Source organism: Oncorhynchus clarkii, chromosome 6, assembly GCF_045791955.1.
Source record: "Oncorhynchus clarkii lewisi isolate Uvic-CL-2024 chromosome 6, UVic_Ocla_1.0, whole genome shotgun sequence".
Taxonomy (NCBI): Eukaryota; Metazoa; Chordata; class Actinopteri; order Salmoniformes; family Salmonidae; genus Oncorhynchus; species Oncorhynchus clarkii.
Genome location: NC_092152.1, coordinates 36,657,849 through 36,802,027, shown reverse-complemented (window position 1 = coordinate 36,802,027; position 144,179 = coordinate 36,657,849). Strand labels below are relative to the sequence as shown.

General features: G+C 41.5%; 2 protein-coding genes and 1 long non-coding RNA gene across 17 annotated transcripts; 1 reads left to right on the top strand and 2 right to left on the bottom strand.

The window, feature by feature from the left end:
- Positions 1 to 514: 514 nt before the first annotated feature.
- LOC139411078 (uncharacterized) lies at positions 515 to 2,515 on the bottom strand. The gene is made up of 3 exons (XR_011634561.1): positions 2,352 to 2,515; positions 1,430 to 1,509; positions 515 to 611 (listed from the first exon to the last, which is right to left on the bottom strand). It is a non-coding gene; the product is annotated as an uncharacterized lncRNA (long non-coding RNA).
- Positions 2,516 to 5,223: 2,708 nt separating this feature from the next.
- On the bottom strand, positions 5,224 to 30,812 carry LOC139411075 (beta-adducin-like). Of its 15 annotated transcripts, none has more exons than XM_071156908.1 (17): positions 30,413 to 30,645; positions 17,985 to 18,196; positions 17,036 to 17,183; positions 16,635 to 16,786; positions 13,891 to 13,971; positions 13,406 to 13,555; positions 13,012 to 13,155; positions 12,640 to 12,738; positions 12,065 to 12,241; positions 11,407 to 11,652; positions 9,852 to 9,959; positions 9,646 to 9,732; positions 9,262 to 9,330; positions 8,892 to 9,018; positions 7,950 to 8,036; positions 7,440 to 7,473; positions 5,224 to 6,383 (listed from the first exon to the last, which is right to left on the bottom strand). In XM_071156908.1, coding segments are annotated over exons 2-17 (1,875 nt in total). In that variant the 5' UTR covers positions 18,150 to 18,196; positions 30,413 to 30,645; the 3' UTR covers positions 5,224 to 6,382. The 15 variants fall into 15 exon arrangements, with proteins under 15 accessions (XP_071013009.1, XP_071013012.1, XP_071013002.1 ...); XM_071156910.1 differs by having other exon boundaries at positions 6,124 to 6,383; positions 7,436 to 7,473; positions 7,950 to 8,033; XM_071156909.1 differs by having other exon boundaries at positions 6,263 to 6,383; positions 7,436 to 7,473.
- An 18,708-nt stretch (positions 30,813 to 49,520) lies between these two features.
- LOC139411073 (hexokinase-2-like) lies at positions 49,521 to 107,609 on the top strand. Its single transcript, XM_071156899.1, has 18 exons — positions 49,521 to 49,821; positions 65,146 to 65,308; positions 75,153 to 75,301; positions 76,545 to 76,664; positions 76,799 to 76,894; positions 78,915 to 79,014; positions 82,896 to 83,079; positions 91,404 to 91,565; positions 91,834 to 92,067; positions 94,139 to 94,443; positions 95,007 to 95,155; positions 95,244 to 95,363; positions 96,121 to 96,216; positions 96,454 to 96,553; positions 96,692 to 96,875; positions 101,270 to 101,425; positions 101,735 to 101,971; positions 105,338 to 107,609. Exons 1-18 carry the CDS (start codon positions 49,759 to 49,761, stop codon positions 105,480 to 105,482), a joined length of 2,763 nt encoding a protein of 920 aa, XP_071013000.1. The 5' UTR covers positions 49,521 to 49,758; the 3' UTR covers positions 105,483 to 107,609.
- The last annotated feature ends 36,570 nt before the right edge of the window (positions 107,610 to 144,179 follow it).

The window sequence follows — 144,179 nt, the reverse complement described above, 5'->3', positions numbered from 1 at the left end:
AGTAAAGAGAGACCACAAGGCAATTACATTTTAGGTAACATCAATGAGTCTGTTGTTTATCCAACTTCAAGCAATGCCTGAAAAGAGAGGGGGAAACGTTACATCACTGCTACCCTTGCAGCACTTGTACATTACATCATCATCCACCAATAGGAGAGACCATCTGTCTGCATAGTCTGCACCTGCAGAAGTGATTGGCTCCAGTGAGAATGAGCACTGTTCAGACTGCTCAATATCAGCCAGGCCCTTGTGTCTTGCAGTTGCAACTGTTGGTTTATAAACAAACCATGCTATTTGGCGCATACATCAACAAGATATGCTACTTAATTACAGGTGGCCAGAATGTGATGGAAAATAAAGAATAGCCAAACATGAAGGACTAGATACTGAATATGCAGTCCCACTCATATGCAATATTATGAATAATAGATGCAGTCTATATTATAGCATTTACACGAATACTTGCGGGCAGTTTTGAATGTTATTTGTGAAATGATAAACCACATAACACCTCTTGTAGTTTCTAAAGACAATGAATCAGCATGCCTGTATTTCCTCTTCTGGGACACATTGATAGCATGTGCATTGACTGCGCCATCGGTCTTCCTTCCCTGTTGGCAAAGACAGCCACATTAACACATCCCACTTGGAAGTAGGTCAAGGTATCATCCAAAAACAAGCGATTGCCACCATTGAATGAATAGTGAACAATCACAACTTAAATTGTTTCAAATGAAAACATGTTCTTGCAATAAAAACTGCTACACACAAATGGAGTCCTACCATTTTGATAAGAATCACAGCCCTAGCAGATTCCCTTAGTCTTATAAACTGTGAAGTGTCACACATTCTTTATAATCACTATTATTACCATATGGTTCTTAGATCTGTGATTGTTGTTGGTGAAGAGCACTGTACAATCAGTTTGGTTTATGAGCCTGAGTAAACTGTGCCACCCTGTGGAGAATTGGACTATTTGGGCACTTACCTGCCTACAGCAGTGGTTCTCAAACTTCTCCTCCGGGACCGTCACACATTTAATAATTTTATGGTCGGGTGTAATGATGACGCTGATCGTGTTGCAAAACGTTTCGTCTGTTGCGAAAACCGTTAACTCCAAATGGAAAACGCGCAAAAAGTGTTTCTATTGGACAAATGCAGTTCGGTCCCTCCCCGTTTTGTTTGCTCCGTTTGCTTCTTAAAACGGTAAAAAGTTACCGTAATGAATACACCCCTGAAGTAGCATACTTGATTCACTTATCAAGGTGTTAGTTGATAACTCAAATACGTGGAACAGCTAGGGGTCACCAAGGAGAGGTTTGAGAACCAGAGGCCTACGGTATAATACAAATAATATATTATCTATAGATATCTTTGACAAGCCTAACCAGGAACCTCTAGGTTTGAGACAAGTCGACAGAATCCTTACTTTTGTGGTGTCAAAGTTGCCGAAGCCCATAATCTTCATCATCTCAATCTCCTCTTTGGTCTTGCCCTGCATGTCTTCCTCTGTAAACAATACACACATTTTGACACTAAGCAGGTTTCCATCCAACCTTTTTATGCGAGTAAAGTACGTTGGATTAAAAAAAATGTCCTGATGGAAACAGCAAATATGTCCATAAACATTATACATTGACAAACCATGCCAGACAAGGTTGGATCTTTATGTGTCTGTAAAATTATGCAAGAAATGTCAGTGGAAATTATTTTATGTGCAAATATTGAAAAAAGCATCCTTTCTAAGTCCCACGATGATAGTCTATGTTATGTGATCCTCCCACTATGAACTTTCAAGGGTAGTGAAAGCGTAGTGATGAGCTTGATGCTTCTTTCCAATAAATATCGAGCTTATTTTGGTGACATGGATGCTTGCCTGCTGTTTGACAAATAAAAATTATATTTTGTCCATAATAATCTCATCATGTAGTAGGCTATACCCATACTGTATCATTAAATTGTTGGCTAGAGTGCACGTGCCAATATTATATTTAGTTACATTTTTAGCTCTACTGATTATTTTGTAACGGAAACCATGAGAATGGCTTACCAAGAAGAAACATGACTAATTCGAGGTAAAAGGGAGTTGGAGAACTCAACAAAAAAGAGCAGAGTGGTTTATTTTTGCTCACTTTAATCTACTGTACAGGATGCGAACTGGTGAACCATTTAACTTGTATTTTTTTTAAATTGATTCGGTAAATTGATTCGGAATTTAACCGCAAACGTTATTATGTGCCCTACGTTAACACGCACAAGTACATGTTTTAATATTCTCATTGAAATCTGTCGCCAATTGATTGGAAACCTAGCTAGTGACATGCAACAATAGTATTTATCCATATCCTCACATAAGGGGTACGTCCCAAATGGCCGACTTCACCATTTGAAACGCATCCAAATTCATAGCAAATAAACCACCCGAGATCTGATGCTCCTTAATCCGTTTATCCTTGGAATCCTTTTGATCATCATCACGCATGTCCTTCTGCCTGGAGGGAGCCAGGGGAAGAGCGTAGTCTGCGAAGAGACCTAAAGAAAAGAGACAGCGATAGCTAGAGGACAGGTTATCTAGGCAGAGATTCTATTCTATATCATCTTCTTGATGTGTACACTAATCATTTCCCCTAATGGACTGGTTTAAGAAATATTATGGAAACTGCGAATACCCTCCAGCCCATTCTAACACCAACGCAACGCTTTTAAATTCTTGAGGATTAGGCGAACAAGTGCACATTTTGGGGAGAAGCATAGGGAATCGGAATGCTTATTCGTTGCTAAAGCAAACCTCGTTTTGGTGGGGATCGGCTTCTACTTCTGCCCATTTTAGTGCCTTCTTGTGAAGGTCTTAAAACAATAAACAAATTCATAACCTCGACCATTTAACAAATCTCTTCCGTTTGATTTCAGTAACCCCGAGTCCGCAGATGAAAAATACAGGGCAGGAAAAACGGAAGCCCTCAAAAGAAAAAAAAAAAGAAAAAAAGAAAGCTATCTTGACTGCCCCCTAGTGGGTGGAATTGGTTTGAACGAAAATTGTATGTGGATTTCGGGAATTAATTTCTATTTCTATTTCTTATTTTTCTTCTTCTTTGGGATTGGGTTGGCTGATCGCGTCCAACTTTTATGGTGTATACACACTGCCACCTACTGCACTGGTGTGGGAGGCCAGTCACGGCCTAACTAAATTAAATTATATTCATTCGTCCTGTTCCTCTAAGAAAGTGAAATAGAGCCCTAGACATCACTTCCCTCCCCCCACTACACCACCCAAACCCCATCCAGCTTCTCTAAACCTTTCACACAATCTCTCATTATCTACGTCATACAGTTCACAAAATATCAACACATGCTCCTCCACTAAACACGCATCACACAGGCCTGTTTCTTGTCTCCCTATCATCCACAGCGTGGCATTTAAACCTGCGTGCCCAAACCATAGTCTACTCCACATAACTTCCTCTGCCCTACATCCCACCTCTTCCTTTACTGATCGGTGCACGCAATCAAATTGCCTCCCCTTACTACTAGCATCCCACTCCCTTTGCCAAAGATCTAACCCATTTCCCAGATCAAGGACTTGACTGGCGGCCCAGCGGGACCTGGATATCTATCCCCTCTCTCCGCACAGCACTCTTAGCCACCACATCGGCCTTCTCATTACCCTCCACACCCACATGGGCGGGAACCCAGCAAAAGCTTACCATCACACCCATCCTCTCCAATCCCACTAACCTCACCATCATCTACACAAACAAGTCTCCCCAATCCGACCTGCTCGTCTTCACTACTCAACATTGCAGCCGAATCAGAGCAGATCACCACTCCGAGTGGTTTCACCTCCTCCACCCATCTCAAACCTATCTGGGATGTACACCCACCCTACCACTGACTGGATTCTTTTAACCATCTATATCCTTAAAAACAAATAAAAACGACTATCTATAGCTCTCCACACACAGTCTGACGTCCTCAGCCCATTCTCTCCTGCCGTCAATCATGTCCACATCTACACTTGGTTTCGGAAACAGCCGCAGAGGAATGGTCCCCAATGCAATTGCGGGCCCTATCTCTCTCTCACCCTGTCTATATTCTACCACCTTCTGCCTGATTGTCCACCCGTACGTCCTCTGCTTACCAACTCCTCGCTCCCAGCATTCCCCAGTTGCCATGACCGCAGGATGTCCTTCTGAACTCCCTTTCAACCTCCCCCAGTATGCTAATGCCAGTTTGTCCCGCGTTATCCTCAGTGGGAGTTCCCCACTATCCACCTGCAATGCCTCAACAGGTGTCGTCCTGAAGGCACCCACACGCAATCTCAGGGTGCTTGACTGTATCCTATCCAGGCGCTGTAGTACCGTTTTAGCTGCCAATCCATATACAAAGCACCCATAATCCAAAGATGACCTGATCAATGCCTGGTACACACAGTATACAACAGTGTTTGTCTATTCGACCTCCAATCATATCCTGCCACTGCCCTCATGAGGTTCAGCGCCTTCCCCACACTCTATTTAAATATACTCAACATGTCTCTTCCACGTAAGCCTCTCATCAAACCCCATACCTAAATACTTCAACTTAGACATCCTACCTATATCCTGGCCGTATATTTGCAGCGTAACATCTTTAACGTTCCAATGTATTCTTCTTTTTCTTCTTTGGTGTTATGGTGGTCCGCAAACAAATGTTTTAGTTGCATGCCGCCGCCTACTGTATTGGCTGCATATCAGCCTACTATTCTTTAGTATGAATTCATTACACTGTGGAAAAAATTGCCCTACCAACTAACCCTACACCCATTAAAACATCATCACTTTTCCACTACTTTGACCCTATCGGATCCCGCACCAGGCCAGCAGCCTGGGAGGACGGGACAGTCTCATTTAAAAACACCTTGTAACTCTCCTGCAGTAAAATATCGTACACCCAAGTACTTCTCTGTAGCTGCCACCTTAATATCTATCATCCGTGAATGACGTTCTATTGATATGGTACATTTGACAACCATGGCCATGGAGGCAAAAAATAAAAGAAAACGTATTGAAGCACATGTTATTCCTATCACACGTGAGATCATCATCTTGATAAGGCATATCTAACCAAGATGAATTATTAAAAAGTTAGGCAAGGTATATCAGAATGGCAACTTTACAGTACCTGAATCTCACATGATTAAGTGCAGTTGCTAGTGTAACGGACAACAGATCAAACCAAACTGGATTGAAATCAACTTTGATCTTTAATGACTGGTACATTTTAACCTTGCAACTTTTCACTTTACATTCTAATACGAAATAATACATTAAAAAACAACAAATATCACACATCAGCATTTTGATAACAGCTACTGATCATAAAAATAATTACAGCTGTAGAGGTATTTTGTACACATATTTCAAAGAAAAATTTGGGGAAGAGTGGAATGTTTAGTACCTTTTAGTTGGGCTTCAGTTTGCAACATCAAGCGACACGTTTCTTCCACAATGCTTAGATCATATCCTTGCTTGGTATTAGTGGCATTTATAGCTGTCAGCTTAATGTTGGGGACTTTCTTTTTTTTTGTGCATTTATTTTCTTATTTGTCCCTGCTGTCTATGACTTGAATAGTTAGTTTAATTGGAACAAGACTTCTGCTAAAAAAAAAAAGAGCACGTTATTATACCTGCATAATTCTACATGTACTGCACCTGTGCTCGTATGTACATACCTGTCACCTTCGTTTGACTATTAAAAACGAATAAGCATGACCAGGCCAGGGGGTGCCTATGAGGATACTTCAATGCAACATTGGTTTATATACACACGTGTCAAGTGTGTTACTTCTTATAATAAATAGGGAGTGCATAATTCAGGTGGTGTTGTTGATTCTATTTCATTTAGAAAGATTGTGGATTGTTTCAAGATCATTTGAGAGTTGAACAGAAACAATATTGCCCCCCCCCCCCCCCCCCCAAAAAAAAAAAAACAGAATTAGAATTACTTCTAGACGTGATGTGTGACTGAGCTATACATACAGGAGACTTGAGTGCGTGTTAGTGTGTTTGCCTCCGTGTATATGGCTAGAAGTGGAGGGTGCGTGTCAGAATCATTTTACATGTCCCCTCAAGTTTCAGCTTTCTCTTTCTGCTCTTTCTTCTTGCTCTTCTTTAGGAACGAGGGGGCCTTGAACTTCTTTTTCTTCTTAGAGGGGGACTTGGAGGGGGATCCCTCAGGGGTGTTGCTGGGCGGTTTAGCGGGTGGGGCAGCAGGGGTGGTGGAGGGGGGTGTAGAAGTGTCATTGGTAGACAAAGCCTTCATCCCTTTCTCCAGCTCCTCCGTGGTCTGCTTCTCCTCCTCTCCTTTCCCGTTCTGAACTGCTGTGGAGTCTTTCTTTGTCTCATCTTGCTCATTTATTATTGGAGTAAAACAAAGCAAAGGAAAAAAACTATCAGAGTAAATAGATTGTTTTTGTGTTAGCTGCATGGAACAGTAGGGGAGAGTGGAGTAAGTCCATAGTATGCGGGAAGTACACAGAAAATATACAACCCCCACCATCGATATAGCCGTCTGTAGAGCATGCAAAAAAACATCCTTCCTACATATATTTCAGGATGTTGTGTATCCCTGGGAATAAGCAGAATTCATGTAAAAACCTAGCTTGCCCCCCAAAAAAGTGATACGGGTATGGGGTAAGTTGAGCCGCAGGACAGGGTACGTTAAGCCACCTTCTGCCCTGATTTAAATATTACCGCTACCTTTTTAAAACTCTGTCTTTATTTCCCCCAATTCAACACAATCCCTTTTTGTCTTTAAGTCATTTTAAGCATATTTTAACACAGGCTTAACACCTAATAAACACTTTGTGCTTTTTAAAAACACTTTTAAATAGGCCAGGCCCTGTTGTTACCTCATATCCCAGCGATAATGCCTTGCATTACGCCTGGGAAGAAAACACTTACATTTGCTCAACTTGCTATTAACTTACCCCATGCCCACTGGCTCATCTAAACCCAAGGGAAACATTTTGAATATATAGCCCACACATCTACAAGGATGCACTTTCATGCTCGGACATGTTTAAGACCTCATATTGAAGCTTATAGAGACCCCAACTGATGTATAACAATCTTAAAAGGATCTACTTTGGTTTAGATGCAAGCATCATGGAACTTCTGACACAACAAATGAATTAGACTTGCTTACCACTTTTTCCATGTGGTTTCTTCCTTCACAGACTCCATGAAATGATGACCTCTTTCTAAATATTTGGTCAAATTATTTTTTGGGGTATGGTTTCAGAGAAAAAAGGGTGGCTCAACTGACCCTTTTGGCTCAACTTACCCCACTCTACCCTTCACTGCAGACATGTCATGTCATTGCAGTTGTGCCCAACAAAACATGCTCGGTTAATGAGAGTGCAACCATGTCTTACAGTTTGTTTCTCAGTACTTACTTACTATTGAGACAAGATCTCAGTACCAGAGGGGTGCCCTATGGGTCAGTATAGAGGAGCATAGACAAAGACGAACACAGAGACAGAAGGAGAGAGGTACATACAGTAGTTGTGAAGACAAATGGGCGTCACAAGACGGCGCTGAAATGTGACACATTTACAACAACAACAAACACCACCACACACACACACACACACACACACACACACACACACACACACATCACTCAGCCACTGAGCTTATTGTACAATATTCTCCTAATTGAGATCCATGCACGTAACTCCATACATTGATGTCAATGCATGTTTAATGCGAACGTCCATGTTACATATCTCAAGTTAGGATTGAAATATTTAGGGAAATATTCAATGATGGTGAGCGCAACAGGGGTTGTGGAGACAACAGTACAGGGTCCCACATATTGTCATGCAGGAATTTGAGCGGTCCTTCTCCCCTGTATGCAAGGCAAGCAGAGACAGCTGTGTGTGTTCAGCACTGCAGGCCGAGTCTCACCTGAGGGTGGGGGATTGCAGGGGGTAGGGTTGTTGGTGGAGGGGGTAGCTGGGAGAGACTCCTTCTCGTTCTCCACCTCCTCCCCTACTGACGCACAGAACGACAGACAGACACAGGAGAACAGCGCATAGAGCTAATTCTAGTAAGCCGCGTGCAAGAGTTGTGAGGCAGAGTGAGAAGTGAATTAGGAATTGGTGAAAGAAAGGCACATTAACTGTACAGTCTGAGGTTTCATTGCTGTGAGTATAGCGAGCCTTGCCTGGCCACCCAAACTCCTTGCTCCTGGTCCAATGCTACACCACGCCCACGGACGTTAGTCTCTTCTCCGCAATGAGCCTGGATCTGAGTACCTCCCCAAAGATTTATAGAAGGCAAACACATTCTAACCGTTCTGAAAACGATGGGTTGGGCCAGAGCCAGAGCCATAACACACATGGGTAAATACTCTGATTGGTTAGAGATGAACCAATCGCTGATGATTTTCTACAACACCCCTCATTTGGACGTCACCAGAAACGACTTCAACGACGGCAGTCTCAGACTGAAGTATGTAGCGAACATAGCGGAATAATACGTTTGAGTCATAAGGCAATAGCGAGCCAATAGTAAGACACATTTAGAGTGAGGGATAGTGTAAGGCAACATTTCGAGAGCTTGGGACTATAAGGTTCTATCTGCAAAAAGATTATTCTGAGATAATTGGCTTTAATGTTCCCGAACCCTCATTGGTTTGAATGGTGTCAGCAATTTTTTAAAATCTTTTATTCTTTTGAACTTAACATTAATTGGGATATTTAGAGAACTATACACACTGTAGGTAGCGAACATTGAACAGAACATAGCTATGTCAGTAACAACATTTTGACAAAAATGCAGATAGAAACTAATAGTCCAAGCTCTGGATTCAGTGTGAGGGATAGCTTTTGGGAGCAGTGCACTTACCATCTGTTTGACCTCCTGCTTTCCTCTGCACCTCCTTGCGGTACTCCTCCAGCTCCTTGTCTGTCAGCTGGTTAAACGGGTTGGGGGTCTCCGCCTCAAGTATCGCAAGTTCTGCCGGGTCTGGAGACTAGGATGAAAAGGAGAAGGAAAGGATATTACAATTGTTTTGGTTTTGATAATCACTGTCGACCCAAGAGGCTTCCCATCTCATTTCAATTTCACACTCAAATGATTCGTTCCCAGGAAAGTTGAACATTGCAATATCTTCCAAGTCTTCTTTGCGTTTGCTCTAAGAAGAGCTCCTGGGTTTAATCGTCTTCATGGTTCATGATTCCTTCCCTCTCTCAGACTATCTTATTCATTTGTTTACCTTTACTTTGATGCTTTTGTTGACTGAGAGCACACTCTTTTTTACAGCAACATGCAGTTTTTTCTGGACCTGGGGAAGATTAGCAGGGTGGAGGATGAGGGGTTAAATGAATGAATGAATGGACTTTACAATGAGAAACAGGGGAGAAAGGAGGATTAGTGGGGATGGTTAGGTGGCCAAAGTAGCTTCTGCAGCTGGGTTAGGAATCGTATTTAACCAAGACAACAGGGTAAACAACCCATCTCTTGCGACAAGACCATAGGGCCTCAGTTTAACACCTAAGACAGAAATACCGTACATCAAATGAAAATGTAAAAAGCAAGAATTCATACATACTCCAGCACTAGTAGGCACATCACTGTAGACCTAGTACTTGAGCCTTACCAGTGGACTACCGTCCGTTATGACACCGGCTAGTACTTGGGACTGGGGTCCTGCTGTCTTCATGTCCTGACGGTTCTGCTGCCGGATCTGGAGATACACAACAAGAACCCGAAAGGCTGAAAACCCAACACCAAACCATGAGATCCCTGTAATACATCCAATACTGTGACATCATCGCTCACTGGGAGCAGTTAAGGCAGACGTACCTTATTTCGTGTTTCCAGCACCTCTTGAGGGTTGGTAAAAAGAGGGACAAACTGATTTGAGTTCTCCATCTTGATGGCTCCTTGTTGCATCTCCTCTGTCTTCAGCCACTGACGAAAGAGAGATGAGTGTTGAGGGTCAGGAGTTCGGCTGCATGACCCATCCCATAAACATTGCTTCAAATGCTTTGGCCCCATCAACACGTTTGTGCTTTCAATGACATTTTCTGGGGACAAAGTTGATCTTATATATGACAGTGTGTGAGCGAGAGAGAGAGAAAGGCATTGGGCTGGGCAATGTGCCTTTCTCGAATGTCATCCTCCTAATATTCCATGGAATCCAGTAAAGAATATTTTCACCATGGTCATTTCTCTCTGAATGCATGTTTAACTGGAATCAAGACACAACAATAACCAGGGTGTTATACAGTGTTGTTGTCATTCTGAGTGCAGTGTCATTATTATCACGTGTTCTCAGACAGAGAAACACCCCTGCAGTGACTTTCTTTTCCACCACCAGAGGGCAGATAGCACTGCAGTAATCAACACCAGTACTGGGCTTTCCCCTGCAATGCAGAGGACAGGGTAAAGAGAGGTTGGGAGGTACAGGAGAGAGAGAGAGACCGGGAGAGTGAGAGCTAGTCTCCTCCCCTTGCCTGATGTAAAAAGGTCTCTGCCTGGCTGGTATTGTTCTGTCTGAAAGGACTCCATTGCTGGAGTACTCTATAACAATCTCTCTCCCTGAGGTACTACAGCAAACACCCTGTTTTAAACACCTTTTCACACACACAAATAAAGGTTGCATCTGCATCCATTAATTAGCCACACACACACATAGCCTTTAATGGCTGTTCAATTCAATTGCATTAGTGGAAATTCTAATATAATAGATATTTAAAATAAAAGCAACAATGTTGAGGGAACATTGCCCTCAGATACTTACTGTGGTGTGCTGGTGTCCGAGGCTGGCCCTCAGATACTTACTGTGGTGTGCTGGTGTCCGAGGCTTGCCCTCAGATACTTACTGTGGTGTGCTGGTGTCCGAGGCTGGCCCTCAGATACTTACTGTGGTGTGCTGGTGTCCGAGGCTGGCCCTCAGATACTTACTGTGGTGTGCTGGTGTCCGAGGCTGGCCCTCAGATACTTACTGTGGTGTGCTGGTGTCCGAGGCTGGCCCTCAGATACTTACTGTGGTGTGCTGGTGTCCGAGGCTGGCCCTCAGATACTTACTGTGGTGTGCTGGTGTCCGAGGCTGGCCCTCAGATACTTACTGTGGTGTGCTGGTGTCCGAGGCTTGCCCTCAGATACTTACTGTGGTGTGCTGGTGTCCGAGGCTGGCCCTCAGATACTTACTATGGTGCGCTGTTGTCCGAGGCTGGCCCTCAGATACTTATTGTGGTGTGCTGGTGTCTGAGGCTGGCCCTCAGATACTTACTGTGGTGTGCTGGTGTCCGAGGCTGGCCCTCAGATACTTACTGTGGTGTGCTGGTGTCCGAGGCTGGCCCTCAGATACTTACTGTGGTGTGCTGGTGTCCGAGGCTGGCCCTCAGATACTTACTGTGGTGCGCTGGTGTCCGGGGCTGGCTTGGTCTTGGTTCACCCTCAGGTAGGAGTTGGGGGTGTTGAGCCAGCGGGTCTTCTCCAGTTGCTGCCGCTGGGCGTAGGGGTGCTGGCGGGGTAACGGGTGCACTCCCTCCTCCTCAAACTGGAAGGAGTGGACTGTGGCAGGGACCTCCACCTCCCTCCGTGTCCGAGCGCGCTCCAGGAGCACGGGGAAGCGGTAGGCGTAGCCGGTACGGTAACCCTGGAGGGTGGGGAGAGGGAGGTTTATAGGAAGGTTTTTGTCTGATTGATATATTGTAAATGTCCAATGTCCAGGGGTAAAAGTGATCCATGTGATCCACATCCTGGAGGGTTAAAGTAGGTAAGACCTGTGTCTGGAGCCCTCTTAGTCTCTGCACATTCTATGTACTGTTTATCCAGTGTTGTGTGTGGTGGATGTTAATGGATTCGTGCAGGGGGACACACGTGACCTGTTTGCTAAGATCCAGTGCAGTGCATGTCATAAACAGCATTTTACCTGCCCTAATGACTTTCCCCATTCCACAAAATTGACAATGCTTGTAGCATTGTAAAGCAGTACTCTACAATGAATTGTTCCACTAAATTGAAAATACTTCTAGCATTGTAAATGTGCTTCTGTCTTTTGATCTCACCAGGTTGTCCAGAGTCCTCATGAGAGCCTCAAACTCGTGCTCCCCGAGTCGACTCTTGGTCAGGGGGCCGAAGGTGGATCCGGCCCAGCCCACGGTGCCTGCAGCGTTGGGTTTGTGGGTGGAGCGGTCCAGCATGATCAGGTTCTGCTCTCCTCCAGCACTGCACAATGCTGACACCTGTCAGCACAACACAGGATTGCAGCAGTGTGTTATGCTTTGTGTTTGGCAAGCATACAGTTATAGTACTGCACATACAACAGTCACAGTACAAGGGTACTAAGGCAAGGACAAGCATTCAGGAGTGAAACTGTCAAAGCTGTGCATGTGTGTGCTGTTACTCTCTCTCGTACACACACATACACAGACATTGAGCTATGAGTCTGGCAGTTCTCTCCCTCTCCCTCTCCCTCTCCCTCACCCTCTTCCTCTGTCTTTCTCTCTCACACACACACAGTCACTGAGCTATGAGTCTGGGAGTCCTCCTTCTCTCTCTCAAGTGTGGTTGTCAGAGTTGTGCCTCAAGCCTTTGGCAGGAGGAAGCAGCAGAAGCGATGTCAGTACGTGTGTCTCTGTACCTGGATCTGACAGGCAGCCTGTATGTGGTAGATGGTGTAGAAAGCCTCCTCCACTGACTCCCCCAGGGCCACGATGCCATGGTTTCGAAGCAACAGCACCTGGGAATAAAGATAGACTTCAGCAAGAAAAAAAACGTAGTAAAACCCTCTTTTGCCTCAGAGTACACTCTTATTTTTGTTCATTATCTCTCATTTCCTCCTCTTTCTTCGGCCCTGTCAATGCAATTGTTATTGTTTAACAAATATATTGAGTAAAAGTAACTAATGTTTTCACTATTTATGGTGCCATTTTTTTCTCAAGCAGCAAATTAGCAGTATCAGGACAATCACAAGCCTGTTCCGTTAACCCTTGCTCTGCCATAATGTTTTCACCTTGCAGGTGGGCCCGAGACTCTTCTGAAGCTCCACCCGGTCCTCCTCGTTCTCCATCAGCCCATTATAGTCGTAGGACGCCACCTCACCCACCAGCAGAGCCTCATGGGACAGTGGCAGCAGGCCACACTTCATGGCGGACACCTGCACACACAGACAACTAACTATAAGTCACATTCTGGAATGAAGGATTTGACATGCTTTTTCAACACTGGTCATCATTAAATGTGAAGAATGTCTATATCTTATACTAAACAGTATAATCTCTAGTTCTACCTAGTCCTAAAACTCTATTATTTTAGAAAAAACATTTGAGACTTTGTGAATATATGTTAATGATAGTTCTGAGTGTGCCCTGTCCCCTAGGCAGGGCCCCAGTGTGTGTGTGACTCACGGCGGCAGTGGCGGGGGTGTGGAGGTGCACCAGACAGCGTACGTCTGGCCGGGTAGAATAGATGGCTGAGTGGAGGCTGAAGGAATCCAGGTCTACCCCCAGGGTGGTGCTGCCCCTCTCCACCACCTCCCCAAGGATATTCACCTTCGCCTGGGAGGACAACAACGCAGAGCAACACTAGCATTAGAGCTCAGTGTCATATTCATTTATATTTGTGCAATGCTTATTGCAATGCGTATTGGTTATTACAATGTTCAACTGTTATTAAGCCCTTGTTGAAGGAGTTCTGTGATAACAGGGGCAAGTTAAACTAGGGCATCAGTGAGATGACTGAATAGTTAGTGCTTACGTGTATCGGCCAGTATAAAAGTACCGTTTACGTTAGCAGCTAAACTCAAATGTGGATCAGGCTATTTACATAATAACCCACAGCAAGTAGAGAGGTTCGCTTTATGACTGTGGAGCAGAATTAGTAGTGAACTCACCAGGCTAGAGGCAGTGACCTCACCATAGGCCAGGCCATTGGGCAGAACCAGGAAGTGCTCCTGTTCCTTACTGACACGCAGCTGACAGGAGACAACACACACACACACACACACACACACAGCTCTGTCAGATACCAAACTTTACGAACAGGGATAGAGAAAAGGAAGGGACGGATAGAATGCAAACAGAGCGAGAATAAGGCCAAAGGTATAAAAATAAAAAAAACTTAAAAAACAAAGATAGAGTGAGAGAAAGTAAAGGTAAAAACTGAGATGTTGTCCTTTTAAAATGAGTTACACAACGGCATAGTCAAGTATCTGCTCCAAACTTTCAAAACCTGCATACAATTTTACTCTCATTGATAGGGCTGTGGCGGTCAGCCAGTGATTGTCAAGCAAATAACTGGTCGGTCTCACGGTAATTGACAGTTCATTAACATAAACACATTTAGCATCTCCTGGCTTAGGTCTGGTGATGCAGAGCTTTGAAACAACTACATTTTTAGAAAGTCTAATAAATCAATGTAATATAGCCTACACCACATACAGCCTTCACAATAAATCCATTATTTATTTTAGACAGATCTAAAGAAGCATGATATGAAGAAAATGTAGTCTATTTGAGAAGAACAGAATAGCATAGTCTGAGTTGTCCTTATGTTAGGTCCTGATCTGGCTATACCATATGGCTGTGGGCTACACTAGTTCATTTAGCAGACAAGATTTGCTTAGAATTCCATACCATTATTTTATAGTATGAAGAATACAATTGAACAAAGCTGAATAAAACAGAAAGGATATTTTCTCCAAACGATTTGAGGGAGTGTGCATTCTGTGTTGAGCGGTTAACAAAGAAATACGTACTCCTATCTGCTCAATTTAGAGTTATAAATGTAATGTTAGTTGTTCTACAAACATTGGGCTATATTTTTTCTTTTTAATACATTGTAAGGCAGCATGATACGACTCTAATGATGATATGAAAAAAGTTGCTTGAAAAGGCATGAGCTCTGCTTTGTGTTGTGTGCAAGCTGTACACACTGCATCAGTCTCTCATTCACAATTTGAGAAGCACTTGATAATGCCTAGAATTTCACGGCGGCATCCCCTTTGTGTGGCCATAATGCCTCCTAAAAAAAATCCATGCCTTTTGCGGCTAGTGGCTATTGTGCCCTTCTCCCTGAGTACTGCATGCTCCATCACATGATCGGGTCTTTCACACAGGCTACAAGTGAAGACAGACACATCAGGGATGCAACTGCACACGTCCTTATCCAATTCCGAGGTGCTTATTGAAGATATTGGAAGAACTGTCCACATTTACTTTTTGTCAGCCAATAAGATGAGTAGGCCTAGGCACTAGCCTATGTCAATCTACCATCCCCCATAGTACAAAAGTCGACCTAATCTATTCTGTGCAAGAAATAAATATTCCAAACATAGTCTGGGACAGTTGTGGGACGCGATCGATTTTTATGCGATGTGGCTGACGCAACAGATCAGAACATTTATCTTAAAATATTGATAAACTATTAGGCTATTTCTTCACATTATAAGGGCAGCAATGAGCTCATGGCAGTAGGCTATAAGCGCAAATGTTCCATTAGCAGGAAAACACCATTATCAAAAGTAACCGCAAATGCAACTATGCACATAATGCTTTTATTATTAAAGGTGCATTTTTATGGTGAAAATTATCTTCCCCAAACATGAAACTCACACGCTGCTTATGTATGCCAGTTAGGCTCTACATACCTTGTAAAGTGGATTAATGTCCTTAATTTTAAGAAGTTATTTGGCCACTTTAGTTGTGATACAAACCTTATTAAAACATATAGGCCTATGGAATAGGCTACATGAGGTGTGTGACTATGATTAGAAAAAGTCGCAAAAAAAGGGCATTGTTTCTTATGCTGGGCATCATTCACAACTGATAATATATACTACAAGTGATGGGCTAATATTGTCACCCATCAGACTATTCTTGATTTAAGCTTGTCTTTACATATACTAAATAATATATGTGTGAAATTTGTTTTGATTTAGAATGGACCATTATGATGCACCTGTATCGAAACAGAGGCAGCGGGAAAAAATACATGTCATCTATGCACTTAAATAGCGAATGGAGGATGCTTTTCCCCATGGTTTATTTTCATGCCAGCCAGGTAGGCTATACTCCTGTTGTAAAGATAAGCAATGTGCTTAATATTAGGAAAGTTGAGAAATACATATAGTAGGCCTAGCCTATAGAAAGCTGATGGGATCCTCCTATTTTTATTAGCGGCCATCACTCTGTTTTCTCCCGCAATTACATAGGCTATAGAAATACTCCGCAACATGAGCTCTCATGAAGTGTTTGATTAGATCTTCGATTACATTTGCGTTGATGTCAGAGTGATGAGAGGGACAATAGAGTGCTGAGTACCAGGCAGTTAGCAAGTTTGGTAGGCTAATAATGACCGTCAGCAGCATCAGAGCTTTGAGAAGCCTAACTACCGTGACTAAACGGTCATGTGGAATTTGACTGCCTTCATGACTTGTGACCGCCGGTGTGGCGGTAATATGGTCACCGCAACAGCCATACTCATGGACATTGTAATGGTAATGATGGTACTAAAACCATCCCTTAGAACAGTAGTGCTTTTTGCATTGTCAAAATAGGGCTCTAAAAGAACAAAGCAAAAGAATGACAGAGAGAAAGAAACATAGAAAGAGAGTGTCAGCCAGGCAAGTCTACTCACGGTGAGGCAGGTGTGGCTGAGCTGGGCCCAGCCGTAAAGGTCCAGAAGGCGGTGGACACTGGCCAGTTTACAACGCATCAGCCTCTCTCCCTTCACCATGCCGCTGGGCTCCAAGCCATGCAGGTCGTTGATGGGCGTCACCATCATCATGCCTACACAGAGAGAGAAGTCAATAGCAGATCACCAAACATTATCTTGTGTGTGTTTTTTTAATCTGTTGGTGAGGCGATTCAGGGAGTTATTTGTCTGTGTCTTGATGTTAGAAATCGATTGCAAAATTGCCCTATTTGGCTCAATGTCTGGGTGACGTCTATTTTAACAGGAGTATGTCCATGAGTATGTTTGTGTGTGACTGTGTCTATGTGCGTGCGCATGTATGCGCGCGTGTACCTGTACAGTACCTGTACTGGAGGGGGAGGCGGACAGGGCGGCAGGTGAGCCATGAGAGGCCATGTAATCAGCTAGCTGCCTCAGAGCCCAGAGGTTGGAGCTGCTGCCTCCCTTCTTCATCTGTTCCTGGATCAGAACATCCAGCTCCTCACGGAACGACTGCACACACACACACACACACACACACACACACACACACACACACACACACACACACACACACACACACACACACACACACACACACACAACTATTAGTCTGCATGCTGCTAAAATGCACACACAATTAGCCTGAGGGCTAAAACACTCACCCAAACACACTCACAAATACTGCATAGAGCAGCATAGTTCCTAGAGCAGACAGACACATCAAATGTTCACAATAAAAGGCTTTTAAACCGCATCATCTAATGCATTTCTCTCTCGCCATTCATTAGCACTGTCCGCTGCTACTGCCTATCTTCACAACTCCAGGCCTCCTTTTTGTGTCCCTCCCACACACACACGTGCACACAGGCACAGCACATGCGCACACACACACACACACACACACACACACACACACACACACACACACACACACACACACACACACACACACACACACTATGGCAAAGGCTCCCGTATGCAGCTGTCAAGTGGTGATTCAGAGCAGATTAAATCTGAGCTGTGGAGATAATCATATCTTTGGAGATCTAATGAGGGGGAAGGGAGAGTGGAGGGCAGAGAGATTGGACACAGGGTGTACATGAAAGGGTGGAACGATGGGATGAGGGGGAGGTCAGGGTAGAGTGAGTAAGGGATGTCCATAATGCAAAACTGAAGTGGGACTTTTTAAAACCGCTCCTTGAAAAGTTATGTGCATATGCACGCTCACACAGACCCAAACAGACTGGACGCACACACATGAACACACACACACACACACACACACACACACACACACAGTGTTCTACTCACCGGGCTCTGCAGGAGGCTGGAGACGCGTTTCTTGTGTTGGGGCCCGGAGGAGCCAGGTGTAGAGTGCTGTGGAGACACAAGAGCCTCGAGGACCCCATCACTAGGGCCCCCATCGCTGGAGCTCTGCTGCACAGGCGTGCCCTTAGGGGTGGGCGTGGTGCTCATCTTCTACTGCTTACAAGGGGGTGTCACAGGACGTGGGGTGGGGAGAGCTGGGAAGAGGAAAATAAGATAAATTAATTTATGTTTCAAATAGATAGATATACATTTAGAAAATATAATTTTAAGTCATGCTAGTGACGCACACACTCTTAATTTATGCAACAATAAATACAGTGCATGAATGGACTGTATTTTTTGTTGTTTTTATTGTAATCTACTGTAGGTACCAAGCCTCAACTTTCAACATAGACACAGGAGTTTACCTCCCACCCCAAAACCAGGGATGAGATATTCCACAGAGTAAAGCCTGTGTGGGATGTTGGCTAGCGGAACCAATAGGAAGTGGAGAAATGCAGCATTAGCAGTAAGAGCTCAGACAGCAACATTACAACGCCCGCCAGCAGGAAGTCAACTCAATCATAGAGGGCCAGTAATGGGAGAACCAGTAAAGACTTACCGTAAAGGTTTTCAAAAAGAGCCAACCAACCCTCCCCCAGTGAACATACACTTTTCTGCTAACAGCAGATAAGACCACAAACACGCCCTCTCTCCTGTGCTATCTGAAACTACTCTGATTAGCCACATGCACAGTGCCTTCAGAAAGCATTCAGACCACGTAACTTTTTCCACATTTTGTTACATTACAGCCTTTTTCTAAAAGTGCTTAAATAAAATAATTTATGAGTTATCTAGAAATGTCTTACATATAAAACACAGAAATACCTTATTTACATAAGTATTCAGACCATTTGCTATGAGACTCGAAACTGATCTCAGGTTCATCCTGTTTCCATTTATTATCCTTGAGATGATTCTACAACTTGGACTACACCTGTGGTAAATTAAATTGATTGGACATGATTTGGAAAGGCACACACCTGTCTATATAAGGTCTCACAGTTGAGAGTGCACATCAGAGCAAACATCAAGCCATGTTGCCGAAGGAATTGTCCGTAGAGCTCCGAGACAGGATTGTGTCGAGGCACAGATGTGGGGAAGGGTACCAAAAAAAATTCTGCAGCATTGAAGATCCCCAAGAACACAATGGCTTCCATTATTCTTAATGGAAGAAGTTTGGAACCACCAAGACTCTTCAAGGAGCTGGCTGCCCGACTAAATTGAGCAATCGGGGAGAAGGGCCTTGGTCAGGGAGTAGACCTAGAACCGATGGTCACTGACATAGCTCTAGAGTTCCTCTGTGGAGATGGGAGAACCTTCCAGAAGGATAACCATCCCTGCTGCACTCCACCAATCAGGCCTTTATGGTAGAGTGGCCAGGCAGAAGCCACTCCTCAGTAAAAAGGCACCTGACAGCCCACTTGGAGTTTGCCAAATGTCCCCTAAAGACTCTCAGACCATGATAAACAAGATTCTCTGGTCTAATGAAACCAAGATTGAACTCTTTGGCCTGAATGCCAAGCGTCATGTGTGGAGGAAACCTGGCACCATCCCTACAGTGAAGCATGGTGGTGGCAGCACTATGCTGTGGGGATGTTTTTCAGCAGCAGGGATTGCGAGACTAGTCAGGATCGAGGGAAAGATTAACAGAGCAAAGTACAGAGAGATCCTTGATGAAAATCTGTGCCAGAGCGCTCAGGACCTCAGACTGGGGCAAAGGTTCATCTTCCAACAGAACAATGACCCTAAGCACACAGCCAAGACAACGCAGGAGTGGCTTCGGGACAAGTCTCTGAACGTCCTTGAGTGGCCCAGCCATAGCCCGGACTCAACCCAATCGAATATCTCTGGAGAGACGTGAAAATAGTTGTGCAGTGACGCACCCCATCCAACCTGACAGGGCTTGAGAAGAACTGCAGAGAAGAATACAGGTGTGCCAAGCTTGTAGCGTCATACCCAAGAAGACTCAATGCTGCACCAAAGGTGCTTCAACAAAGTACTGAGTAAAGGGTCTGAATACTTATGTAAATGTGATATTTCAGTAGTTTTTTTCAAATAAATTATCAAAACTTTCTAAGAACCTGTTTTTGCTTTGTTATTGTGAGGAATTATGATTGATGAGGAAAAAATATATTTAACGTGAAAATCACGTGAAAATAACATGCCTGGTATTGTAAACATCTCAAGAATAGGCAAACATGGTGATGAACTCAGATGCTAAATGCATATTTAACCAAACATACAAATCTATGTGCATTTCTTTGAAAATTTATATTTTGGTTGAACTATCCCTTTAAATAGTCAAAGGTGAATTTCAGGATATGCACTTTGTGTTGGTAAATTTTCCCAAGCTCCCAAACTGTTTTGACCCATAATCTGTAAACATTCTACTACTATCTAAATCAGTGGCGGCTCCTCAGAGGAGGAACGGAATCACCATCCTCCTCAGTGAATTTCATAAAAATAAAATAGTGAAACATTTAAAAAGTTTTCCTTTTTAGCTAAAACTATACTAAATACATTCACGTCACCAGATAACTAATTAAAGCACACTGTTTCACAATAAAGGTCTACAGTAGCCTCAACAATACTCTGTAGGGAAGCACCATGGTGTAGCTGGAGGACAGCTAGCTTCCGTCTATGGAATCCACATTCGTCTTCCTCTGGGTACATTGACCTAGAAGACTCATGGTTCTCACCCCCTTCAAAAGACTTACACAGTAACTATGACAACTTCTGGAGGACATCATCCAACCTATCAGAGCTTCTGCAGCATGAACTGGCATGTTGTCATTAATCTACTACTGAAAGCATAAGCTACAACTAGCTAGCACTGCAGAGCATAAAATGTGTTGACTCAAAGAGAGAGAAATACAATAGTTGAACAGTTTTAAACAAATAATTTTATTCAAAAGTGTAGAAGCAAGAGAGAGAGAGAGAGCGAGAGAGAGAGAGAGAGAAAGATAGATTTCCTTGTATTTCTTCCACTTTACTTACTTCGGTAATTAATGCAGCTAGCTAGTTTAGCCTACTCACACCCAGCTCAAACAGCGAGGGATTCTATGTTAGCTAGCAAGCTATGGCTATCCAACACTTGAACTCTTCCAAGTCAAGGTAAGCTTTTGGTTTTACTAATTTATTGCCACCGGGGGCTCACCAGTGTAACTGCTAAACTGCTTACTGACTGTACACTGTACTGGATGATTGTAGCGGTGTCACGCCCTGGTCTTAGTATTTTGTGTTTTCTTTATTATTTTGATCAGACCAGGGTGTGACATGGGTTATTTTATGTGGTGTGTTTTGTCTAGGGGTTTGTTGTAGGTTATGGGATAGTGGTTAGTGGGGTTGTCTAGAATAGTCTATGGCTGCCTGGAGTGGTTCTCAATCAGAGGCAGGTGTTTATCGTTGTCTCTGATTGGGAACCATATTTAGGCAGCCATATTCTTTGAGTATTTTGTGGGTGACTGTTCCTGTCTCTGTGTTTGTTTGCTTGCACCAGATAAGGCTGTTTAGGTTTTCCATGTTTATTGTTTTTTTTTTGGTATTCAGTTGTTCATGTGTACTATTTCGTATTAAAAGAACCATGGTCACTTACCATACCGCATATTGGTCCTCCGATCCTTTTCGCCTCTCCTCTTCGGAAGAAGAGGAAGAAATCCCTAACAAGCGGGTTTACTAATGTGTTTGTTCTATTAGCTTTGTTGACTATGACATTACTTTAGCTAATATGGTGACAAAAATGTAGGCTGTTTTTAATGGTCAGTGGTTATGATATGGTTTGGGATAGAAAGTATTTTTTTGCCTGGTCACAGACATCTGATGTGTTGTGCATTGAAATCCACAAGCAAAGGGAAAAGGTGAGAGGAAGAGAGCATGTAGATGCAAGAAGGAATACAATGTGGCTGCTATGAGAGTGAACTGTGTTTATGTGTGATCAAGGTTGTATTCTGTTGAAAAACATTTCTGAAATGGAAGCAAACGGAGCGAAACAGGAATAAACATACCTGCACGAGAAAGTCTTGTTTGCAACTTTAGGACTAATGATTACACCCTAGATCAACTAGATGCAGGCAAGAGTGTGAAAGGCAGTATTGAATGTGTCACTGTCTGTCCTTGTGTCACTGTCTTTCACCTCAAATTTTTCTCTCGACGTGTGCACTTATGTTGTAAACTTTCATTCATAGGCTAGGTTGTAGCAACCTCATGATGGGTATAGAGAAAATTGAAGCATGTAGTAGGCTAAACCTATCAACGTTACATTGAACTGGGTGAATGGAATATGAATGACAGCCATCCAATTTGCTGTAATAGAAATAAGGCCATGCTCCTCCCTCATCTTAAACTGCACCGACCGCCACTGATCTAAATGCACTCTTAATTCCTCCTCCCTAATGCATTAAATCTATTCCCAAATACCAAGTCACTCCCACCACCAGGCCTAATAGTATGGATGAACTGCTGCCCACAACCTGTCATTTGAAGGAATCTCTTCTGTGGTGGTACAAACTTTAATTAACCTTAGTGCACAATGCTTTCTGTGTACCATCACAGAAAAATCTTAATTATGTGTACTGTAACACCACATTCAGGTTGATTTTTCATCAGTTTTAATACAAGTTTACTTATTTATTTGCCTAAGCTTTCCATCTATTCCCTCTTTCACTTCAGCAGTGATAAATTCATGAACTTATTTGACGAAAAGATCATGATCATTAGAAAGCAAATTACAGACTCCTCTTTAAATCTGCGTATTCCTCCAAAGCTCTGTTGTCTTGAGTCTGCACAACACTGCCAGGACCTAGGATCAAGGGAGACACTCAAGTGTTTTTAATACTATATCTCTTGACACATTGATGAAAATAATCATGGCCTCTAAACCTTCAAGCTGCATATTCCAACTAAACTACTGAAAGGGCTGCTTTCTTTGCTTGGCCCTCCTATGTTGAACATATTAAATGGCTCTCTATCCACCGGATGTGTACCAAACTCACTAAAAGTGGCAGTAATAAAGCCTCTCTTGAAAAAGCCAAACCTGGACCGAGAAAATATAAAAAACTATCGGCTTATATCAAATCTCCCATTCCTCTCAAAATGTTTTGAAAAAGCTGCCTTCCCGAAGACAAACAATGTATACGAAATGCTTCAGTCTGGTTTTAGACCCCATCATAGCACTGAGACTGCACTTGTGAAAGTGGTAAATTACCTTTTAATGGCATCAGACCGAGGCTCTGCATCTGTCCTCGTGCTCCTAGACCTTAGTGCTGCTTTTGATACCATCGATCACCACATTAATTTGGAAAGATTGGAACCCCAAATTGGTCTACACGGACAAGTTCTGGCCTGGTTTAGATCTTATCTGTCGGAAAGATATGAGTTAGTCTGTAGATGATTTGTTCTCTGACAAATCAACTGTAAATTTCGGTGTTCCTCAAGGCTCCGTTTTAGAACCACTATTGTTTTCACTATATATTTTACCTCTAGGTGATGTCATTCGGAAACATAATGTTAACTTTCACTGCTATGCGGATGACACACAGCTGTACATTTCGATGAAACATGGTGAAGCCCCAAAATTGCCCTCCCTGGAATCCTGTGTTCCAGACATAAGGAAGTGGATGGCTGCAAATGTTCTACTTTTAAACTTGGACAAAACAGAGATGCTAGTTCTAGGTCCCAAGAAACAAAGAGATCTTCTGTTGACGCTGACAATTAATCTTGATGGTTTTACAGTCGTCTCAAATAAAACTGTGAAGGACCTCTCTGGACCCTGATCTCTCTTTTGACGAACATATCAATACTGTTTCAAGGATAGCTTTTTTCCATCTACATACCATTGCAAAAATCAGAAACTTTCTGCCCAAAAATGCTTTTGTCACTTCTAGGTTAGACTACTGCAATGCTCTACTTTCCAGCTACCTTGGATAAAGCACGAAATAAACTTCAGTTAGTGCTAAACACGGCTGCTAGAATCTTGACTAGAACCCAAAAATGTGATCATATTAATCCAGTGCTAGCCTCTCTACACTGGCTTCCTGTTAAGGCAAGGGCTGATTTCCAGGTTTTACTGCTAACCTACAAAGCATTACACGGGCTTGCTCCTACCTATCTTTCCAATTTGGTCCTGCCGTACATACCTACACATACGCTATGGTCACAAGACGCAGACCTCCTTACTGTCCCTGGAATTTCTAAGCAAACAGCTGGAGGCAGGGCTTTCTCCTATAGAGCTCCATTTTTATGGAATGGTCTGCCTATCCATGTGAGAGACAAAGACTCGGTCTCAACCTTTAAGTCTTTATTGAAGACTCATCTCTTCAGTGGGTCCTATGATTGAATGTAGTATGGCCCAGAAGTGTGAAGGTGAACGGAAAGGCACTGGAGCAACGAACCGCCCTTGCTGTCTCTGCCTGGCCGGTTCCCCTCTCTCCACTGGGATTCTCTGCCTCAAACCCTATTACAGGGGCTGTGTCACTGGCTTACTGGTGATCTTCCATGCCGTCCCTAGGAGGGGTATGTCACTTGAGTGGGTTGAGTCACCAACATGATCTTCCTGTCCGGGTTGGCATCCCCCTTGTGTTTGTGCCTTGGGGGAGATCTTCGTGGGCTATACTCGGCCTTGTCTCAGGTGGTAAGATGGTGGTTGACGATATCCCTCTAGTGGTGTGGGGGCTGTGCTTTGGCAAAGTGGGTGGGGTTATATCCTGCCTGTTTGGCCTTGTCCGTGGGTATTGTCGGACGGGGCCACAGTGTCTCCCGACCCCTCCTGTCTCAGCCGCCAGTATTCATGCTGCAATAGTTTATGTGTCGGGGGGCTAGGGTCAGTCTGTTATATCTGGAGTATTTATCCTGTGTTATCCGGTGTCCTGTGTGAATTTTAGTATGCTCTCTCTATTTCTCTCTCTTTTCTCTCTCTCTCTCTCACTTTCATTATCCCTCTCCCTCTCTTTCTCTCTCTCTCTCTCTCTCACTTCCAATCTCACACGTTCATTCTCTCACTTTCATTCTCTCTCTCACTTTCATTATCCCTCTCCCTCCCCCTCTCTCTCTTTCTCTCACTTCCATTCTCACACTTTCATTCTCTCACTTTCATTCTCTCTCTCTCTCTCTCTCACTTTCATTCTCTCTTTCTCTCTCTCTCTCTTTTTAGTATGCTCTCTCTATTTCTCTCTCTTTTCTCTCTGTCTCTCACTTTCATTCTCTCTCTCTCATTTTCATTCTCACATTTTCATTCTCACATTTTCATTCTCTCACTTTCATTCTCTCACTTTCATTCATTCATTCTCTCTCTCTCTCTCTCGGAGGACCTGAGCACAAGGACCATGCCTCAGGACCACATGGCCTGATGACTCCTTGCTGTCCCCAGTCCACCTGGTCGTGCTGCTGCTCCAGTTTCAACTGTTCTGCCTGCGACTATGGAACCCTTACCTGTTCACCGAACGTGCTACCTGTCCCAGACCTACTGTTTTCAAGACCTACCTGTTGCACCCTCTACAACCACTGTGATTATTATTATTGGACCCTGCTGGTCATCTATGAACATTTGAACATCTTGGCCATGTTCTGTTATAATCTCCACCTGGCACAGCCAAAAGAGGACTGGCTACCAATCGCAGCCTGGTTCCTCTCTAGATTTCTTCCTAGGTTCCGGCCTTTCTAGGGAGTTTTTTCTAGCCACCGTGCTTCTACAACTGCATTGCTTGCTTTTTGGGGTTTTTGGCTGGGTTTCTGGACAGCACTTTGTGACATCAGCTGATGTAAGTAGGGCTTTATAAATAAATTTGATTGATTGATATAAACATACTCATTTCTGTTGCCTCTGCCCTGGCAGGTTTCAGTTCATGCTGTGCTGTGCTGTGGTGTGGTTGTGAGTGTATCTGCATCCCAAATGGCACCCTATTCCCTATATAGTGTACCACACTTGACCAGAGCCAACCGGGTCCTCTGGACAAATATACTGCTCCTCCACCACTACTTCCTCCTCCTGCTGCTCCCCAGCCTCGTCACCTGAGCTCCAGGAAAATCCGGAGGAAAGAGAAGGAGAGGGGAGCTCTGACAGGGGAGCTCTGACTGCTGGTTATATGATGAGCCTCTGCCAGTCCAAATTAGGCGCTGGGCATGTGGAAACCACATTTAATGTGCATGTGTGCAAATATTTATTGATCTGTGTAAATGCACCGGCCTCTTTCACTGGATTGATATGGCAGCCAGGCCTTTCTCCTGACTCCTGCATGTCCTGAGCTGGAGAACCAGTTAGAGGAAAGAGGGGGTGAATAGGAGAGTAGTCCCAGATTGATTTCTCTGGCCAGGCTTTCATTAGGTTAATGAGAGAAAGTGCAGTTAGTGGATACAAACTAATTATGGAACTACTTTGGAAAAAGTCAGCATTGATTCTGTCTTGTTTATCCATGCTAACCCACTTTCATCTCAGCCAGTGGTCACTACCTAGCTAACTTAAACAAATATATCTGGATGAAGATACAGTGTCTTTGTCATTGGCATTTTAGATCTAGACCCCCTTTTCATCTCAAGTTCTAAAAATAACAGAAAACTCAGCGTTGGTATCTTCCTGAATATTCAATCATAATTATATGCATAATAATGAGATCATCTTTCATAAATGAACAGGCCAAATTGCGTTGGATTGCTTTAATCAAAGTTCCTCTTGAGCATTATTGGTAGGGATGTTAACGTTTTAAATTAACCCTTGTATAATATTAGTCGTCTCTTCTGTGCTCCGGTCCTCATTATTTAGTCAGATTATTTAACTTTTTACTGCAGTGGGCTAAATCAGGGTCATACAGAATGTTTCTTAGTAGTATTAAACAAATATACTTTGAAAGAAAAGTACAGACCTCACACACATGGTTATGGGCTTTAAAAAAAGATAAGAGTTTAAATGTATATGATTTTGAGTTTGCATCCCAATATTACACTTTCTATATCACTGAAGACTGAAATATAACGAAACCGTTTGTAATAGAAACACCTGATTGTCAGTGGGTTTTTGAAATAATGTTTATTAATTATGAAATGATGAACGATTGTTTGTATGCTGTTCTTTGTATGCCATTTTAATATTTGATAATTAACCAATGATATTAGGCCACTCTTGGCCATGATTACAGACACCTGTGTCTTTTGACACTACATAAACGAGTCATCCCGCAGTGTTTGTGATTATACCCTGATGAAGACAGCTTGGCTGTCAAAACGTTGGTAATTAAATTTTGCATCTGAGCTCCTAGAGTGTGTGGCTCTCTTTTATTTGTATTTACATGTTCTGCTATATCAGCTGGGTAGATTTCTAAACTGGCCAGGATGCTGGAAAATCGTTGCAGAAAATCTGTCAAACTATCAGCATCTAAACACGCGAAACATGCCCTGAGATTAGAGCAAGGCTTCTGAAAGGATGTAATTATGGTTTTCATTTATAGTTATCGACAATTATGCGCAAACTTGTGAACTATACACAATCAATGATGAGTGGGCATTCTTCTGAGCCAATGGCTGTCATGCACTACCTAGGTTGGAACAACACATTGTGGAGGATGAAGGATGTTAACTGGAAAGAAATATCAAAATGCACACTCAACAATAGAAAATCTATGAAAAATAGACAAACAGGCAGCTTTAAAGTTCAGCAGAACAACTGGGAACTTGAGAATGCATTTTCATGACATGTTTTAAACAGAACATGGAGCCTAGATAAAACGTAGTGTAAAAAGATACAAAGACAGCTGGAGTTGAACCAAGGACAGGGCCAGGAAGGGTCTGTCTACCTTTTAAGCACTTTCCTGGATTCGGTAAATGGGGACAGTGCATCTCTCCAGACAGCAATGTCTCCACTGTCTTCTCTCTCCTGCATCTTGTCTCCCTTCCTCTTCAGCCATTAGGTCTCCATACATTATTGATTTTCTGACTTACTTCATACCGATAATGTTTATGATAAGTATTCGTATCTGGAACATAAAAGATATTCCACATAAGCTTGTGTGTAGTTTATCTGTACACTTAGGCTACAATTGAAGCGATTCCATTGCGAATAGCTGCATGAAACTATGTAGGCTAATGCCATGGAGTTAAGAGCACGCCATGAGCTCACTCCACAGCTAGCTTGAAATGTCGCTAATGGAGCTGTCGAATTAGACATGTTTCTGTCGTTCAATCGGTTCGTAGTTTGTCAAGGAAGGCGGTCACGTGTGTTTGTGAGCAGAGGACCACTAGTTCACTAGGGGCAGTGGAGCTATATTGTTAGAAGCACACAGACTTCGGTTTCACCTACTAATGAATGATAATGCAGTGAAATAGACTCCATTTAGTAACGTAACCTGTAGCGTCCCACTAAGGATAGATACACCGGCATGTTATACATTGAGACTATCAGAGTTCCTAGAAACTAATCCACAACAGTCTCCATGATGTGCTGGTTCACCAGAGACCAGATTTCTCTCAGAGTATAAAGGGCTTGTGCCATGAACAAATGCTGGGTGCTTGTCTTATCTACATACACCCACCCATTACTCCACAGATAAAAGTCTACCCCTCCACTGTGAGGGAGAAATATCAAATCAAATCAAATGTATTTATTTAGCCCTCCTTACATCCGCTGGTACCTCAAAGTGCTGTCAATCCTGTCTCAATCCTGTCTCGGAGCTCCACGGACAATTCCTTGGACCTCATTACTTGGTTTTTGCTCGGACATGCACTGTCAACGGTGTGACATGATAAAGACAGGTGTTTGCCTTTCCAAATCATGTCCAATTAATTAATTTACCACAGGTGGACACCAATCAAGTTGTAGAAAAATAACAAGGAAGATCAATGGAAACAGAATGCACCTGAGCTCAATTTTGAGTTTAATAGCAAAGGGTCTGAATACTTAAGGTATTTCTGTTTTTTATTTTTAATACATACAAACCAGTTTTTGCTCTGGCCTTATGGGGTATTGTGTGTCGATTGATGTGGTAAAATATTTATGTAATCCATTTTAGAATAAGGCTGTAACGTAAAAAAATGTGGGAAAAGTGAAAGGATCTGAATACTTTCTGAATGCACTGTACATGAAAGAAGCCATTTGATTATGATTACTAAAGCCTAGGAAAGGGAAAGGGGGATACCTAGTCAGTTGTACAACTGAATGCCTTCAACTGAAACGTGTCTTCCGCATTTAACCCAACCCCTTTGAATCAGAGAGGTACCGGGGCTGCCGTAATCGACATTTAAGTCTTCGGCGCCCGGGGAACAGTGGGTTAACTGCCTTGCTCAGGGGCAGAATGACAGATGTTTATCTTGTCAGCGTGGGGATTTGATCCATGAACCTTTCGGTTACCGGCCCAACGCTCTAACCACTAGGTATGTTCAAAACAAATTATCATCTGACGAGAGCAATGCTTTGGGGAGGTGAAAGTGGATTTAAGTGACTCCTTAAAAATAGGCCTAGCCGCCCCATTTTGTTCAGTTCCTCCATAGCAGCATCCCTCATATGATACCCCATGGCCCCTGCACGGCTGCCTAGCAACCAGGCGAGCAGCGCTGCAACATCAGCTCCCACTGCGCGACTGATGTTTCAGCCCTGCCTGGCAGGAGGATCTAAAATGATGGCCACCCGCAATATGCCGAGCTATGTTGTGGTGTTACCAAGAGCTGAGCGGAGACGCTACTTTTTGTCCTCAAGAATCCATTATAGTCTGGCTACACAGGCCCCAATTTGCATAATAAAAAGCGAAATGACCAATCCCCTAAAATTACAAATAAAGGGCGCACCCATGCAAGACGGTCCCTCCTCGTGACATAATCCAATTCCCTTTATGCGGGTTGACGTTGGAAAATAAGAGCATCTGCCATGCATGGGCTATGTCAACTCGAATATAACAGAACCACCATGTAATACGTTTAAAGCCAAAATAAACGAATTTCTAACATCGAAAATAATAGATAGGCTATACTATTCTGACGATGAATGTCCATAAATCATAGGCATCCATGTCTGCTGCGGCAGAACAGATTGCTGGTGATGATTAGCAGACCAATAAAAATGTAGGCCATAGTAGGCAGCACAGCTGGGAGAAAAAGGTGGATCAGCTAGGCTTTTGAAATTATATTATAGGGAATTAGAAATGTTATTAATTTCAGGTTGGAGATGGTTTTATTTTCTACATCACTGGTCATTCTCCCATCAGTGTTATGGCAGGCATGCATCACACATTATAGTATAGGCTTACATTTAATTGCGGAGCAATGTCACCAAATGAAAAGTGTGTATCGGCAAATGGATTATCACGAATATGTTGATAGGTTAAATTACTCAAAACGAATTTACATCAAAGAAAAAAAACATTCAGGTATCTTAAGTTATGTTGAGCGCTTACCTCAGTGCATTTTCCGCGCCTTGTCCTTTGTGGGTGCGCGTCACACCCTCTGTCGTAGGAATTAAAACCCAAGTAACACTATCTGCAGGAATTAAAATGCAACGCTAATGTTTACAGTGCTTGGTGATTCCGCTATGTCTGCCTCTACCGTGGCCGTTGGTATATATCCCCGTTGTTTTTCATCGTTGAGCGCGCCTGGACCTGCCCATCGCTAAGCCTGCCCACACTCCAACACCCTGACCTCCGTAAATGTCTTCTGCACGATCCGACACCGCCTGCACTCCACAAAATTCTACAGCAATTTATTTGATTTGATATAACTTTTTGTGAGAAAACTTCACCTTGGAATTCAATGTAAATATGGTGCACACCCCAATGGTGTTAGTTTTATTTTTGTCCTATGGCAGCCTGGAATTGTAATATTGTAAAAACATTGAAGCTGTGAACACGAATTACATCAAACTGGCGCCACCTTGTGTTCGAGGTTGAAAATAAGGACTCAAAGGAAAAACAAACAAAGACCATTAGGGCCTACCCTTCATAGGCATGGCATTTAGAGGCAGAAGCTATAGGCCTGGCATTTAGAGGCAGAAGCTATATGTATGTAGGGGTGGCGGTCAATAATCAAATATGACTATATTAGTCAGTCAAATTACATTTAGAAGTGCATGTGTATTGTTTACGTTGTTAGGTGATAATTTGATTAATTATTATTATTATTTCATGCAATCCTACACATTTTGCCATGGGGTGTTGAGAAAATGTTGCTGTTTTAAACAAGTGTGTTGCAATTACACATTACACATTTTGTCATGGGGTGGAGAGAAGATGTAGCAATTTTACAGGTCATTTCGTGCAATTCTACACATTTTGCCATAGGGTGGAAAGAATGTTTTCAGTTTTTAATATGATATCGAAGTCAGACTGACTAACAAAATCAATGGCCGGGCGGTTATTCGACCATGATTACCACAAGTTTAGATAGCTGGCTGCTAGACTAATATACCAATCTACATGTTTTTTTTTTTGCTGACATGGCCAAAAGCCAAAAGCCAAAAGCATAAACACATTTTGAAATTGCACCTTGGGTATTCTACTATTCTAACTCTCAACTCTATGTTGAGACGCCCCTTTTGTTTGTGGGAAATTGATCAAACGGTTCAAATAAGGAAATCAGTCAATTTAAATCAATTCACTTGTCCCTAATCTATGGATTTCACATGACTGTTGGTCACAGATACCTTAAAAAAAGGTAGGGTGTGGATCAGAAAACCAGTCAGTTTCTGGTGTGACCACCATTTGCCTCATGCAGCGTGACACATCTCCTTCGCATAGAGTTGTTCAGACTGTTGAATGTGGCCTGTGGAATGTTGTTCCACTCCTCTTCAATGGCTGTGCGAAGTTGCTGGATATTGGCGGGAACTGGAACACGCTGTCGTACACGTCAATCCAAAGCATCCCAAGCATGCTCAATGGGTGACATGTCTGGTGAGTATGCAGGCCATTGAAGAACTGGGATATTTTCAGCTTCCAGGAATTGTGTGCAGATGCTTGCGACATGGGGCCGCGCATGATCATGCTGAAACATGCAGTTTTGGAGGCGGATGAATGGCACGACAATGGTCCTCAGGATCCCGTCACGTTATCTCTGTGCATTGAAATTGCCATTGATAAAATGCAATTGTGTTCGTTGTCCGTAGCTTATGCCTGCCCATACCATAACCCCACCACCAGCATGGGGCACTCTGTTCACAACGTTGACGTCAGCAAACCACTTGTCCACATGACGCCATGCACGTGGTCTGCGGTTGTGAGGATGGTTGGACGTACTGCCAAATTCTGGTAGAGAAAAGAACATTCAATTCTCTGGCAACTGCTCTGGTGGATATTCCTGCATTCAGCATGCCAATTGTGTAACTCTGTGTTGTTGTTTTTGTCGCACTGTTTAATCAGCTTCTTGGTGTGCCATACCTGTCAGGTGGATGGATTATTTTGGCAAAGGAGCAATGCTTATTAACAGGAATGTAAACAAATGAGTGCACAACATTTGAGAGAAATAAGCTTTTTGTGCACATGGAACATTTCTGGGATCTTTTATTTCAGCTCATGAAACATCTTGTTCAGTAATGACCTTAGTGTACAGCAAGCAAACTTCATGGCTGAGTCCCAAATGGCAGTGCAATCCCTTTATAGTACACAGGAATAGGGTGCCATTTAAATTGCTAATAATTTAAACACTTGTCCGCTATTCACCCCATAGATGTGTAAAAAATTGTACTATAAATTGTGTCTTCCTGTATTATACTTATACTAAAATGTTTATTTTATTCTACTGAGCCATTTACTTTATGTTCATATTGTTATCTTTTATTATTGTTATTATTGTTGCATTGTCGAGAAGGAACCTGCAAGTAAGCATTACGTTGGACGGTGTATACCATGTGTATCCTGTACATACGACTAATTAAACTTGAAACATTTGGTATGCACACAGCTGTTGTAAACCTACCTGTAAGGTGTTTGTTGACAAACAGGCTTAGTCTCTCAGCCATTCCACTCAGTTGGGCTGGAACATCTGTAGCCTTCAAACTCAACTCTGGACCTTGATGCCTGACCCACTGCATTTTTTCATTGTTCCCCTTTAATCAGGGACTGGTTTAGACCTGAGACACCAGGCGTATGAAATGAATGATCAGGTAGAAAAGAAAACCAGCTCCGGACCTCATAGAGTAAGAGTTGAACATCCCTGATCCATAGAGAGAAAACGGGTTGTGCGGTGCTGCCTGCTAGTACAGTCTAGGCCTGAGAGAATATCACAAGCTATAGACTGAGTATATAAAACATTATGAGAACTTCTCTTTCCATGAAACAGACTGACAAGGTGAATACAGGTGAAAGCTATAATCCCTTATTAATGTCACTTGTTAAATCCACTTCAATCAGTGTAGATGAAGGGGAGGAGACAGGTTAAAGAAGGATTCTTAAGCCTTGAGACATGGATTGTGTATATCTGCCATTTAGAGGGTGAATGGGCAAGACAAAAAATGTAAGTGACTTTGAACAGGGTATGGTAGTAGGTGCCGGGCGCACTGGTTTGTGTCAAGAACGGCAAAGCTGTTGTTTTAAAATAACGCTTTCAACAGTTTCCTGTGTGCATCAAGAATGGTCCACCACCCAAAGGATATCCAGCCATTTTGATACAACTTTGGGAAGCATTGGGGTTAACATGGGTCAGCATCCATGTGGAATGCTTCCGACACCATGTAGAGTCCATGCCCTGACAAATTGTGGCTGTTCTGGGGTGCAACTTAATATTAGGAAGGTGTTCCTAATGTTTAGTATACTCAAGTGCATACAGGGTTGTCTTCTAGCAGTCTAGGCCTGAGAGAATATCATAGGTTATATACAGGACTGTCTGCTAGCGGTCTAGACCTGAGAGAATATCACATGTTATATATAGGACTGTCTGCTATCAGTCTAGACCTGAGAGAATATCAAATGTTATATATAGGACTGTCTGCTAGCAGTCTAGACCTGAGAAAATATCACAGGTTATGCACAGGTCTGTCTGCTAGCAGTCTAGACCTGAGAAAACATCACAGGTTATATACAGGTCTGTCTGCTAGCAGTCTAGAATATCACAGCCAGTGGTGGAAAAAGCACCCAACGCTCATACTTGAGTAAAAGTAAAGATACCTTAATAGAAAATGACTCAAGTGAAAGTCAAAGTAAACCAGTAAAATCCTACTTGAGTAAAAGTCTAAAAGTATTTGGTTTAAAATATACTTAAGTATCAAACGTAAATGTAATTGCTAAAATGTACTTAAGTATCAAAAGTAAAACTATAAGTAAATATAATATAAATATAAGTAAATTCCTTATATAAAGCAAACCAGAAACCACCAATTTCTTGTTTTTTTTTAATTTACAGATAGCCAGGGGCACACTCATTCAGACATAATTTACAAACAAAGCATGTGTGTTTCGTGATTCCGCCAGATCAGAGGCAGTAGGGGTGACCAGGGATGTTCGGTTGATGGGTGCGTGAATTGGATTATTGTCCTGTCCTGCTAAGCATTCAAAATGTAACGAGTACTTTTGTGTGTCAAGGAAAATGTATGGAGTAAAAAGTAGAATATTTTCATAAGGAATGTATTGAAGTAAAAGTTGTCAAAAATATAATTAGTAAAGTAAAGTACAGATACCCTAAAAAACTACTTAAGTAGTACTTTAAAGTATTTTTACTTAAGTACTTTACACCACTGATCACAGGGTATATATAGGACTGTCTACTAGAACATTCAGACCTGCCAACATTGAAGAATTTGTATGAGTACCAATTCAGCGCGGTGGCACCCACAACAGAACGTGTGAAAACCATACTAGTCATATCACAGGCAAATGCACTTTTTGAAACCTAATAACGATGTCAGAAGACTGCCTCAGTAAGAATGGTAGGCTATAGAGTTATGGGTACTTGTTAATTGACTGCTCTTCAGTAGCTAACAAGAAATATGTTTAAATGCACAATCAGGGCTCTCCCTAGGATTTTCTGACAAGGTGGTGCTGATGTAGGCCTAAGGTTGGGTAGGGGCAGAGCGGAAGAGGCGAAGCAAGAGGATTTACTCCACCCAAAATCTGTCTGCTGTGAGATAAGCACTTTTGTGTATGGAGGTCTATGAGTGAGTATCAAATAACATGATTTTTTGATCGAATAGAATTTTGGTAATGTTTAGGCTGTTACAAATGTACTGATATAAGTGGATGCACGTGACATTCCGGATATTTTGAGAAAAACAACTTAGTTGTGCCTGTTGTTCACATGCATTCGGAAAGTATTCAGACCATTTGACCATTTCCACATTCTGTTACATTACAGCCTTTTTCTAAAATGAATGAAATTATTTTTTCCCCTCATCAATCTACACACAATACCCCATAATGACAAAGCTAAAAAAAACAGGTTTTTAGACATTTTTGCAAATGTATTACAAATAAAATACAGAAGTCCCTAATTTACATAAGTATTCAGACCATTTGCTATGAATCTCGAAATTGAGCTCAGGTGCATCCTGTTGCCAATGATCATCCTTGAGATGTTTCTACAACTTGATTGGAGTCCACCTGTGCTAAATCCAATTGACTGGACATGATTTGGAAAGGCACACATCTGTCTAATATAAGGTCCCACAATTGATTCCTGCAGTTATTTGTAACTTATTTTGTACATAATGTTTCTACCACTGTGCCTTATGACTGAAAAGAGCTTCTAAATATCAGGACAGCATTTACTCACCCCGTAGTGGAGGAATACTTTTTCTTTAAAGAGTCGGACAGGAAGGTTTTACTTCAGACGCACGCCCGACTAGCATCACCACCCTGGATGGTTCCGACCTAGAATATGTGGACATCTAAAAGTACCTAGGTGTCTGGCTAGACTGTAAACTCTCCTTCCAGACTCATATCAAACATCTCCAATCCAAAATCAAATCTAGAATCGGCTTTCTATTTCGCAACAAAGCCTCCTTCACTCACGCCACCAAACTTACCCTAGTAAAACTGACTATCCTACCGATCCTTGACTTTGGCGATGTCATCTACAAAATAGCTTCCAATACTCTACTCAGCAAATTGGATGGATGGACCACACTATTTACCAAGAGAGTTTTCATCTATATTCTTCGTAGCTGTCTATTTACCACCACAAACCGATGCTGACACTGAGACCGCACTCAATGAACTGTATGCGGCCTTTAGCAAACAGGAAAACACTCATCCAGAGGAGGCGCTCCTAGTGGCCGAGGACTTTAATGCAGGGAAACTTAAATCCGTTTTACCTAATTTCTACCAGCATGTTACATGTGCAACCAGAGGAGGAAAAAAAACTCTAGACTACCTTTACTACACACACAGAGAGGCGTACAAAGCCCTTCCTCACCCCCCATTTGGCAAATCTGACTATAATTCTATCCTCCTGATTCCTGCTTATAAGCAAAAACTAAAGCAGGAAGCACCAGTGACTCGGTCAATAAGAACCTATCTCTCTGTTTCAGAGGGGTTGGGTTAAATGCGCAAGACACATTTCAGTTGAAGGCATTCAGTTGTACAACTGACTAGGTATCCCCCTTTTCCTAAGAAAGTGGTCAGATGAAGCAGATGCTAAGCTACAGGACTGTTTTGCTTGCACAGACCGGAATATGTTCCAGGATTCTTCCTGAGGAGTACACCACATCAGTCACTGGCTTCATCAATAATTGCATCGATGACATCGTCCCCACAGTATACCATACGTACATACCCCAACCAGAAGCCATGGATTACAGGCTACATCCACACTGAGCTAAAGGGTAGAGCTGTCGTTTTCAAGGAACTTATAAGAAATCCCACCTGTCCTCCGACAAACCATGAAACAGGCAAAGCGTCAATACAGGACTAAAATTGAATCATACTACACCGGCTCTGAAGCTCGTCGGATTTGGCAGGGCTTGCATACTATTACAGACTACAAAGGGAAGCACGAGCTGCCCAGTGACACGAGCCTACCAGACGAGCTAAATTACTTCTATGCTCACTTCGAGGCAAGTAACACTGAAACATGCATGAGAGCATCAGATGTTCCGGGTGACTGTGTGATCACACTCTCCATAGCCGATGTGAGTAAGACCTTTAAACAGGTCAACATTCACAATGCCGCTGGGCCAGACGGATTACCAGGACGCGTACTCCGAGCATGCGCTGACCAACTTGCAAGTGTCTTCACTGACATTTTCAACCTCTCCCTGACTGAATTTGTAATATCAGCATGTTTCAAGCAGACCACCATAGTCCCTGTGCCCAAGAACCCTAAGGTAACCTGCCTGAATGACCACCGGCCCGTAGCACTCACGTCGGTAGTCGTGAAGTGCTTTGAAAGGCTGATCATGGCTCACATCAACACCATTATCCCAGAAACCCAAGACCCACTCCAATTTGCATACCGCCCCAACAGATCCACAGATGATGCAATCTATATGACACTCAACACTGCCCTTTCCCACCTGGACAAAAGTAACACCAATGTGAGAATGCTATTCATTCACTACAGCTCAGCGTTCAACACCATAGTGCCCTCAAAGCTCATCACTAAGGTAAGGACCCTGGGACTAAACACCTGCCTCTGCAACTGGATCCTGGACTTTCTGACGGTCCGCCTCCAGGTGGTAACAACACATCCACCATGGTGATCCTCAACACAGAGGCCCCTCAGGGGTGTGTGCTCAGTTCCCTCCTGTGCTCCCTGTTCACTCATGGCTGCATGGCCAGGCACGACTCCAACACCATCATCAAGTTAGCCGATGACACAACAGTGGTAGGCCTGATCAACGACAACGATAAGACAGCCTACAGGGAGGAGGTCAGAGACCTGGCCGTGTGGTGCCAGGACAACAACCGTTCCCTCAACGTGAACAAGACAAAGAAGATGATTGTGGACTACAGGATAATAGAGGACAGAGAACACCCCCACTCTCATAGAAGGGGCTGTAGTGGAGCAGGTTGAGAGCTTCAAGTTTCTTGGTGTCCAAAGACATCACCAAAAACTATCATGGCTTCTAAACAGCTTCTACTGCCAAGCTCCTGAACAGCTAATCAAAGGGCTACCCAGACCCCTATTTTACGCTGCTGCTACACTCTGTTAATTATCTATGCATAGACACTTTAACTTTACCTACATGTACATATTACCTCAATTACTTCAACTAACTGCACATTTATCTGTATTGATACCCCCTGTATATAGCCTGCTATTGTTATTTTACTGCTGCTGTTTAATTATTTGTTACTTTTATTTTCAATTTTTATCTATTTTTTACTTAATACTTTTTTTTCTTAAAACATCTTAAAGCATTGTTGGTTAAGGGCTTGTAAGTAACCATTTTACTGTAAGGTCTAATAAACTTGAAGTATTCAGCCCATTCTTCCATCATTCTCAAATGGAAGAAGTTTGGAACAACCAAGACTCTTCCTAGAGCTGGCCACCCGGCCAAAATGAGGAATCGAGGGAGAAGGGCTTTAGTCGAACTCAATGGTTATTCTGACAGAGCTCCAGAGCTCCTTTGTGGAGTTGTGGAGATGGGAGAACCTTCCAGAAGGATAACGACCCTAAGCATACAGCCAAGACAATGCAGGAGTGGCTTCGGGACAAGTCTCTGAATGTCCTTGAGTGGCCCAGCCAGAGCCCGGACTTGAACCCAATCAAACAACTCTGGAGAGGCCTGAAAATAGTTGTGCAGCGACGCTCCCCATTCGACCTGTTAGAGCTTAAGAGGATCTGCAGAGAAGAATGGGAGAAACTCCGTAAATACAGGTGTGCCAAGCTTGTAGCGTCATTCCCAAGTAGAGTCGAGGCTGTAATTGCTGCCAAAGGTGCTTCAACAAAGTACTGAGTAAAGGTTCTGAATACTTATGTGAATGTGATATTTAAAAAAATATATATATAAATTAGCAAAAATGTCTAAAAACCTGTTTTTGCTTTGTCATTACGGGGCATTGTGTTTAGATTGATGAGGGAAAACATTTGAATCAATTTTAAAATAAGGCTGTAACATAACAACATTTGGAAAAAGTCAAGGGGTCTGAATACTTTCTAAATGCACTGTATATGAGCTTGTTTCAGATCTCCATCCCTGACCTAATTCATCAAGTTAGGTCTGACTACTAGGCTACTATTCATTCAACGTGCTTTGTTGTCATTGGAGAATTGACTATTACCACATAATTAGCAGCCTACTGTTGACCTACAGGTATGTCAAGAGGACAGATGAAGGACTGATTAAGACTGTTAAAAATTAGTAGGCATAACATAACTTTCTGTGAAGGACGGAATTAGCGGAACAGCTCTCTCTGCCATTTCTATTTCCATCCATTAAGTTTGTAGTGGCAAGTTATAAAATAGTAACCACTTATTTCATTTAAATACACCCTCCAACTGGTTGCTTATTGCTGTTCCTCAAAGATGGCAACTCAGCGCAAATGCCCATTAAATCTAAAGGAAACAGTCAGTGGTGGTATTTAATTTATTTAAAAAGTCTGGAATTCCGCAAACAAAGAAAGGCATGCAACTACGGAGGACAAGGTGGGCGTTTAATAATTGTACTTTTAAGTATTGATCGGTGTCGCTCATTCAGCCGACAGAAACTTTCAACCGGTTTTCCCCATTAAGCAGCGAGTCGGAGTCTGAGGCTGAGCCTTCTCTTGTCTCTACTCCTCCCGTTACGGGGTCTGAGACGCCGAAGCTTCCCACCATTAGCTCTGACAAATTGAAAACCCTAGTCATTGGCGACTTCAATACCCCATAGTATTAGACTTAAAACGAATCATCCAGCGATCATACACTGTTTACCAGGGGCAGGGCTACCAACGTTAAGGCTAATCTGAAGATGGTGCTGGCTAAAGCTAAAACTGGCGAGTGTAGAGTATAGAGATATTGTTATCCACGTCGGCACCAACGATGTTAGGATGAAACAGTCAGAGGTCACCAAGCGCAACATAGCTTCAGCGTGTAAATCAGCTAGAAAGATGTGTTGGCATCGAGTAATTGTCTCTGTCCCCCTCCCAGTTAGGGGGAGTGATGAGCTCTACAGCAGTCTCACAACTCAATCGCTGGTTGAAAAATGTTTTCTGCCCCTCCCAAAAGATAGAATTTGTAGATAATTGGCCCTCTTTCTGGGACTCACCCACAAACAGGACCAAGCCTGGCCTGCTGAGGAGTGACAGACTCCATCCTAGCTGGAGGTGTGCTCTCATCTTATCTACCAACATAGACAGGGCTCTAACTCCTCTAGCTCCACAAAGAAATAGGGTGCAGGCCAGGCAGCAGGCTGTTAGTCAGCCTGCCAGCTTAGTGGAGTCTGCCACTAGCACAGTCAGTGTAGTCAGCTCAGCTATCCCCATTGAGACCGTGTCTGTGCCTCGACCTAGGTTGGGCAAAACTAAACATGCAGTGTTCGCCTTAGCAATCTCACTAGGATAAAGACCTCCTCCATTCCTGCCATTATTAAAAGAGATCGTGATACCTCACATCTCAAAATAGGGCTACTTAATGTTAGATCCCTTACTTCAAAGGCAGTTATAGTCAATGAACTAATCACTGATCATAGTATTGATGTGATTGACCTGACTGAAACATGGCTTAAGCCTGATGAATTTACTGTGTTAAATGAGGCCTCACCTCCTGGTTACACTAGTGACCATATCCCCCGTGCATCCCGCAAAGGCAGAGGTGTTGCTAACATTTACAATAGCAAATTTCAATTTACAAAAAATAAATTACATTTTCGTCTTTTGAGCTTCTATTCATGAAATCTATTCAGCCTACTCAATCACTTTTTATAGCTCCTGTTTACAGGCTTCCTGGGCCATATAGCGTTCCTCATTGAGTTCCCTGAATTCCTATCGGACCTTGTAGTCATAGCAGATAATATTCTAATTTTTGGTGACTTTAATATTCACATGAAAAAGTCCACAGACCTAGTGGGTTTTGTCCAACATGTCTCTGGACCTACTCACTGTCACAGTCATACTCTGGACCTAGTTTTGTCCCATGGAATAAATGTTGTGGATCTTAATGTTTTTCCTCAAAATCCAGGACTATTGGACCACCATTTTATTACGTTTGCAATTGCTACAAATAATCTGCTCAGACCCCAACCAAGGAGCATCAAAAGTAATGCTATAAATTCACAGACAACACAAAGATTCCTTGATGCCCTTCCAGACTCCCTCTGCCTACCCAAGGACGTCAGATGACAAAAATCAGTTAACCACCTAACTGAGGAACTCAATTTAACCTTGCGCAATTACCTAGATACAGTTGCACCCCTAAAAACTAAAAACATTTCTCATAAGAAACTAGCTCCCTGGTATACAGAAAATACCAGAGCTCTGAAGCAAGCTTCCAGAAAATTGGAACGGAAATGGCGCCACACCAAACTGGAAGTCTAGCTTGGAAAGACAGTACTGTGCAGTATCGAAGAGCCCTCACTGCTGCTCGATCATCCTATTTTTCCAACTTAATTGAGGAAAATAAGAACAATCCTAAATGTATTTTTGATACTGTCTCAAAGCTAACTAAAAAGCAGCATTCCCCAAGTGAGGATGGCTTTCACTTCAGCAGTAATAAATTCATGAACTTCTTTGAGGAAAATATCATGATTATTAGAAAGCAAATTACGGACTCCTCTTTAAATTGATTTCAAGGTTTTACTGCTAACCTACAAAGCATTACATGGGCTTGCTTCTAACTATCTCTCTGATTTGGTCCTGCCTACACGTACGCTACGGTCACAAGATGCAGGCTTCCTAATTGTCCCTAGAATTTCTAAGCAAACAGCTGGAGGCAGGGCTTTCTCCTATAGAGCTCCATTTTTATGGAATGGTCTGCCTACCCATGTGGGAGACGCAGACTCGGTCTCAACCTTTAAGTCTTTACTGAAGACTCATCTCTTCAGTGGGTCATATCATTGAGTGTAGTCTGGCCCAGGAGTGTGAAGGTGAACGGAAAGGCTCTGGAGCAACGAACCGCCCTTGCTGTCTCTGCCTGGCCGGTTCCCCTCTTTCAAATGGGATTCTCTGCCTTAAACCCTATTACAGAGGCTGAGTCACTGGCTTACTGGTGCTCTTTCATGCCGTCCCTAGGAGGGGTGCGTCACTTGAGTCGGTTGAGTCACTGATGTGATCTTCCTGTCTGGGTTGGCGCCCCACCTTGGGCTGTGCCGTGGCGGAGATCTTTGTGGGCTATACTCGGCCTTGTCTCAGGATGGTAAGTTGGTGGTTGAAGACATCTCTCTAGTGGTGTGGGGGCTGTGCTTTGGCAAAGTGGGTTGGGTTATATCCTTCCTGTTTGGTCCTGTCTGGGGGTATCATCGGATGGGGCCACAGTGTCTAGTGACCCCTCCTGTCTCAACCCCCAGTATTTATGCTGCAGTAGTTCATGTGTCAGGGGGCTAGGGTCAGTTTGTTATATCTGGAGTACTTCTCCTGTCTTATGCAGTGTCCTGTGGGAATTTAAGTATGCTCTCTCTAATTCTCTCTTTCTTTCTCTCTCTCGGAGGACCTGAGCCCTAGGACCATGCCTCAGGACTACCTGGCATGAGGACTCCTTACTGTCCCCAGTCCACCTGGCCGTGCTGCTGCTCCAGTTTCAAATGTTATGCCTGCGGCTATGGAATCCTGACCTGTTCACCGGACGTGCTACCTGTCCCAGACATGCTGTTTTTTGCTCTCTAGAGACAGCAGGAGTGGTAGAGATACTCTTAATGATCGGCTATGAAAAGCCAACTGACATTTACTCCTGAGGTGCTGACTTGCTGCATCCTCGACAACTACTGTGATTATTATTATTTGACCATGCTGGTCATTTATGGCCATTTGAACATCTTGGCCATGTTCTGTTATAATCTCCACCCGGCACAGCCAGAAGAGGACTGGCCACCCCTCATAGCCTGGTTCCTCTCTAGGTTTCTTCCTAGGTTTTGGCCTTTCTAGGGAGTTTTTTTTCCTAGCCACCGTGCTTCTACACCTGCATTGCTTGCTGTTTGGGGTTTTAGGCTGGGTTTCTGTACAGCACTTTGAGATATCAGCTGATGTACGAAGGGCTATATAAATACATTTGATTTGATTTGATGTAGGGCGAATCGATATAGTCGGAGCTAGATTCCACAAAGCCTGGTCTCGGCTCTACACCGTTGGTTAAGTTCCATCACCATGGAGTGGAGTTTAGTCCGCTAGCCCACAGGTAGAGTTTGTGTGTTGATATTGCGCCTGCAGCTACACTCACTCTCATTTGTTCCTTGGTGTTTACTATTCGTCTTCACAATAACCTTTCTTCACAATAACCTTCCAGTTCTCTGTGTGAACATAAAGTCCTTTGTTTCCTCATCTGAATTTAGCTACGTTAGAGAGAATTGGGAGCAAGGACCCACCTTTTTCATGTCACCCATCAACTCACGTTCGGGGACCCTTATTACTCAAGCACTCTCTTCCAAGCTTTTCATAGTGATGTATTTTACGTGTGGTCATATCTGATATGTTACAATGTTACAGTAGATAACACATCCGATTTACAATAGAATGAGGCACTTAAAATAAACAGTGGTGTAAAGTACTTCAGTAAAAATACTTTAAAGTACTACTTAAGTTTTTTAGGTATCTGCACTTTACTTTACTATTTATATTGTTGACAACTTTTAATTTTACTCCACTTCATTCCTAAAGAAAACAATTGTACTTTTTACTCCATACATTTTCCCTGACATCCAAAAGTACATTTTCAATGCTTAGCAGGACAGGAAAATGGTTTAATTGACTCACTTATCAAGAGAACATCCCTGGTCATCCCTAATGCCTCTGATCTGAAGGACTGACTAAACACAAATGCTTTGTTTGTAAATGATGTCTGTGTGTTGTAGTGTGCCCCTGGCTATCCGTAAAATATCTGTCTGATGTGCTAATTATAAGCCATTTGAAATTATTTATACTTTTACTTTTGATATTTAAGTATATTTAAAACCAAATACTTTTGGACTTTTACTCAAGTAGTATTTTTCTGGGTGACACTTTTACTTGAGTCATATTATATTAAGGTATCTTTACTTTTACTCAAGTATGATAATTGGGTACCTTTTCCATTACTGAAAATAAATGACAATGTGTATCGTTAATTAATTGAATCCCACATTCACATGTTTTTATTTAGCAGACACACTTATCCAGAGCGATTTAGTGCATTCATCTTAAAGAAAGTTCACCTATGTATGTACCTAACCAAATCGGCGCTAGATAGATATACTTGAGGTTTATGGTCTCAGGTAATGGTTGCAAAATGCCGTTGGGGGTACGCCAAATAAAAATGTGATTCACATAAAAATAAAAATAAAGTCCAATTATATTTTCCAACGGGGTTATACATTTGGATGAGGTTTTTTTCTTGCCTGAGTAGCCTCGTTTCACTGCCAAAAATCAAATTAAACCATCTAGTGGTCAGCAAAATAACAACACAATGTCAAATAGAGATAGCCTAATCAAATAATTTACATCCAATCACATTAACCATTACTCTCTCGCGGGAATTCCACTAACTGTCACTATGTAGCCAAATGTAGCTGCTGCTCATTCCGTTTGCTCGGAAATTGATAAATGGTTTAAAAAATGTAAGGCCCGCATCCATAGAGACACATACCAGCTCTACTGGTAGAACTGCCACTACCAGCAGTACTACACCTGCACCTGTCGACGAAACAAGTTGTTCTGCTTCCATAGAGACACATACCAGCTCTACTGGTAGAACTGCCACTACCAGCAGTACTACACCTGCACCTGTCGACGAAACAAGTTGTTCTGCTTCCACGAGTACATCCAATGATAGCATCAGTAATTCTACATTTGTTGTTAGCCCAGCTAGCATGGACACTGACAGTTGTGAATCTGATGCAGCCGAAGAGCTACTGCCCCCTTACCCGGGAAAGCACCGAACAACAGACAGGGATGTTGGTCCATCGAAGAGGTGCAAATATGATGAGAACTACATTGATTTGGTGTTCGCTTATATTGGGAGAGTGCCTTTCCTCAGCCAAAGTGTGTTATATGTGAAAAAGTACTATCTCACAACTCGATGAAACCTTCACTCTTGCGGAGACATTTAGAAACAAAACATGACAATTTGAAAAATAAGGGAATTAAGAATAAAAAATTAAGACTTTTGTGTAGTAAGACTTGTAAAAGCAACAGATACCATGAATAAGAAGGGGCTAGAAGCGTCTTATATGGTGAGCCACCGAGTGGCTTAGGACAGGCAAGCCCCATACTATTGTGGAGAACTTAATTCTTCCTGCTGCCGCAGATATGGCTGGGACAATGCTGGGGGGAAAGGCCAAAAAAACTATACAGGTAATACCTTCATCAAGCAACACTGTTTCACAATGCATCAGTGACATGGCAGGAGATGTTTTGAAACAATTACTGCTTCCATACAAGCCAGTGCATTTTAGGCGTTACAGCTGGATGAGTCATACCTGGCACAGCTCCAGGTATATGTCCGTTAAGTTTATGGGGGTGAATTAAGGAAGACATCCTCTTCTGCAAACCACTGGACACCAGGACAACATGAGAGGATATTTTTAACGTACTGGACAGCTTTGTGATACCAAATGGACTTTGGTGGTCAAGATGTGTTGGTATCTGGTGCAAAAGCCATGACAGGGAGACATAGTGGATTGGTAACGTGCTGTAAGCAGTTGCTTCTGACGCCACTTGGGTACACTGCAGCATCCACCGAGAGGCTCTTGCTGCCAAGGGAATGCCTGACAGCTTGAAAGACGTTTTGGGTACTACAGTGGAAATGGTTAACTTTGTTAAAGCAAGGCCTCTGAACTCTCCTGTATTTTCTGCACTATGCAAAGATTTGGGCAGCGACCATGTAACGCTTTTACAACACACAGTGCGCAGTTTATCAAGGGGCAAAGTATTGACACTTTTTTGTTAATTGAGAGACGAGCTTAAAGTTTTCTTTACTGACCCTAATTTTCACTTGTCTGACCACTCACATGATGAAGAGTTTCTCACACGACTGGCCTATCTGGGTGATGTTTTTTCTCGCCTGAATGATCTGAATCTAGGATTCCAGGGACTCTCCACAACTATATTCAATGTGCGGGATAAAATTGAGGCTATGATTAAGAAGTTGAAGCTCTTCTCTGTCTGCATTATCAAGGACAACACACAGGTCTTTCCATCATTTTATGATTTTTTTGTGTGCGCAAATGAACTCAAGCTTACGGACAATGTCAAATGTGATATAGCGAAGCACCTGAGTGAGTTGGGTGCACAATTATGCAGGTACTTTCCCAAACAGATGACACAAACAAACTGGTTTCGTTATCCCTTTCATGCCCTGCCTCCAGTCCACTTACTGATATCTGAACAAGCCAGCCTCATTGAAATTGCAACAAGTGGTTCTGTGAAAATTGAATTTAATCAGAAGCCACTGCCAGATTTTTGGATTGGGCTGCGCTCAGCGTATCCTGCCTTGCTAAATCGTGCTGTTAAGACACTGATACCCTTTGCAACCACGTACCTATGTGAGAGTGGATTCTCAGCCCTCACTAGAATGAAAACTAAATACAGGCACAGACTGTGTGGGAAATTATTTAAGACTGAGACTCTCTCCAATACAACCCAGCATTGCAGAGTTATGTGCATCCTTTCAAAGCACACCATTCTCATTAACTTGTGGTGAGATATTCACAATTGTCAATGAACAAATAAGGTTTTATATGTAAGATGGTGAAATAAAGAGCAGAATTATTTATTATTGTTATATTATTGTTTGTGCCCTGGACCTATAAGAGCTCTTTGTCACTTCCCACGAGTCGGGTTGTGGCAAAAACTCACACTCATTCTTATGTTTAATAAATGTATCGTAGTTGCTAGAGGGTTGAATGTTTGAAGGGGTACGGGACTATAAACAGTTCGGGAACCACTGAGCAAGAGCAATTGAGCTTGGCTGAAAACTGTACTAATAATGTTAGCCACTAGAGGTCATGAGTGCTGTAATATATTTTTGGGGAAATAATAGAAGCTACAGTTATCACATCAGAAAAAGAGTGCATACTTAAAATATGTCCTGGACTAGAGTATACCTACCGTATGTCATGTTTTTTCTCTGGCTGCATTTATATATCCTTTATCTACATCTTAACTTAGGTCCACAAAAAAAATCATGTTTGTGTTAAAACAGCATGAAATATGTGTGTTTTGCAATGAAGCACATACATTACATTTAATTTGTTTCTTGGACATTTAGGCTCTATCATCAATCGTAGTCTCTCTCGTAGACTAAAATACAAATGGGAGATAAGTGAGTGGATCGCTGAACGTTAAATTAATGACATAACCCATTTTTGGGGGGCTTTGCCAGGAAGAGCCGGTCTGAACCTGATATGAGTTTATCACCGTAAAAGTCACATCATGACTGAGGAATAGGAGACCGTTTATGTATAACACTATAAATATATGGTATAAAAATGTTATTCAACATTATCTCTACATGATAGCTTAGTGTCCTAAACATTTCACACTCTGGACAACTACACTTGGCTTTAAACTTTGAGTTATAAATAGCTAATCCTTTAATACCTGCATCATGGATTACCTAGTTTATCTTGCCGCTCCTTTTACTCTGTCCTGTCCAAGCAGAAGACAGGGAACACAACCAGAATACCGAGGAGAGGGTTAGGCTATATCCAAAAGCTGAACCTGGGCCGGTATTAATATAGCTTCTCAGAGTAAGAGTGCTGATCTTAAATCAGTTTTGCCTTTTAGATCATAATGAATAAAATTGCTTTGACAGAGGGGACCTCATCCTAGATCAGCACTCCTACTCTGAGACCCTAAATACGGGCACTATAAAACTCCCAGTCACCCCTTAGTCTGATCAGAGCTAGATCAGATATTTCCCTCTGCCACATGAACATGCGTTTGGAATATGATCATATCATATAGCATTAGTCGAATGCATGACCTAAGGCATCATGACAATGTCTATTTGCATTCATGTTTACATGTACATCTGTGTTCTCAAAACATGCCAAACCGGTTGCTGGTATTTCTGAGTTGAATGAGCAATGCTTTATTAGTAGAAGGAAAAGAGCAATAGAGTCAATTGATATACAAACTTTTAAATATTTAGAAACATCATAATATTTACTGACCTTTTCTACACTCATATAAAAGGCACATTTTATTGAAAGAGTGTTTGTTTGAATTGTGTCCAATATGAAAAGTGTGAGGGCTGTAATCAGTACCGACGGCCTTTTGCAATGGCTTTGTTTATGTTAATTTAATCGTGATATAATGTGGCACTGTGTGTGTTTGGAAGGAACACAGTATTGACAAGGGCTGCTTTTGACATGGCACTCTATTCCCTAGTGCACTCCCATAGGGTTTCGACAAGGAGTCATAGGAGGGAAAGTTTCAGATGGATGGAGAGGAATACAATGGATGGATGGAGAGATACAATGAGGATGAGAATTGGCAGAATGACCAGTACACGGCCTGACCACTGCGTAGGTACTGACAAAGAGATAGGCATACTTCAGCCAGTAGGTTTGAGTTGCTCTGGTGTGACAATAGTGGCTGTTGGTGTGGCATTTCTTCTGGACAAAGCTGCTATGCAGCAGCAGTTTGGAGTTAGATCCCAATGTTCTGACCTTGTGATCTGTTTTATTGTATCCAACTCAGAGATACTATGAGCAGCACTGTCTGAGTCACACCATTATCGGAAGGTTATATCTGTAGTCCATGCTGAAATATCAAGATCACAAAAAACTTTCTGAATTGAAATATAACTGACCCCAACCCTCATCCTCTGAGACAGTAGCCTACTATTGTTCTAATAGAGAAGAATCCTCAGATCACTGTAATGCCTAGTCATTCAGCATCATGGAACGTGCAGATGTGAACCAGGGTCCTGAGATCTTGTCAGTATGAGTTCAGTTGTTACTTGTTGCAGAAAATGACTGACCTTGACTTGGTGCATATAATACATCAAACACACACACCTGAATGGGCTACATAATTGAATGTGGCACCTGAATGGGCTACAGCATGTGCTAAATTGGATATATTGCTACATTGTTGTTGAAATAATTCTCTCCTCCCTGTCAATTTCCTGCCTTAAATTGTATTCTTCCCCCATACAGTTTTTCTTCCTATGATGAGATTTTTTCCTTCTTCTGTCAGTTCATGAATGTAAGAAATGTGAATTGTCAGTCATTACAGGAACATCATGTCAATAGATGGAACTGCTCCCTGAAATCAGTTTAATCTGTATTACAAACCAAACTCACTCCTGTTTTATATAAATACGATTATAGATGTATCTCTATGAATAAGATATACTCATTTTATATATATATATATATATATATATATATATATATATATAAAAAGTTAAAGTTGATCTGAGAGATCAAATATGTAAGGACATCTTGTGTTTAATTATAGTATTCATCATTATGATAATTTGCTTATCGTTAGACAAGAAGAGAAGCCCCACCTTCCTCGTGGCCAATCGCCAGCAATGACGCGAAGAATATTAAGAATTACTTGTTCGAAGTAGGTGGAAGTTATCGATGTGACTTCTGCAGCCTTCATCTCTATAAAGTTGTCATTACGAAGGCCAGATAAGATTTTGTTCGACGTTATGATTAGTTGCCGACAACTTTAACGAACAAGCCATATAGGAAATAATTACATTGACATAGCTAGCTAACTAACTAACTAAGAGGTAGAGAAGGACATTTACAACGACGATGATAGCCTCTCATCTTCTGGCTTACTACTTCACGGAGCTCCACCATGACAAAGTTCAACAAGTAAGTGCATAGAAAACATAGCTACATGTCTTTTCTCTTTTTATGTTATAAAGGGACATATTTTCCAAGTGATATTGGCCGTTGACCGGTTAGCTAGCACTCGAAAGAAGAGGCTAGGTTACTTGAAGTACGCCACACGTGTCGTGTGATGACTCGGATCATATTGGCATTGCGTCAGTGGCGCGTCTAGCTAGTTTCCATTGTGTCGAATTTCCTCTAAGGAGTGGTAGTTAATTAGTTTTCTTTTCCGTCAAATGCCCCACAATGTCTATCCAAACGAACTAAATTAAAGTTGAAGACACTGACAAGATATGCCCAAGTATTATTCACTTTTACTGACTTGTTTAAAATGCAATAATTGCGCATCTTCTTGTTTCCGCATTTCAATGCAATGCCAGAGCGAGAGCCATCGGCCCTGTCCATGGATGGGCAGAGATTCCAAGAAATAACAGCACTGACCTAGCAATGTTTTGAGAAATAGTCGGTTGGCATATCGGTTTAGCTTGGCTGAACCTGAAACGTAAGACTCTCTACATCACTGACCTAAACAGGACTATCAACATAATTAGACAGGATGCATGCACACTTATCTTTACATCAGTTGTAGGATAAATGGTTGTGAAAATGAGCCTATCATGAAGTGCTTCTACGTAGGTCCAGCCTGGTCTCATAGACTAGACGTAACATGGTAAACGTAAATCCAGAAAATATTAGTATATGTTACATTTGGTATGGTTAAATAAGACAGATTGTTACTTATTAAGTAGGTTGGTTGGTCGGTCGGAGTGCGAGTAAGAAACTCATCACGGACAACATTTGCATTTGAGCTAATTAACACATTTTCAACTATTTACTACTTTTTAGATCCTTTGCAACTACTTAGCATGTTAGCTAACCATAACCTTTTTAGTGAACCCTTCTCCTAGCCCTAACCTTAATCCTTTTAGCTAGTCCTAACCCTTTAACCTAACTCCTAAACTTAACCCTAACCCCTAGCTTGGTTAACGTTAGTCAGTTAGCTAGTATTCCAAACATTTATGGTTTCCAAATTCATAACATATTGTACGTTTTGTTAATATATATATATATATATATGTGTGTATATTATACATATACACACACAAATTGTAATTAATAATATATCATACAAAATGGGTGATGGACATCCACAAATTAATACATACCATATGAAACGTAACATATACTAATTGCTGGATCGAATCTTCGAACTGACAAGGTAAAAATTTGTTGTTTTGTCCCTGAGCAAGGCAGCTAACCCACTGTGCGCCAACGACGTTGGGTTAAATGCAGGAGACTCATTTCAGATGAAGGTATTCAGTTGTACAACTGACCAGGTATCCTCCTTTGCCTAAAAGTAATGTCTTGGGTTTACGTACAGAATATTACAAAATGCTTTGAGACCAGGTTGGTAACTTATCTTTTGTTCACCCTTCTCCATCTCACTCACCTTAGGTTTAGGTTCACTACCCCACACACACACACCCTCTTAGCTGTGCTGCATATGTGGCAAGGGCAGCATCTATGAGAGCTTTGTGTTGCTTGTAGCAGGACAGGGCTATTTTGTGTGAAATCTAATATTATGGGTCGCATACACGTGTTTAGCAGATGTTTTTGCGGGTGTAGCAAAATGCTTATGTTCCTAGCTCCAACAGTGCAGTAATATCTAACAATACATTTTAAAAGTAAAGAATGGAATTAAAAAATATAGGAATATTAGGATGAGCAATGTTGTAGTCTGGAGTATAAATAGAGTTGAAGTTGGAAGTTTACATACACCTTAGCCAAATACATTTAAACTTGAGGTCGACCAATTATGTTTTTTCAACGCCGATTCCGAATATTGGAGGACCAAAAAAACGCAGATACCGATCAATTTTTAGTGTTTTTTAAAAAATTTTATTTGATTTGTAATGACATTTACAACAATACTGAATGAACCCTTATTTTAATTTAGTACATCAATAAAATCAGTTTAGCCTCAAATAAAATGAAACCTGTTCAATTTGGTTTAAATAATGCAAAAACAAAGTGTTGGAAAAGAAAGTAAAAGTGCAATATGTGCCATGTAAAAAACTAACGTTTAAGTTCCTTGCTCAGAACATGAGAACAAATGAAAGCTGGTGGTTCCTTTTAACAGGAGTCTTCAATATTCCCAGGTAAGACATTTTAGGTTGTAGTTATTATAGGACAATTTCTCTATACGATTTGTATTCCATATACCTTTGACTATTGTATGTTCTTATAGGCACTTTAGTATTGCCAGTGTAACAGTATAGCTTCCATCCCTCTCCTCGCCGCTACCTGGGCTCGAACCAGGAACACATCTACAACAGCCACCCTCGAAGCAGCGTTACCCATGCAGAGCAAGGGAAACAACCACTCCAAGTCTCAGAGGGAGTGACGTTTGAAACGGTATTAGTGCGCACCCCGCTAACTAGCGAGCCATTTAAAATCAGTTACACCAGCCTAATCTCGGGAGTTGATAGGCTTCAAGTCATAAACAGCTCAATGCTTGAAGCATTGCTAAGAGCTGCTGGCAAAACACACGAAAGTGCTGTTTGAATGAATGCTTACGAGCCTGCTGGTGCCTACCATCTCTGTCAGACTGCTCTATCAAATCATTTACTTAATTATAACATAATAACACACAGAAATACGAGCCTTAGGTCATTAATATGGTCGAATCCGGAAACTATCACCTCAAACAAAACGTTTATTCTTTCAGTGAAATACGGAACCGTTACGTATTTTATCTAACGGGTGGCATCCCAAAGTCTAAATATTGCTGTTACATTGCACAACCTTCAATGTTGTGTCATAATTACGTAACATTTTGGCAAATTAGTTCGCAATGAGCCAGCCGGCCCAAACTGTTGCATATACCCTGACTGTGCGTGCAATGAACGCAAGAGAAGTGACACAATTTCACCTGGTTAATATTGCCTGCTAACCTGGATTTCTTTTAGCTAAATATGCAGGTTTAAAAATATATACTTCTGTGTATTGATTTTAAAAAAGGCATTGATGTTTATGGTTAGGTACACGTTGGTGCAACGACAGTCCTTTTTCGCGAATGCGCACCGCATCGATTAAATGCAACGCAGGACACGCTAGATAAACTAGTAATATCATCAACCATGTGTAGTTATAACTAGTGATTGTTTTTATAAGATAAGTTTAATGCTTGCTAGCAACATACCTTGGCTTCTTACTGCATTCGCGTAACAGGCAGGCTCCTCGTGAGGCTGGTGGTTAGAGCATTGGACTAGTTAACCGTAAGGTTGCATCGATTAAATGCAACGCAGGACACGCTAGATAAACTAGTAATATCATCAACCATGTGTAGTTATAACTAGTGATTGTTTTTATAAGATAAGTTTAATGCTTGCTAGCAACATACCTTGGCTTCTTACTGCATTCGCGTAACAGGCAGGCTCCTCGTGAGGCTGGTGGTTAGAGCATTGGACTAGTTAACCGTAAGGTTGCAAGATTGAATCCCTGAGCTGACAAGATAGAAATCTGTCGTTCTGCCCCTGAACAAGGCAGTTAACCCACCGTTCCTAGGCCGTCATTGATAATAAGAATGTGTTCTTAACTGACTTGCCTCGTTTAAGAAAGTTGTAAATAAATAAATCGGCATCCAATAATACCGATTTCCGATTGTTATGAAAACTTGAAATCGGCCCTAATTAATCGGCCACTCCGATTAATCGGCCGACCTCTACTGTCAACTTAGTGTATGTAAACTTCTGACCCACTGGAATTGTGAAACAGTGAAATAATGTCTGTAAACAATTGTTGGAAAAATGACTTGTGTCATGCACAAAGTAGATGTCCTAACCGACTTGCCAAAACTATAGTTTGTTAATTAACAAGAAATTTGTGGAGTGGTTGAAAAACTATTTTTAATGACTCCAACCTAAGTGTATGTGAACTTTTGTCTTCAACTATGTGTATGTATGTGATTTATAGACATGCACCGAATGTGGATAGAATATATAGTATAGCTGAAGAATAAGTGGATAGAATCGTATATGTACAGCAATAGATTAATAGATGGCCTTGACTAGAATACAGTATACTATTAGATTGCCTGTAGATTTTCATGTCTGTCTGTAATTGAGTATTGACTTGGCTGGGATGCTCTTGAAAAAGAGATTTCAAATCTCAATTAGCCCTTCCTGGTTAAATAAAGGTTAAGAAGAAATGTGTAAAACAGTATGTAAACGTTATTATTGACCAGTGTTCCATGTCAATGTACTAGAGTAGAGTTTGACCGATTAATCGGAATGGCCGATTTAATTAGGGCCGATTTCAAGTTTTCATAACAATCGGAAATCGCTATTATTGGCCACCGATTTGCCGTTTAAATTTATTTTTATTTTTTATACCTTTATTTAACTAGGCAAGTCAGTTAAGAACACATTCTTATTTTCAATGACGGCCTAGGAATGGTGGGTTAACTGCCTTGTTCAGGGGCAGAATGACAGATTTTCACCTTGTCAGCTCGGGGGATCCAATCTTGCAACCTTACAGTTAACTAGTCCAACGCAATAACGACCTGCCTCTCTCTCGTTGCACTCCATAAGGATACTTTTTTTTTAAACCAGGAAGGGCTCATTGAGATTAAAATCTCTTTTTCAAGAGCGCCCTGGCCAAGATAGGCAGCACCAAGTCATTACAAAAAAATTACAGACAGACAACATGAAAAACTACAAGTAATCTAGTAAAAACCATTGAATTCACAAGAGTATAAAACGGCAAATGAAAAACATTGACAGGTCTGGGAATCCACCTCAAAATCCTTCATCAGTGACTTAAAAACACCAATCGGGACAAGTTCTTGCAGTTTAAAAGTATTTTGTAAGGTGGTCCAAGACGATGGCGCATAGTGCATAAAAGCCCTTTTAGCAAATTCAGTTCGGACATTTGGAACGAAGAGAGTACCCACCACATTTCTGAACAATAAAAATGCACAAATAAAAAGGTAGTAAACCCAAAATGGTTTTGTAAATAAAAGTATACCAGTGACTGAGCCTATGAGTGACTAGAGAAGGCCAGCCAACCCTGGTATACAAAGGGTTTTGCAGTTTAAAATAATTCTCAAAGTGCCATGGTAGTGTCAATTGATCTCAAACACTGAGCGGAAGCATTCATATATATAAAAAAAAAATGTCAGTTGTTGAATATGCAATTTAAAAGAGGTCGTCATCAATTCAAATTCCAAGATATTTGAGGTTACAACCTCAATCTCCTTGCCCTGACAGGTAGTAATAGGTGAACGGTTCAGAGGTCTATTTCTTGCATTAGAAAACACCATTAGTTTAGTTTTGTCAGTATTGAGGATAAGCCTTAATTGACACAAGGCATGTTGAACAGTATAAAAAGCAGTTTGCATGTTCTGGAAAGCTTTTGTAAGAGACGAGGCACAACAGTAAATAACAGTATCATCAGCATAAAAATGAAGTTGTGCATTTATATAAATAGTGAATGAGAGGACCAAGTACAGCGCCTTGGGGCACACCATTCAAGACAGACAATTTAACAGACATAAGCCTATCAAATTGAGTGCACTGAGGTCTATCAGACAGATAGTTAGCAAACCATGCAACTGCATGCTCCGAAAGACCTACACTTGACAATCTCTGCCTTAGCATAGCATGATCAACTGTATCAAAAGCCTTAAAGAGATCAATAAAAAGAGAGACTGCTGTTTTTTTGTCAATGGCTTCAGTGATATCATTTAAAACCTTCATGGCTGCTGCAGTAATTGTGCTATGCTTCTTCCTGAAGCCCGATTGGTACATTGATAAAATAGTTAGTAAATAAAAACTCTTTTAGTTGTTCACTTACAAGGGTTTCAAGTATTTACACCAGGGGTGACAGCTTTGAGATTGGCCTATAATTATTTAAATGAGTTGGATCTCCCCCTTTTAAAAGTGGTAAGACAAATGCTGATTTCCAGATCTTTGGAATTTCATTACATTACAGGGTTAGATTGAACAGAGATGACCTGTTACGCGAATGCAGTAAGCCAAGGAAAGTTGCTAGCTAGCATTAAACGTATCTTTATAAAAAACAATGAATCATAATCACTAGTTAACTACACATGGTTGATGATATTACTAGATATTATCTAGCGTGTCCTGTGTTGCATATAATCTGACAGAGCATACAAGTATCTGACTGAGCGGTGGTAGGCAGAAGCAGGTGCGTAAACATGAATTCAAACAGCACTTTTGTGCGTTTTGCCAGCAGCTCTTCGTTGTGCGTCAAGCATTGCGCTGTTTATGACTTCAAGCTTATCAACTCCCGAGATGAGGCTGGTGTAACCGAAGTGAAATGGCTAGCTAGTTAGCGCGCGCTAATAGCGTTTCAAACGTCACTCGCTCTGATGCTTCTAGTAGTTGTTCCCCTTGCTCTGCATTGGGTAAAGCTGCTTCGATGATGGCTGTTGTCGTTGTGTTGCTGGTTCGAGCCCAGGGAGGAGCGAGGAGAGGGACGGAAGCTATACTGTTACACTGGCAATACTAAAGTGCCTTTAAGAACATCCAATAGTCAAAGGTATATGAAATACAAATGGTATAGAGAGGAATAGTCCAATGATTCCTATAATAACTACAACCTAAAACTTCTTACCTGGGAATATTGAAGACTCATGTTAAAAGGAACCACCAGCTTTCATATGTTCTCATGTTCTGAGCAAGGAACTGAAACGTTAGCTTTCTTACATAGCACATATTGCACTTTTACTTTCTTCTCCAACACTTTGTTTTTGCATTATTTAAACCAAATTGAACATGTTTCATTATTTACTTGAGGCTAAATTGATGTAATATATTAAGTTAAAATAAGTGTTCATTCAGTATTGTTGTAATTGTCATTATTACAATATTTTTTTTAATCGGCCGATTAATCGGTTTTGGCTTTTTTTGGTCCCCCAATAATCGGTATCGGTATCGGCGTTGAAAAATCATAATCGGTCGACCTCTACAATGTACCATAGCCAGCTAGTGACAGTGACTAAGTTCAGGGCTGGGTACAAGGTGGAGGCCAGCTAGTGATGGTTATTTTAGTCTGATGGCCTTGAGATCCCAGCATTAATGCACCTGTACTGACCTCACTGTAGAGTCTTCTTCACCACACTGTCTGTGTGGGTGGACCATTTCAGATTGTCAGTGATGTGTACGCAGAGGAACTTTTCACCTTCTCCACCGTGGGCCCATCGATGTGGATGGGGTGTGCTCTCTCTGCTGTCCCCTGAAGTCCACGGTCAGCTCCTTTGTTTTGTTAACGATGAGGGAGAGGTTATTTCCCTGCCACCACTCTGCCAGGGCTCTCGTCTCCTCCCTGTTGGCTCTCTCGTTGTTTGTATTGCACCAGTCCAGACAAAATCACCAGCTGTGAGTTTGACTTGTAAAGTCTGTAATGTGTGGCCACAGACTATACTACTAGCATCAGACTTAAAACATTTTACATTAGGTCAATAAATGTCACATTTATCCTTTTTGATCTGCCTGCTCTGTCAATGGCTGCTACATTTGGGTTTTTCACCCTTCTGATCCTTTCTCTCTAGGCTAGTCTGCTTTAACCTTCTTATGCCCTGACAAAATTGATTCTTTTCCATAGCAGCGGGAAGTTGGGGTTCTGAAGGTGCTGCAGCGCTCACTGATATATTGAAATAATTTTGCCCAAATTATACAATTACTCCTGTCTGAACTCTGACTGAATTTGGGCAGCACTCAAACCAAATAGCAAACAACTTGTGTTGCGGTCATAAGAATATAATCCATAGAAGGATTTTGGAACCTCTCACCTTGGAAATTTGACTGGTAAACTCATGGGTTTGCTAAAAATGGCTGCCTGTCCTGAATTTAATTTCTCTTTGCGGTGTCAGTGAATAGCAACATTTTAGCCCCTACAGGATTTGCTGATCACATTTTGTTTTTGCAAAATCAACAATTCCCTGCATATTATGCGAGTGCTTGCAAATTTGACAATCACTGCATTATTTCTGCATAAAACAGTAAAATAATTTCACAATATCTCATGATACTGACCCATCACCCCAGTACAAAAAGAGGACTCGCAATTTCAACCAATCAGTGCACATTTTCCACATTATATGGTTCAATTAAGCCACACGTCTACAAAATGTTTGCCTCGTCAGCGCATTTCCGCTACAAATTGCACAAAATTCTTGCATATTGCCATGCAAAGCATTTCCGCTACAAATTGCACAAAATTCTTGCATATTGCCATGCAAAATGTGAGGATTGGCGCAGCAAAGTCAAAAATTTTGCCCACCAATATCACAAAAATCATGGAGGGACTAAAGTGCCTTTCACAAATTTAAAAATACTATCTTGGGAAATGTGTTTGCAAAGCAAATGCCTACTGCTGAAAAGAGAAATCTAATCTCAGTCAATAGAAACATTTTTTTTTTCTTCTCGCAACTGATGAACAGCACTGTTTTAGTAGCTCAGGCCTGTCTTGGAGACGATCACCAGGTATGGTGAGAAGCTTAGCATGAATATGCGTAGCCTATCTATCTTCATCGGTTTAGTCAGTGCCGCTGGAAAGTTGATTTAGTAGCTTATTATTTATATACACACACACACACACACAGTACCAGTCAAAAGTTTGGACACCTACTCATTCAAGGGTTTTACGATTTTTTACATTGTAGAATAATAGTAAAGACATTAGAACTATGAAATAGCACACGGAATCATGTAGTAACCAAAAAAGTGTTAAACAAATCAAAATATATTTTAGATTCTTCAAAGTAGCCACCCTTTGCCTTAAGCTTTGCACACCTTTGCATTCTCTCAACCAGCTTCACCTGGAATGCTTCTCCAACAGTCTTGAAGGAGTTCCCACATATGCTGAGCGCTTATTGGCTGCTTTTCCTTCACTCTGTGGACCAACTCATCCCAAACCATCTCAATTGGGTTGCGGTCGGGTGATTGTGGAGGCCAGGTCATCTGATGCAGCACTCCATCACTCTTCTTGGTCAAATAGCCCTTACATAGCCTGGATGTATTTTGGGTCATTGTCCTGTTGATTCACAAACGATAGTCCCACTAAGCGCAAACCAGATGGGATGGCGTATTGCTGCAAAATGCTGTGGTAGCCATGCTGGTTAAGTGTCTATAGAAGTCTATAGAAGGCCAGTTTTATTGCTTCTTTAATCAGTACAACCGTTTTCAGCTGTGCTAACATAATTGCAAAAGGGTTTTCTGTTGATCAATTAGCCTTTTTAAAATAATAACTTGGATTAACTAGTACAACATGCCTTTGGAACACAGGAGTGATGGTTGCTGATAATGGGCCTCTGTACGCATATGTAGATATTCCATAAACAATCTGCCATTTCCAGCTACAATAGTCATTTACAACATTAATAATGTCTACACTGCATTTCTGATCAATTTGATATTTTAATGGACACAAAACTTGCTTTTCTTTCAACAACAAGAACATTTCTAAGTCACCCTAATCTTTTGAACTGTAGTGTATATTAATGTGGACACCATTTGAAATGAGTGGTTTCAGCTATTTCAGCCATACCTGTTGCTGACAGGTGTATAAAATCGACAGTAGAAATCGTGTATAAAATCGACAGTAGAATGGCCTTACTGAAGAGCTCAGTGACTTTCAACGTGGCACCGTCATAGGATGCCACATTTCAATCAAGTGAGTGAGTCAAGTCAAATTTGAGTCAAATTTCTACCCTGCTAGAGCTGCCCCGGTTAAATCACACATGTAAGATACTCAATTAAAGGTACACTTGTTGTGAATCCAGCCAACATGTCAGATTTTAAAAATGCTTTTCGGCGAAAGCATAAGAAGCTATTATCTGATAGCCTGCACCATCTGCACCATCAGTAAACAAAGGAGTTAGCATATTTCAAACCTGCAGGCGCTACACAAAACGCTGAAATAATATATAAAACATGCATTACCTTTGACGAGCTTCTTTTGTTGATCCAATATGTCCCATAAACATCACAATTGGTCCTTTTTTTTGATTAATTCCGTCCATACATATCCAAAATGTCCATTTATAAAGCGCGTTTGATCCAGAAAAAAGCAGCTTACAAAAAAACTACAAAATATTTCAAAAGTTGCCTATAAACTTTGCCAAAATATTTCAAACTACTTTTGTAATACAACTTTAGGTATTTTTAAACGTTAATAATTGATCAAATTGTAGACGGGGCAATCTGTGATCAATACAGGAAAGAAAACAAACCAGCGCCACTTTTCACGTCTTGCGCAACTCACAAAAGTGTACCCAGTTCCGAGTTGGCCTACTACTTCATTGCACAAAGGAATAACCTCAACCAAATTCCAAAGACTGGTGACATCCAGTGGAAGCGGTAGGAACTGAAAACAGGTTCCCCCCCCAAAAAAATAAAAAAATTCTGAACAGTTAGTCCTCGGGGTTTTGCCTGCTACCTAAGTTACGTTATACTCACAGACATGATTCAAACAGTTTTAGAAACTTCAGAGTGTTTTCTATCCAAATCTATGAATAATATGCATATCTTATATTCTTGGCATGAGTAGCAGGAAGTTGAAATTGGGCACGCTATTTATCCAAAAGTGAAAATTCTGACCCCTAGCCCCAAGAGGTTAATGGTAAGTGCTGTTATTGTGAAAACTAAATGTCTACGAGCAACAACGGCTCAGCCGCAAAGGGGTAGGCCACAGAAGCGCACAGAACGGGACCAAAGAGTGCTGTAGCTTTGAAAATTTGTCTCTCCTCAGTTGCAACACTCATTACTGAGTTCCAAACTGCCTCTGGAAGCAATGTCAGCACAATAACTGTTTGTTGGGAGCATCATGAAATGGATTTTTATGGCCGAGCAGTCGCACACAAGCCTAAGATCACCATGCGCAATGCCAAGCATCGGCTCGAGTGGTGTAAAGCTCGCCGCCCTTGGCCTCTGGAGCAGTGGAAACGTGTTCTTTGCCGTGATGAATCACTCTTCAGTTGAACGGACGAATCTCGGTTTGGCGGATGCCAGGAGAACGCAACCTGCCCGAATGCGTAGTGTCAACTGTAAAGTTTGGTGTAGGAGGAATAATGGTCTGGGGCTGTTTTTCATGGTTCTGGCTAGGCCCCTTAGTCCCAGTGAAGGGAAATCTTAACGCTACAATATACAATAACATTCTCGACAATAATGTGCTTTCCTGTTTCAGCATGACAATGTCCCCCTGTGCACAAAGCGATGTCCGAACACAAATGGCTTGTCGAGATTGATGTAGAAGAACTTGACTGGCCTGCACAGAGCCCTGACCTCAACACCATCAAACACCTTTGGGATGAATTGGAATGCTGAACACCATGCCTAACATCAGTGCCCAACCTCACTAATGCGCTTGTATTTGAATGGAAGTAAGTCCCCGCAGTAATGTTCCAACATCTAGTGGAAAGCCTTCCCAGCAGAGTGGAGGCTTTTATAGCAGAAGGGGGGGAGAGAACTCTATTAATGCCCATGATTTTGGAATGAGATGTTCGACGAGCAGGTGTCCACGTACTTTTGGTCTTGTATGTGTTATCTCTACTCCTAATATTCAATAAGTGGTCTTTTATTGTCGTTTTTATTATGTTTGACAGTGTCAGAGTAGTTTTCTGTAATTTGTGTAGTATTAAAAAATATACTGAGAATGTGTCATGTAGGCCTTAATAATGTAAAATGTAAGACCTTCCATTAACTCAACATCTTCTCGTGGCTATGGGAGTGTCATAATGTCTCGACCATTCTTCCCTCGCTACTCTCCCCCTTCTTCCTCTACCCCTCCCTTTCCGGTGAGGTTCTGCTTTCTAAGTCCATCTCCAGTTTCAGATTGAATGTTGTACGGTCAGTCTGTTCCAGGTTGCTGCTGGAACGTTGTGTCCTGTCTGTATAAGATATTTATTAATCAGTCTTTTTGCTAGCCAGGACCTTCAGGCCAAGGTGACTTAAGGGGATGTGTCCCAAATGCCACCCTATTCCCTATGTCGTGCACTACTTTTGACTAGAGCCTTCTGGTCAAACGTTGTGTGTGTTACATACATGCATGCATACATACATACATACATACATACATACATACATACAGTGCCATTCGGAACTCGGCCACTGTACCAGGGTCTTACCTTACTTAGTGGTGCCGGGGCCACATGATTGTGCAAGACAGCAGTCTACCACTTTTATCAATGATATCAGCATGTATAGGCTATGTTGCAGTTTGGAGGCTTTTACTGTAGATCTCCTAGGTTTAGCCATTGAGACAAATACAATAAAGCCATAATGTTTGGTTTGTGGTTTGCTAGACCTTTTCACTCGTCTCATGTTCCCCCTTCCTCCAGTCACGTGCTCCTTGCTGCCGGACACGTTTTGCAAGTCAGTGAGGTTCCTGGTATTTAGAGTAGTGTGGTTGGGCCATGTGTGAAATCAGCTGCTTGTACAGTACTTATGGCTGCTGCCTAGCAGAGCCATTCAGTTCCTGGAGTTGGAGCCAACCAGTAATGCAGGGGGTGGGGTTAGTTAGCCCTGGGGAAATGTGACTTCCAGTACAATAACATTTTATCCGAGGTTTGAGTTGAGGCCTACAGAGGTAGTCAGATTTGGCTTTGACAGTGAAATGGGTCAAGGACTATTGTAGACGACATGCCTAACAAATAAGATAGATAATAATGATTTTCCATTGTGTTGTCTCTCTGTTGACTGCTTGTCTAATGTCACCCAGACTGTGGAAACAATCACTCTGTTCAGATTTGGAACCATTACTATTATCATGACAAAGCGGGCATTACCACATGACTGTTGGCATTTCAGCCAGGGGAGATTGTAGTATGATAAGATGTAATGCCACTGTCCCTACTGGCTCTGGACCATAGCTACACACACACACACACACACACACACCAGGGTTTCTGTTAAGAAAATGTGGCGCCGAACAACGTGACCGGGAAGATTTTAATTTACCGGCCATTTGATAAATTTACCAGACCCATATGCATTGGGTGTGTAACCCATTAGGGCATCCACCCACTGTGCTCAGAATGACAGGAATCACATTTTTAGATTATGGTAATTCATCTGAACAGAGCATGCAACTCCTGTAATGAAGCAGCCAAAAATAAATCATTTTCGAAACATTTGCCAAAATGTAATTTGCGGGAAATATATGTGACAGATTCAATTCTCTGTTAGGAACTTAAAGGGTGAATCTAAAGATGCAACCACTAGGATGGGTCGCTAATATGACTAGGATTGTGCTTTTGGCTTCTGGTCAAGGAAAGAAAGTTGATATGAAAACCATTAGAACAGGAGAGAAATGGCATAGCAGCAGGTTCAATAGGCTAGGGAAGTACATTTGAAATACATTAGCCAGAATTATATAATTACTCCTGTTAATACAGAATGAAATCATTCAAGATAATTCACCAGAAAGCATGACTTAGTCAAAGAAGAACTGAGGATCATTATCTTCTTTAAAAAATCACAAGCTCGAAGACCTATGCCTATTCGGGCAGCTGGAGTGGCAATGGGCCTAGCGGTTTTGAGCTGCAGCTGTCAGTGAAAAGCATAATGCGTCTTGGGTATAATTTGAAAATGTTGACATGAAGGGGAGAGGTGTGTGGCGACGCTATTGGCTGGCTGAGTAGTGATGACTGCGATTTTTGTTTGTCAGCTTGATGTATTTTTACTTCGTTGACAATAGAGGTGATAGGCCTGCTTCATTTGTCTATAGGCTATGAGTTCCATGCGCTCATTTCTTAAGCCACCAATAAATCAGTGTATCAATGTGTCCATATGGCAGAAGCTGGTGCTTGCAACAGTTGAATTTAACTTTTTAGATTGTTATAATTTTAATTCAGATTTTTGTTTAACCGTGTAACAATGATTTTGAGAAACTACAATTGTATTATTGAAATTAAACTGTTCCACGCTTCAATTTCCAGTTGAGAAATAAAATTATATATTTTTAATCATGCACTAAGATATTTAAACATGAAATTGCATTTAGAATTGTTGGGCAGTGAATGGGCTTAGCAACCAACCATTCTCTGCTGCCATTGACTGGAACAAATTGCAAAAATCACTGAAGTTGGAGACTTGTATCCCTCTCACTAACTTCAAGCACGGCTGTCAGAGCAGCTTAACGATCACTGCAGCTGCACACAACCCATCTGTAAATAGCCCATCCAACAAACTACCAAATCTCATCCCCATATTTTTTTTTTTTCCTGCTCTTTTGCACAGTAGTATTTCTACTTGCACATCCTCATCTGCACATCTATCACTCCAGTGTTAATTGCTAAGTTTTAATTACTTCCCAACTATGACCTATTTATTGCCTCACCTCCTTACTTCATTTGCAAACACTGTATACAGGTTTTCTATTGTGTTTATTGACTGTACGTTTGTTTATTCCATGTGTAACTCTGGTGTTGTTTTTGTCGCACTGCTTTGCTTTATCTTGGCCAGGTCACAGTTGTAAATGAGAACTTGAGAACAATTTCTGGACTTATGAGAATGTAAATGAGAACTTGAGAACTGTTTCTGGACAAAATAACCAGGAGGGGAAAAAAACATTGCAAAATAATGCTTTTCATTTATTGCAGGAAATGCATTTGACCATCATGCTTTTATTATTTTATTTCACCTTTATTTAAGCAGGTAGGATATTTAACAATGGATGGCCTACCTTGTGAAATAAAAGCATGATGGTCAAATGTATTTCCTGCAATGAATGAAAAGCATTATTTTGCAATGGGACTTTTTTTTTTGTCCTGGTTATTTTGTCCAGAAACAGTTTAATCAGCTAACGGAAATCCTGACACACACTCACAGTAATTGTACACAACATTATCATTAGGCCAACTTCAGTGGTAAAGCGACAAAATGGAGACACAAGCTTATAACCACGTAAGAAAATATCTAGGCCTAAGCAAACAGATGATGGTTCCTTTGCAAAGCTACTGATGTCGCTTCATGGCAACCCTCATGAGCATTGGATACTCATGCCAGAATAGAAGTCAGACGTAGTTCGTAATCAATAGGGAATATTGGTTCATATTTATCCTAGCTTGCTGTCCAGGGAGTACACTGGTACATCAAGCTGCCTCATGCTACAGAATCAGGAGATCTGCTCCTACCACCCTATGACCCTTTCTGCATCAAACAAGGCTTACTCATCCATCTTCCTCTCTCGCTCGCTCCCTTTCCTAAGGTCAGTTGGATAAATACTTGTAGCACCTCCAGTTGCTAGCTTACTCTAGCTTACTCTATTTTTCTCAAGGTGGATAAATACCTGTACCACCTGCGGTTATCAGACGAGAACCTGATGGACGTGTCGGTGAGATTCCGACGGGAGATGGACAAGGGTCTGGGCCGTGACTCCAGCCCCACGGCCGCTGTCAAGATGCTGCCCACGTTTGTGCGTTCCACCCCTGATGGGACAGGTGAGAGCATCGGGGGAGGGGGCTTGACTGACAGCTGTTGAGTAATTTTTATTTATTTAGATTGAGTTGTATATAAAGATGCCAAACCCACCACTGGTGTGTGTTGCCTAAGAGCTCTATTTTCATGTCATCTGACCAAAGCACTGGCTGGAGTTTGAAAAACTGCATTGGGACTTGGATTGGAACTGACACTATGGTCAGATGATGTGAAATAGAGCTCTTCGGTCACGCACACCAATGGTGGGTTTGGTGTTGAAAAACAGAAGCATATGCAAAAAAGTACCTTGTACCTACGGTAAAATATGGTGGTGGATCTTTGATGTTATGGGTCAAGGGCATCATGAACTTTGCTAAATAACCGGAACCTGTTTGCCTCTGCCAGGAGGCTGACACATGGCCGCAAGTTGATCTTCCAGCAAGACAACCCCAAGCACAAAGAAATGGTTAATTGACCACAAAATCAACCTTTTGCAATGGGCTTCTCAGTATTCAGATTTGAAAACCTGTGGTTTGAATTGAAGAGTGTTGGGGATGAATCAGAATAGTTGGGTAACATAGATGTTTTATTTTCATTATATGCTTGTGAGTTACTTCTCATTTAGAATGTATCTTGTTGTAATATAGTGGTGGCCATTTGCAGTTATCCTTTCTCTGTCCTGGGTTCAGTTACTTGGGCCGCAGAGAGGGGAGAGGTCAAGCTTGTCTTCATATGTAAACATATATTTTATTAAACCATGTGAAGGGATGATTGAGGGGGAACCAATTATCTCTTGGCTCCACAATGTCTGTGTGCCAGTCACTGTGTCTCTGTGATCTTGTCCATGAGTGGTGTATTTGATATATGCTAGTGGATGAGGTTTTGTTTTTGGTCCTGAGTGGTACCAAGAGCGAGATAAGAACATAGTTTAGGAGACAAAGCTGAACGATAATTTATAGCCAATGCTGTCTGGCTATGTGTGTCTTTGCTATAAAGGATCTCAGTTGCGATGTGTAAGCACTCTCAGAGAATTCATTTATAGACACTGAATTGATATGAGAGTCACAGGGTTGTGATGGAGCTCATAATAATTAAAGATGGACTTTATGATAACTCTGACTTGTGTGGTGGTTTGCTCTCATGATTTGGTAAATACAGGAAATTTCCACTACAAGAGTGGAGTCCATAAGTGCAGATCAAGGATCTGGAAAGATTCTGTATGGCGATCCCCACCCAACGTGTTCTCCAATCTCATAAAATATTTTAGAAAAAGGCTCTGTCGTTATCCTCGCAAGGGAAGGTGCTAGAGTTTTGAAAACGGGCTTAACATTCATTTTGACTCCTCTGAGATTTGTTATATTACTTGTTAAACAATCTCTTTCTCTGAGCAATTGCATTAGTATAATATATTTTTTTGGCACGTACAATGTAGCTCAGTATTAGTATAATTTATTTTGGTCTTATTTTCTTTTTTTGCTCATATTTATCAATGGTGCCAATAATTATGGACCCCACTCAATTGGTATTGAGTGTATTTGAACTTCTGACCCACTGGGAACGTGATGAAAGAAATAAAAGCTGAAATAAATCATTCTCTCTCCTATTATTCTGACATTTCACATTCTTTAAATAAAGTGATCCTAACTGTCCTAAGACAGGGAATTTTTACTAGGATTAAGGTGTATGTAAACTTCCGACTTCAACTGTACATACACCTTAGCCAAATACTTTTAAACTCAGTTTCTCACAATTCCTGACATTTAAGCCTAGTAAAAATTCCCTATTTTAGGTCAGTATCACCACTTTATTTTAATAATAGTGATTTATTTCGGCTTTTATTTCTTTCATTTAAATCCCAGTGGGTCAGAAGTTTACATACCCTCAATTAGTATTTTGTAGCATTGCCTTTAAATTGTTTAACATGGGTCAAACGTTTCAGGTAGCCTTCCACAAGCTTCCCACAATAAATTGGGTGAATTTTGGCCCATTCCTCCTGAAGAGCTGGTGTAACGAAGTCCGGTTTGTAGGCCTCCTTGCTCGCACATGCTTTTTCAGTTCTGCCCACAAATATTCTATAGGATTGAGGCCATTCCAATACCTGGACTTTGTTGTACTTAAGCCATTTTGCCACAACTTTGGAAGTATGCTTGGTCATTGTTCATTTGGAAGACCCATTTGCGACCAAGCTTTAACATCCTGACTGATGTCTTGAGATGTTGCTTCAATATATCCACATAATTTTTCTCCCTCATGATGCAATCTATTTTGTGAAGTGCACCAGTCCCTCCTGCAGCAAAGCACCCTCACAACATGATGCTGTCACCCCCGTGCTTCAGGTTGGGATGGTGTTCTTGAATTTCTGTTGACGAGAAATTTGTGGAGTGGTTGAAAAATTAGTTTTAATGATTCCAACCTAAGTGTATGTAAACTTCCGACTTCAACTGTATATATATATATTTTTATTTCACCTTTATTTAAGCAGGTATGCTTGTTGAGAACAAGTTCTCATTTGCAACTGCGACCTGGCCAAGATAAAGCAAAGCAGTTCGATGCGTACAACACAGATATACATTGTCTTCGGAAAGTATTCAGACCCCCCTGACTTTATCTTCATCTGTCTCCACACCATACACCATAATGATGAAGAAAAACTGTTTTTTCGATTTTTTTTTTTTTGCTAATTTGTTAAAAAATAAATGAAATCAAGTTTACGTAAGTATTCAGATCCTTTACTCAGTACTTTGTTGAAGCACCTTTGGCAGCAATTACAGCATCGTGTCTTCTTGGGTATGACGCTACAAGCTTGGTACACCTGCATTTTGGGGAGATTCTCTGGGGAAGGTGATTTATCATTCGTGACTGAAGAGGTGACCAGGCCAAACCTATTTGCCTAGCCTGTTGACTCAGGTCATTATTGGCACGTTAAACCCCAACCTAGCAGATAAGTGTCTATCCAACTGAACCACTTATCTCTCGCTCTCTCTTGCGCTCAACTCTCTCTCTCTGCCCCACTGTCTTTGTTCTCAAGTCATGGTTTTATTTTCTATCTAAAGAAATGTTCCTTAAGTTGAGACTGACCTTTTGATCAAGTATTCCGCAGTTTGAAAATGACATTCAAATTAAAAGGGCATTGAAATGTTAGGCTGGTCACTTAATGAATGTGACAGGATTCAAAACATATAGATTTTATACTTATTTATTGAGTTGAATAAAACCTCTGCGTGTGATAATTAACATTTAGTTTGTCTGGTTGTTACGCATTAAAGAGGAATGTCAGTCCATTGAAAGATTCACCACTATCTCATGAAAATGTTAAAGATGACACACAGGATTAAACATACATTTTTTTTTTGCATTGTAATTTCAGAATGTATAATATAGCTGCAGTACATTTCAGTAATTTAGCAGACGCTCTTATCCTAAGCGACGTACAGTTTGTGCATTCATCTTAAGATAGCTACGCGTCATCGTAAGTACATTTTCCCTCAAAGTAGTTATCAGCAAAGTCAGAGCTATTAGTAAGGGGGGGGGGGGGGGGGAAACATCAAGTGCGAGTGTTGGTTCATGAAAGGCATTTTATTTATTTTCTAGAAATGTTTTGGAGATGCAAGGGGAATGATGGTGGAATGAGTGTTTCACAGTAATACTTAACCGCCAGTGTTGTGATTGGCTACAATATTTGCCTATTGATTTCTCCCGCCGGCTTCTGTTGTCAAAATGGGAAAGCTGTTCTGTTTTGACTTTGACTGTGTTGTCTAGTGGAAACCTGGGGTAAGCGGTCAATGTAGAAATCGCTTTGTCACTTCCTGGTTGCTAAAACTCTACAATGAAAAATACAAGCACTGAATAGTGTAGGGAGTCATTGTACCATCTCAACTGTTTTTAAAGCTGGTGGACCAAAACTGAAAGTAAAAGGCTCAAAATGCAAGTCTCCACTATGTTATGGGGAAGTGGGATGAGGAGGAGATTTTGTTATGATTGCAGCCTTGTGCTGTTGCAATTCACCTAGCTCCCACAGGGGAGAAATTCTGAGAAATCTGTAGCACATTTAAAGGCCATGGGTATGTTATTGGCAATAGGTGAAAAGACCAAACACTTTTCAACGAGGAATGTGGTGGCAAGGGGTCTACTGCGTCATGGTCAGTCCTCTCAGTGGCTGGAATGATATACATTTTAGTCTCACCCGTGATTCTGCCCCCGTCCCAATTAGTCTAGAGGAGCCAGACCTTAGGTAATGCCACAAGATCTGGGTAGGATGTTAACTCCTCCCGGACTTTTAGAAATGGGGGGAGAGGGATCTCAGACAATTCTCCCAACAAATCAAGTTTGGGTAGGTGGGGCTTAAAATGCGGGCTGGAATTGTGCTCATGGAAAAGATTCCCCTCGTAAACAGGTGGACCAAATGCGGACGCAGATGGCTAGCTAGGCTTGTCAGGGAAGAAAGACTGTCAGTCTGCTCTGGATGAGGTGAGGAACATCTCCTTGTTATAATTATAGCACATAAATCATCATACCATTTCCAAATGTTAACTAACCTATACTAAAAGGGTCATATTAGATGACTGCAATGTTTTACAGGTTGCATTCTGGTAGCTAGCAACTTATGCTAGCTAGCTACCTAGCATTGTTAAGCCCATATTCCTCCAGCAAGCTAGCAAGCTAATAATAACTTTATCTTGCTTACTAGCCCTTGGTAATGTATGTTTTTGTTATAAATTAGCCAGTTAGCTAGCTCTACTACAGGCTAAACATTTCCCATCATTGTAGTTATTCATGTTTCTGCTTGAATGCCCTGTTTGCATAAACCAATCACCCATGCATTCTACGTTAGCATGCTAGCAGATACCCAGTTAGCATTGGCTCAGATACCCAGTTAGCATAGACTTCCAGTTAGCATTGACTCAAGAAAATACTTCTAACTTCCATCTTCCCAGACACAAAAATTGTATCCAAAATCCCAAAGTATGCCTTTAATTGGACACAAATTGAAAGGAACTTACCAAAACCATCAGACGCATGACTCCATGAGATGAGTGACACCCCTGATCAAATTCAACATTTAGTAATGTAACGAGAACCGAGCGCATGTACAAAAATCCATACATTTTTGGGTGAAATTGAGTGAAGGTGTTTCTGTTTTCATCCTTTGTCGCCTGATGCAGTCAAACAATTTATTCAACCTCAGTAGCATAACTCTGGATAGCTGGCGTTCTGTAAACAGTGAAAGGACATTTTCAGGCTGGATCTGACATTTTGAAACATATCTTGTTAAAACCTCTAGGGTATGTGGGATGCTAGTGTCCCACCTGGCCAACTTTATTGCCCTGGCCACATCTGCAGTCCTCATTCATGCCTCCTTGCAGCATGCCTAAGCACGTTCACGCAGATGAGCAGGGACCCTGGGCATCTTTCTTTTGGTGTTTTTCAGAGTCCGTAGAAAGGCCTCTTTAGTGTCCAAAATGTTCATAACTGTGACCTTAATTGCCTACCGTAAGTAGTAGAGGTCGACCGATTTAATCGGAATGGCCAATTTATATTGCAATCCATGAGGAGACTGCGTGGCAGGCTGACCACCTGTTACGCGAGTGCAGACAGCAAGGAGCCATGGTAAGTTTCTAGGTAGCATTAAACGTATCTTATAAAATCAATCTTAACTAGTGATTATGTTATCTATACATGGTTGACGATATTACCAGTTTAACTAGCTTGTCCTGCGTTGCATATAATCAATGCGGTGCCTGAAATTGTCACTTTTCTTGCGTTCAGTGTATGCAGAGTCAGGGTACATGCAGCAGTTTGGGTCGACTGACTCGTTGCGAACTGTGTTAAATTCAGTATTATTGTAATTGTCATTAGATGTCTAGATCTATCTAAATCGGACGATTAATCAGCACCGGCTTTTTTTGGTCCTCCAATAATTGGTATCGGCGTTGAAAAATCATAATCCGTCAACCTCTAGTCTGTAAGGTGTTAGTGTCTTAATGACCGTTACACAGGTGCATGTCCATGAATGGTTCATTGAACAAGCAATGGAAACAGTGTTTAAACCCTTTACAATGAAGGTCTGTGAAGCTATTTGGATTTTTACAAATGATCTTTGAAAGACAGGGTCCTGAAAAGGGACGTTTGTTTTTTTTGCTGAGTTTATCTATCTCACTCACTACTGGTCAAGATTTTTAGAACACATACTCATTCAAAGGTGTTTTTTTTTATTTTATTTTTTTACAATTTTCTACATTGTAGAATAATAGTGAAGACATCAAAACAATGAAATAGCACATGGAATCATGTAGTTACCAAAGTGTTAAACAAATCAAAATATATTTGAGATTCTTAATGCTGGCGAGTTACTGCTGCCCTGATATCCACAACTTATTTCTGGCTGTATGTAATAACACAAACGTTCTGTGCTAATAATGTAAGAAATGACACACAAAAGCAAAATACTGTATAGCTGCTTAGGAGCTAGAAGCAGAGCTGCCATTTCTGTCTGCGCCATCTTACTTCATTATTCAATATTTTCGCTGTGAATTTAGATGTAATCAAGGCATTCTAATGTACCAGAGGCCGGCTACTCTATGCAATTGTGGAAAACACTGATATTTAGCATAACACTCTGGTCCACAGCCAGTCTGGGGAGCAGAGGTTAAAGCATTACATAACCAGGTTACTAGAACAGCATGTACAGGCCCATACTGTTCCTAAACTCTCATCCAGTCTGAGGAGCATACACCACTTACAACAACCAGTTATTACCCAGAGGTTATTACATGACACAGCCAGTTATTACTGAAACCCTCACCTCCAGGGTGTTGGTGTCGAGCTGACACGCTTACTGCACCGAATCATGAGACGTCCCCTCTGTGGGTTCCTGCAGTGTTGGGCATTATGCCTTCACCCCATAGAAAACGCCAGCAGAGCGAACCTGGGAGACAGTCAGGGGGGTCTGGGGTTAGATATGACCACACCAAATGGGTGTAGTAGTATGTACATATTGAACCTAAGGAGTAGCTAATGGTGTATTCTGTTTGCAACATCACTGGTCTGCTTTGCCATTTGATTCATTGGTCCTTTTTGGTCAGATTGTTGTAGAAGAGAAAGTGATCTCAATGATCACCTTCTGTGAAACGTGAAGTAACTGTCACCCTGTCTGTAATTTTCTTCTTTGAAACACTTGACTAACATAAGTATAATTAATTTATTCTGGGACCTCCTATATCCGTGCCTCAACATTTTATCTGCCTAAATCATATAGTTACATATAGAATTCCTGTTAATTGAATATGATCTCTCTGGGCCTAGTCGTAAAGATTTGTCATTTCAATTTTTAACCTCTTAGAACCACCCATCCCGGATCCGGTATATTTGTCATCAGCAACGCTGAATAACATAGCGCATGTCAAATAATATTACTAGAAAATATTCATATTCATGAAATCACAAGTGAAATATAGCGAAACACAGCTTAGCCTTTTGTTAATCACCCTGTCGTCTCAGATTTTGAAATTATGCTTTACAGCGAAAGCAATACAAGCGTTTGTAAGTTTATTGATAGTAAACAAAACAATAAGTACACCTAGCATCAGGTAACTTGGTCACAAAAATCAGAAAAGCAATCAAATTAATCATTTACCTTTTGATCTTTGGATGTTTTCACTCACGAGACTCCCAGTTAGACAACAAATGTTCCTTTTGTTCCATAAAGATATATTTTTTTATATCCAAATACCTCCCGTTAGTTTGGTGTTGCTTATTGTTTGTGTATGCTCCTCAGACTGGATGCCCAGAAATCCACCGGAAAGAGCGGTCACGACAACGCAGACAAAAATTCCAAATTATATCCATAATGTACACAGAAACATGTCAAACGTTTTTTATAATCGATCCTCAAGGTTCTTTTTTCAAATATCTATTCGATAATATATCAACCGGGACAGTTGGCTTTTCACTAGGACCAGGAGTAACAATGGCCTCTCTCTTTTGCGCACAAATCACTGAGAGCCCCCACCTGACTACTTACGCAATGTGGTCGTTCACGCTCATTCTTCAAAATAAAATCCTGAAACTATGTCTAAAGGCTGATGACACCTTAGGGAAGCCATAGAAAAAGGACTCTGGTTGATATCCCTTTCAATGGGCAATAGGGATGCATAGGAACACAGGGGTTTCAAAATATCAGTTCTGTTATACCCACAGACAATATTTTTACAGTTTTGAAAACTTTAGAGTTTTCTATCCTAAACTGTCAATTATATGCATATTCTAGCATCTGGTCCTGAGAAATAGGCCGTTTACTTTGGGAACGTTATTTTTCCAAACATAATAATAGTGCCCCCTAGCTTCAAGAGGTTGCTAATGCCTCTGACATGCGATAATGATACACAATGGTGTAGTAGCCTACAGTTTTCTTGACATTTTGTTTTAATTATTGTGACGGGCTCATGTTTTACTGGTACGGTGTACTCCACTATTTATTTTGCCGTACCGGCCCGCTTTACTTTCACCCCTGGAGACAGGGATTAGTTTACCTGACTGTGTTGTGATGCAGCTGGTCCCAGATGAGAGGCCAGCTTAGGCTTCAGCTCCACCAGACACGGAGCCATAGTGCCAGACACATCCAACTGTGCCCCAAACACATGCTTGCTACCTTGGGGGAGAGGGAAGAGCCAGAGACTAGGGTTACTTAAACCTTCAATGGGGCATTCAAAGATATTTGGCTATTTTGGTACCATAGAATTAGAATGAATAGAACAGACATTACATTTCAAAGCTGATGTCTGGTGAGGGCTCTTGGGACTCGTATTTTGCTAGTATTGTTGAGAGAGAAACGCCAGCAGCCATTGCAGCCTCGTTTGTTTGTACCACTGCAGGAGTCTCTGAGTCGGGTACTGTTATAACACCTACTGTACCTAGAACTGAGGGGGTCACTTTTTTTTTTATAGGTGTTAAGTGTGTTTTGCTAAACCACCTGTGCAACTACTTGTTGAACACAATTGTTTTCATAAACCTTTCTGTAGACATTCCTTATCATTTCACTGTATTCCCTTCCCTGCTGTTTGTAAACCTATCTGAGGATGGCATGCTTTTAGACAGGGGACATGCAGGGGAACTTTGATCGGGCTCCAGACAGTGTCATCTCAAGCAGCCTGCCTCTCTGGCTTGTCAGGCTGGTGGGCAACCAGGGGCTGGAGCGGAGGCAAGAGAGCAGGGTTAGCCTCATCTTCACCCCACCTACTTTGTTCTAAGTATTGAAAATTATACAAAACTGTAAATGCTAGATAACCATGGCACTGGTTGGTTTCAAATACTACTAGTGTTAAAACTACTCTTCACAAAATAGTCATTAAATGCAGTCATTAAGAACAACCTCTTATATCCATCTTGCTAGCTACTAGTTCCTCTTTTGTTGCTAAGGGGATGTTTATGGTAGGGCATTAAGCAGAAAAAGCAGCGATGTCAGAAAGCCGGTATTTCTAAAATTGTGTAAGTCTGGCTTGAGAGACTTGGCTTCAATCACATTCTTGCTGCTTGCGGTCATATCTGTTTGCAGCTATGTAGCTTTGATAGGCTGTGTTAGAAACACATACGCTTTTTATAAAAGAGCCCTATTTAATTAAAAATACCATTAGGGCTAGTTGTGGTACAGGCTATTTGGAGAACTTGTAGTATATTTAACTAGACAAACACCACATTCCCACTTAAATCTTTGATAGCATATATTTGTATTCTTTACCATCTCTATTGCAATTAACACTGTAGTGTGTGTGTGGTGTTAGTTTGCATTTTTTTTGTATTGCTTTTACAGCAAGTTGTGAAAAAGACATGTTTTAGGGGCCAACCTTCAGTGTTTTTTTTTTTATCCACCAGAAAAGGGAGACTTCCTGGCTCTAGATCTGGGTGGGACCAACTTTCGGGTCCTGCTGGTGAAAGTGTCTGACAATGGGAAGCAGAAGGTGGAGATGGAGAACCAGATCTATGCTATTCCTGAGGAGCTGATGAGGGGCAGCGGCTCAGAGGTGAGTGGGGGGGAGTGGAGTGGACCATGTCCCTGACCCCAAAAAAATAATAGATTGGCCAACATTGTTAATGAATTTTTTCCATTCCATGTTTTAAATAAAATCAACTACAGTACCAGTCAAAAGCTTGGACACCTCTCCTCATTCATTTTTATACAAAAGATTTGGTAAAAGACTAAGTCTATATTATGGCAAGAACAGTTCAAAGAAGCGAAAAGAAATGCAAGTCTATCATTACTTTAAGACATTACCCAATTGAGATGGTTTGGGATGAGTTGGACTGCAGAGTGAAGGAAAATCAGCAATAAGCGCTCAGTATATGTGCAAACTCCTTCAAGACTGTTGGAAAATAATTCCAGGTGAAGCTGGTTGAGAATGCAAGCGTCCTCATTCAACATTGACTGGAGTGTTTCAAATAAAAGACAATAAATTGACAAAACTGATAAACTTGTTTACCAGACATCTTCTCTACCAGAAAATACATGATCTAAGACAATTGATAGTTGGTATTCAGCATTCATTAAAGTAGGCCTTAATTTACTTTTGAAGAACTACTAAAATAGTGATTTTTGTCAGAGCATAGACAGCAGCTCTATAGAGATGAGTTGACTTGGAATGAAATGTCATCAAATAAAACAAATGTAATAAACACAATGGAATATGTTATTCAAATAATGTGAATAATAGTTGTGATAAGCAGTAATGGGCAGTCACTACCATCATGGGACTTTTTAATACTTGTTTAATTCTGTGTTACCCACATAATGCATAGTGCATTTCATGTTTTACACACAAAAAAAGCATCAATATCGTGATCATTTTTAAATAATCGAACCAAAACTGAACCGACCTCAAAAAGCATTAATCGCTCACCACTACTAGGGATGTATGCATGCAGGGTTGTGTTCAGTAGGCACAGAATTGAGAACTGAAAATAAAACAAATGTTTTGATATTCGACAAGCACGACCTCCTCCGTTTCAAACCGTTTTCTCCTGTTTTGTGCCTGTTTTGATGTTCTTAAGGTTGTCAGATTTATCTCAGGGGTGTTCAATAAGGGTTGTGGTTGTTAAGGGCTATAAAGTAATATTTGTAATATTTTACCGTAACATTATCATTTTGCTATTATACAAAATAAATGGGGTTGAAAAAATAACTAATCCAATGAGCTGAAGGGTTTTCGAGAACATTGACCAGTTTGCTGCTTTATGTTAAAACCGAACACCCCTCTGTTTCTCCCTAAGCTCTTCGACCACATTGCTGAGTGTCTAGCTAACTTCCTGGAGAAGCTGGGAATAAAGAATCAGAAGCTTCCTCTGGGCTTTACCTTCTCCTTCCCCTGCCAGCAAACCAAACTGGATGAGGTGAGGAATAAGAAGGGTGACCATTTTTGAAGACCGCATTGGAAAGTTAGAGGGAAAAAAGTCACAGATTTTCAGAATGCTCCAGAAGTTTTCATTGCCTGTGTGTGTGGCCGTTTGTGTGCGTCTACATGCAGAGTATTCTGGTGTCCTGGACCAAGGGCTTCAAGTCACACGGGGTGGAAGGGAGAGACGTGGTCAGCCTTCTGAGGAAAGCCATCAAAAAGAGAGGGGTGAGTCAGTAGAAAGTTCATAGGCCAAGGTTATGCACTGAGTAGCCATTGCAGTAGCAGATCAAATCATTTCTGGACTTCTAGGAACTTTCTAGATATTGTGTGCTACACATCATTTGACCCACTAAGGTTAAGCGGAAAGTGTAGCATGAAGTCGTCAGACCAGCACTATTATGGCTAACATTAACAGTGTTTATTCAAGTTTAGAAAGATGCCATCGTACTCAACCCACTTGGGGGTTTAGAAGTTATTCATTGGTGCCTAAAACCGGTCCCAATAAGAGATGCACCCACACCAATTATTTTTATAAGTGAGTTATATGTGATTTAAAAACAATTCTATATTTATATTTAATAACAACAGGCAGGGGAACCACATTACACACAGAATGTGAGTTTGTCTGTTCCCATGCTTGCTGTTTTCACAAAGAAAGTCCATAAATGTTTTTACCCATTTTTGTTTGCGACCATTAAGTTTAACTCTTCATATTGAGCTTTACAGTAGTTCTCCTGAGGGTGTATTCAAAACAAGTAGTTGTAGCCCACTTTTTTGCTTTATTGATGTCATCTGTTTTGTGTGCCTCACAATAAACCACAGTGGGAGCATACAATACAAGAGTTACACAACACTCATTCCTTTAGAATGTTTTCTTTGGATGTGCATATCTTTTCTTTTTTTCCTTGTGTACAAAAGTCTGAATTTGTGACAAAAGCTGTTGTTCAGAGCCAGTCTGCTTAGTCATACATGAAGGGGCATAAATGGGCTGGGGAATTATGGGGGGGGGGTGTACATTTACAGTAACATTTTGGAAATGTACATTTTCATGAAAAATTATGGGAATGCACCTGGAGTGTATCGAGAGCTGTTAGAGGCCCTAGAGATGCAGAGTGTGCTATTTGTCAGCCAAGCTATTCAGTATACATTTCTGTTTATTTGTTGTTTGTCTGATGATGAACCAGTCACTTGCTTATTTTACCTTTATTTAACTAGGCAAGTAAGTTAAGAACAAATTCTTATTTTCAATGACGGCCTAGGAACAGTGGGTTAACTTCCTGTTCAGGGGCAGAACGACAGATTTGTACCTTGTCAGCTCGGGGGTTTGAACTTGCAACCTTCCGGTTACTTAGTCTACACTATGCTTGGCGGGGAAAATAGGGTTGGAGTGTTCTTGTGCTTTGCTCTTGTCCTGACCGCTGCCCTGATCTATAATGGAATTACTGTGTTTTCGTCCTTCCAAGGAAAGCACCAAATTATATTTGAATAGGTCATCATTATATTGTGTACTGTCAGTCATGGATTTCGAAACTAACACAAGTTGATTTCTTAAGCAATATTTGCTGAAACACAGCTGCTTTCCCAGCATGTAGCAGAAGGACCAGCTCTGTCAGAGACCTCTGGGTTGAACTAGCTAGCTGCTCACTCTCAAATGCAACCCAGAGGTTCACATTGTGTTGCTTTGACAACATGTTGTGTCACCGTTTTCATTTAGATTTCAGTGTCAATTCAGGGCAGAGGCTAGTTTCCCCTGCTCTGCAAGGGCTATGGAACATTAATGCTGCTTTGTGACGATGTTGTTGGGATTAGAGAGTTGCTGGGCAGGGTCTGGACCTATTCTGTTGCACTTGTAACTTTTCTTCATTAATGTATGAAGTGAAACTCTTGAGAGATGCCTTTTTGTTAACTAAATCAAGTGTTAAATGAGGTGAAAAGGAGACTAGGAAGCCCCCCCAAAATATAAAACAGATTATATTGGCTGCTTATAACATCGGAGTAGGACTGCTGATTTTTTTAGGATCAGTTTAGCCTTTTAGGTCATAATGAATAAGATTACATGGACAGAAGGGGTCTGATCCTAGAGCAGCACTACTACTCTGAGACGCTTTCTGAATACGGGCCCTGATCACACCCTGCATCTTGACTTGTTTCTCATAGGAGTTGCATCATGCGTAATGGTTTCAGTCACGGCATGCTGGCCAAGGGAGTCACTTGTTAATTACGGCATGTTTCTATCTTTCCTAAGGACTTTGACATTGACATTGTGGCTGTAATCAACGACACTGTGGGCACAATGATGACTTGTGGATACGACGACCATCACTGTGAAATAGGCCTCATTGTCGGTGAGTCCCTCTCCATCCTAACCTATATGGGGATTAGTTGGATTTTCTGTGATTTGTGTAATCCAACACAATGCTCTCGATCTAAGTGTTTTGAGCGAGGTACTGAGCACTCCATCATGAATGCAATCCATACACAATCAATAGGACTGACTTCCAATGTTCTGGCTCCCTATTTCCTCACCATAGAATTACATACAGAACACATAATTATTATAGGATCTCTTGGTGCTCACTTTCACAATGTTTTTTGATGTTTATGAAAATGTATTTGCTGAGAGGCTTCCATTGTGTGAATACAGTCCATACATGCACTCTCCTCCATATGTATTTGGATAGTGAAGCACTTTGGAGGGGGGGGGGGGGGGGCTCTATTTCAGAATTTTGTATTTCAGATCAAATATTTCATATGAGGCAACAGTACATAATGTGGATGAATTATCTTGGCCCTTTTATTTGAGGGTATTTTCATACATATGTTTTACTGTTTAGAAATGAAATTCCTCTGTAGCTGTTTGTAGCACATGACTCTTGCAATGTCAGGATAGTGGTTTTGATTCCTGGGACCCCCCCTCCCCCCAAATACGTAAAGAATGTATGCACGCATGACTGTAAGTTGCTTCTGCAAAATGGCTATTATATTATTTATATCAGTCAGCCTTTGCTCATTAATATGGTCGAATCCGGAAACTATCATCTCGAAAACAAAACTTTATTCTTTCAGTGAAATACGGAACCGTTCTGTATTTTATCTAACGGGTGGCATCCATAAGTCTAAATATTCCTGTTACATTGCACAACCTTCAATGTTATGTCATAATTACTTAATGTTGGCAAATTAGTTCGCAATGAGCCAGCCGGCCCAAACTGTTGCATATACCCTGACTCTGCGTGCAATGAACGCAAGATAAGTGACACAATTTAACCTGGTTAATATTGCCGGCTAACCTGGATTTCTTTTAGCTAAATATGCAGGTTTAAAAAATATATACTTCTGTGTATTGATTTTAAGAAAGGCGTTGATGTTTAATGGTTAGGTTCACGTTGGCGCAACGACAGTCCTTTTTAGCGAATGCGCACCACATCGATTATATGCAACGCAGGACACGCTAGATAAACTAGTAATATCATCAACCATGTGTAGTTAAAACTAGTGATTATGATTGATTGTTTTTTATAAGATAAGTTTAATGCTAGCTAGCAACATACCTTGGCTTCTTACTGCATTCGTGTAACAGGCAGGCTCCTCGTGAGGCTGGTGGTTAGAGCGTTGGACTAGTTAACCGTAAGGTTGCAAGATTGAATCACTCAGCTGACAAGGTGAAAATCTGTCGTTCTGCCCCTGAACAAGGCAGTTAACCCATCGTTCCTAGGCCGTCATTGAAAATAAGAATGTGTTCTTAACTTCTTATCGTATAGGGGACGCTTGCGTCCCACTTGGAAAAATCCCCAGGGAAAATGCAGCGCGGCAAATTCAAATAATGATTTAAAATCAAACATTCATTAAATCACACATGTAAGATACTCAATTAAAGCTACACTCGTTGTGAATCCAGCCAACATGTCAGATTTTAAAAAGGTTTTCGGCGAAAGCATTAAGAAGCTATTATCTGTTGATAGCACAATGTCAATAAAGAGGGTAGCATATTTCAAACCTGCAGGCGCTACACAAAACGCTGAAATAAAATATAAAACATGCATTACCTTTGACGAGCTTCTTTTGTTGGCACTCCAATATGTCCCATAAACATCACAATTGGTCCTTTTTTTCTCTCGATTAATTCCGTCCATATATACCCAAAATGTCAATTTATTTGGCGCGTTTGATCCAGAAAAAAACAGCTTCCAAAATGCGCAACGTCACTAAAAAATATTTCAAAAGTTGCCTATAAACTTTGCCAAAATATTTCAAACTACTTTTGTAATACAACTTTAGGTATTTTTAAACGTTAATAATCGATCAAATTGAAGACGGGTTTGTGTTCAATACAGGAAGACAACAAACCAAGCTACTTTTCAAGTATTGCGCAACTCTGTGTTACGCAGTACCTAGTTGGCCCTACTTCTTCATTGCACAAAGGAATAAACTCAACCAAATTCCAAAGACTGGTGACATCCAGTGGAAGCGGTAGGAACTGAAAACAAGTTCCTAAGAAATATAATTTGCCAATGAACAGACAGAAACCTAAAAAAAAAAAGAACGGTCAGTCCTCGGGGTTTTGCCTGCTACATATGTTCTGTTATACTCACAGACATGATTCAAACAGTTTTAGAAACTACAGTGTTTTCTATCCAAATCTACTAATAATATGCATATCTTATATTCTTGGCATGAGTAGCAGGAAGTTGAAATTGGCCATGCTATTTATCCAAAAGTGAAAATTCTGCCCCCTATACCAAAAGTGAAAATGCTGCCCCCTATACCTTAAGAAGTTAACTAACTTGCCTAGTTAAATAAAGGTGTTTAAAAATAAATAAATACAAAATCGACGTCCAAAAATACCGATTTCCGATTGTTATGAAATCCTGAAATCAGCCCTAATTAATTGGTCGACCTCTACTACATAAAGCTTGTGACTCTTCAAACTCGTTGGAAGCATTTGCAGTTTGATTTTGTTGTGTTTTGTGTTTTTCCCAATAGTAACTGAATGGCGACTGGAGTAATTGTCTGACTTTCTAAATGAGTAGATACGATGTTTCTGAACACGTCTAAATTAATCCTGATCATGCCAGGATTAGGAAAATCATGAATAATGATGAGTAAGGAGGGCGAGAGGCTACAATAAAACATGCTAACCTCTTACCATTACACATAACAGGGGAGGTTAGCATTTTGGGGGGTATGATCATGATAGCATCCATATGAATGTAGAAGTGTTCAGAAACATCTTCTATTCTTACAATAAAAGTGACTCCAAAATGACACAATTCATTATTGACTTTCCTATTGGACAAAACATCTGAAACACAACCAAAACAAACAGCAAAAGCAATGAGTTTGTAGTCTCATAAACTTGATGTTGTCATTGCATGCTAGGAATATGGGACCAAATATTAAACTTTTGACTACATTAATACACTAAAGTGACTTCTTCACATGGGGGATTAGATAAAGTGATATCATGTCTAAACAGTAAAGCAGTAAACAGTAAACTTGTCACTGTATCTCTGTGCATTATAATTGTCATCGATAAATGCAATTTTGTTAATTGTCCATAGCTTAACCCTGCCCATACCATGACCCCACCACCAACACAACGATGACATCCGCAAACCGCTCGCCCACCACATACACGTGGTCTGTGGTTGAGGCCGGTTGTATATACCGCCAAATTCTCTAAAATGTTTTACACAGCTTCTGGTAGAGAAATTAACATTATCTCTGGTAACCGCTCTGATGGAAATTCCTGCAGTCAGCATGCCAATTGCACGCGCCCTCAAAACATCTGTGGCATTGTGTTGTGTGATTATGCTGTTTAGATCATGCTGTTTAATCAGCTTCTTGATATGCCTCACCTGTCAGGTGGATGGTCAGGTGTATGAAAATACCCTCACATAAAAGCTGACATTCTGTACTTTCGCCTCATATGAAACAAAATGTCTACTGTTCAAATACATATGGAGGGGAGGTAAATCAGTATGTAAATAATACACCTACTGTGGGTTTATTGCGACATATTCAATTGTGCTTTTGGTGTAAGAAAGGCTTAGCATTGAAACCCCTGTACAAGTCTAAACCTGAATTAGATTTTGAAGCGTGATTGTTGATGAGTCAATATCCACATATCTGCTCCAGAGGTTGATTTTCTTTGTCATCAGATTAGTCAGTCCTTATGTCCCTGTTGCCAACAGTATGTCCTTTTTGTCTGTCGCTGCCCCCCTAGGTACCGGCACTAACGCCTGCTACATGGAGGAGATGCGTCACCTGGAGCTGGTGGAGGGGGACGAGGGGAGGATGTGTGTCAACATGGAGTGGGGGGCATTCGGTGACGACGGCGCTCTGGATGACCTCCGTACAGACTTCGACCGGGAGATCGACGCCGGCTCCCTCAACCCCGGCAAACAGCTGTGAGTGAGAGGGCAGACGCATGGCCCGCTCTCTACTTCTACTATACTGTATATTACGCTAGTCTTCTTTGTCTATTGCCCAAGGCCACCTGGAAAAGATATCAACCTCCAGCTGCCATGTAGATCTGGCTTGTTGTGGAAACTGTAATTTTAACCTTGTTAACCTGTCTAGGAACTGTGTTCCGCCCCGTTCCGCTAGTGGAACCCCTCGCCAACAGCCAATGAAATTGCAGGGCGCCAAATTCAATCATCAGAAATCTCATAATTCAAATTTCTCGAACATACAAGTATTAGACACCATTTTAAATATAACATTCTCGTTAATCCAACCACAGTGTCTGATTTCAAAAAAGCTTTTCGGCAAAAGCAGAACATATCATGTTAGGTCAGCAACTAGTCACAGAAAGCATACAGCGATTTTCCAACCAAAGAGAAGAGTCGCAAAAAGCAGAAATAGAGATAAAATTCATCACTAACCTTTTGATATTCTTCATCAGATGACACTCCTGGGACAACATGTTACGCAATACATGTATGTTGTGTTCGCTCAAGTTCATATTTATATCCAAAAACCTCTGTTTACATTTGGCTTTGCCTCCAAAACATCCCATGAATTTGCACAGAGCCACATCAATTTACAAAAATACTCATAATAAACATTGATAAACGATACAAGTGTTATTCACAGAATTAAAGATATACTTCTACTTCATGCAACCGCTGTGTCAGATTTCAATAAAACTTTACGGAAAAAGCAAACCATGCAATAATCTGAGTACAGCACTCAGAGACCAACACAACCCAAAAAGATATCCTCCATGTTGGAGTCAACAGAAGTCAGAAATAGCGTTATAAATATTCACGTACCTTTGATCTTCATCAGAATGCACTCTCAGGAATCCCAGTTCCACAATAAATGTTTGATTTGTTCCATAAAGTCCATTTATGTCCAAATAACTCCTTTTAATTTGCGCGTTCAGTACACAATCTAAACTCACGACGCGCGGGCAGGTCCAGGCAAAAGTTCAGACAAAAAGTAATATTACCGTTCGTAGAAACATGTCAAACGATGTATAGAATCTATCTTTAGGATGTTTTTATCATAAATCTTCAATAATGTTCCAACCGGGCAATTCCTTTGTCTGTAGAAAAGCAATGGACATTGAGGTAACATTCACATGAACACGTGGTAACTTTCACATGAACGCGCATCACGCGCTCGTGGCTCTCTGCCAGACTTCTGACTCATTCCCCCCTCCTTTACAGTAGAAGCATCAAACAAGGTTCTAAAGACTGTTGACATCTAGTGGAAGCCTTAGAAAGTGCAACATGACCAATATCCCACTGTATCTTCAATAGGGAATGAGCTGGAAAAACGACCAACCTCAGATTGCCCACTTCCTGGTTGGATTTTTCTCTCATGGTTTTCGCCTGCCATATGAGTTCTGTTTTACTCAGACATCATTCAAACAGTTTTAGAAACTTCAGATCTAAATCTACTAATAATATGCATATATTAGCAACTGGGACTGAGTAGCAGGCAGTTTACTCTGGGAACGCTTTTCATCCAAACGTGAAAACGCTGCCCCCTAGCCCAAACAGGTTAACTCTTTGGACCCTGGTATAAAAAAGTTGACCGGAGGACACTGTTCAGAAATTATTTCAAAACCCACTCTCCCACTCTTTGCCCTGCATCCACTCCGGATGCACACCACACACCCTTTCCTGCGCCCTCTCATAATTTTGTCCTGCTTTCAAATTATGAGTTACAAATCGGTCCACACCCCCTGGTGCCACACTCTTGGCTCTTCGCTTCCTGCCACTGTATCCATCACAAAGCCAATGTGCAATTTGCATTTTGAATGCCTTCAGGGACAGGTGCCTGCGGTTTCTGGGAAGGGGTCTTTGCAGGGTCCCCACACAATGTAAGCATTAATAATAGCAATTTTGAGCATCCATCAACACATACTTCCACCATTTTCCTGCCTGTCCATCCAACATTCTAGTAGCTCCTGAGCTGGTTGATGTTTTATTTTTTTATTTCACCCTTTTATTTAACCAGGTAGGCCATTGGAGAACAAGTTCTTATTTACAACTGCGACCTGGCCAAGATGAAGCAAAGCAGTGCGACACAAACATCAGTTACACATGGGATAAACAAATGTACAGTCAATAACACAATAGAAAAATATATATACAGTGTGTGCAAATGTAGTAAGATTAGGGAGGTAAAGGCAATAAATAGGCCATAGTGGTGAAATAATTACAATCTAGGAATTACACACTGGAGTGATAGATGTGCAGAAGATGAATGTGCAAGTAGAGATACTGGGGTGCAAAGGAGCAACAAAAAAAATAACAAAATGGTGATGAGGTATTTGGATGGGCTGTTTACAGGTGCAATGATCGGTAAGCTGCTCTGACAGCTAATGCTTAAAGTTAGAGAGGAAGATATGACTCCAGCTTCAGTGATTAAAATAACAAAAAATAATTGGCAGCAGAAAACTGGAAGGGAAGGTGGCCAATGGAGGAGTTGGCTTTGGGAATGACCAGGGAAATATACTTGCTGTAGTGTGTGCTACGGGTGGGTGCTGCTATGGTGACCAGTGAGCTAAGGTGGTGCTTTACCTAGCAAAGACTTATAGATGACCTGGAGCCAGTGGGTTTGGTAATTAATATGAAGCAAGGGCCAGCCAACAAGAGCATACAGGTCGTAGTGGTGGGTAGTATATGGGGCTTTGGTGACAAAACGGATGGCACTGTGATAGACTACATGCAATTTGCTGAGTAGAGTGTTGGAGGCTATTTTGTAAATGACATCGCCGAAGTCCAAGATCGGTAGGATAGTCAGTTTTACGAGGGTATGTTTGGCAGTATGAGTGAAGAAGGCTTTGTTGCGAAATAAGAAGCCGATTCTAGATTTTATTTTGGAGATGTTTAATGTGAGTCTGGAAGGAGAGTTTACAGTCTAACCAGACACCTAGGTATTTGTAGTTGTCCACATATTCTAAGTCAGAACCGTCCAGAGTAGTGATGCTAGATGGGCGGGCAGGTGCGGGCAGCGATCAGTTGAAGAGCATGCATTTAGCTTTGCATGCATTGAAGAGCAGTTGGAGGCCACAGAAGGAGTGTTGTATGGCATTGAAGCTCGTCTGGAGGTTTGTTAACACAAACCTGTGGAGGTCGACCAATTAATCGGCATGGCCAATTTTAATTGGGGCCGATTTCAAGTTTTCACACCAATCGGCATTTTTGGACACCGATTATGGCCGATTACATTGCATTCCACGAGGAAACTGCGTGGCAGGCTGACCACCTGCAGCAAGGAGCCACGGTAAGTTGCTAGCTAGCATTAAACGTATAGGGGAAAAAATCTATCATCACGTAATCATTAGTTAACTACACATGGTTGATGATATTACCTGTTTAATTAGCTTGTCCTGCGTTGCATATAATCAGTGCTGTGCCGGTTAATATATCATCGAATCACAACCTACTTCGCCAAACGGGGGATGATTTAACAAAAGCGCAATCGTTGCACGAATGTACCCAACCATCAACATCAATGCCGTTCTTAAAATCAATACACAGAAGTATATTTTTTAACCTGCATATTTAGTTAAAAGAAATTCATGTTAGCAGTCAATATTAACTAGGGAAATTGCCACTTCTCTTGCATTCATTGCACGCAGAGTCAAAGTATGTGCAACAGTTTGGGCCGCCTGGCTCTTTGCGAACTAATTTGCCAGAATTTTACATAATTATGACATAACATTGAAGGTTGTGCAATGTAACAGCAATATTTAGACTTGGTTGCCACCCATTCGATAAAATACGTAACGGTTCCGTATTTCACTGAAAGAATAAACGTTTTGTTTTCGAGATGATAGTTTCTGGATTCGACCACATTAATGATCTAAGGCTCGTATTTCTGTGTTTATTATATTATAAATTAAGTCTATGATTTGATATTTCATAGAGCAGTCTGACTGAGCGGTGGTAGGCAGCAGCAGGCTCGTAAGCATTCAAACTTTACTGCGTTTGCCAGCAGCTTTTATTTTATTTATTCATTTCACCTTTTCACCCTTTAACCAGTTAGGCAAGTTGAGAACAAGTTCTCATTTACAATTGCGACCTGGCCAAGATAAAGCAAAGCAGTTCGACACATACAACGACAGAGTTACACATGGAATAAAACAAGTCAACAATACAGTAGAAACAAGTCTATATACGATGTGAGCAAATGAGGTGAGATAAGGGAGGTAAAGGCAAAAAAAAAGGCCATGGTGGCAAAGTAAATACAATATAGCAAGTACAACACTGGAATTGTAGATTTGCAGTGGAAGAATGAGCAAAGTAGAAATACAAATAATGGGGTGCAAAGGAGCTAAATAAATAAAATAAATACAGTAGGGAAAGAGGTAGTTGTTTGGGCTAGCTCTTAGCAATGCTTGATTTACAGAGTTGTTCACGGCTATCAACTCCTGAGATTAGGCTGACTATAGTGCCTATTAGAATATCCAATAGTCAAAGGTATATGAAATACAAATGGTTTAGAGCTACATAGTCGATGTGTCATAATTCCTATAATAACTACAACCTAAAACTTCTTAACCCTTTGTGACTAGGGGGCAGTATTTTCATTTTTGGATAAAAACGTTCCCGTTTTAAACGGGATATTTTGTCACGACAAGATGCTCGACTATGCATATAATTGCCAGCTTTGGATAGAAAACACTCTGACGTTTCCAAAACTGCAAAGATATTGTCTTTGAGTGCAACAGAACTGATGTTACAGGCGAAACCCAGATAAAAATCCAATCAGGAAGTGCCGCAATTTTTGAAAGCGCTTCATGCCAATGAACGTTTTTCATCCAAAAATTAAAAGAGCGCCCCCTATATCAAAGAAGTTAAGTTAAAGTAAAAGGGTTTATTGTTCATTCAGTATTGTTGTAATTGTCATTATTACAAATATGTATAAAAATCGGCCGATTTTAATCGGTATCGGCTTTTTTTGGTCCTCAAATAATCGTTATTGGCGTTGAAAAATCATAATTGGTCTCCCTCTAGCCAGAAGTATACAGAATGGTGTCATCTGCGTAGAGGTGGATCAGAGAATCACCATCAGCAAGAGTGACGTCATTGATGTATACAGAGAAAATAGTCAGCCCAAGAATTGAACCCATAGACTGCCAGAGGTCCGGACAACAGGCCGATTTGACACACTGCACTCTATCTGAGAAGTAGTTGGTGAACCAGGCGAGGCAGTCGTTTAAGAAACCAAGGCTGTTGAGTCTGCCAATAAGAATGCGGTGATTGACAGTCGAAAGCCTTGGCCGGATCGATAAAGACGGCTGCACAGTATTGTCTTTTATCGATGGCGGTTATATCATTTAGGACCTTGAGCGTGGCTGAGGTGCACCCTTGACCAGCTCGGAAACCAGATTGCATAGCGGAGAAGGTACGGTGGGATTTGAAATGGCCGGTGTTCTGTTTGTTAACTTGGCTTTCGAAGACTTTAGAAAGGTAGGATAGATATAGGTCTGTAGCAGTTTGGGTCTAGAGTGTGTTCCCCTTTGAAGAAGGGGATGACCGTGGCAGCTTTCCAATCTTTAGGGATCTCAGACGATACGAAAGGGGTTGAACAAGCTAGTAGGGGTTGCAATAGGGGTTGCAACAATTGTGGCAGCTAATTTTAGAAAGAGAGGGTCCATATTGTCTAGCCCAGCTGATTTGAAGGCGTACAGATTTTGCAGCTCTTTTAGAACGTCAGCTATCTGGATTTGGGTGAAGGAGAAATGGAGGAGGCTTGGGCAAGTTGCTGTGGGGGGTGCAGGGCTGTTGACAAGGGTAGGGATAGCCAGCCGTAGAAAAATGCTTATTGAAATTCTCGATTATCGTAGATTTATCAGTGATGATGATCAGTGTTTCCTAGCCTCAGTGCAGTGGGCAGCTGGGAGGTGGTGTTCTTATACTACATGGAATTCCTTATCAACCCGGCCCATTTTTTTTATTGTAATCCAGGACCAGCTCTGGATCGCATGAGTACATTCTGCCCGTGTTTTGATACTGGTTTTAGGGTGTCATTCCCTGAGCTGTTAGGACATAGAAAGTACACATCTCGTTTGTCCCTACAGTAGCACGCTTTACGATTATCTGCAGACCATTTTAGACTCTGACCTGTATGGAGCTTGCCTTCATTATGGCCTTGGGTCAATTCTTTCTATTGGGCCTTGCTGTGTCACAAAAGTATGTCGACATCAAAAAGATATCTCACCAGAGGTATGGCTGAAAAGTTGTCATCAGCATAGACATAGTGTTGTGACGAGAGAGCTCCTCATGCGCTCCATGACAACTCTGCAGGCTAAGCCAAGTTCAATTGCTTGATCCCCCCCGACCTATGTACACACTGAAAGCTAGGCAGTAGCCAGTCAAGGAGTCAGCGGCACAATATTTTACCCCCCACTTACTGTTTTTTGGGGGGCCTATGCTGCTTCCACAGTAGTCTACTGTCAAGTTGTATCATAGCTTCATCCACTGAGAGGGCTTGCCATGGGTGAAGTAGTTTGGGGAAATTATCTTGCAGTATTTTGATAATAGTCCTGACTTTGACTCCCTATCCATCTTCACACTCCTCTTCCCCTCACCCTCCATTCTCCTCTTCCCCTCTCCCTCCATTCCCCTCTTCACACTCCTCTTCCCCTCTCCATCCATTCCCCTCTTCACACTCCTCTTCCCCGCTTCACACTCCTCTTCCCCTCTTTAACCTCGCTCTATCCCTCCAATCATCTCCAACTCCTCCTCCCTGCCTGGTGCTGAGCCATGTCTCTCCCAATCACTTCCCTCACTCCTGTCATGAACCTAGAGTAACGGGGGGAGGGAGGAAGGAGAGGGGCAGCAACAAATAGGATGCTATTGTGGTCAGGAATATATTTTTCTGTCCCTCTCACACTTGTCTTGCTCTCCCTTCCTCTCTTTTTTTTCCTCAACTATACACATACTTTCTTCCTGATAATCAACTGTTAGGGGTTTCCATAATATTTTATGTGGTCCAGTTACACGCCTCCCATTCCCATCTCACAGTAAACAGTATCATCATGATGTCATACAGCGCATTCAGTCAATCAAAATGATTTCATGAAGACCTTAGTGTCCAGATTTTCCCAGTTCATGGTGTGCATACAGTACCAGTCAAAAGTTTGGACACCTACTCATTCAAGGGTTTGTCTTTATTTTCACTATTTTATACATTGTAGAATAATAGTGAAGACATCAACAATATGAAATAACACATTATGGAATCATGTAGTAACTAAAAAAAAGTGTTAAACAAATCAAAATATATTTGAGATTCTTCAAAGTAACCATCCTTTGCCTTGATGACAGCTTTGCAATTCTCTCAACCAGCTTCAACTGGAATGCTTTTCCAGCCGTCTTGATGGAGTTCCCATATATGCTGAGCACTTGTTGGCTGCTTTTCCTTCACTCTGCGGTCCAACTCATCCCAAACCCTCTCAATTGGGTTGAGATCGGGTGATTGTGGAGGCCAGGTCATCTGATGCAGCACTCCATCACTCTCCTTCTTGGTCAAATAGCCCTTACACAGCCTGGAGTTGTGTTTGGTCATTGTCCTGTTGAAAAACAAATGATGGTCCCACTAAGCATACACACTTAGTATGGTCATGGATGATCAGCTGGGTTAGATTACAACCATAAAGGCTATATAGGGTACTCGCACGTCAAGACCCATGGTCAGATTACTTTTCATAGATGGTAAGAAATCAAAGAATGTGGTAGAACTGTTTACAGATTAAATTAGTTACAAAGCTGGGACAGTTTCCAAATGAATAGCATCTGTAGAAACGGTACAAAACAAGCAACTTGTTAGCTGGCTCTGCAAACAAATATCACTGCAAATCTATATCATATGAGCTCCACTGTGCGGGCTTCTACCCTAACACGACAGCTAAATTGTCAAATTTTAGGATAACAGTGAATATCTGTACCTAGCAAACATGACAAACCATAACCTCCGCCTAACAGATAAACAACATTACTCTGATCTCCATTTTGGCAGCTAGTTAGCTGGTTGTCTGCATGGCTAGCTAGTGAAAGTGACAGCTGAAGTTGACACACCAAGTCAGGCCAAATTTACTACCAAATTAAATTACATCGGTAGAAACCAGATTGAACAACCAACTAGTTGGTTTGTGTTTAGCTGTATATAATCAGCTATTGAGACAGAGCAATCATTCGAAATCCACCTCTGATGTGCTCGCCATGTAATCATGACAGGATTTGCGTGCCTGTATGTGCGTGTGTAGGTTTGAGAAGATGATCAGTGGGATGTACATGGGGGAGCTGGTGCGTCTGATCCTGGTAAAGATGGCCAAGGAGGACCTGGCGTTCAAGGGTCACACCACTCCTGACCTCCTCACCACAGGACACTTCCAGACCAGCTTCGTCTCCGCCATCGAAAACGACAAGTCAGTAGTATGAGTGTACAATATGTGTGAGACTGTGGGCCTATTTAATCAAGGTATAAAATAATAGATGGCATGGCTCTTTCATTGACTCTGTCTTGTATCTTGATATAACTTGGTTGATGATCATGAATATGATGCTGCTGCTAATGATGATCATGAATATGATGCTGCTGATGATGAATATGATGATAATGATGAGCAAGTACCAAACCTAATGTTATACTTTTTAAGCCAGTATGTAACTGAGGTGGTGCTCTCTTTCTGACAGAGACCAGGAGGGTCTGGTGAGTGCGGAGAAGGTGCTGAGGGGGCTGGGCCTGGACCCTTCTGGGGAGGACTGCGTGGCCACTCAGAGGGTGTGTCAGGTGGTGTCGACACGGGCCGCCCACCTGTGTGCTGCCACGCTAGTCTCTGTTTTGAGACAGATCAGAGACAACAAGGCTGCGGAGAGGCTGAGGACAACCATAGGAGTGGACGGCTCTGTCTACAAGAACCACCCACAGTGAGTGGATCAGTTTTTGTGTGTTTTAGCCCAAGTGTGTGTGTGAGCTTTGAGATGCTGTACTCTGGGGTTATCTCTAACAGAGTGGGGATCAATGACATTGTCATTGTGGCTCCCGCCAATTCAGGATAGAACAGATGAAGTATTGTACTTAAAATGGCACTTAACGTATTTTACTAGATACTCAGGTAATCTACATCTTCTCTGTGACACACCACTCGGGGTTACTACTCACTGAAGTATAGAAGGAGTGCTCTTACTTCTAAGGCATTAGAATGAACTAAACTAGACTGCACAGTGTAATTACAGTGGAACTGACCCTCATCTCAAATGCCAGTCATGAATTTGGTTGGCTTACAGTTCATCCTGCTCTACAGATGTTGGATTTGAATTTGATCACCCTGTTGTTTCAGGAAATTTCCTGCAGCATACTTTTAGTGTATTTGTTTAAAAAGGCTTTGTAATTTCCACTTGACTTGATTTGCCCTTACAAAAATGTATCCATCCCCCAAAAAATGTTTATTAATTATAATTCACACACTAATTCAGATTTCCTGTTTCTGCAGGGTTATTTTCCTGCTGTGAGAAACTGGTCAAATTTAAGATTCTACACCATGTAAAATAAGACCTTCAAATCAAGTGCTACCATTTCCCTCATATCCTCTATCCCTTGTGGACACTGTAGATATCAAGCAGTGCAAGGCTCAAATACACTACTACTCCAGTCCTTTCACCACATCAAAAATGTAATGCAATTGCACAATATCCCATTTCATTCAAATGTATTCAGGCTCAATTTGACACTCAACCCACAACTTGAGTTTCACACCAGAGCCATGACTCGCTGTGAAGTATAGGAATCCTATAATAAACTATTGTTGTGACTTTACTTTCATTAATCTGACTGTTATTTATCTAATCCACTAAAGATGTTTAATTGTTACCGATTTTTAAATGAATCATGCAACAATTCACTCATTAGGAATTGGGGCATCATGAGCGGTATATTTTTATTTGTTTATTTAACTTTAACCATCTCCCGAATTAAACTCTAAAGGTTATATATATTATATCCATAAACATTGAACTCATTAATCATAATATCATCATTCTGAACACTCGTAACCTCCTGCATCTGCAAAACCCCATCCTTATGATTCAGTACTACACAAATTGGTTTAATTATTTGTTTACTAGCTAACTAAATGATAACACAGGATAAATATACACACTTAATACATTAGAAACAGGTCCCTAGCAGACTGACACAATATTGCGGCTTGTTACGAGAGAGAACGAGAGAATACTTTGGGACATTTAGAAACTACTCTCACAGTAATCATATACTTTGCACACGAACCGCCGCCCGTTTGAAGACCCCATGAATGTATTTCTCTACCATAAGCCACCTCCAACATAATTTTAGGAAAATGTGGCACTATGTCCAACCGGCGTCACAATCACAGACCATGTGTATGGCGTCGTGAGGGCGAGAAGTTTGCTGATGTCAATGTTGTGAACAGAGTGCCCCATGGTGGTGAGGGGTTATGGTATGTGCAGGCATAAGATACAGACAGCAAACACAATTGCATTTTATCATTGGCAATTTGAATGCTCAGAAATACAGTGATGAAATCCTGAGGCCTATTGTGTGGCCCTTCTTTTTTCTTTTTTGATAAAGTTATCTGTGGCCAACAGCTGCATATCTGTATTACCAGTCATGTGAAATCCATATATTAGGACCTAATGAATTGATTTCAATTGACTGACTGATTTCCTAATATGAACTGTAACTCCAGTAAAGTCTTTGAAATTGTTGCATGTTGTGTTTTTATATTTTTGTTCTGTATAAATTACACCGGATGAGGGGAATTACAATGGAAATTAACCTTAAATCTCAAGTGCCAATTAAATTTACAAGACCAAGTAAGGAATGGTTTATACACATGTATTCACTAATAAGAAACATGAACAAATTGTAATTAATTTACTAACAGTTTACTAATAGCTAATTAAACCTTTTTAACATTTTAATAAGCTTAAAAGTAAAGTTGTGCCTCTCCTCGCCCAGGTTTGCGCGGCGGCTCCACAAGATGGTACGGCGTCTGGTGCCGGACTGCGACGTGCGTTTCCTGCGCTCAGAGGACGGCAGCGGGAAGGGGGCGGCCATGGTGACGGCGGTGGCCTACCGGCTGGCTACCCAACATGCTGAGCGGCAGCGTGTTCTGGACGCCCTGCGTCTGAGCCGGGAGCAGCTTCTGGAGGTGAAGAGGAGGATGGGAGATGAGATTAATAGGGGCCTGGCCAAGGAGAGTCATGACCAGGCCACCGTCAAGATGCTGCCCACCTACGTCCGCTCCACCCCCGACGGAACAGGTATAAGAAGGGGTGGTATCTGCGGAAGAATCTCAATTGCAGTTCCTCGTGTCCTCTCGGCTCATTCTCAAAAAACATTGGATTAGAAGGTCAGAGGGAGGGAGATGGGAGGAATGTGTGTGACTGGGAGGAGATGGAGCCATAAGATGTTAATTGAAGGGTACCCACCATGGACCTTGAAAATTTCAGAAAGCCCTTGATTGAACATCCTGGAAAATAGACAGATGTCCTTGGAAGGACTAGCAGGAGAATGAGGAGTAGGAAACCTTAAGCTGCTACATGTAGTTAAGAATTTACCAAATCAATACACCAAATTCACTTAGGAACAGTCCACCTGTGCCTAGGGTGTTTGGGTGGGTGGTCAGCCAGCAATCAGAGGGTTACCGGTTGGAAATTCAGGGATGACAAAAAAGTCTGCCAGGATGTGAACACCTACTTCCGTTATTAAACAAGGCACATAACCCTCTAGCTGCTAAATGTAAAAAATAAATCAAAATGTAAGTGTTAAGTTATCGCTCTTGCTTAGCTACCTTCCCTATTGTCTGACTCATTGAATTTATCAGAGCACGGTGACTTCTTGGCCCTTGACCTGGGTGGGACCAACTTCCGAGTTCTGCTGGTTCGCGTGCGGGGCGGGAAGAGACGCAGCGTGGAGATGCACAACAAGATCTACGCCATCCCCCAGGAGGCTATGCAGGGCACTGGAGAGGAGGTAAACCGGAAAATGTCCGTCTGTTATGTCACAGTCCCAGTCCACTGCATTGGTCATTTGACACCTCTCTCGGTCTGTTCTCTGTCAGCTGTTTGACCACATAGTGCACTGCATCGCTGACTTCCTGGAGTACATGGGTATGAAAGGAGCTTCCTTGCCCCTCGGCTTCACCTTCTCCTTCCCCTGCCATCAGAAAAAACTGGACCAGGTAACAAAGCAAACACGCACACGCAAAACTCGTTTTAAACATTGTTTTTGGATGGCTTGAACCACTGCTGAACCTCTCACAGACAGAACGTTGAAAACACTTGAGAACAGTCGGTGCTCTGTCTGCACCTGTTCATTCAAATGGCAAGGCTTGGAAGGACAAGTGCTGACAGGAGTGGACAAAGTGCATCACATGGTCTGTTCCCACATTGTATAAGGCGTCTGTAGGAGAGGTCGACCAGTTATGATTTTTCAACTCTGATACCGATTTATTGGAGGACCAAAAAAAAAAACGATGCCGATTTAATCGCCCTTTAAAAAAAGTGTGTGTGTGTGTGTGTGTGTGTGTGTGTGTGTGTGTGTGTGTAATAATGACAATTACAACAATACTGAATGAACAATGACCACTTTATTCTAACTTAATATAATACATTAATAAAATCTATTTAGTCTCAAATAAATAATGAAACATGCTCAATTTGGTTTAAATAATGCAAAAACACAGAAGGAAGTAAAAGTGAAATATGTGCCATGTAAAAAAAACTAGTTTAAGTTCCTTGCCCAGAACACATGAAAGCTGGTGGTTCAATATTCCCAGTTCTTCAATATTCCCAGTTAAGAAGTTTTAGGTTGTAGTTAATATAGGAATTATGATGCGTCCTGACATAGTATAGGCTAACCAACACTCTGCTCAGGGCCAGGTAAAGATGCCCATCCCCCGCCCTCCTAATGTGATGTCCATTCCTCCTCCTCCTCAGGGTATCTTGCTAAAGTGGACCAAGGGTTTCAAAGCTACCGGCTGCGAGGGAGAGGATGTTGTGTGTCTACTGAAGGATGCTATCCACCGCAGAGAGGTTAGAGGTCACACCCACCCACTGGGCTTAGTCACAATCCTTCACTGCCCAGAATCAAAACGCTGTTACACATTACAGTACCTGTAGGATCTCAAATCCATTTAAAATTGAATGTGATACCATGAAAGTACACCAACCGTAACTTTGATATTATAGTATACCAATCTGAAATCCTTTGGTTATGAAAAAGGGTTCCATTTTAGTGATCCATAAGTCCATGTGTTGATATTTTTGTAGGAGTTTGACCTGGACGTGGTTGCCGTGGTGAATGACACTGTGGGCACCATGATGACCTGTGGCTACGAAGACCCACTGTGTGAGGTGGGCCTCATCGTAGGTGAGTCTCCAATAGCCTACTGTATGTTCCTTCTGGATCAAAGCACAGTCTGTAAGACATCGATAACTGCCTTTCTTTTTCTTTGAGTGTCTGTTGCTCTCTTTTTCTCTCACACACACACATTTCCCCTCTCTCCAGGTACTGGCACCAATGCCTGCTACATGGAGGAAATGCAGAATGTGGAGCTGGTGGAGGGGGACGAGGGGAGGATGTGTGTTAACATGGAGTGGGGGGCCTTTGGGGACCACGGGGAGCTGGACGACTTCAGCACAGAATTCGACAGAGCCGTGGACGACTGTGCCACCAACCCTGGCAAACAGAGGTAGCCTATTACTGTTTGTTTACAACAGTGCTGAAAGAAAAATAAAGAGTACACCTTTAGTTGGGGTGCTGATTTACGGCGGCTCAATTAAACAAATTAAATCTCCTTTCTGTGGATTTATTGGACTGTTTGTTAAAGTTGATTTATGTGTCTTTGGAGGCTGGGATTAGGTTTGCAAAGGGAGGGTATATTAAAGGAAACTTTCTAAATTTACCAGTAAACTACCAGAATTTGTGTAATCTAACACAGAACATCTAGTGACCATTTTGGGTACTTCAGATTATCACAGGTGTCTGTAATTATCTCTGGCCCTCTGTGTGGCTTTATCAATGTGAAATATATTAAATTAGATTATTTAAAAAAAATAATAATAATAATACTAAGCTGTAAAAAATGATTCTACATATAAACCAACTTAGTGAATACAATTGGTGTTTAATATGAGGGTTTTAGCATGAAATATCCTTCATTTATTTACTTTGCTAGGTCAATGTATTTGTTAATGTTTTGGAGTTAAACTGGTGGCAGTTGTGAAAAAAGTAAATAGTTGGAAGAGTTGCGGTGTTAATAGAAAATAAAGACATTGTTTTTAGATTTTTTAAATTTTCATTTATTATGCTATTTTCTCGAACATATAGGCTATTGACTAGACGGAGATAATAAATGAATAATACACAGAAAAAATATTAATGCAACATGTAAAGTGTTGGTCCCATGTTTCATGAGTTGAAATTAAAGATCCCAGAAATATTCCATACACACAAAAAGCTTATTTCTCTCAAATGTTCATCCCTTTTAGTGAGCATTTCTCCTTTGCCAAGATAATCCATCCACATGACCAGGTGTCATATCAAGAAGCTGATTAAACGGCATGATCATTACTCAGGTGTACTTTGCACCGGGACCAGTACAAGGTGCACCGGGACCAGTACAAGGTGCACCGGGACCAGTACAAGGACTCTCTAAAATGTGCAGTTTTTTTCACAACACAACAGTCTTGAAGGAGCGTGCAATTGGCATGCTGACTGCAGAAATGTCCACCAGAGCTCTTGCCAGAGATGTGATTAATGTTAATTTCTCTACCATAAGCAGACTTCAAAGTTGTTTTAGTGAATTTGGCAGTACTGGCCTCAGAACCACAGACCACTTGTATTGCGTCTTGCGGGCATTTTGTCTTTGACAATTTGAATGCACAGCGACTGTGACAAGAACCTGAGGCCCATTGTCGTGCCATTCATCCGTCGCCATCACCTCATGTTTCAGCATGATAATTCATGGCCCTGTGTCGCATGGATCTGTACACAATTCTAGGAAGCTGAAAATGTCTGTTTCGATGGCCTGCATACTCACCAAACATGTTACCCATCTCCATTGAGCTTGTTTGGGATGCTCTGGATCGAAGTGTAGTACAGCGTGTTCGAGTTCCTGCCAATATCCAGCAACTTCACACAGCTATTGAAGAGTGAGACAACATTCCACAGACCACAATCAACAGCCTGATGAACTATGCGAAGGTTATGTGTCGCTCTGCATGAGGCAATGGTGATCACCAGATACAGACTGGTTTTCTGATCCACACCACTACCTTTTTTAAAGGTATCTGTATTCCCAGTCTTGTGAAATCCATAGATTAGGGCCTACTGAATTGATTTCATTTGACTGATTTCCTTATATGAACTGTAACTCAGTAAAATCTTTGAAATTGTTGCGTTATACATTTTTGTACAGTGCGTTCGGAAAGTATTCAGATTTTTTGCAAATCTATTAAAAATAAAAAACGGAACTATTACATTTACATAAGTATTCAGACCCTTTACTCTACTTTGTTGAAGCACCTTCGGCAGTGATTACAGCCTTAAATCTTCTTGGGTATGAAGCTATAAGCTTGGCACATCTGTATTTGTGGAGTTTCTCCCATTCTCTGCAGATCCTCTGAAACTCTGTCAGGTTGGATGGGGCACTGCACAGCTATTTTCAGGTCTCTCCAGAGATGTTAGATCGGGTTCAAGTCTGGGCTCTGGCTGGGCCACTCAAGGACATTCCGAGACTTATCCCGAAGCCACTCCTGAATTGTCTTGGCTGTTTGCTTACGGTCGTGGTCCTGTTGGAAGGTGAACCTTCACCCCAGTCTGAGCGCTCTGGAGTTGGTTTTCATCAAGGATCTCTCTGTACTTTACTCTGTTCATCTTTCCCCCGATCCTGACTAGTCTCCCAGTCCTTGCCATGGGAATACATCCCCACAGCATGGTGCTGCTACCACCATGCTTCACCGTAGGGATGGTGCCAGGTTTCTTCCAGACATAACGCTTGGCATTCAGGCCAAAGAGTTCAATCTTGGTTTCATCAGATCAGAGTTTCTCATGGTCAGAGTCCTTTTAGGTGCCTTTTGGCAAACTCCAAGCGGTCTGTAATTTGCTTTTCACTGAGGAGTTGCTTCCGTCTGGCCACTCTACCATAAAGGCCTGATTGGTGGAGTGCTGCAGAGATGGTTGTCCTTCTGGTAGGTTCTCCCATCTCCACAGAGGAGATTATCTTTCAAAGATAGTTGGATTTTTACAAACTAACTTCACAGATCTTCAATGTAAAGTTTTAAACATTGTTTCCCATGCTTGTTCAATGAACCATAAACAATTCATGAACATTCACCTGTGGAATGGTCATTAAGACACTAACAGCTACAGCCGGTAGGCAATTAAGGTCACAGTTATGAGAACTTAGGACACTGAAGAGGCCTTTCTACTGACTCTGGAAAAACACCAAAAGAAACATGCCCAGGGTCTCTGCTCATCTGTGTGAACGTGCCTTAGGCATGCTGCAAGAAGGCATGAGGACTGCAGATGTGGCCAGGGCAATACATTGCAATGTCCGTACTGTGAGACGCCTAAGACCGCGCTACGGGGTAACAGGACGGACAGCTGATCGTCCTTGCAGTGGCAGACCACGTGTAACAACACATGCACAGGATCAGTACATTCAAACATCACACCTGCGGGACAGGTACAGGATGGCAACAACAACTGCCCGAGATACAACAGGAACGTTCAATCCCTCCATCGGTGCTCAGACTGTCCGCAATAGACAGAGAGGCTGGACTGAGGGCTTCTAGGCCTGTTGTAAGGCAGGTCCTCACCAGACATCACCGGCAACAATGTTGCCTATGGACACAAACCCTCCGGCGCTGGACCAGACAGGACTGGCAAAATGTGCTCTTCACTGAGGAGTTGCGGTTTTGTCTCATCAGGAGTGATGGTCAGATTTGCGTTTATCGTCAAAGGAATGAGCGTTACACCGAGGCCTGTACTCTGGAGCGGAATCGATTTGTAGGTGGAGGGTCTGTCATGGTCTGGGGTGGTGTGTCACAGCATCATCGGATTGAGCTTGTTGTCATTGTAGGCAATCTCAACACTGTGCGCTACAGGGAAGAAATCCTCCTCCCTCATGGTACCCTTCCTGCAGGCTCATCCTGACATGACCCTCCAGCATGACAATGCCACCAGCCATACTGCTCGTTCTGTGCGTAATTTCCTGCAAGACAGGAATGTCAGTGTTCTGCCATGGCCAGCGAAGAGCCCGGATGGGACCTGTTGGATCGGAAGGTGAGGGCTAGGGCCATTCCCCCCCAGAAATGTCCGGGAACTTGCAGGTGCCTTGGTGGAAGAGTGGGGTAACATCTCACAGCAAGAAATGGCAGATCTGGTGGAGTCCATGAGGAGGAGATGCACTGTAGTACTTAATGTGTCTTGTGGCCACACCAGATACTGACTTTTGATTTTGCCCCCCCCCCCTTTGTTCAGGGACACATGTGACTAACAGAAATGGAATAATGTCTGGAACTTGTTCAGTTTGTCCCAGTTGTTGAATCTTATGTTTATACAAATATTTACACATGTTAAGTTTGCTGAAAATAAATGCAGTTGACAGTGAGGATGTTTCTTTTTTTGGGGCGAGTTTATTTTAGATTCTTCAAAGTAGCCTTGATGACAGCTTTGTATATCTTTTGATTTCACACTTTTCTGGTTACTACATGATTCCACATGTTATTTCATAGTTTTAATGTCTTCACACAATGTAGAAAATAGTCAAAAATAAAGAAAACGGCTAGGTGTGTCCAAACTTTTGACTGCTAATGTGTGTGTGTATATATAACAAAATAGTTATTAAAGTATAAAATACATATATTTTATGTTAATTCCCGAAATAGCTGAAAATTGCAGTCATTTTTTTTTGTAATTTACCAGTAGATTTGCGACCCTAGCTGGGACAACTACACGCTCCAGTGCAATAACGCTTTCATCCATAAAACCTGAAGTGTGTTTTTCCACAGTGGGATTCTGTCAACAAAACTGTGTAGCAGTAAGCCTCAGGATTCAAGTCTCTCTCGGTCTCTCTGTCAGGTATGAGAAGATGATCAGTGGGATGTACCTTGGGGAGATAGTGAGGAACGTACTGCTGGAGTTCACTGCAAAGGGACTTCTGTTCCGAGGCAAACTCTCTGAGAGGCTCAAGACCAGAGGCATCTTTGAAACCAAGTTCCTCTCCCAGATCGAGAGGTGAGTCGGTGTCAGAGTTTGCTTGTCTGCGAATGTGGCAATTACGCTTTTAGTCACTATCTAGTGTGGATGTCTGATGAGCCAAAGGAAGATTTGGAAAAGTGTCACTAAAAAGGTTAACAGCCATGGTGGGAGCAACGTGTGCGTCCCCTTTTCAGGGTATCAAAGCTATTGGATTTCAATACGATGTCCCTCCTAGACACCAAAATGTCGAGCATATGATGGAGAACAATGTTGTGTGCACTTCATGTTCACCCTAAATGATTTGACTGTTATCTGTGCCTGCCTGTCTCTCACCCCCCTTGTCAGTGACCGTCTGGCCCTGAGGCAGGTGCGCTCCATCCTGCAGCACCTGGGTCTGACCAGTTCTACGTGTGACGACAGTATCCTGGTGAAGGAGGTGTGCAGCGTGGTGGCTCGTCGCGCTGCCCAACTCTGTGGTGCCGGCCTGGCCGCTGTGGTCGATAAGATCCGGCAGAACCGCAACCTCTCCGAGCTCAAAATCACAGTGGGTGTCGATGGAACGCTCTACAAACTACATCCACAGTGAGTGGTTATTAGATAGTATTATCACAAAGAGAGAGTCCGGTTAAAGCTATACTCCAGGGGCTGTATTCATGAATCGTCCCAGAGTACGAGTGCTGATTTAGGATTTTGCCTTTTCGATGACAATGAAAAACATATGGACTGAGTGTACTCTACTCCTAGATCAGCACTGTTTTTCGTACACTTTTTTAACACGGGCGCAGACGTTAATTGCACATTTAACTGTAGGCAGCTGGTAGTTTCAGTTTATAGCCTTTACTTGGCTCTTACTTTTCCCTTTATTATCTTACTGAATCTATGAATAAAATTAGTGGGTGCAAAAAGGATAAACATTGAGAAACTCTAACATAAGTTTTTCTTCGAGGCTCTGTTTCCGTGGTTACGTAGGTAAAATGCAAACATCAATCTAGTTCATTAAAATGTTACGCATGGTTTCTTTATGCATTTACAAACCTAATCTCCTTTCAATAATGATAAGAATTTGAGTTTAATTGGTGTGAGATACAGATAGATATATATATATATATATATACACACACACACACACACACACACTGCATTCGGAAAATATTCGGACCCTGTGACTTTTTCCACATTTTGTTACTTTACAGCCTTATTTTAAAATTGATTTAAATACAAAATAACCTCATCAATTTACACACAATACCCCATAATGACAAAGCGAAAACCGGTATTTGACCAAGAACCCGATGGTCAATCTGACAGAGCTCTGTAGTTCCTCTGTGGAGATGGTTGTCCTGGAAGGTTCTCCCATCTCTGCAGCACTCCACCAATCAGGCCTTTATGGTAGAGTGGCCAGATGGAAGCCACTCCTCAGTAAAAAGGCACATGACAGCCCCCTTGGAGTTTGCCAAAAGGCACCTAAAGGACTCTCAGACCATGGTCTGATGAAACCATGATTGAACACTTTGGCCTGAATGCCAAGCATCACGTCTGGAGGAAACCTGGCACCATCCCTACGGTGAAACATGGGGTGGCAGCATCATGCTGTGGGCATGTTTTTCAGCGGCAGGGACTGTGAGACTAGTCAGGATCGAGGGAAAGATGAATGGAGCAAAATACAGAGATCCTTGATAACGCGCTCAGGACCGCAAACTTTTTAGCGAAGGTTCACCTTCCAACAGGACGACGACCCTAAGCACACAGCCAAGACAACGTAGGAGTGGCTTCGGGACAAGTCTCAATGTCCTTGAGTGGCCCAGCCAGAGCCCGGACTTGAACCCGATCAAACATCTCTGTAGAGACCTGAAAATAGCTGTGCAGCGACGCTCCCCATCCAACCTGACAGAGCTTTAGAGGATCTTCAGAGAAGAATGGGAGAAACTCCCCAAATACAGGTGTGCCAAGCTTGTAGCATCATACCCAAGAAGAGTCAAGGCTGTAATCACTGTCAAAGGTGATTCAACAAAGTACTGAGTAAAAGGGTCTGAATACTTATGTAAATGTGATTATTTCAGTTGAATTGTGTGTATATGTCATATATCATTGTGTGTATATGTTGATACAGTGCCTTGCGAAAGTATTCGGCCCCCTTGAACTTTGTGACCTTTTGCCACATTTCAGGCTTCAAACATAAAGATATAAAACTGTAGTTTTTTGTGAAGAATCAACAACAAGTGGGACACAATCATGAAGTGGAACGACATTTATTGGATATTTCAAACTTTTTTAACATTTCAAAAACTGAAAAATTGGGCGTGCAAAATTATTCAGCCCCTTTACTTTCAGTGCAGCAAACTCTCTCCAGAAGTTCAGTGAGGATCTCTGAAGGATCCAATGTTGACCTAAATGACTAATGATGATAAATACAATCCACCTGTGTGTAATCAAGTCTCCGTATAAATGCACCTGCACTGTGATAGTCTCAGAGGTCCGTTAAAAGCGCAGAGAGTCCGAGATACTGTTGTGAAGAAGTTTAAAGCCGGATTTGGATACAAAAAGATTTCCCAAGCTTTAAACATCCCAAGGAGCACTGTGCAAGCGATAATATTGAAATGAAAGGAGTATCAGACCACTGCAAATCTACCAAGACCTGGCCGTCCCTCTAAACTTTCAGCTCATACAAGGAGAAGACTGATCAGAGATGCAGCCAAGAGGCCCATGATCACTCTGGATGAACTGCAGAGATCTACAGCTGAGGTGGGAGACTCTGTCCATAGGACAACAATCAGTCGTATATTGCACAAATCTGGCCTTTATGGAAGAGTGGCAAGAAGAAAGCCATTTCTTAAAGATATCCATACAAAGTGTAGTTTTAAGTTTGCCACAAGCCACCTGGGAGACACACCAAACATGTGGAAGAAGGTGCTCTGGTCAGATGAAACCAAAATTGAACTTTTTGGCAACAATGCAAAACATTATGTTTGGTGTAAAAGCAACACCCTGAACACACCATCCCCACTGTCAAACAAGGTGGTGGCAGCATCATGGTTTGGGTCTGCTTTTCTTCAGCAGGGACAGGGAAGATGGTTAAAATTGATGGGAAGATGGATGGAGCCAAATACAGGACCTTTCTGGAAGAAAACCTGATGGAGTCTGCAAAAGACCTGAGACTGGGACGGAGATTTGTCTTCCAACAAGACAATGATCCAAAACATAAAGCAAAATCTACAATGGAATGGTTCAAAAATAAACATATCCAGGTGTTAGAATGGCCAAGTCAAAGTCCAGACCTGAATCCAATCGAGAATCTGTGGAAAGAACTGAAAACTGCTGTTCACAAATGCTCTCCATCCAACCTCACTGAGCTCGAGCTGTTTTGCAAGGAGGAATGGGAAAAAAATGTTCAGTCTCTCGATGTGCAAAACTGATAGAGACATACCCCAAGCGACTTACAGCTGTAATCGCAGCAAAAGGTGGCGCTACAAAGTATTAACTTAAGGGGGCTGAATAATTTTGCATGCCCAATTTTTCAGTTTTTGATTTGTTAAAAAAGTTTGATATATCCAATAAATGTCGTTCCACTTCATGATTGTGTCCCACTTGTTGATTCTTCACAAGAAAATACAGTTTTATATCTTTATGTTTGAAGCCTGAAATGTGGCAAAAGGTCGCAAAGTTCAAGGGGGCCGAATACTTTCGCAAGGCACTGTATATACAATTTAATCCATTTAAGAATAAGGATGTAACATGATATAAATATATAATTCTAGCCTCATACCTTTTAACAGCACCTTTTTACAGTGCCTGCATGTACATCTGCCTATGAGTTTCCCTCATTCTCTTGTCCCTTGCCATATGAACTCACTTCCCCTTCATTCCCTGCAGATTCTGGTCCATTGTCTATTCTCAGTAAGAAGATTCTAACCTGCTTCTGATCTCTCTCCTTATCTCTCTTCTTCACAGCTTCTCCAGCATCATGCATGAGACGGTCAGGGACCTGGCGCCTCAGTGCGAGGTCACTTTCCTCCAATCAGAGGATGGAAGTGGAAAGGGGGCGGCTCTCATCACGGCGGTGGCCTGTCGCATCCGAGACGCCGGACAGCGCTGAGCGAGGGGCTCTGGGGACACCGAGAACAAGGGTTACGTCCCAATTGGCACCCTATTTCCTAAATAGTGCACTGCCTTTGACCAGTGCCCTATGCTCAAAAGTAGTGTACTGAATGGGGGGGGGGGGGGGGTGGTAGGGATTTGGGAAACAGCCATGGGCGGGGTCACAACAGGGACAGCACAGGATGACAAAGGGATACTGGAAAAGGAGCACAACGGACTTCTTACTTAGAGATTTGCTGTGCCTCATCGCATCTGTTGATCAAAAGGATCTGTTAATCAAAAGTAGTGACGTTCACAACAGCCTGCGTTGTTTTTTTTTACAGTTTTTTGATTCTGGTGTGTGTTTGTAATAGAAAGTACTTGGCCGGTGGGCCACATTGAAAAGGGACATGCAGAGAATTAAATATTTTTGTTTATGAATATGTTTCCTAACAGAAGCAGAGATTCTGTTTTCTTATGTGAAATGCGACAGTGATATTGATGACCTTAGCTGTGTTCGATTACTCATACTAACCACACTAACCGTACTTTTTGTGACATAAATTGAGTATGTAGTATGCTTATTGGTCATAGTATGGATGGAGTTATTATGCCAAAAGTTCCCAGATGTCGTACTAAATTCACCAAAATACAAAGTATACAAGCAGTGGACACTATTTCCTTGCTTTTAGGGCCCCATAATGCAATTCTTCAGAAAATGTGCTAGGCTTCACAACGTTTTCAGATTTGAAGAGAATGGTGGAAAATATGCAGCCGAAGACGGACGAGAGCAGATACAAATTCATTGCTTTAACTAATGATGACAAATGTTAAGATGTTGATCAATGTAATAAAGTCATGGCTTTTCAAATAAGTTATATGTTGGCTGACAATTTGTTAGCCACGCTATCCTTACAAACCGTATAGCATTATAGCAGTACCGGTATGTTAGCTAGTTACCTAACATTAGTTGTCTACAAATACATCGAACTTGCCAGGCAGTATATTAACTATATGCTATCTATCTACCCAACATTATTGACTTGGTTATTCACATCATTCTTAGCTATCTACTCTGATTTCAGAGCACTCTCCTCTGAGGGTACCAGAGCACAGAATAACAGATAAATTTTACGAACGCTCAACACCCGTTGAATATGACTGGTGTCAGTAAACGTCGGCAAAAAAAAGCATAATTAAATTATTGCCAGCAGCACAGGTGGAGTCACCAACACTCTGGATAACATGAAAACAGCCTAACCAACTCGGCTAGGATGAGTAAAATGGTCAGTGAGGTGGTCTCATTTGTGTTCGGGAAGTAGTTAGCCAGTTAGCTTGGGTGCTTGATTGCCGTTGTGAGGTCCGAACGCTCGGATCAACCCTACTCCTTGAATGCTCCGAGATCGAAACGCTCAGAATTTACAAACAGACAATGGACAATCTGACAACAAGTTGAATTAACGAACACACCCGAAATCGTAAAATGTCTAGCTAGTCATTTGTTATGCTAGCAAGAGGTTGCATAGCAACAGCATCAACTTCAGGTAGACAGGCGAAGCACTAGTACGCTCAACTGAAAGGATACCGTTTGTTTACAGTATACTAAAATGAACTAGTTGTGTGTGTGTGTGTGTGTGTGTGTATATACTCATTAAATATATAGTGTGTTCGTATGGGTATTCGAACACAGCTCATGTCTTCAGAATGGTGACTGCTGTACTAGGAATGAAACCACACCTGGGTTCAGAATCTGATAAATTTGAAATACTTTAGAGCATTCGCTCTATTCTACCTGGAGTGCCAGGCGGGTTAAGTTGGGACTTTTCTATGGGTCCATTGCAACAGGCAAGCTCAGTCAAGCACAGCTTAAGTATTTTAACAGATTTCCAATAGTACTTCAAACCATTAACATAACAGAATATGTACCAAGTCCATTAATGCCTAGAACACTCTGTTAGAACTAGAACGGTACATTAATTTATTTAAGAAATGTATTGTGTTTCATAAAATGTCTAATGTAAAGTGTGAGTCTAGAAGTGAGGCTAAATTGTGAATTCAAACACTGACAAATATCGATTGGAATACACCTTATTTTAGAGTCCTGGTTTGTCTGCAGGTGAAATAGAAATTAAATAATGATTGTCCATGGCTCTAATCTAAATTTCTTTCTGCTTTTCCTAGCATTATACAGTATCTTCTTGCCATATTATCAACTGTATTGGAGGAGAAGATGGACCTGAGGGGACCTTTGACTTTTTGAGAAGGAGTCGAGAGAGGATGCGAGGAACGGAGGAAAGGGGAATAGAGAAAGTGCACATGGTAGATTTCCAATTGGTTTAACGACTGCTCGCATCCTCCTCTCACCTCCTTTTTAAAAAGGACAAAGGTAAGTAAGAAAGGGTAACTTTGAAATAAATGTGCTTGTATGAATTGACTCCTCTCTGCTAGTGTGTCAAACATTTAGAGCAGGTATTCTGTCAGGGGTACGCCAAATAAAAATGATTCACTTTTTTTTTCACATTTTCAAACAGTACATTTATTTTCCAACGGGGCTATACATTTGGGTGAGTTTTTTTTTTCTTCTTCTCGCCTGAGTAGCCTCAGCCAAAAATAAAATGAAACCATCTAGTCAAATAATTAACATCCAGTCACATGAACCGTTACTCTCTCGCGGGAAACCATTCTTGTGCAGGCATTTAAAAACGAAACATGACAATTTCAAAAATAAGCCATGAGAGTTTTGAGCGAGAATAAAGATGACTTTCGAGTAGTAAAAGCAACAGATACCATGAATAAGAAGGGGCTAGAAGCGTCTTATATGGTGAGCCACCGAGTGGCTTAGGACAGGCAAGCCCCATACTATTGTGGAGGACTTAGTTCTTCCTGCTGCCGCAGATATGGCTGGGACAATGCTGGGAGAAAAGGCCCCCAAAAAACTATACAGGTAATGACTTCATCAAACAGCACTGTTTCACAATGCATCAGTGACAATGGCTTCGCATACTAGCCATTGAATTATATGTGTTACAGCTGGATGAATCGGCAGACGTGGCAGGCCTGGCACAGCTCCCTTATGTTTATGGGGGGTCAATTAGGGAAAACCAGCACAACATGAGGGGATATTTTTCAAGCATTGGACAGCTTTGGTGGTCAAGATGTGTTGGTATCTGTACTGATGGCGCAAAAGCCATGACAGGGAGACATAGGGGATTGGTAACGCGCGTGCAAGCAGTTGCTCCTGACGCCACTTGGGTACACTGCAGCATCCACCGAGAGGCTCTTGCTGCCAAGGGAATGCCTGACAGCTTGAAAGACGTTTTGGATACTACAGTGAAAATGGTTAACTTTGTTAAAGCAAGGCCTCTGAACTCTCGTGTATTTTATGCATTATGCAATGAAGTGCGCTGGTTATCAAGGGGTAAAGTGTTGACTTTATAAAAAAAATAATAATAATAATTGAGAGACGAGCTTAAAGTTCTCTTTTACTGACCATAATTTTCACGTCTGACGACGAGTTCCTCACATGACTGGCCTGTCTGGGTGATTGTTTATTCTCGCCTGAATGATCTGAGTCTAGGATTACAGGGACTCAGCAACTATATTCAACTATATTCAAAATTGAGGCTATGATTAAGAAGTTGGAGCTCTTCTCTGTCTGCATTAAGGACAACCCACGGGTCTTTCCATCATTGTATGATTTTTTTGTGTGCAAATGAACTCAAGCTTACATTGTAAAATGTGATATAGCGAAGTACCTGAGTGAGCTGGGTGCGCAATTACGCATGTACTTTCCCAAAACAGACGACACACACAACTGGATTTGTTATCCCTTTCATGCCCTGCCTCCAGTCCACTTACCGATATCTGAACAAGAGAGCCTCATCGAAATTGAAGCAAGCGGTTCTGTGAAAATTGAATTTAATCAGAAGCCACTGCCAGATTTCTGGATTGGGCTGCACTCAGAATATCTTGCCTTCCAACGAGCCGGGTTGTGATAAACTTACACTCATTCCTATGTTTAATAAATGTATTGTATAGTGTGTGTGTGTGTGTGGCAGGCTTACAATGATGGCAAAAAAAAAAACATTTGAGAGTGCACTGACCCTGGTGCTGGAGGGGCTATGCAGCTGGAGGTTGAATGTTTGAAGGGGTACGGGACTATAAAAAGTTTGGGAACCACTGGTTTAGAGGATGAATCTCAATAATTGTAGCTAGTTGTGCGAGACATTTTATAGATACAAGGATAAGTATAAGGATTGTTTTTTGTGTGCATGGTTTTCTCTAGTTACACATGATCGGATCAGGGCCAGTATGTCCTGCAGTTACCACTGTTTGTATTGCCACAGCTGTGGCTCTCTAGGCCCTTATTCACACATACTTTTGGCGCTAAGTAGCCTAGCCCGAACCATTATTTTTCTTCCGCCGAACATTATAGTTGGCACTATGCATTCGGGCAGGCAGTGTTCTCTTGGCTTCTGCCAAACCCAGATTCATCTTATTTTAAGATGAAGGCAGGTTGGAACTCTGTAGTGAATGTTGCAACTGAGGACAGACTATTTACACGCTTCAGCACTCGATGGTCACATTCTTTGAGCATGTGTGGCCTACCAGTTCACAGTTGTGGTTGTTACTCCTAGACGTTTCCACTTCACAATAACAACACTTACAGTTGACTGGGACAACTCTAGCAGGACAGAAATTTGAAGAACCGACTTGTTGGAAAGGTGGCATCCTATGACAGTGCCACGTTGAAAGTCACTGAGCTCTTCAGTAAGGCCATTCTACTGCCAATGTTTGTAAATGGAGATTGCGTGGCTGTGTGATCGGTTTGATACACCTGTCAGCAACTGGTGTGGCTGAAATGGCTGAATCCACTCATTTGAAGGAGTGTCCACATACTTTTGTGTATATATAATGTAGGTAGGCTATCATCTAAAAGTGGTAGATCTACTTCATTTTCAAGAGCGCTTGCACCGTCTGGCATGTAGAGTATCTTTTAAAATTTGGGCATACAAATGTAATGCTATTGTGGGAGAGATGCCATTTGGAGCAGTAATATACTCTTGACATTGTCCTTGACTGTTAGGACATTGCATTCTTAAAAGAACATCACAAATTCACCTTTTTAACAAACTTTTTAAGAGACAACAGTCGGAATGAATGGTCGACCCTTTCTATTCTGTTGCAGGAGGGAATCTATGGTATTGGTATCCTGAATAGTAAATATTTTATGATGCCCGGGGTAAACGAGACACCATCATAACAAAAGGTTTACCATTCCGTATACCAATACCATAGATTCCATCCTGCAACAGAATGGAAAAAGGACTAAAAGGACTGAAGGGGGTATACAATCCCCAAGTTCACTGTGATGTGTTGGGAAACAGTGTAGACAATGGATAGGGCTGTACGAGTCCCAAACTCAGTGATAACCGTGAAAGGAATCGATACAAAGCAGTATCGTGGTATAACCTGACATTGTTAAATGACCAACCTTTTATACTGTGTGCCATATTGAGGGTGGATTTAATCATGTTTTCCTCTTACAAATGAGCTACTTGCACTATACATAATTGAAGAGGAACTACCCTACCAGGCATTGGGGGTTGTAATGATATGTTTTCTAATCAACTGTGATCTCTGGCATTAATTGTTACATCTTTAGAAGATTTGTGTGGAGTAGATTGTTACCCTGGAGTCCGGGAATGTTTTAATGGTCACTTACTCAATGAAGACCAATGGCCGCACTCAATATGCACAGAAGCTCAAGGCCACACTCAAATATAATGAGGGTCGCACTGTAATAAATGTGTTGCTTATGAGTTGCAAGAGAGAGCATGTTTTATAATGATATGACATTGGTAGGTTTGAGCTGTTTAGCCTTGGCTAGGTTTGTGTTTTGTGCATCTCTTACAAACTGTGTTCTTATACAATATGGTTTCATCAAATTCTTGACGAGAATGAATTCCCTTCTGCTCACGATTTGACTACGTATGTCCTTGTCTAAATGTTTCTATAAAATCTTTTGTGACATGCACCCAGTTTGAAACACCGTTGTTACAGGATGAATTGTACAAAGATTCCCATTGAACCTTTGGCAGGAAAACCTTTTAAGATGAAAAAGCTATCACATCTGTGCTCTTCTTTCAGCCAAGCATATTCAGCTATTGCTGGCTGCATCTGGCTCCTTCGAAGAATGTGAAGCATCTTGGCTAGTTTTTTTGGGCATGTCTTACAACTACTGTGCCCCCCGTCACACCTTCGCTGCTGCTAAAATAATTATTTATTTGATTTATTACTACTACTACTCTACTGTTCATTGTTTGCCGTTACCATTAGTATCTAACAATATATCCTGCTACTGGTCAATATTACTCCTGTTTACATGTATACATTACCACTAGAATATTACCATTCGTATTTATATATTCCTGCTACCAGTCACTTTTCATCCCTGTTTAAAGAATCAGCATATCATGGCTACACTGACACTCTTGCACTCACATGAACACTTACGCGCACACTCACCACCACACACACACCCACCCACCACTTATGTTGCTGCCGTACTGCTTACTATTATTATTTATCCTGAAACCAGTCACTTTCTCCTAATCCCCGCCTACAGGTACATATTATTCAGACCCCTTGACTTTTTCCACATTTTATTACGTTACAGCCTTATATAAAATGGATTTAAATAGTTTTTTCCCCCTCAAGCTACACACAGTACCCCGTAATGACAAGGCAAAACAGGTTGTTTTTTAAAATTATTCTTATCACATTTACGTAGGTATTCAGACCCTTTACTCAGTACTTTGATGAAGCACCTTTGGCAGCGATTACAGCCTTGAGTCTTCTTGGGTATGACGGTACAAGCTTGGCACACCATTATTTGGGAAGTTTCTCCCATCCCATCAAGCTCTGTCAAGTTGGATGGGGAGTGTCGATGCACAGCTATTTTCAGGTCTCTACAGAGATGTTTAATCGGGTTCAAGTGCGGGCTCTGGCTGGGCCACTCAGGGACATTGAGACTTGTCACAAAGCAACTTCTACGTTGTCTTGGCTGTGTGTTTAGGGTCGTTGTCCTGTTGGAAGGTGAACCTTCGCCCCAGTCTGAGCACTCTGGAGCAGGTTTTCATCAAGCATCTCTCTGTACTTTGCTCTGTTCATCTTTCCCTCGATCCTGACTAGTCTCGCAGTCCCTGCCGCTGAAAAACATCCCTACAGTAAGATGCTGCCACCACCGTGCTTCACCGTAGGGATGGTGCCAGGTTTCCTCCTTTCCTGGCATTCAGGCCAAAGAGGCAACATTTGTTTCATCAGACCAGAACATCTTGTTTCTCATAATCAGATTCCTTTAGGTGCTTTTTGTCAAACTCCAAAGGGGTTGTCATGTGCTTTTTTTACTGATGAGGGGCTTCTGTCTGGCCACTCTACCATAAAGGTGTGATTGGTGGAGTGCTGCAGAGATGGTTGTCCTTTAGGAACAGCTCTAGGAAGAGTCTTGGTGGTTCCAAACTTCTTCCATTTAAGGCCACTGTGTTCTTGGGGAACTTCAATGCTGCAGATTTTTTTTTTGGTTCCCTTCACCAGATCTGTGCCTCGACACAATCCTTCGTCGGGAGATTCCTTTGACTTCATGGGTTGGTTTTTGCTCTGGCATGCATTGTCTACTGTGGGACCTTATATAGACAGGCGTGTGCTTTGCCAAATGTCCAATCAATTGAATACGTATTTACATTAGTTATGTTTATTTTTAATGCATTTCCCAACATTTTGAAAAACCTGTTTTTGTTTCATCATTACGGGGTATTGTGTGTAGATTGAGGAAAAAATTGTAATTCATCAATTTTAGAATAAGGCTGTGGGGTAACAAAATGTGAAAGAGTTAAGGGGTCTGAATGCTTTCCGACGGTCCTATCTACCTCACACTCCAGTATCTGCCATTGTACATTTGGTATTGGCACTGACCCTGTTTATAGCATTTATGTCTCGTAAATATTTTGATATTGATTACTGCACTGTTGGGTAGAGCTTGTAGGTTGAATGTATTCACATCCCTCTTAGTGAGCATTTCTCCTTTGTCTAGATAATCCACACTCACCTAACAGGTGAAAAAAAAAAGCGGATTAAACAGCATGATTATTGCACAGGTTACTTTGTGCTGGGGAAAATAAAAGGCCACTCTAAAATGTGCAGATTTGTCACACAACATAAGCCACAGATCTTCTGAGGGAGTGTGCAATTGGCACGCTGACTGCAGGAATGTCCACCAGGGCTGTTGCCAGAGAATTGAATGTTCATTTCTCTACCATAAGCAACTTCCAATGTCGTTTTACAGAATTTGGTAGTACATCCAAACGGCCTCACAACCGCAGACCACGTCTAACTTCACATGTGGAATCGTAGTCCAGCCACCTGGGCAGCTGATGAAACTGAGGAGTATTTCTGTCTAATAAAGCCCTTTCGTGGGGAAAAATGTATTCTTATTGGCTAGGTCTGGCTCCCAAGTGCTCAGTCATGTGAAATCAATAGATTAAGGCCTAATTCATTCTTTTCAATTGACTGATTTCCTTATGAACTCAGTAAAATAGTTAATTGTTGCATTTATATTTGTGTATAGTATCGTCATTAAAACATCTGCATGAGTCATCAAGACACCTACTCCTTTACATCGGTCTTTAGAGAAGATTATTCCGAAATATATTTTGCTGCATATTTACATTTATTATTTTCTGTTATAGCTTACTGCTGTATACGCCTAACATTTCTTGTACAGCTAATGGACTGCCCTATGGCAACACGAGGTAATTTGTACAGATCTGTTTTTGCATATTTCTGATTGCGGTAGCAACTTATTAAATCCTTTATAGGAAAGCTGCTTACCATTTACCTTTTTTAGTATTTATAAAAACTCATCTTTCACCGAAGATGTCTCTCCATAATGTAGATAAAGTTATTATCATTGTAAGCAGAGAATAGATGTAATGTAGTTAAAGACATACACCCAGATAAAGCTCTTTAAAAATATATATATATATATATTTAACAATACTAAGAAGCTATTTTAATTTATTCAACAAAGCAAAACGCATAAATCTTATTGGATAATTCTGTGTATACCACTCATCTGTCTCTTAAACACATGAATAACTATAAAGGTGCATACTTCAACGTTTTAGTGATCTGATCTGTTTTATTCCAGCTGTTACAGCAGAAAGCCTTCCAAATCTGTCAAGCAAACTGATTACCAGCTATACTTTGGCATGGGTCCTCAAAAGGTTCCTCAGCTCCACCATCGAGCATCCTGACTGGTTGCATCACTGCCTGGTATGACTACCGGTACCCCCTGTATATAGATAGCCCCGCTATTGTTATTTTACTGCTGCTCTTTAATCATTTACTACTTTTATTTCTTATTCTTAAATTCAAAATGAGTTGGACAAATAATTTGGCACACATGACATGGGCAAAAGCCAGTCAAACACCACCCTCTGGATCCATCTATATGCCAAATCACCTTCTCCTATAAGTACTTCACAGGTAATTACTGTATACAGGAATAGTAGAGTACAAACCATTAAACAATTTAGGGTCCCCAACGCCCCAACCTCTACATTAGGACCCTCTTAACATGAATTTTCTCGTAAACGGTTCAAGTTAGGAGCCATTAGGGATAATTACAGTGCAATATACTGTGTCCAGTATGTTGCAGTGGCTGGGGTATTTTAACCAATGCAAAGGATTTTAAACAGACAGACTGTGGACTTTCTGGGAGGGTCTGGGGACAGGCTTTGGCAGAGGTGTTAAGAGGGATAAATAAATATAAAATGAGGCAAAACTGATTTCCAGTAAGCAATTTATAAAAGCATAGAATAAATGAATTCACTCAATTGTAGCCTCAGTTATTCCATGCATCACCACAACTGTGTACCCTATTAAAGTAGCTGAGGAGAAGATGTCCCTACCCCCAAGAGGCTCTCAAAACAATAGATTAAATGAGTAGAAGCTCTTCTGTCATTATCTAATCAGTCGGGTTTGATTTGTGCAATCATTGTAATTGGGGCATTTGTTCTTGACAGGAGACTTAATCCATCAAATCCATTGTCTTTGCTGCTGCTCTAATCTATCCTTTGAAAATGACTGATTTCCAGTAGTTTGGTTTGCTCAAATTATCAAACCATGTGAATCCTCTGTCAAGTGTATTCTGTAGGGAACCGGGCTATCATCCATGTACTGCAATGGAGGACAAGGTGAAGAATGACTACTGCAATTTATTTTTGTATTATTTGTTTGGCAGCATGTGTAGGTGTACTGCAGAGGGAGACCAGAGTACTACAATTGTGTTTGCTTTACTCTATTTTTATCCAAATCTACAGTAAATGAAAGTACAAACAATTGAGTTGAACAATATTCTTTAAAAATATGAGATGTAAGGGATACAGGATGAAGATACTGTATCAACTGGTTCCGTGAGGATTTTTTGTGTTGACTTTAATGTCAGTCTTGAAATTAGGATCCATTTGAATCCCTATTGGCTTCCATGACCTTTTACACCCCAATTAAATTAACAACTGCAGTCTATCACGTACAGTGCATCCTGACCGGTTGCATCACCACCTGGTATGGCAACTGCTCGGCATCTGACTGTAAGGCGCTACAGAGGGTAGTGCGTACGGCCCAGTATATCCTTGGGGCCAAGCTTCCTGACATCCAGGACATACAGTTGAAGTCAGAAGTTTTATATACACCTTAGCCAAATACATTTGAACTGTTTTTCACAATTCCTGACATTTAATCCTAGTAAAAATTATCTGTTTTAGGTCAGTTAGGATCACCACTTTATTGTAAGAATGTGAAATGTCAGAATAATAGTAGAGTGATTTATTTCAGCTTTTATTTCTTTCATCACATTCCCAGTGGGTCAGAGGTTGACATACACTCAATTAGTATTTGGTGGCATTGCCTTATAATTGTTTAACTTTTGGTCCATTCTTCCTGATGGAGCTGGTGTAACTGAGTCAGGTTTGTAAGCCTCCTTACTCGCACACACTGTCAGTTCTGCCCACAAATGTTCTATAGGATTGAGGTCAGGGCTTTGATGGCCACTCTAATACCTGGACTTTGTTGTCCTTAAGACACTTTGCCACAACTTTGGAAGTATGCTTGGGGTCATTGTCCATTTGGAAGACCCATTTGCAATCAAAGCTTTAACTTCCTGACTGATGTCTTGAGATGTTGCTTCAATATATCCACATAATTGTCCCTCCTCATGATGGCATCTATTTTGTGAAGTGCACCAGTCCCTCATGCAATAAATCACCCCCACAACATGATGCTGCCACCCCCGTGCTTCACAGTTGGGATGGTGTTCTTCGGTTTACAAGCCTCCCCCTTTTCCTTCAAACATAACGATGGTCATTACGGCCAAACAGTTCTATTTTTGTTTCATCAGACCAGAGAACATTTCACCAAAAAGTACGATCTTTGTCCCAGTGTGCAGTTGCAAACCGTAGTCTGGCTTTTTTATGGCGGTTTTGGAGCAGTGGCTTCCTCCTTGCTGAGCGGCCTTTCAGGTTATGTCGATATATGACTTGTTTTACTGTGGATACCTGGAGGAAATCTACTGTGGATACCTGGAGCATCTTTACAAATCAAATCAGAGTTTATTTGTCACGTGCGCCGAATACAACCGGTGTAGACTTTACAGTGAAATGCTTACTTACAGGCTCTAACCAATAGTGCAAAAAAGGTGTTAGGTGAACAATGGGTAAGTAAAGAAATAAAACGACAGTAAAAAGACAAGCTATATACAGTAGCGAGGCTATAAAAGTAGCAAGGCTACATACAGACACCGGTTAGTCAGGCTGATTGAGGTGGTATGTATATGTAGATATGGTTAAAGTGTGACTATGCATATATGATGAACAGAGAGTAGCGTACAAGAGGGGTTGGTGGGTGGCGGGACACAATGCAGATAGCCCGGTTAGCCAATGTGTGGGAGCACTGGTTGGTCGGCCCAATTGAGGTAGTATGTACATGAATGTATAGATAAAGTGACTATGCATATATGATAAACAGAGAGTAGCAGCAGTGTAAAAAGAGGGGTTGGGGGAGGCACACAATGCAAATAGTCTGGGTAGCCATTTGATTACCTGTTCAGGAGTCTTATGGCTTGGGGGTAAAAACTGAGAAGCCTTTTTGTCCTAGACTTGGCATTCCGGTAGCGGTTGCCATGCGGTAGTAGAGAGAACATTCTATGATTGGGGTGGCTGGGGTCTTTGACAATTTTTAGCACCTTCCTCTGACACCGCCTGGTGTAGAGGTCCTGGATTGCAGGCAGCTTGGCTTTAGTGATGTACTGGGCCGTACGCACTACCCTCTGTAGTGCCTTGCGGTCAGAGGCCGAGCAAGTGCTCGGCCTCTGTTTCCCCCTCAGTTTCCTGAGGGGGAATAGGCTTTGTCGTGCCCTCTTCGTGACTGTCTTGGTGTGTTTGGACCATTCTAGTTTGTTGTTGATGTGGACACCAACTTGAAGGAACTTGAAGCTCTCAACCTGCTCCGTCGATGAGAATGGGGGGCTTGCTCGGTCCTCCTTTTCCTGTAGTCCACAATCATCTCCTTAGTCTTGGTTACGTTGAGGGATAGGTTGTTATTCTGGCACCACCCGACCAGGTCACTGACCTCCTCCCTATAGGCTGTCTCGTCATTGTCAGTGATCAGGCCTACCACGGTTGTGTCTTCTGCAAACTTGATGGTGTTGGATTCGTGCCTGGCCGTGCAGTTGTGGGTGAACAGGGAGTACAGAAGGGGACTGAGCACGCACCCCTGTGGAACTCCAGTGTTGCGTGGCAGATGTGATGCTACCACCTCACCACCAAATAGTATCCGTCAGGAAGTCCAGGATCCAGTTGCAGAGGGAGGTATTTAGTCCCAGGATCCTTAGTTTAGTGATGAGCTTTGAGTAGTCAATGAATAGACTTCTTACATAAGTGTTCCTTTTGTCCAGGTGGGAAAGGGCAGTGTGGAGTGCAATAGAGATTGCATCATCTGCGGATCTGTTTGGGTGGTATGCAAATTGGAGTGGGTCTAGGGTTTGTGGGATAATGGTGTTGATGTGAGCTATTACCAACCTTTCAAAGCACTTCATGGCTACGGGCGTGTGTACTACGGGTCTGTAGCCACTTAGGCAGGTTGCCTTTGTGTTCTTGGGCACAGGGACTATAGTGGTCTGCTTGAAACATGTTGGTATTACAGACTCCATCAGGGACATGTTGAAAATGTCAGTGAAGACACCTGCCAGTTGGTCAGCACATGCCCGGAGCACACGTCCTGGTAATCTGTCTGGCCCTGCAGCTTTGTGTATGTTGACTTGTTTAACTTCTTGATGCAGCCGTCCCGTTAGCGAGATCATTTTCGTCAACATCCGCTGAATTGCAGAGCACCAAATTCAAATTAAATTACTAAAAATATTTAATTTTCATGAAATCACAAGTGCAATATAGCAAACACAGCTTAGCTTGTTGTTAATCCACCTGGCGTGTCAGATTTAAAAAAAGCTTTGACGAAAGCATACCAAGCGTTTATGTAAGGACATCTCTCTCAGCAGACAAAACATTACAAACAGCTAGCAGCCAAGTATATTGGTCACGAAAGTGAGAAAAGCAATAAAATGAATCGCTTACCTTTGATGATCTTCGGATGTTTGCACTCACGAGACTCCCAGTTACCCAATAAATGTTCCTTTTGTTCCATAAAGATAATTTTTATATCCAAAATACCTCCATTTGGTTGGCGCGTTATGTTCAGAAATCCACCGGCTCGAGCGGTCACGACCGGGCAGACAAAAATTCCAAATGGTATCCGTAAAGTTTGTAGAAACATGTCAAACGTTTTTTATAATAAATCCTCAGGTTGTTTTTACAAAATATAATCGATAACATTTAAACCGGACTGTAGCTTCTTCAATAGGGGAGAGAGAAAATGTCCGCTCCAAGCTGTTGCGCATGCAAAACGCTGCTGCCACCCAGCCATCCAATGACGCGATGTGATCTTTCTCGCTCATTTTTCAAAATAAAAGCCTGAAACTATGTCTAAAGACTGTTCACAACATGTGGAAACCATAGGAAAGGAATCTGGTTGATATCCCTTTAATTGGAGCAAAGGCAGGCAATGGAACAGAGAGCTTTCAGGAAAAAGAGCACTTCCGGGTTGGATTTTCCTCAGGTTTTTGCCTGCAATATCAGTTCTGTAATACTCTCAGACAATATTTTGACAGTTTTGGAAACTTCAGAGTTTTCTATCCTAATCTGACAATTATATGCATATTCTAGATTCTGGGCCTGAGAAATAGGCAGTTTCATTTGGGTACGTTTTTCATCCAAACATCAAAATACTGCCCCCTACACTCAATAGGTTAAAGGTCTTACTCACGTTGGCTACGGAGAGCGTGATCAGTCATCCGGAACAGCTGTTGCTCTCATGCATGCCTCTTTGTTGCTTGCCTCAAAGCGAGCATAGAAGTGATTTAGCTCGTCTGGTAGGCTCGTGTCACTGGGCAGCTCGCGGCTGTGCTTCTCACAAGGTCCGTTGCTGTTGTTCTGGGATTGATTTGCACTTTTCGCACCAAAGTACGTTTTTCTCTAGGAGACAGAAAGCTTCTCCTTCCTAAGCAGTATGATGCTGCGTGGTCCCATGGTGTTGATACTTGCGTACTATTGTTTGCACAGATGAACGTGGTACCTTCAGGCATTTGGAAATTGCTCCCAAGGATGAATCAGACTTGTGGAGGTCTACAATTTTTTTTCTGAGGTCTTGGCTGATTTCTTTTGATTTTTCTATGTGGTCAAGCAAAGAGGCACTGACTTTGAAGGTAGGCCTTGAAATACATCCACAGGTACACCCCCAATTGACTCAAATGATGTTAATTAGCCTATCAGAAGCTTCTAAAGCCATGGCATAAGTTTCTGGAATTTTCCAAGCTGTTTAAAGGCACAGTCAACTTAGTGTATGTAAACTTCTGACCCACTGGAATTGTATACAGTGAATTATAAGTGGAATAATCTGTCTGTAAACAATTGTTGGAAAAATGACTTGTCGTGCACAAAGTAGATGTCCTAAACGATTTGCCAAAACTATAGTTTGTTAATTAACAAGAAATTTGTGGAGTGGTTGAAAAACGAGTTTTAATGACTCCAACCTAAGTGTATGTTCACTTCTGACTTCAACTGTACAGTCGTGGCCAAAAGTTTGAGAATGACACAAATATGAATTTTCACAATGTCTGCTGCCTCAGTGTCTTTAGATATTTTTGTCAGATGTTACTATGGAATACTGATGTGTAATTACAAGCATTTCATAATGCATAATTACATGAAGTTGATGCAAAGAGTCAATATCTGCAGTGTTGACCCTTCTTTTCAAGACTAATGCAATCCACACTGGCATGCTGTCAATTAACTTTTGGGCCACATCCTGGCTGATGGCAGCCCATTCTTGCATAATCAATGCTTGGAGTTTGTCAGAATTAGTGGGTTTACAGTTTGTCCACCCGCCTCTTGAGAATTGAGAGTTTCCTGGCCATGGACCCAAAATATTGATGTTTTGTTCCCCGAGCCACCTATTTATCACTTTTGCCTTATGGCAAGGTGCTCCATCATGATGGAAAAGGCGTTGTTCGTCAGCAAACTGTTCCTGGATGGTTGGGAGAAGTTGCTCTCGGAGGACGTGTTGGTACCATTCTTTATTTATGGCTGTGTTCTTAGGCAAAATTGTGAGTGAGCCCACTCCCTTGGCTGAGAAGCAACCCCACACATGAATGGTCTCAGGATGCTGTACTGTTGGCATGACACAGGACTGATGGTAGCGCTCTCCTTGTCTTCTCCGGGCAAGCTTTTTTCCGGATGCCCTAAACAATCGGAAAGGGGAATCATCAGAGAAAATGACTTTATCCCCGTCCTCTGCAGTCCAATCCCTGTACCTTTTGCACAATATCAGTCTGTCCCTGATGTTTTTTCCTGGAGAGAAGTGGCTTCTTTGCCCTTCTTGACACCAGGCCGTCCTCCAAAAGTCTTCGCCTCACTGTGCGTGCAGATGCACTCACACCTGCCTGCTGCCAATCCTGAGCAAGCTCTGTACTGGTGGTGCCCCGATCCCGCAGCTGAATCAACTTTAGGAGACGGTCCTGGCGCTTGCTGGACTTTCTTGGGCACTCTGAAGCCTTCTTCACAACAATTGAACCGCTCTCCTTGATGTTCTTGATCCGATAAATGGTTGATTTAGGTGCAGTCTTACTGGCAGCAATATCTTTGCCTGTGAAGCCCTTTTTGTGCAAAGCAATGATGACCGCATGTGTTTCCTTGTAGGTAACCATATTTGACAGAGGAAGAACAATGATTCAAAGCACCACCCTCCTTTTGAAGCTTCCAGTCTGTTATTTGAACTCAATCAGCATGACAGTGATCTCCAGCCTTGTCCTCGTCAACACTCACACCTGTGTTAATGAGAGAATCACTGACATGTCAGTTGGTCCTTTTGTGGCAGGGCTGAAATGCAGTGGAAATGTTTTGGGGGGATTCAGTTCATTTTCATGGCAAAGAGGGACTTTGCAATTAATTGCAATTAATCTGATCACTCTTCATAACATTCTGGAGTATATGCAAATAGCCATCATACAAACTGAGGTAGCAGACTTTGTGAAAATGTATATACTAGACGGTGTCAGACTGTCCTCTCTGCTACCGCACGGCAAGTGGTATCCGCACCCCGCTTGTTTTTACGCTGCTGCTTGAGATGTAGTAAAAGCAGAATTATGTTTTTTGACGTTTATACAAATTACACTTAACATCTGGCTTCTTCACCAGTGGAATCATCCGAGACCAGCCACCCGGACAGCTGATGAAACTGTGGGTTTGCACAACCGAATAATTTCTGCACGAACTGTCAGAAACCGTGTCAGGGAAGTGCATCTGTGTGCTCGTCGTCCTCACCAGGATCTTGACCTGATTGCATTTCAGCGTTGCAACTGACTTCAGTGGGAAAATGCGCATCTTCGATAGCCACTTGCACGCTGGAGAAGTGTGCTCTTCACGGATGAATCCTGGCTTCAACTGTACCGGGCAGATGGTAGACTGTGTGTGTGTGGTGTGGGTGGGTGGACAACGAACACAATTGCATTTTATCGATGCCAATTTCAATCCCCAGAGATACTGTGACAAGATCCTGAGGCCCATTGTCGTGCCATTCATTCGCCGCTATCACCTCATGTTAGAACATGATAATTCACGGCCTCATTTCGCAAGGATCTGTACACAATTCCTGGAAGCTGAAAATGTCTCTGGAGTAATGAATCACGCTTCACCATCTGGCAGTCTGACGGACGAATCTGGGTTTGGGAGATGCCAAGAGAATGCTACCTGCCCGAATACATAGTGCCAACTGTAACATTTGGCGGAGGAGGAATAATGGTCCAGGGTGGTTTTTCATAGTTCGGGCTAGGCCCCTTTAGTTCCAGTGACGGGAAATCTTAACACTACAGCATACAATGACATTCTAGACAATTCTGCACTCCCAACTTTGTGGCAACAGTATGGGGAAGGCCCTTTCCTGTTTCAACATGACAATGCCCCCGTGCACAAAGCAAAGTCCATACAGAAAGGGTTTGTTGAGATCGGCGTGGAAGAACTTGACTGGCATGCACAGAGCCCTGACCTCAACCCCATCGAACACCTTTGGGATGAATTGGAACGCCGACTGCAAGCCATGCCTAATCGCCCAACATCAGTGCCCGACCTCACTAAAACTCTTGTGGCTGAATGGAAGCAAGTCCCCACAGCAATGATCCAAAATCTAGTGGAAAGCTTTCCCAGAAGAGACCAACTCCATATTCTTGCCCATGATTTTGGAATGATGTTCAACCAGCAGGTGTCCACATACTTTTGGTCATGTAGTGTAGCTGGTCTTTACATGCCCATTAGATATTAATTTAGTATCCTCTAAATTCACAGAATAAAAAACATTTTTTACATACGCTCCACAAATATCTTGTTAACAAACTATAGTTTTGGCAAGTTGGTTAGGACATCTACTTTGTACGTGACAAGTCATTTTTCCAACAATTGTTTACAGACAGTGAATTATAAGTTAAATAATCTATCAGATTTCCAGTGGGTCAGAAGTTCACTGTGCATTTAAACAGCTTGGAAAATTCCAGAAAATGTCATGGCTTTAGAAGCTTCTGATTGGCTAATTGACATCATTTGAGTCAATTGGAGGTGTACCTGTGGATGTATTTCAAGGCCTACCTTCAAACTCAGTGCCTCTTTGCTTGACATCATGGGAAAATCTTTAAAGAATCTGCCAAGACCTCAGAAAAAAAATTGTAGACCTCCACAGGTCTAGAGATGAATGTACTTTCGTGTGAAAAGTGCAAATCAATCCCAGAACAACAGCAACGGACCTTGTGAAGATGCAGGACGAAACGGGTACCAAAGTATCTATATCCACAGTAAAACGAGTCATATATCGACATAACTTGAAAGGCCGCTCAGCATGGAAGAAGCCACTGCTCCAAAACCGCCATAAAAAAGCCAGACTACGGTTTGCAACTGCACATGAGGACAAAGATCACACTTTGGAGAAATGTCCTCTGGTCTGATGAAACAAAAATAGAATTGTTTGGCCATAATGTCCATCGTTATGTTTGGAGGACAAAGGGTGAGGCTTGCAAGACGAAGAAACACCATCCCAACTGTGAAGCACGGGAGTGGCAGCATCATGTTATGGGGGTGATTTGCTGCAGAAGGGACTGGTGCACTTCACAAAATAGATGGCATTGTGAGGAAGAAAAATGTTGTGGATATATTGAAGCAACATCTCAAGACATCAGGAAGTTAAAGCTTGATTGCAAATGGGTCTTCCAAATGGACAATGACCCCAAGCATACTTCCAAAGTTGTGGCAAAAGGGCTTAATGACAACAAAGTCCAGTTATTGGAGTGGCCATCAAAGCCCTGACCTCAATCCTATAGAACATTTGTGGGCAGAACTGAAAAAGTGAGTGCCAGCAAGGAGGCCTACAAACCTGGCTGTTACACCAGCTCTTCAGGAGGAATGGGCCAAAATTCACCCAACTTATTGTGGGAAGCTTGTGGAAGGCTACCTGAAACATTTGACCCAAGTTAAACAATTTAAAGACACACTCAATTAGTATTTGGCAGGTTTATGTAAACATTCTGATCCACTGGGAATGTGATGAAAGAAGTAAAAGCGGAATTAAATCATTCTCTCTACTATTATTCTGACATTTCACATTCTTAAAATAAAGTGGTGATCCTAACTGACCTAAAACAGGGAATTTTTACTAGGATTAAATGTCAGGAATTGTGAAAAAATGAGTTTAAATGTATTTGGCGAAGGTGTATGTAAACTTCCGACTTCAACTGTACACTGTGGGCCTACCATAGGCGACATGAGTCACTAGTGCTGAGTAATGTGCTGTTAAAAGTGGTCTAAGTCTTATTTAAGTTAGAAGCAATAGGATTTGAAACAATAGCCTACCGCTGTGGTCAACTATTTCAGAACTGTTTCGAGCATCTGAGATAAGCATTGGGACTGGTCTTGATAAATCAATGATGTTTTTATTTTCACTGAATCTCCTTTTGGGTATTGGTTAGATTGCAATTAGGGTGTGGAAATGTTATGTTCTTAGTACTGTAGCCTACTCCTGACCGTCACATTTTCCTAATGGAAACCCCGAGGGTTTCGTTTTTTATTTTTCTTGGAATAGAAACGTCATAATATTAATCAAATTCAGCTACATTTCTTAAATCAATCCCACGTACTATGTTCTTCTTCTTCTAAAAAAAGTAAAAATTATCTGATATAGCCAATATTGAAGACTATCAAATTCTTCTCAAAGATGCCCTCTGGTGGTCAAACTAGCATTAATGGCAACAACGGCAGACAATTTAAATAACGTGGCATAGAATTCTGGGCAGCCCGCAAGGTGTGCTGCAGTATGATGCAACTTTTACAGGAGGAACCACTAGGTTCTAGTTCATGTGGTTTTAGATGATTCATAGCACAGCTGGCATACACTAAGTACAATTAAAGCCAGCTCTGCATAAACAACTGCACATATACCATGCTGTTAAGGTACGTCATACCATGCTGTTCCTACAAACATTTTAAAAACCAAGGGTTAGAGAATTCAGCCACACAGCACTCAGCGGATTGCATGTCCCTACAGGTAGCTAACTGTAAGCCTGTGGTGCATTTAACAGCTTGTTCTGCAGCCTTCAGCATATCCTGTATATTGTCCTCCCTGCACTGAATATATTTTACATTTCTGAAGACCTCCCTACACTGAGAACTGTATCCATAGATAAGGAATATTACTTCAGAGGTGTGTTGCTCAGTATGTACGAGTTCAACACTGGTAACATCAATGCATCACCATGGATTCAATTCCCGCAGCGATCACATACATCTAACATTACATTTTTTATTTGGCATAGCAACTTGTACATAAAAAGTCAAAAGCAGACAAAGAAACTAGGTCTCAAACTGCAATTGCTCAGTTTGTAATACGCAGGCACTCACACGAAGTTGACAAAGTATACTACAAAACATCTTAGCAAATTGACCTTGAAAGATACACTGCCCTACCAAGCAAAAATGCAGTAACTGCTCATAGTGTGGAACTGAGAAAAATGACTTTATTTACCTTGGTTTCACAGTACATTTATGCAGTTACTTCTAACATGACCTCAATTTTCTCCAAAACACAATACAAGGCAGGATACTTGTTCACATGATTAAGCATGTATTTAATGTAGCAAAAAATGACTAACTCATTTTTGACCAAATGAGCAGTTACTGCCTTCTTGCTTGCTTGGTAGGGCAGTACAGATTACACAGATTTAGACTTAATTGACCCAGCATGCCTTGTGGTGCATTATGACCATTGGCCACCCTGCTGCAATATAAATCAAACAACATTAGAACACAATAGTTTAATTTACCTGTTGCCCAAAGATAAGTATAATTCGAAAACGTTTAACTTAAGTGCAGATCATTTAAAAAATACAATAAATAATTCAATATTCCTCCACCCACTTTAGACCATTTAATGCAAGGCACAATTTTAAAACTCATGGTGGAGTATCAATTTACATGTAGCAAAAGAACAAGTAAGCCCCTTTACTTCCATTTATCATGTTCCAATACAGATTCAATTAATGTAACTGATGACTTTCAGTTTGATTTGATGTGATTAAAACATGTAATGAGTCATTTTGACTCTCTCTCATTGCAACATGAACGCAGGTTTAACATTTATGATAAAACAATTACTCACACAACACCAACAATATCAGGATACATAAACATGATTTTACAAATACCACTCCCACTACAAATAGATATACACAAACACATACAGTAGTTTGACAATCACTAGTCTGAAAATCATTTGAAGCAGTGGTTTGATCATGCATTGCAGTATTTACAAAGTGGCTCTAAAATACAATGACATTTGGTTATTGTAAAAACCTATTACAACATGGTAGGCTTCCCTCACATGGGGAGGCTTCCAGTTGTCAGAATAATACATACCTGTGTCTGCAGGCAAGTACTGTCTGTGTCTGCACAAACACTGCTATCACAATTGGAGTCAAATATATTTCCGTTTAAATTTTGAAGGTAAACTGAAAATCCAATTTTCCTGAAGGTTTACAAGTGCGGTATGATCTCCAACGTGCACAGGGAATGAGGGCTTAAGGTTGACATTGGATTGGCCAGAGTTTATCTGGTGCCATCCGTTTCCAGCCCTGCCTTTGTTTCCTTCTGTTTATATCGCAGATCGCTTGCTACGGCCCACCACCTGTCTGCTTTAGTTTGAGACGATCAATCTCTGTCGAAGGAGATGTTTTTTTAAAACATATTGTGTATATGTATTTATTCTGAACACATCTCCGTTTGTTGGCAATGTCAATTCTTGCAAATGTAATAATAATAATAATAATAATAATAATAATAATAATAATAAAATCAAAAAATCTGTTAGCTAGCTGGACATGCAAAACGCCGCCCAGTACTAAACTGTAAAACCTGTGTTCTATCTCTGCTGATCATGTTATCTGTAACCACATAATTGTCCCTCCTCATGATGGCATCTATTTTGTGAAGTGCACCAGACCCTCCTGCAATAAATCACCCCCACAACATGATGCTGCCACCCCCGTGCTTCACAGTTGGGATGGTGTTCTTCGGCTTACAAGCCTCCCCCTTTTCCTTCAAACATAACGATGGTCATTACGGCCAAACAGTTCTATTTTTGTTTCATCAGACCAGAGGACATTTCATCAAAAAGTGCGATCTTTGTCCCAGTGTGCAGTTGCAAACCGTAGTCTGGCTTTTTTATGGCGGTTTTGGAGCAGTGGCTTCTTCCTTGCTGAGCGGCCTTTCAGGTTATGTCGATATATGACTTGTTTTACTGTGGATACCTGTTTCCTCCAGCATCTTTACAAATCAAATCAGAGTTTATTTGTCACGTGCGCCGAATACAACCGGTGTAGACCTTACAGTGAAATGCTTACTTACAGGCTCTAACCAATAGTGCAAAAAAGGTGTTAGGTGAACAATGGGTAAGTAAAGAAATAAAACGACAGTAAAAAGACAAGCTATATACAGTAGCGAGGCTATAAAAGTAGCAAGGCTACATACAGACACCAGTTAGTCAGGCTGATTGAGGTGGTATGTATATGTAGATATGGTTAAAGTGTGACTATGCATATATGATGAACAGAGAGTAGCGTACAAGAGGGGTTGGTGGGTGGCGGGACACAATGCAGATAGCCCGGTTAGCCAATGTGTGGGAGCACTGGTTGGTCGGCCCAATTGAGGTAGTATGTACATGAATGTATAGATAAAGTGACTATGCATATATGATAAACAGAGAGTAGCAGCAGTGTAAAAAGAGGGGTTGGGGGAGGCACACAATGCAAATAGTCTGGGTAGCCATTTGATTACCTGTTCAGGAGTCTTATGGCTTGGGGGTAAAAACTGAGAAGCCTTTTTGTCCTAGACTTGACATTCCGGTAGCGGTTGCCATGCGGTAGTAGAGAGAACATTCTATGATTGGGGTGGCTGGGGTCTTTGACAATTTTTAGCACCTTCCTCTGACACCGCCTGGTGTAGAGGTCCTGGATGGCAGGCAGCTTGGCTTTAGTGATGTACTGGGCCGTACGCACAACCCTCTGTAGTGCCTTGCGGTCAGAGGCTGAGCAAGTGCTCGGCCTCTGTTTCCCCCTCAGTTTCCTGAGGGGGAATAGGCTTTGTCGTGCCCTCTTCGTGTCTTCTGCAAACTTGATGGTGTTGGATTTGTGCCTGGCCGTGCAGTTGTGGGTGAACAGGGAGTTCAGAAGGGGACTGAGCACGCACCCCTGTGGAACTCCAGTGTTGCGTGGCAGATGTGATGCTACCACCTCACCACCAAATAGTATCCGTCAGGAAGTCCAGGATCCAGTTGCAGAGGGAGGTATTTAGTCCCAGGATCCTTATTTTAGTGATGAGCTTTGAGTAGTCAATGAATAGACTTCTTACATAAGTGTTCCTTTTGTCCAGGTGGGAAAGGGCAGTGTGGAGTGCAATAGAGATTGCATCATCTGTGGATCTGTTTGGGTGGTATGCAAATTGGAGTGGGTCTAGGGTTTGTGGGATAATGGTGTTGATGTGAGCTATTACCAACCTTTCAAAGCACTTCATGGCTACGGGCGTGTGTACTACGGGTCTGTAGCCACTTAGGCAGGTTGCCTTTGTGTTCTTGGGCACAGGGACTATAGTGGTCTGCTTGAAACATCTTGGTATTTCCAGACTCCATCAGGGACATGTTGAAAATGTCAGTGAAGACACCTGCCAGTTGGTCAGCACATGCCCGGAGCACACGTCCTGGTAATCTGTCTGGCCCTGCAGATTTGTGTATGTTGACTTGTTTAACTTCTTGATGCACCCGTCCCGTTAGCGAGATCATTTTCGTCAACATCCGCTGAATTGCAGAGCACCAAATTCAAATTAAATTACTAAAAATATTTCATTTTCATGAAATCACAAGTGCAATATAGCAAACACAGCTTAGCTTGTTGTTAATCCACCTGGCGTGTCAGATTTAAAAAAAGCTTTGACGAAAGCATACCAAGCGTTTATGTAAGGACATCTCTCTCAGCAGACAAAACATTACAAACAGCTAGCAGCCAAGTATATGGTTCACAAAAGTGAGAAAAGCAATAAAATGAATCGCTTACCTTTGATGATCTTCGGATGTTTGCACTCACGAGACTCCCAGTTACCCAATAAATGTTCCTTTTGTTCCATAAAGATAATTTTTATATCCAAAATACCTCCATTTGGTTGGCGCGTTATGTTCAGAAATCCACCGGCTCGAGCGGTCACGACCGGGCAGACAAAAATTCCAAATGGTATCCGTAAAGTTTGTAGAAACATGTCAAACGTTTTTTATAATAAATCCTCAGGTTGTTTTTACAAAATATAATCGATAACATTTAAACCGGACTGTAGCTTCTTCAATAGGGGAGAGAGAAAATGTCCGCTCCAAGCTGTTGCGCATGCAAAACGCTGCTGCCACCCAGCCATCCAATGACGCGATGTGATCTTTCTCGCTCATTTTTCAAAATAAAAGCCTGAAACTATGTCTAAAGACTGTTCACAACATGTGGAAACCATAGGAAAGGAATCTGGTTGATATCCCTTTAATTGGAGCAAAGGCAGGCAATGGAACAGAGAGCTTTCAGGAAAAAGAGCACTTCCGGGTTGGATTTTCCTCAGGTTTTTGCCTGCAATATCAGTTCTGTAATACTCTCAGACAATATTTTGACAGTTTTGGAAACTTCAGAGTTTTCTATCCTAATCTGACAATTATATGCATATTCTAGATTCTGGGCCTGAGAAATAGGCAGTTTCATTTGGGTACGTTTTTCATCCAAACATCAAAATACTGCCCCCTACACTCAATAGGTTAAAGGTCTTACTCACGTTGGCTACGGAGAGCGTGATCAGTCATCCGGAACAGCTGTTGCTCTCATGCATGCCTCTTTGTTGCTTGCCTCAAAGCGAGCATAGAAGTGATTTAGCTCGTCTGGTAGGCTCGTGTCACTGGGCAGCTCGCGGCTGTGCTTCTCACAAGGTCCGTTGCTGTTGTTCTGGGATTGATTTGCACTTTTCGCACCAAAGTACGTTTTTCTCTAGGAGACAGAAAGCTTCTCCTTCCTAAGCAGTATGATGCTGCGTGGTCCCATGGTGTTGATACTTGCGTACTATTGTTTGCACAGATGAACGTGGTACCTTCAGGCATTTGGAAATTGCTCCCAAGGATGAATCAGACTTGTGGAGGTCTACAATTTTTTTTCTGAGGTCTTGGCTGATTTCTTTTGATTTTTCTATGTGGTCAAGCAAAGAGGCACTGACTTTGAAGGTAGGCCTTGAAATACATCCACAGGTACACCCCCAATTGACTCAAATGATGTTAATTAGCCTATCAGAAGCTTCTAAAGCCATGGCATAAGTTTCTGGAATTTTCCAAGCTGTTTAAAGGCACAGTCAACTTAGTGTATGTAAACTTCTGACCCACTGGAATTGTATACAGTGAATTATAAGTGGAATAATCTGTCTGTAAACAATTGTTGGAAAAATGACTTGTCGTGCACAAAGTAGATGTCCTAAACGATTTGCCAAAACTATAGTTTGTTAATTAACAAGAAATTTGTGGAGTGGTTGAAAAACGAGTTTTAATGACTCCAACCTAAGTGTATGTTCACTTCTGACTTCAACTGTACAGTCGTGGCCAAAAGTTTGAGAATGACACAAATATGAATTTTCACAATGTCTGCTGCCTCAGTGTCTTTAGATATTTTTGTCAGATGTTACTATGGAATACTGATGTGTAATTACAAGCATTTCATAATGCATAATTACATGAAGTTGATGCAAAGAGTCAATATCTGCAGTGTTGACCCTTCTTTTCAAGACTAATGCAATCCACACTGGCATGCTGTCAATTAACTTTTGGGCCACATCCTGGCTGATGGCAGCCCATTCTTGCATAATCAATGCTTGGAGTTTGTCAGAATTAGTGGGTTTACAGTTTGTCCACCCGCCTCTTGAGAATTGAGAGTTTCCTGGCCATGGACCCAAAATATTGATGTTTTGTTCCCCGAGCCACCTATTTATCACTTTTGCCTTATGGCAAGGTGCTCCATCATGATGGAAAAGGCGTTGTTCGTCAGCAAACTGTTCCTGGATGGTTGGGAGAAGTTGCTCTCGGAGGACGTGTTGGTACCATTCTTTATTTATGGCTGTGTTCTTAGGCAAAATTGTGAGTGAGCCCACTCCCTTGGCTGAGAAGCAACCCCACACATGAATGGTCTCAGGATGCTGTACTGTTGGCATGACACAGGACTGATGGTAGCGCTCTCCTTGTCTTCTCCGGGCAAGCTTTTTTCCGGATGCCCTAAACAATCGGAAAGGGGAATCATCAGAGAAAATGACTTTATCCCCGTCCTCTGCAGTCCAATCCCTGTACCTTTTGCACAATATCAGTCTGTCCCTGATGTTTTTTCCTGGAGAGAAGTGGCTTCTTTGCCCTTCTTGACACCAGGCCGTCCTCCAAAAGTCTTCGCCTCACTGTGCGTGCAGATGCACTCACACCTGCCTGCTGCCAATCCTGAGCAAGCTCTGTACTGGTGGTGCCCCGATCCCGCAGCTGAATCAACTTTAGGAGACGGTCCTGGCGCTTGCTGGACTTTCTTGGGCACTCTGAAGCCTTCTTCACAACAATTGAACCGCTCTCCTTGATGTTCTTGATCCGATAAATGGTTGATTTAGGTGCAGTCTTACTGGCAGCAATATCTTTGCCTGTGAAGCCCTTTTTGTGCAAAGCAATGATGACCGCATGTGTTTCCTTGTAGGTAACCATATTTGACAGAGGAAGAACAATGATTCAAAGCACCACCCTCCTTTTGAAGCTTCCAGTCTGTTATTTGAACTCAATCAGCATGACAGTGATCTCCAGCCTTGTCCTCGTCAACACTCACACCTGTGTTAATGAGAGAATCACTGACATGTCAGTTGGTCCTTTTGTGGCAGGGCTGAAATGCAGTGGAAATGTTTTGGGGGGATTCAGTTCATTTTCATGGCAAAGAGGGACTTTGCAATTAATTGCAATTAATCTGATCACTCTTCATAACATTCTGGAGTATATGCAAATAGCCATCATACAAACTGAGGTAGCAGACTTTGTGAAAATGTATATACTAGACGGTGTCAGACTGTCCTCTCTGCTACCGCACGGCAAGTGGTATCCGCACCCCGCTTGTTTTTACGCTGCTGCTTGAGATGTAGTAAAAGCAGAATTATGTTTTTTGACGTTTATACAAATTACACTTAACATCTGGCTTCTTCACCAGTGGAATCATCCGAGACCAGCCACCCGGACAGCTGATGAAACTGTGGGTTTGCACAACCGAATAATTTCTGCACGAACTGTCAGAAACCGTGTCAGGGAAGTGCATCTGTGTGCTCGTCGTCCTCACCAGGATCTTGACCTGATTGCATTTCAGCGTTGCAACTGACTTCAGTGGGAAAATGCGCATCTTCGATAGCCACTTGCACGCTGGAGAAGTGTGCTCTTCACGGATGAATCCTGGCTTCAACTGTACCGGGCAGATGGTAGACTGTGTGTGTGTGGTGTGGGTGGGTGGACAACGAACACAATTGCATTTTATCGATGCCAATTTCAATCCCCAGAGATACTGTGACAAGATCCTGAGGCCCATTGTCGTGCCATTCATTCGCCGCTATCACCTCATGTTAGAACATGATAATTCACGGCCTCATTTCGCAAGGATCTGTACACAATTCCTGGAAGCTGAAAATGTCTCTGGAGTAATGAATCACGCTTCACCATCTGGCAGTCTGACGGACGAATCTGGGTTTGGGAGATGCCAAGAGAATGCTACCTGCCCGAATACATAGTGCCAACTGTAACATTTGGCGGAGGAGGAATAATGGTCCAGGGTGGTTTTTCATAGTTCGGGCTAGGCCCCTTTAGTTCCAGTGACGGGAAATCTTAACACTACAGCATACAATGACATTCTAGACAATTCTGCACTCCCAACTTTGTGGCAACAGTATGGGGAAGGCCCTTTCCTGTTTCAACATGACAATGCCCCCGTGCACAAAGCAAAGTCCATACAGAAAGGGTTTGTTGAGATCGGCGTGGAAGAACTTGACTGGCATGCACAGAGCCCTGACCTCAACCCCATCGAACACCTTTGGGATGAATTGGAACGCCGACTGCAAGCCATGCCTAATCGCCCAACATCAGTGCCCGACCTCACTAAAACTCTTGTGGCTGAATGGAAGCAAGTCCCCACAGCAATGATCCAAAATCTAGTGGAAAGCTTTCCCAGAAGAGACCAACTCCATATTCTTGCCCATGATTTTGGAATGATGTTCAACCAGCAGGTGTCCACATACTTTTGGTCATGTAGTGTAGCTGGTCTTTACATGCCCATTAGATATTAATTTAGTATCCTCTAAATTCACAGAATAAAAAACATTTTTTACATACGCTCCACAAATATCTTGTTAACAAACTATAGTTTTGGCAAGTTGGTTAGGACATCTACTTTGTACGTGACAAGTCATTTTTCCAACAATTGTTTACAGACAGTGAATTATAAGTTAAATAATCTATCAGATTTCCAGTGGGTCAGAAGTTCACTGTGCATTTAAACAGCTTGGAAAATTCCAGAAAATGTCATGGCTTTAGAAGCTTCTGATTGGCTAATTGACATCATTTGAGTCAATTGGAGGTGTACCTGTGGATGTATTTCAAGGCCTACCTTCAAACTCAGTGCCTCTTTGCTTGACATCATGGGAAAATCTTTAAAGAATCTGCCAAGACCTCAGAAAAAAAATTGTAGACCTCCACAGGTCTAGAGATGAATGTACTTTGGTGTGAAAAGTGCAAATCAATCCCAGAACAACAGCAACGGACCTTGTGAAGATGCAGGACGAAACGGGTACCAAAGTATCTATATCCACAGTAAAACGAGTCATATATCGACATAACTTGAAAGGCCGCTCAGCATGGAAGAAGCCACTGCTCCAAAACCGCCATAAAAAAGCCAGACTACGGTTTGCAACTGCACATGAGGACAAAGATCACACTTTGGAGAAATGTCCTCTGGTCTGATGAAACAAAAATAGAATTGTTTGGCCATAATGTCCATCGTTATGTTTGGAGGACAAAGGGTGAGGCTTGCAAGACGAAGAAACACCATCCCAACTGTGAAGCACGGGAGTGGCAGCATCATGTTATGGGGGTGATTTGCTGCAGAAGGGACTGGTGCACTTCACAAAATAGATGGCATTGTGAGGAAGAAAAATGTTGTGGATATATTGAAGCAACATCTCAAGACATCAGGAAGTTAAAGCTTGATTGCAAATGGGTCTTCCAAATGGACAATGACCCCAAGCATACTTCCAAAGTTGTGGCAAAAGGGCTTAATGACAACAAAGTCCAGTTATTGGAGTGGCCATCAAAGCCCTGACCTCAATCCTATAGAACATTTGTGGGCAGAACTGAAAAAGTGAGTGCCAGCAAGGAGGCCTACAAACCTGGCTGTTACACCAGCTCTTCAGGAGGAATGGGCCAAAATTCACCCAACTTATTGTGGGAAGCTTGTGGAAGGCTACCTGAAACATTTGACCCAAGTTAAACAATTTAAAGACACACTCAATTAGTATTTGGCAGGTTTATGTAAACATTCTGATCCACTGGGAATGTGATGAAAGAAGTAAAAGCGGAATTAAATCATTCTCTCTACTATTATTCTGACATTTCACATTCTTAAAATAAAGTGGTGATCCTAACTGACCTAAGACAGCTGATTTTTACTAGGATTAAATGTCAGGAATTGTGAAAAAATGAGTTTAAATGTATTTGGCGAAGGTGTATGTAAACTTCCGACTTCAACTGTACACTGTGGGCCTACCATAGGCGACATGAGTCACTAGTGCTGAGTGTTAAAAGTGGTCTAAGTCTTATTTAAGTTAGAAGCAATAGGATTTGAAACAATAGCCTACCGCTGTGGTCAACTATTTCAGAACTGTTTCGCGCTGCTCTGAGATAAGCATTGGGACTGGTCTTGATAAATCAATGATGTTTTTATTTTCACTGAATCTCCTTTTGGGTATTGGTTAGATTGCAATTAGGGTGTGGAAATGTTATGTTCTTAGTACTGTAGCCTACTCCTGACCGTCACATTTTCCTAATGGAAACCCCGAGGGTTTCTTTTTTTATTTTTCTTGGAATAGAAACGTCATAATATTAATCAAATTCAGCTACATTTATTAAATCAATCCCACGTACTATGTTCTTCTTCTTCTAAAAAAAGTAAAAATTATCTGATATAGCCAATATTGAAGACTATCAAATTCTTCTCAAAGATGCCCTCTGGTGGTCAAACTAGCATTAATGGCAACAACGGCAGACAATTTAAATAACGTGGCATAGAATTCTGCGGCAGCCCGCAAGGTGTGCTGCAGTATGACGCAACTTTTACAGGAGGAACCACTAGGTTCTAGTTCATGTGGTTTTAGATGATTCATAGCACAGCTGGCATACACTAAGTACAATTAAAGCCAGCTCTGCATAAACAACTGCACATATACCATGCTGTTAAGGTACGTCATACCATGCTGTTCCTACAAACATTTTAAAAACCAAGGGTTAGAGAATTCAGCCACACAGCACTCAGCGGATTGCATGTCCCTACAGGTAGCTAACTGTAAGCCTGTGGTGCATTTAACAGCTTGTTCTGCAGCCTTCAGCATATCCTGTATATTGTCCTCCCTGCACTGAATATATTTTACATTTCTGAAGACCTCCCTACACTGAGAACTGTATCCATAGATAAGGAATATTACTTCAGAGGTGTGTTGCTCAGTATGTACGAGTTCAACACTGGTAACATCAATGCATCACCATGGATTCAATTCCCGCAGCGATCACATACATCTAACATTACATTTTTTACTTGGCATAGCAACTTGTACATAAAAAGTCAAAAGCAGACAAAGAAACTAGGTCTCAAACTGCAATTGCTCAATTTGTAATACGCAGGCACTCACACGAAGTTGACAAAGTATACTACAAAACATCTTAGCAAATTGACCTTGAAAGATACACTGCCCTACCAAGCAAAAATGCAGTAACTGCTCATAGTGTGGAACTGAGAAAAATGACTTTATTTACCTTGGTTTCACAGTACATTTATGCAGTTACTTCTAACATGACCTCCATTTTCTCCAAAACACAATACAAGGCAGGATACTTGTTCACATGATTAAGCATGTATTTAATGTAGCAAAAAATGACTAACTCATTTTTGACCAAATGAGCAGTTACTGCCTTCTTGCTTGCTTGGTAGGGCAGTACAGATTACACAGATTTAGACTTAATTGACCCAGCATGCCTTGTGGTGCATTATGACCATTGGCCACCCTGCTGCAATATAAATCAAACAACATTAGAACACAATAGTTTCATTTACCTGTTGCCCAAAGATAAGTATAATTCGAAAACGTTTAACTTAAGTGCAGATCATTTAAAAAATACAATAAATAATTCAATATTCCTCCACCCACTTTAGACCATTTAATGCAAGGCACAATTTTAAAACTCATGGTGGAGTATCAATTTACATGTAGCAAAAGAACAAGTAAGCCCCTTTACTTCCATTTATCATGTTCCAATACAGATTCAATTAATGTAACTGATGACTTTCAGTTTGATTTGATGTGATTAAAACATGTAATGAGTCATTTTGACTCTCTCTCATTGCAACATGAACGCAGGTTTAACATTTATGATAAAACAATTACTCACACAACACCAACAATATCAGGATACATAAACATGATTTTACAAGTACCACTCCCACTACAAATAGATATACACAAACACATACAGTAGTTTGACAATCACTAGTCTGAAAATCATTTGAAGCAGTGGTTTGATCATGCATTGCAGTATTTACAAAGTGGCTCTAAAATACAATGGCATTTGGTTATTGTAAAAACCTATTACAACATGGTAGGCTTCCCTCACATGGGGAGGCTTCCAGTTGTCAGAATAATACATACCTGTGTCTGCAGGCAAGTACTGTCTGTGTCAAATTACATGCTGCACAAACACTGCTATCACAATTGGAGTCAAATATATTTCCGTTTAAATTTTGAAGGTAAACTGAAAATCCAATTTTCCTGAAGGTTTACAAGTGCGGTATGATCTCCAACGTGCACAGGGAATGAGGGCTTAAGGTTGACATTGGATTGGCCAGAGTTTATCTGGTGCCATCCGTTTCCAGCCCTGCCTTTGTTTCCTTCTGTTTATATCGCAGATCGCTTGCTACGGCCCACCACCTGTCTGCTTTAGTTTGAGACGATCAATCTCTGTCGAAGGAGATGTTTTTTTAAAACATATTGTGTATATGTATTTATTCTGAACACATCTCCGTTTGTTGGCAATGTCAATTCTTGCAAATATAATAATAATAATAATAATAATAATAATAATAATAATAATAATAATAATAATAATAATAATAATAATAATAAAATCAAAAAATCTGTTAGCTAGCTGGACATGCAAAACGCCGCCCAGTACTAAACTGTAAAACCTGTGTTCTATCTCTGCTGATCATGTTATCTGTATCTAAGGTAGTAGATAGCTGGTGACAAACTGCTATCATTTTTTATTTTTTTATTTGTAAGCTATCTATTTAGTTATAGAAATGTGATACAATCAATGCAAGCTGTAAAATGACTCCCAACAGAACACAGCAACCCTAGCAATGTAGCTAGCTAGTCACAAGTACTGTAGATCTGTTGCTAGCTAGCAGGAGCAGATAGCTTTATCACTAGCTAGCATGTCATTCTGGGACAAGGAATTTAATTAAGCTATCAGTTTATTCAAAGTAATAATTTAAGACTACAAAAATCTATAGCACAAGTAGTGTAAATGTAATAGTCATCAAGGCACCACCCACTATTTTCATTCATACTAACAAATAAAGAATGCCAAATTATCCCTGTCTATATTTGGAGTAGGATGATTCCAGAGCACTCTGCCTCAGACTGTCGGGATGTTCATTTTCTAGCTCTCAAACTACAGTCCTTTGATGTGATTTATTCATCACTCCCGTGTCCTGCTCCCAGAGATCAACCAAGTGCTATTCACCAAGCATGGGTTGACTCACTCATCTGTGAGAACTATCCTACTACAGTTTGAATTAGCCCTGCCTTCACTATTTATACATCAGAATGCAGAAGAAGAAAAATTGCCAGCGCTGAAGAAGTCTATATCGGTCCACTGATACAGAACTAGTAAAGGCCCAGTGCACTACTTTTAAATTTTGTAAAGTAAACTAAACATATGAGTGTTGACTAGCATTTGTAACTTGAGTCTGATAATTATCTGTACAAAAGTTAATCTGATCATACTTGTGGAATAAAATGTTTTCCTGTTTCTTGAAATACTTTGCAAATGCAACTGATTTCTATGTACAAATCTGAAATGGTCTATTTCCTATTCCATTTTAGTAGACACTCTTATCCAGTGTAAATTTCAGTAGTGAGTGCATACTTTTTCCCAGTGGGAATTGAACCCACAACCGTGGCATTGCAAGCGTCATGCTCTACCAAATGAGCCACATCATCACAAATCACTTGATGTCTCAACTTACTCAATTACTGTATTGTGCATAGTTTTTCTTCATGGTGATGGAAAGTCTACAGAGACAAACCTAGATGACCAGACTATGCAAAATATAGTAATGTACATTAAGTAAATCATTACTGCACAAAGTGGTTTTCTATGTTATTTGATAAAGATAAATATTTCATTTTGTCTTTGCCCATAACCTTGAGCATTTTGAGGACAGGGTTTTGTTCTTTACTGGATTCCATTGGAATAAAAATCACAGAGAATGGGACAGGGCAACAACTCTTATAACTACAACTATTGAATCCTGAAAGGTACAATTCTTTATTAAACAACTCTCCAAAGTGGAGATGCTGGGGAAAAAAATGTGTACCTGTGCTACAGACATCTGTCCACTAACACTAAAAGCCCAATGCACTACTTTTGTGTAGAAAAAAACGTTTAAATTCAGATTTCTCAGGTCAGCAACCCTACCTCCCGTGGCTATGGCAATTGAATTCATTGACAGTGCATTAGCTAATGAAACACTAAACACTAAAGCCCTTTTACCCCTCTACCTAGCAACATGACATGATTTCTAATATCTGGAAGCAGTGGAAATGCAAATTGAGCAAGCCCACTAAGGCCAGCCCAACCTGGGTTGACTTCTAAGTGCCAAAAAAACGGGGCTTAATAAATGGTCAACGGAGTTACCTTTTCATACGATCGAGACAATTCGTATTGCATGCTGCATATTTCAAATGCACTCAAACATATATTTATCTTAATTCATTCTTTGGGAGCAAGTTACAGTATTCAGACCTTGACTTTTCCACATTTTGTTATGCTACAGCCTTATTCTAAAACGGATTACATTTTCCCCCCTCAATCTATGCACCATACCTGATAATGACAATACAAAAAACAGGTTTAGACATTTTTGCAAATCTATTAAAAATGAAAAACATACCTTATTTACATAAGTATTCAGACCCTGCCATGAGACTCAAAATTGAGCTCAGCTGCATCCTGTTTCCATTGATCATCCGTGAGATGTTTCTCTAACTTGATTGAAGTCCACCTGTGGTAAATTTAATAGAGAGGTCTGTAGAGCTCTGAGACAGGATTGTGTTGCAGCATAGATCTGGGGAAGGATACCAAACAATTTATGCAACATTGAAAGTCCCCAAGAACACAGTGTTCTCCATCATTCTTAAATGGAAGAAGTTTGGAACCACCAAAACCCTTCCTATAATTGGCCGGCCAGGAAAACTGCGATCGGGGGAGAAGGGCCTTGGTCAGGGAGGTGACCAAGAACCCGATGGTCACTCTGACAGAGCTCCAGAGTTGCTCTGTGGAGATGGGAGAACCTTCCAGAAGGACAACCATCTCTGCAGCACTTCACCAATCAGGCCTTTATGGTAGAGTGGCCAGACGGAAGACACTCAGTAAAAGACACATACATGAAGCATGGTGGTGGCAGCGTCATGCTGTGGAGATGTGTTTCAGCGGCAGGGACTGGGAGACTGGTCAGGATCGAGGGAAAGATTAAAGGAGAAAAGTACAGAGAAATTCTTGATGAAAATCTGCTCCAAAGCGCTTAGGACCTCAAACTGGGGCACAGATTCACCCTCCAACAGGACAACGACCCTAAACACACAGCCAAGACAACGCAGAAGTTTCTTCGGGACAAGTCTCAATTTCCTTGAGTGGGCTAGCCAGAGCCTGGACTTGAACCCGATCGAACATCTCTGGAGAGAAAATAGCTGTGCAGCGATGCTCCCCATCCAACCTGATAGAGCTTGAGAGAATCTGCAGAGAAGAATGGGAGAAACTCCTCAAATACAGGTATGCCAAGCTTGTAGTGTCAGACCCAAGAAGACTTGAGGCTGTAATCACTTCCAAAGGTGTTTCAACAAAGTACAGGGTCTGAAAATGTATGTAAATGTAATATTTAGGTTTTTAAAAATTAAGTGTAAAAACCTGTTTGATTTGTCATTATGGGGTATTGTGTGTAGATTGGGGGGGGGGGATACATTAATCAATGTTAGAATAAGGCTGTAACAAAATGTGGAAAAAGTCAAGGGGTCTGAAAACTTTCCGACTGCACTGCATATCTGAATGCAGTTCGTATTTTCACAAGAGGCTGTGTTTACGTCGTAGATAGAAGCAGGCCATTGGCTGCCTTCATCAGGAGGGGTATGTACGGGAGATCTGATTTGGTTTAGCAGTTCGGCAAATTTGCCTGAGCAGACAGTGTTAAAATAAGCTTTTTATGAGAACATTTTATAGTCATAAGAATGTTTGAGCGTCATACAATAAATCCCCACACATCGCCTCCTGAGGAAAATAGGAATTTCATTTTTCATTAGCATGTATTGGGGGTATGAGCTTCGACACTAACTAGAAGTAGAAGTATTTAGAAACATTCTATTCTTATTTACAATGAAGATGACTCCAAAATGACAATACATTATTTACCCTTAATATCTACTGGGCACAAAATAATCTGGAAAAACAACCAAAAACTTTAAATGCATCCAACAAGTTTGTAAAGTCACAAGCTTGATGTCATTGCGTGCTAGGAATATGGGACCAAGTTCTAACCTTTTTACTACTTTATGTATAAAAATCCTTAGGAATACCAATGTTCTTGTTGTACAATTGCTCAGAGAAAGATTAAGTATAATAAAAAAAAAATTAATACAGTATAGGTCAATATGAATATATTCATTATTGCTAATCTTTATCAAGGTCGTCAATAATTTTGTACCCCACTGTATATACTTAACACAACACATATGGAGGCTTTAAGTGCACCAATGCAGTATCATGCCATTGCAACTGTCAATACAACCATTGTAACTGTCAATACAACCATTGTAACTGTCAATACAACCATTGTAACTGTCAATACAACCATTGTAACTGTCAATACAACCATTGTAACTGTCAATACAACCATTGCAACACTTGAACATGATTCAGCAGATCTTATTGCAAGCAACTTTGATCTTTAAACAGTTGCAAATGAGTTATCGTTTGTTCAACTTACGGTTTGTTATCTTGTATTCTATGAAATATTAGCTAGATTTAGGCTTGTAAGTGTTACATACCCCAATAAGAAACTAAAAATCGTTGCTCAACAGGTAGGTAATTAACAAATGAGCCATGGAAATCCAAAAAACAAAACGCATTGGGTCCCAAACAGGGGTCCGAATGGCCTCCATGGGAGAGCTGGGCAAGCAACTCCAGTTGAGTCCTAAAAGATCCCCACCATGGACACCCACTGGACTTGACTTGCCTGAGATCTGACAAAAACCAAAAGAAAAAACCCAAACCAATTTAGGATGGGGAGCGAAAACAAAAGTGGTGCAAACTCAAATATGGGAAGGCAAAGGCTCTGTTCAACAACCTAAAGCCAAGTGGAAGCGCTAAACAGAAGAGTAGCTCTTCCAACAACCTTTCGGTTACTGGCCCAACGCTCTAAACGCAACATCTAGTTGGTCTACAAATAAATGCTTGATATGTTCAACTCACGTCTCCATCTTCACAAAAAATCTAAGTTTAAAAATAGTTCTAAATCAAACTTTATTTGAAGTGCATTTAAAGTTTTTGATTTGATTTAGTGCTATTCTTTAACTTAGATTTTTTGTTTGAGATAGAAACGTGAATCTAACATATCAAGCATTTATTTGTAGACAAACCAATTGTTGCGTTTAGAGCGTGTGCCAGTAACCGAAAGGTTGTTGGTTCAAACGCCAGAGCCAACAAGGTGAAAAATATGTTGATGTGCCCTTGAGCAAGGCAGTTAACCCTAATTTGCTCCAGGGGTGCCGTACTACTATGACTGACCCTGTAAAACTGCACCTAGTGGCAAAAAAAGATGACGCGCAATAATGACTGTACAAAATAAATAACTGAAATACTGAGCTATATTGTATGCTGAATTTTTTTTGTATTATTTTATAGTAATTGCTCAGCGAAAGAGGTTTTGTTTTGTTTTGTAAAAATTGACACCCTAAAAGATTCTTATGAATAAAGTAGTCAAAACTTTAGTATTTGGTCCCATTATTTCTAGCACGCAATGACTACATCAAGCTTGTGACTACAAACTTCTTGGATGCATTTGCAATTCGTTTTGTTTGTGTTTCAGACTATTTTGTACCCAATAGCAATGAATGGTAAATAATGTATTGCCATTTTGGAGTTATTTGTGTTATAATTAAGAATATAATATGTTTCTAAACACTAGTACATTAATGTGGATGCTCATAGCAGCGGGAAGTAGGGAAGCTGAGAGCGCTGCAACACCCACCCCTTGTGGAAATAAATATATACAGTACCAGTCAAGTTTGGACACACCTACTCATTCAAGGGTTTTTCTTTCTTTTTGACTATTTTCTATATTGTCTTTACACAAACTATGAAATCATGTAGTAACCATTAGATTTTTTATTTTTTTAAACAAATCAAAATATATTTTATATTTGAGATTCTTCAAATGGCCACCCTTTGCCTTGAAAGCTTTGCACACTCTTGGCATTCTCTCAACCAGCTTCATGAGGTAGTCAGCGGGAATGCATTTCAATTAACAGGTGTTCCTTGTTCATTTGTGGAACTGCGTTCCTTCTTAATACGTTTTTTCTCCCCAATTTTCATGGTATCCAATTGTTAGTAGTTACTATGTTGTTTCATCGCTACAACTCCCGTACGGGCTCGGGAGAGACGAAGGTCGAAAGCCATGCGTCCTCCGAAACACACCCCAACCAGGCCGCACTGCTTCTTAACACAGCGCGCATCCAACCTGGGTTAAGAAGCAGTGTGGCTTGGTTGGGTTGTGTTTCGGAGGACGCATGGCTTTCGACCTTCGTCTCTCCCGAGCCCGTACGGGAGTTGTAGCGATGAAACAACATAGTAACTACTAACA

Bases quoted from the DNA above. Each gene is read 5' to 3' on its own strand.
- LOC139411073 (XM_071156899.1), top strand. From the start codon at position 49,759: ATGATAGCCTCTCATCTTCTGGCTTACTACTTCACGGAGCTCCACCAT. The intron at 91,566-91,833 runs GTCAGTAGTATG...TCTTTCTGACAG, and splicing joins TCCGCCATCGAAAACGACAA to AGACCAGGAGGGTCTGGTGA. The intron at 96,217-96,453 runs GTTAGAGGTCAC...ATATTTTTGTAG, and splicing joins ATGCTATCCACCGCAGAGAG to GAGTTTGACCTGGACGTGGT.
- LOC139411075 (XM_071156900.1), bottom strand. From the start codon at position 18,149: ATGAGCACCACGCCCACCCCTAAGGGCACGCCTGTGCAGCAGAGCTCC. The intron at 16,787-17,035 runs GTACTGTACAGG...CTCTCTGTGTAG, and splicing joins CGCCTCCCCCTCCAGTACAG to GCATGATGATGGTGACGCCC. The intron at 13,556-13,890 runs GTGAGTTCACTA...TTGTCCTCCCAG, and splicing joins AGGTCACTGCCTCTAGCCTG to GCGAAGGTGAATATCCTTGG.